At 43.8% G+C, this 144,179-nt stretch overlaps 3 protein-coding genes across 7 annotated transcripts; 1 reads left to right on the top strand and 2 right to left on the bottom strand.

Annotated features, from left to right (window-relative positions):
* Positions 1–28,575: 28,575 nt before the first annotated feature.
* On the bottom strand, positions 28,576–49,624 carry MTURN (maturin, neural progenitor differentiation regulator homolog). Its single transcript, XM_054019767.1, has 3 exons — positions 49,181–49,624; positions 42,952–43,074; positions 28,576–35,927 (listed from the first exon to the last, which is right to left on the bottom strand). The coding sequence occupies exons 1-3, from the start codon at positions 49,340–49,342 to the stop codon at positions 35,817–35,819; spliced, it is 396 nt and encodes a 131-aa protein (XP_053875742.1). The 5' UTR covers positions 49,343–49,624; the 3' UTR covers positions 28,576–35,816.
* A 21,215-nt stretch (positions 49,625–70,839) lies between these two features.
* Positions 70,840–101,517, bottom strand: EAF1 (ELL associated factor 1). Its single transcript, XM_054019764.1, has 6 exons — positions 101,347–101,517; positions 96,376–96,470; positions 90,540–90,676; positions 88,637–88,803; positions 79,638–79,868; positions 70,840–73,345 (listed from the first exon to the last, which is right to left on the bottom strand). The coding sequence occupies exons 1-6, from the start codon at positions 101,447–101,449 to the stop codon at positions 73,299–73,301; spliced, it is 780 nt and encodes a 259-aa protein (XP_053875739.1). The 5' UTR covers positions 101,450–101,517; the 3' UTR covers positions 70,840–73,298.
* METTL6 (methyltransferase 6, methylcytidine) lies at positions 101,504–111,014 on the top strand. Of its 5 annotated transcripts, none has more exons than XM_054019761.1 (7): positions 101,532–101,571; positions 102,947–103,015; positions 103,118–103,499; positions 104,484–104,618; positions 105,698–105,876; positions 107,304–107,413; positions 110,353–111,014. In XM_054019761.1, the coding sequence occupies exons 3-7, from the start codon at positions 103,203–103,205 to the stop codon at positions 110,499–110,501; spliced, it is 870 nt and encodes a 289-aa protein (XP_053875736.1). In that variant the 5' UTR covers positions 101,532–101,571; positions 102,947–103,015; positions 103,118–103,202; the 3' UTR covers positions 110,502–111,014. The 5 variants fall into 5 exon arrangements, with proteins under 5 accessions (XP_053875735.1, XP_053875738.1, XP_053875736.1 ...); XM_054019758.1 differs by having other exon boundaries at positions 101,534–101,571; positions 105,698–105,868; positions 107,272–107,413; XM_054019759.1 differs by lacking the exon at positions 101,532–101,571 and adding an exon at positions 101,829–102,082 and having other exon boundaries at positions 105,698–105,868; positions 107,272–107,413.
* Positions 111,015–144,179: the final 33,165 nt, after the last annotated feature.

The raw sequence follows: 144,179 nt of genomic DNA, 5'->3' as shown, positions 1-144,179 counted from the left end.
ACATTATGATACAACCTAGTTCTTCCACAGCACTTATCAGTAGATCTCAAAGCACTCTACAAAGGTCGGTCTCATTATTTTACAGATGGGGAAACTGAGGCACAAGGCAGTGAAGTGCCTTGCCCAAGGTCACCCAGCAGGTGCGTGGCAGAGCCAGGAAAAAAACCCAGGTCTCCGAAGCCCCAGTCTAGTGCTCTATTCAGTAGGACACACTCCCTCAGCAATGTTACAGAGCTGCATGGCTAAGCACCGATGAGTCAGGAAATGTCAACATTAAGATTTTCTGCACAACCTTAACTCTTCCAGGTACGCATCAGGATACTGCCTTACATAATCCCTTGTTCTGAAGTAACGCAATTCCATACACAGGAAAATACGGCAATATTAAACATATCAGGCTGAATGAGACAGGGCCCCATGAATCCCAGCCTCATTTAGTGCCCATCTTGAGGATGGGACTGGAGAGAGGTGGGGGGAAATATCCCAAGCCAGTGGTTCCCTCCAAAGTCAGCAATCCCCCCCTTCAGACACTCCTTTCCGGTAGAGCTCAGGAGAGCAGATATTTTGTGGCCGCTCTCCTGCAAACTCCTGAATTCCCTTCCCAGGGCTCTTCCTCAGCTGCTAGGTCAGCATTATCCTACTCAAGGAATATCCATGGGCTCAGGAAGATGATGCCACAGAGGAAAGCCACGGCGCTGGCACTAGCAACCTTGCTACTCTAACAAGCAGCCTTAATGTGGAAAACTCGTTCTCTCTTCTGTCATAGCCAATCCCTGAACAAAGCAGTATGGCCAAGCATGTACTGAAGATACAATTGATACTGCGTGTCAATGCTGAACTAAACTAACTACAATTGCAAGAATCAGTTCCATTCCCCCTGCCTCCACCACGGATTGAACAGGAGACATTTTAACTTAGGACATTGGCTGACTTTTCAGTCAGAAATTTTGACATAGTTTTTTCATTATTTTACCAGATATTCTTATAACTCAGTTTAGATAGAAAAAGAACCCTAAACCTGAAAGTTATTTAATGTAATCACAGGCGTGTAGGGGTTCAGACCCACTGAGGCCAGGTCTACACTAAAAAGTTAGGTTGACCCAGCTACGTCACTCAGGGGTGCGAAATATCCATAGTAGTTAAATTGATCTAACTCCCGGCGTAGCCAGTGGGCGAGTCTACACTTAAAACACTGTGCCGCTGTATATAGATGACTTGTGCTTGATAATACGGGGGGAAAGGGCACAATGTAAAGGGGGGGAGCCACATGACCACCCCATGTATCACCCTAGGAGGAACATTCCACCCCACCTCTCTGGGCCAGGGCAGCCAATCCCACTGGGGTCACAGGAGCGGGAGCATGTGCTGTGCCTCTGGGCCAGGCCTGCTGGCTCCTGCCTGACTCACAGCACTAGTGTCTCCCTGGAGCTCCCATGTCCTCACGGACACCTCACCATGTGTAAGGCATGGACAATGCCCCTACCTCTGGCTGAATAGAGGGACTCTGCTCCCGGCACCTTTCCCAGCGACCCCCCTGCCCTGCGCCTAGCCCAGGGCCTCCGTGCTTTCCCCGTCCCACCACAGTTACCTGCGGGGGACTCTGTCCTTCTCCTGCTGCGCCTCCCTACAGCACTTTTCCAGCTCACTTGGCCCCTGTCCCCAGCAACCGGGCCCAGGTGGGGCAGAGCTGCTTCTCACGCCGGCTGACTCTGCTCAGGGTTGCTGCCTCTGTGCAGCTCGGTACTGGTCTGCGAGGGCCTGGCTGGAGGTGGCCCCTCTGCTCCCCACCTGGGCTAGCTGCCGGGGACAGAGGCCGAGTGAGTCGAAGTCCCCCTACCCTCCAGCACGTTTCTGGCTCGCTTGGCCCGTCCCCAGCAGCTGGGTCCAGGCGGGGAGTGGAGGGGCCACCTCCCCAGCTGAGCTCTCTTGCAGACAGCGACCCTGAGTGGAGTCAGCTGGCGTGAAAACCGGCTCCGTCCCACCCCCTCAAGGGGCTGAGTGAGCTGGAAGTGCCGGGGCAGAGGCACAGCAGCAGAACAGAGCTGCCCTCCCCCAGCGGCAGGGCGAGCAGAGCAAGGGCTGCCAGGGCAGCACGGCACTTGCTGAAATCTTGGGGCGGGGGGAGAGTAGGGTTACCATACGTCCGGATTTTCCCGGACATGTCCGGCTTTTGGGGGTTCAAATCCCCGTCCGGGGGGAAATCCCCAAAAGCCGGGCATGTCCGGGAAAATCGGGAGGGAGGGATGGAGGGCTCGGGCGGGGCCTCTTTGGCCGGGCCGGTGCGGGGCCGGGCCGGGGTTGCGGGGCCGGGCGGGGAGCCGGGGGCGCGGTGCCGGGCCGGGAGCCGGGCGGTGCGCCGGGCCGCGGGCCGGGGTAGCGGGGGGGTGCGCGGGGCCGCGAGCCGGGCCGGGGTAGCGGGGGGGTGCGCCGGGCCGCGGGGCCGGGCGGGGAGCCGGTCCGGGGTAGCGGGGGGGTGCGCCTGGCCGCGGGGCCGGGCGGGGAGCCGGTCCGGGGTAGCGGGGGGGTGCGCCGGGCCACGGGGCCGGGCGGGGAGCCGGTCCGGGGTAGCGGGGGGGTGCGCCTGGCCGCGGGGCCGGGCGGGGAGCCGGTCCGGGGTAGCGGGGGGGTGCGCCGGGCCGCGGGGCTGGGCGGGGAGCCGGGGGTGCGCGGGGCCGCGGGCCGGTCCGGGGTCGCGGGGCCGGGCCGCCAGGGGGTGCGCTGGGCCGCGGGGCCGGGAGCTGGTCCGGGATAGCGGGGGGGTGCGCTGGGCCGCCGGGGGCCGGCAGTGCTGGGCGGGCTGGGGGTGGTCGGCCGGGGCTGGCACCCCAGGGCCCGAGCCGACCCAGGCTGGCGCCGCCGGGGGGCCAGCCTGGGCCGCGCCTGCTCCCCCCACACCCCCCCTTACCAGCTTCAGGCTTCCCGCGAATTTAATATTCGCGGGAAGCAGGGGAGGGGGCGGAGACTTTGGGGAGGGGGCGGAGTTGGGGAGGGGGCGTGGGCGGGGCTGGGGGCGGGGCCGGGGCCCCGTGGAGTGTCCTCCATTTGGAGGCACAAAATATGGTAACCCTAGGGGAGAGGGGGGAGAAGGAGAGACACAGGACTTGACCCCGCATGCCCCACTGTAGCGTTTAAGTGAAGACACTCCAACTGGACAAAAGAGAGCTCTCCCATTGGCACAATTAATCCACCTCCACAAGAGGCAGTAGCTATGTCGATGGGAGAAGCTGTCTACATGGAGGGGAGGGGTTAGGATGGTATAACTACCTCACTCAGGGGTGTAGATTTTTCACTACACTAAAGTGTTTGAGCAGTGCAGCTGTACCACTGTAGCTCTTTAAGTGTAGACACAGCCTAAGAGAGGCCTAACAGGAGAACAGCGTCTAATTCCTTATCACTGACTTTATAGTGCGCCATTATCTAAGGCCATGTCTACACTAGAGGTGCTACAGTGGCACCATAGTGAAGACGCTTCCAACAATGAAGGATTTTTCCATCGCTATAGGTAATCTACCTCTCTGAGCAGCATTAGTTACGCTGATGGAAGCGGTGTGAATTTTTTACACCCGAGTGCCATAGCAATGTCCACCTATCTTTAAGTGTAGAACCAGCATCGTTAACTTAAAAATCCTGGGCCTAATTCTCCATTGCCTTGCAGCTTGTGATTTACACCTGAGAAAAGAGTGGAATTTTACACCCATTTTGCACAGGTGTAAATGGCTTCACATGGTGAAAATCCATGGGCAATCAGACCCCTCTGTTTTACACAAACATTTCCTCATCTGTGTTATTAGCCTTGTAGATAACAAGACAAATCCAGTTTACTGTTTCCCCCATCACATGCTTTTACTTTTTGTGCAATGACAACTCTCTCCACTAGACATTGGGTGGGGGGGGGGGGAGCGGAGTCACTGAGGCCCTTTTCCTGCCTCAAATTGCACCACTACCAGGCTAAAAATTAAGCACATGCACAAATCTTGGCAGGATTAAGGCCTTAGTATAATTTCATTTGTGTCCTACCCAGTGTGCAGAAGTGAAATGCTATCACAGTAATCTATTTTGCCAGCTGGACAGTGCCAGAAGCATTTTAATTCTCATAAACAGACAGATCTTTTCTAATTAGATATCCGACTGAATTGCCTGCAGAGTGGCATAGCATGTAAAGCCCACTCTTCAATCAGTTCCGAACAGTAAATCTTCCTATTACAAAACTATTGAGAGATCCTTATATCTGGGGATTCTTTTGCTGGAGAACAACTATGATTCATAGTAATGAAAATGCTTTGGACTGCGAGTCAGCTCCCACTCAATTATTGATTTCCATAGGAACTGATTAATAACTGTGACAAAGCTCTGTCCGTGACTCCGTGGGTCCTGCATTTCCTGGCGGATTTTGCTAGCCTCAGAGGCTCACTGTGACCCTCCACATAGCCCTTCTCTCTCTAGAGGAAAGGGTCACAGCTTACTGAGCCATTTTCATCATAAGCCAACAAGGGAGGTAAGGAGAAGCAACCCTTCCTCACACAATCTCTGTTGTCTCCCAGTCTCAGTGATTAATCAGGGAAGGGAGGGGGGAGCCCAGGCCAGCCCTCTACTCTGGGCTCCAGCCCAGGGACCCCTAAAATTAGTAGCTATGGTAGCTGACATTTTAGAAATAGGATGTGTACAATTCCCTAGGCCACTTCCCCACAGCAGCCCCCACTCAATATCTCCTTCACCATTACCTCAGGGCCTCCTTCCTTTCACCTGATATGGCTTTGTACTACTTCGTTCCTCCCTCCTATAGCTCCTAACACCCACAGCTCACTGACTAAGTGGGAGGCTTTTAACTAGTTCCAGCCAGCCCTTGATTGGCTTCAGGTGTCCCAATCAATCTAGCTATCTCCACTGCCTTCTAGAAGGATCTTAATTGGCCCCAGGTGTCTTGATTAACCTGGAGCAACTGCCATTTCATTACCATGGTATCAGGGATTTGTTTAGCCTGGGGCTAACATACCTGTTCCTCACTACTTTACAGTAGCCATCTGGCCTTGCCCCATCACATAACCTAAATGCAAGAGAGATATGTAGTCTATTCTTGCTAACCTGCAATACTTGGATAGGAAATCACAATTGAGAGCATCCTCAAGCCTACAGAAAGGGAGAAACATATGTTGGACATGATAGAAACCCACTGGGCCAAAGAGCCAGTTAACTATTCTGCCAGTTATTCAGAGGCCACCTGCCCCCACAGGAGCTGAAGGATAAGTGTTTTTATTGAAAGGGGGAGTTGATTAATGAGGGCAGCACTGATTAATATTATGATTTAGTGGAATAGAGCAGCTGTAGTCACTCTATTTTTACACTAGTGAAAGAGTTCTCCAGACTGAGCAGCCACTACTTTGGGTTTCAGATCCATAAGATCAGAATATGAGTACCCATATTAATGAGAAAGCGTAATGTTAGTAGGGAAGCAATTATGCCAATACCTGTGGTCAGATTCTGACTATGCCCACTAAGAATCAGAGGTTTGCAGAAGCCAGAGCAGACTCCATCTTATCTGAGTACTTGTGTAGTCAATAAAAATGCTGTGCCTTGTTTCCAAACAACCTGACTTTTGAGTGCTCATTAGCCATCACAACACCTGACCAGAAGCTAATCAGGACTCTGCAAATTATACATTCCCCGAATGCAGGTTAATCTTCACCCCCTCCCCAAGCAGGGATCTCTGTTGGGACACATGCAAGACCCAATTGCTCACCGTGATGTAACGATCTTAGAATAGGATTCATAAGTGGGACACAGATACCAGGTCAGAGAGGACAAATCTTCCAGTTGTTTTAAAGACTGAATGAATTCCCCTGAATTATAGTTTGAACTTACTGAAATCAGATACTTTTAAAATTGTATGAGGCACAACATTCCACCTGGGGCCAGGTATTCTTGTTGACACAAAGTAGCCAACCAGTTTCAGGTTCTTCAGGGATGGTGGTGGGGAACCATGCTGCTCCTGTTCTTGGTCTGCCTCCTCCCACTGTATGAAGCTCAAACTCTTGGGAGTTTCCCAGAGCAGCTTTAATGAGGAAACCATTCTCAGAAGTTTGATCTGCCAAAGGCCAGTCCCCTCAGCTCATGAAAATGAAGAGGATACCTTGCCTGATATTTACTTATCAAATGGACTGAATGAAAGCTGTGATCTGATTGGCTAATGCGGTTTCCAAGCCCGGTAACTATTAAACTGCAGCACCTCATAAGACTGAGTGGTGAAAAGCCCTAGCCTGATCCCACTTGAAATCCATTGCAAAATTCCACTGATACGATTTCAGCAGGAGCAGATCAGTCCTTTTGTTTGGCAAAACTTGTTCCACAGTTTGCTTATCCAAACCTTTTCAGACTCCTGCTTCCTCCTACTCTGAAACTATAGGCTTTGCCCCCCTTTATCCTCTAAAAACCTTCCTCCATCCCCCCTCGCTCCAAATCCTCAGGCTGCATCTCTTCATTTACTAGGGTTACCATCCATCCATATTTCCCCGGACATGTCCAGCTTTTTCGTCTTTAAATAGCCGTCCGGGAGGAATTGGTAACAAGGTTAAAAAGTCCGGGATTTTTCCCCCCTCTCCTCCCTCCCTCCCTTCCATGCAGAGTGCGGCATGGCTGATTGGGTGGCTGGGCCTGATTGAGCTGCTCCCATTGGCCTCCAGCAGCCAGAGCCCCTCCCCTGCTGCCTCAACACTCTGTGGGGGAGGCGTGTTTTGCCTCAATGTGGAGGAATCAGCATCTGACCAGCATGGGCATGGTAAGGGGAGTCCCGGGGGGCAGTCAGGGAGCCGGGAGAGGGTTTGATGGGTCGGGAGTTCTGGGGGTGGGGGTGTAAATATGAGGTGGGGGGGGGCAGCGGATTATATTCTTTTGTGGTGCCTGAGCTCCAGCAATATCCAGGGCCCTGCTCCAGCAATAGTTGGAGCTGGGTCTCTCCCTCAGCCCTGCCTGGAGCAGGCCCCGGCCTCCACCTGCCACCCCCCAACACACGTTTCCCCCCTCCCCCCTGCCTGAAAGAAAGCAACACGCGCCTCTCCCATGCCTGCTTGTGCTGCCGGAGTAGCACATTCCTACGCAGAGCCCTGCTCCCGGCAGCAACTGCTGTCTGCTGCCCCAGGGTCCTAGTGACCCCCATCCACTAATGGCAAGGCAGGCTTCCCTTACCCTTCCCTTCCACCCTAGCCCTGAGCCTCTCCAACTCCCCAAACCCCTTATCCCCAGCCCCAATCCCCCCGCACCCTAATCCTCTGCCCCAGCCCTGAGCCTCCTCCTGCATCATGAACCCCTCACCCCTGCACCCCTCCTATCCCCAAACCCCCTCCCCCTTCCCACAGCCCCCTTCCTGCCCTCAAACTCCCTCCCAAAGCCTGCACCTCCTCCCTTTGCACCGCCTCCAACCCCCAAACTCCATCCCAGAGCCTGCACCCCTCACCCCCTCCTGCACACCCACCCCCTGCCCCAGCCCGGAACCTGCACCCAGCACCCAAACTCCATCCCAGAGTCTGCACCCTGCACCATAGCCCAGGACCTGCACCCCAGACCTCCTCCCTCCACCCAGCCCCCCTCCCAGAGCCTTAGGCAGGTGCGGGGGGTGGAGTGGAGGGGGATGGGTTCTGAGCACCACCAAAATTTCTACAAACCTGCCACCCATAAGGGTCGGGGCAGTCAGGGGACAGGTAGGGTCCTAGGGGAGCAATTAGGGTGGGGGGTTCTCATGAGGGGGCAGTCAGGGGACAAGAAGCAGGGGGGGTTGGGGGTTCTGAGGGGGGCAGTCAGGGGGTGGGAAGTGGGAGGGAGTGGATGGAGGCAGGGCGGGGCTAGAGTGGGGCTCCCCCCCCCCAGTGTCCTCTTTTTTGATTGTGGCAATGTGGAAACCCTACATTAACTCCCAAACTTCTCCCAGAACACCCACACTCACCACTTCAGGTCATGCACAACTTATAAGTGCAGTGATTCAAGGTCCCAACTGACAGGCTGCCTCCTCTGTCCTCAGGTGGCAATCGTCAGATACAGACCCCAGAGAATTTCAGGGAGAGAACTGAGAGCAGTTTATTGTAGGATGGAAGGCAGAGGAAACCTCAAACTTCTAGCACTCAGGCTAACTTGGAGATGGGTTAACAAAATGGACCATGTGGTTGGCCTACCCCAGCATCAAATGGTATTGGCAACACCTCCCTGAAAGGCAGACTCAGACCAGACTCCACCCACTCCTCACCCAGCTGCTCTGGGGATGCGATATCAGTGAGCACTTGCCTACTCCTACACACCTAGACCCACTGTCCAGCTAGCTCACACAGGTCTCTAGTCTAAGGCACAAACTAGCCAGTCCATGTTTTTTTCTCCTGAGACAATTTTAATTAGTAGCTTTTGGCCCTAGTTCTAGGGGATAGCTAAAGGCAGAATTTGCCCTGTGGAATTTAAATAGTTAAATGGTTATTGTTTCAGAGACCACAGGAAATGTAACCAGGATAGCAGAGATAGCCTTGCTCTCTGTAATACTGACCATCAAATCCTCCGCTGGCAATAACAGCTCTGTATATAGTTATTTATTATTGTGTCATCTGGCCCAGTTCTCAAAGATTCATAGACTCTAAGCCCAGAAGTGTCCATTCTAATCATCTAGTCTGACCTCCTGCACAAAACAAGCCAGAAAATGTTGTTAAGTGGCTCCTGAATCAAGCCTATCCCTTCTGGCTGAGCTAGCACATACTGTTCCTTTTAGAAAGATAGCGAGTCTTAATGTAAAGACTCCAAGTGACGGTGAATCTCCTCTCACACAGCTGTAAATTGGGATTCCCTCCGCTAAGTCAGAGGAGTTAAATCAGTGGAAAACTGATGGATGTGAGAGGACAATCAGGCTCAGTGTTTTTCATGAGGTTACAAACCAAGTAGCTGATCACAAGAGACAGATGCTGCAGCATTGGGTGGGGTTTGGTGTGCATGGGTCTCTTTTTTGGTCATGTGTCTAAACAAGGGGTCGGCAACCTTTCAGAAGTGGTGTGCCAAGTCTTCATTTATTCACTCTAATTTAAGGTTTCACGTGCCAGTAATACATTTTAACATTTTTAGAAGGTCTCTTTCTATACGTCTATAATATATAACTAAACTATTGTTGTATGTAAAGTAAATAAGGTTTTTAAAATGTTTAAGAAGCTTCATTTAAAATTAAATTAAAATGCAGAGCCCCCCGGACCGGTGGCCAGGACCGGGGCAGTGTAAGTGCCACTGAAAATCAGCTCACGTGCTGCCTTCGGTACGCATGCCATAGGTTGCCTACCCCTGGTCTAAGCTCTTTTCATAAATCAAATCCTAGCACTCAGGGCATTTAGGCATCCAACTCCCACTGAAATCAATGGGAGTTAAGCAACTAAATACTTTTGAGGATTTGGGTCTTACTGCCTTGAGGCCTCTCCAGTAGCACAAATCCAGCATAAGACAGCATTACAACATGCTCAGTTGTATCTAAATTAAATAGTATGCTTGCACTGGAAACGAAGGGTCTGATTCCCTCTTACCATGTGTACCAGGAGTAAACTCACTGAAATCAATGGATACACACTGGTGTAAATGAGAAGACAATCAGAATCACAGGCCCCAATAATGCAATTGGAAGGGGCCTGCAGGGGAGCTTTAGACCTAGGGCTTCCATTCAGGAGGACACCTGGGCCTGAATAGAGTCTTGCTGATGTCAATGGGCCCCTATGCAGAGGGCAGTTGCAGGATCAGGGCTTAGGTTAGCATTAAAAAAAACATAAACGAACACTCTCAACCTGGAAATGGCTCAGTTTCAAAAAATGACTTTAATGTAGTTTATGGAACTGCCCCTGTCCCTGACCCTGACCCCCCCTTCCACCCATCCCCTGACATTTTTTGTTGTTTTACAATCACATTTTCCTATTTTTAAAAAAAACATGTTTCTCCCCCTTGCTGGTGGTTGACAGATCAACCCAAAGGACATGGGTAACTAACAGTCCGAATAGTGAAGCTAACTCCATACAAAGTGCTGCCAAATGCACTGAGGATTTTTTCTTCTTCATCTCTTTCATTTCCAGTAAAGTAATGTTATTAGGAACAAACGTCTCTGACAGAGTGATGTTTAAATGGGGAGTGTCCCTTTAAACTACATTTTTCTAATCAAATATATAATTTCAAGCACCCAAAATCAGTGTTGTATATTAGACATAGAAACAAACTGATTAAAGCCTCATTATGAAACACACAATTTCTATCAGCTTTTACTTCCCCTTGAGGGCTTTCATATTAAAGCAGGCTTTGGGTTTTTTAATTAGCCGTTTTTACATGGCCAAATTACCCTGGAGTCTTCTACTTGATTTTCCAGTACCCAGGGAAGGATTTTTTTTTTTTAAACTGTTCAATACTTGACTAGAAATGTATTTTCTATTAGTCTTCGCTACCAGTGATAATAAGGCTGTATTAAAGACATTCTGATAATTTAGAGAGAGAAAAGCAGAATGGCAGAGCACAAACTTCAAAGCAGCAATAGCTTTGATACTAGAATCTTATTAATTTCCTCACTTACACAAGGCAAGTTAGCAATTCACTGAGGTGAAATTCACTCACGCAGCTGGGGCTGTGGGAGGCCTCCACTCAGCAAAGCCAGCATGGCTGATTGCATCCATTCTGCAGCCATACTGTGGGCGGGGAGCTGGGTGTGAGCTGTTACTGTATTTTTATTCCCCTTCTTGGCTTGTTTTGTTTTAACGTTCAGTATCATTATTTATCATTTGCATTGCCATAGTACCTAGGAGCCCCGGTCATGGACCAGGGGTTGGCAACCTTTCAAAGAAGAAGAGACATTTTTTTGTTTTCGTCTTTGACCAAAATATTTCGAGAGTCGCATCACACGCAAAGCTACCTGTAGAGTTAGAGTTTATCAACTAATAATAATTGAACATATTAATGTTATTACTACTCACAAATACTTTTAATGCGACTTCTGCTGTTGTTCAATATGCCGTGATTTTCATTTCAAGCAGGACTCAAGACTAACATCTTGCAGTTGGCTCCTCAGTTTGTTTTTGATGAAATTCATTTTGAAAAACACGTGTTCACAGAAGTATGTTGAACCAAAGATTAAGAGAAACCCAAATGCATATTTCTTCAGCTGACTGTACGTATCTGGTAGATAATTCCACCTGTTGAATATAATCTGGTCTTGCTGTTTACGGTTATCCATTTCAGACCACTTGTGTTGTAGCGCCAGGGTAAATTTCTGCCTTTCCAGATTTTCAAGTTCAGTGACAAGATCTTTCAATTTTGAATTCCATAAATCCTTGTCTTGCAAGTCCGCTAATTCAAGTTCAAATTGCGCTTGATTGATTCCCGCAAATGCTGAAAAATTCAACGTCAGCTTCAAGCGGTTTTAACAGAAATGACAAAGTGGCCTTTTCCCTTCTGAACTCGTGAAATTGGTCAGCAAATGTAGCTTGTATTTTGATGACTGTTTCTGCAAGGAACCTAACATCAATGTCACAGTCGTTTGTTTGTATTGCTTCGGTTTTGGGAAATGTACTAACATGCCCATCTCAATGTCCCTTACAAACAAAGACAGCTTTCGTTCAAATGAAAGAACTTTTTCCAAAAGTGAAATTGCAGTATTTCCTTTCCCCTGTAGCTTCCGATTCAACACGTTTAAATGAGAAGTTAAATCCACCATGAAATTGAATTTCTGCAGCCAGTGAGGATCCGTTAGTGTCACATCCATTAGGCCCTTTCCTCAGAGGAACACCCAAATTTCCTCAAGACATGACGCAAACCTCACCAGGATTGCACCTCTGGAAAGCCATCTTACCTTGTTATACATGAGAAGATCAGAATATTGGCTGTTAACTTCTCAAAGAAATTCGCAAAACTGCCGATGATTGAGAGCGCTTGCCATTATTTTGTTAACAATCGGCACAACCATTTCCATTACTTTTGAGATTTCCTCTGGAAAGGTTTGTGCACACAGCGTCTCCTGGTGCATTATGCAGTGAAATGAAATAACACCGTGCTCCATACTTTAAGTAAAGAAACAAAACCTTTGTGTGCCCCCTTCATGCCTGGTGCTCCATCTGTAGCAATAGAAATTATTTTCTTGGTGTCTATCTTTTTGTTTGACATTCAGTGACAGCAGATGCAATATCTTTGCCCCAAGTTTGTCCTTTGAGTGGCAATAACGTGATCAGCTCTTCTTGAGGACCTTGATCTTTAATGTATCTGCTGAGTAGGGCAACCTGAGCAATGTCATTCACATTGCATGTCTCATTGCAGGCAATAGAAAAACTTGGTGCTGATCTAATGTCACTAAGCTGATGGCTAGTTGTGTCTGTGGCCATCTTAATAGTTCTGTCCTTTACAGTCTTCGCAGATAATGGCATTTCTCTAATTTTCTTAACTATTTCATCTTTGCTTTTAAAATTGCTCAAGAGGTGCTCAGGTGTTTTAATGAAACATTCTTTCACATATTCTCCATCTGTGAATGGCTTCCCTCGTTTGACAATTTCTTGAGCTGCCACGAAACTAGCAGTAGTGATTCCGCTCGGCACTGTACAAACACAGCACACCAAGACAGGCCCTTCCGCAAAGAGCTTACAATCTAAGTGTAAGACAAGACACAACAGAAGGCTACAGACAGAGGGGGGGGAAGTACAAAGAAACAATGAGACAATATTGGTCAACGTGACAAGCTGTGGTCTAAACACCTTGCACCCTAACTGTTTTCTGGTGTTTATCTGTTTCATTGGTCACACCTGTCGGGTTCTCTCTACCATACCCAAGCCCCATGCTTTTCCCAAGCTCTGACTGCCAAGTCCTAAGGCTGCAATCTACCCCTCACTGAAAAAGTCAGTTCCAGAATCTATGCTTTTTGGGTAAAATTTCTAGTGTCTAAGAGACATAAGGAGTCTAAGACACAGTGAAAGTCAATGGGATTCAGGCATTTTTGAAAAATTTATCTGTATTTTTTTTTAATTGCTTATACACTTAACCCTCATGACTATGGCTGTGAAGAAAACCTTAAAAATATGAATAGTGCTGCTGTCTTCCTCAGTTTGCAAACAGCTTGAAAGAATCATTTTGAGAGTTATATTCACTATATTCTCTATTCACCTCAATGGATTGTTGGCTTGGAAACATCAAGAGGACAATTTAAATGCCAACATTAACTATTTCATTAACTGAGCATTGTAATAGACACATGCAGGGAGGGAGTTTAACCTACATTCCCAAACTCCCTGGGCTCCAAAAGCCCCACTTTCAACCCAGCTGCCAACACCTCCATGTCCTGGTGACTTCCATGAAGCTCTGCAGCGTCAAGACAAAAATCTGCACCATACGGAACTCTGCACGTGTGAGAAGAGTGCCAAATAAATGGCCTTTAATATCAAAGGGCCCAATTCCCCCTCCCCTCCCACATTTATTGCTTTCCTCAGTGGGATTATTTCAAGAGTAAAGTAATACTTGATACAAGTACAGGTGTCTGAATTGTGCCCCCCCCAACAATAACACAGGCCTTCATGTACCGATTAGACTATTCTTTTTCGTATTCCAGGCAACAAAACGCCTCCATTTTAGTATTTAAATTAAGCAGCCAAAGAATTTCCAATGTATACCACCAACACAATGCTCCAGATGCCACGGGCCTTGTAGCACAGTTCAGGTCCATCTTACCGGGCTGTACTGGATCAGCCTTGGATGTACATACTTTCTTTCCCTCTCTTTGTGCTCACTGCTACTGAAATAATTGTTACTGCAAATACGGGTGTTTCTTTTCCTAACATTTCCATAGGATCATGCCACATGGGGGCCCACCTGCTGGTATGGAAGAGGGGCTCCTTTGCAGCACATGCTCCTCTCCAATGCAGCTCATCACAGCAGGAGCTCCCTGGCAATTGGGGCAGGTCCCACAGGTGGGAGGGAGAGGCGCATGGACTGGCTGCACTCTGTGGCACAGTCCTTTTTGCTTTAACTGCCTGTTGATTCCCTCCACAACTGCTGCACAACAAAGGTGGCCTGGCCACCTCCTCTGCAGTTCTGGGTGTGCCCTTCCTCCTGTAGATCCCCAGGATCTGTGAGGTTGAGAGACCTTACGGCTGCGCGCTCCAAATCCTCTGCTCCCTCCCACTACAGGGTGTAGTTTGTGGAAAATTCAAATTAAAATTCTCTTGCTTCTCTGGCCTTCTCCCATGTGTTTCTCCACAGGCAGGGTGATCTGGACCTAAATGTTTTAGTCATCAATTGGGAGCAGCAAGATCCAGTGGACTGAGAGTCAGTAGGCCTGGATTGAAATCCTGGCCTCTTTGAAGTCAATGGAAGTTTTGCCGTGGGGCTGAGGATTTCATCCCTGGGTTCGCTTCCTGGCTCTGTGCTTTGTTCTCCCCAACTGTAAAGTAGCAACTATGTTCCTTAATCCTCCTTTGTAAAAGTATGTTAAGATCTATGGATGAAACGTACTATAGGAGAATTAAGCATGACTTAAATTCCTGCAGTGGTGAATCCTTTTGACCTCAGCATCCAAACTGTTTGTTGAATTTTTTTCCCAGCAGACTTTGTTCTGCAGAGATCTTTGGCACCACATAGTAATGATTAATGGAAACCTCTCACATGTTGTGAGAGGTTTGGGACAAACTGATCTAGCGACCATTGGGAACTGCTGCAGAGCTGCCTTTGATTCCGAAGAACCCCTGCTAAAGCAGTGGAACGTGGTGAGAGTAGCTGTTTTGCCTGGCTCTAAGATCTAATCTGCACTGATTTTACAGGGAGCTTTATTCCAGAATCTCTGGATGTAATTTTATTTATATTTTTCACCCATGTTGGATTAGATGGCGAATGTCAGGGTTTTGTTGTGGCTGGAGCTGCACGTGTACTGTACACCAAACCAGGGTAGCTAATGCTGCACTTGGAAGTAAATGAAGCTCTGGTGAGTGCTGTACACCCAGCCACTGAAATGGCATGTGGCCAACAAAGCCAAATGAAGGACTTCCGCCTTTCACCTGCTAGTGGCCTGCCAAACATGCGGTTTTGCTTTCAGATAATAATAGCACCTAGTTCTTACACAGTGCTTTTCATCTGTAGGTCTCAAGGGAGACATCACAACAACAGAACACCAGAGTGAGAGGAGAATCAGGCCCGGAGGGGTAATATTACCTGCTCAAGGCAAATCAGCAATTCAACTGGAAAGCTGGGATTAGAATGCAGGATTTGTTGACTCCCAACCATTAGCCCATCTTGCCTCTCACTACAAGGATTTCATTTTGCTTTGCAGTGAGAAGGTGGCTTTCATTTCATTTCTAGTCCATTGTTTCCTATTCAGTGCTCAGTTCACGATCCTCTGCCCTCTGTCTCTGCACACCAGGCAAGAAGTTATGTGTCAGACAAGCAGCTTTCCTCAGAACACACCCTTTTATTGGTCAGAGGAGCATAGCGGAATGGAAAACAGGATCACTTTAAGTCGTTAGCATCGCAAGTGGCCTTTTTATTTATTACCTGCCAGACTAAAATAACATTAGTAGATCTCATGTGAACAGCCTGTACATCTGGAAGGAGATGAAACCATGTGAATAGGTGCCAGAGGCTGTCCTCTTGTCTGCAGAGAAACGAAAGCTCCAGGAAGCCATGGCTGAAAGGAGCTACAGGGAATGTGCAGCAGGAAGGGACAGCTGTTGCAGTGAGCAGTCTCGCAACTGTCATCCCCAGAATGAAGTCCCCTTGTTCACTTACCTCATGCCATCCCTTCTCTATCAGATCTCCCCCAACTTTTCCCTCTTTGTCATTGACCAGCTGTAATGGGTTGTGCTCACCATGGTGGCGCCTCCTGCTGGTTGCTCCGGGAATTATCTCTGTCCATCAGCAGGGCACCCTCCTCTTGTGGTGTCTCATTCTCTGTCACTGCTTCTCCACCACCTTCGCTGTCTGTTGGGACCTGGGTCACTCCGAAACCATGGCGGCCTCTTCAGGGCACAGCACAACTCTAACCCCGTTGTCTCCCCCCTCCTGGGGGAACCGGCAGTCCTTTGCCCAGCCTCTAACCGCAGTGGTGAACTGCAGCCCCTAGTCCAGCCCCTCACTCAGGGGCAAACTGCAGTCCTTTGGCTGGCCACTTCCCTCGGTGGTCAGTGGGGCAAAGGGGGGGCCCAGGCCCTCCCGCTACTCTGGGCTCCGACCCAGGGACCTTATAGCTGGTAGCTGCTCACTGCCTCTCCTTCCCCTCTGCCGCTACCTGCTTTCCCTGGGCCACTTTCCCCATAGCCCCAGCACCTACTCATCCCCTGTATCAAGGTCTCAGTCTGAGACAGGGCCGGCTCCAGGCACCAGCCTGGCAAGCAGGTGCTTGGGGTGGCCCCTCCGGAGAGGGGCGGCACATCCAGCTATTTGGCGGCAATTCAGCGGACGGTCCCTCACTCTGGCTTGGAGCGAAGGACCTCCCGCCGAATTGCCACCACAGATCGTGATCGCGACTTTTTTTTTTTTTTTTGGCTGCTTGGGGTGGCCAAAACCCTGGAGCCGGCCCTGGTCTGGGAGCCAGCCAGGCTGGAGCTCCGCTTGCTCCGCTGACCCTACCCAGCACTGCTCTGTCCCAGGTACTTCTCTCTACAGGCAGAGAGTTCTTCTCCCTCAAGCTCCAGGGAGAGACTACTCTCCTCTCCGCCCTGCAGCCCTTCTTATAGGGCCCAACCTGGCCCTGACTGGCTGTTTCTAAGCCTTCCTCTGGTTGGCTGGGTTCTGTGCAGCCGCTTCAAGGGCTGCTATTAACCCTTTGTCAACCAGTGAGGGGCAGCTGTCCTGTCACACCAGCCCTGAGGAATGTTCATGTGAATATCCTGTGTCATTTAGTGTAAACTGTTCCCTTCAAATGAATGGGAAGCACTGTCTTGAACTAGGATCAACTAGAAGCTTCACTCCATTGATTAGACATACTTTTGCTTTTTGTTTCATTTTTTTTCCTTCCCCAGAAAGCTGATTTGAAATAATCAGCCAATTTCCCGCACCACTAGAAGTGTAATTATTTGTGACCATTCCACAGAGATTAGAATATGTCAAAAAATGATTAAGTTAGACATTCGTGCTTGGCACCATTCAGTTGTTCTGCTGGTTGTTCTCCACTGAACTCTGGACAATAATCACATTTAGAGATGAGAATATATCCCCTTTAAAAACAGGCTCAGGCTGATTCCATATTATTTTCCTTGAGAAAAACTCCCTGCTTTGAAATTCCCACCTCCCCCAGAAAGAACAGAAAAAAAAAATCATATGTAACACCATTTAGACAGGATGATGAGATGTCTCTGAGATTCCCATCTCAAGTGCACTGTGATGGGGTCTACAGGCCCCACACTGAACCAGGGCAGGGAGTAGAACAATACTGGGCTAGGAAAGCCCCACCCCTTAACAAGGGCAGGGCATGTTCCCAGGAGAGGCACAGTCAAAAGGACAATGGTAGCCCAGGGAGGGGGAATGAGCCGGATGTAGCGCTGGGAAGCCAGGCTGATGCCGAGCAGGGAGACGCAACCACTTGGTGATGGCTGCTCTAGCAGCAGGGACTTAGGTCCTGCCCACTCTCCCTTTGGGAGCTGAAAGCCCTCAGAGAGATCGACTGACTGAACTAGACACTGAGAGACCATGGAAACTGGTGACCATGCTCCAGACTGTCAGGAAGTGACCCGGGATAACATAATTTGGATTTGCTCAGTAACTGGGATGGACACTTTGAGACACCTTTAACACCCTGGGTTGGGATCTGGTGGAATGGGTGGGCCTGGATCATCTTGCCTTCCCTCCCTTTCACCTCCAGCTTGCTTGTAGTGATGAGCTCTGGGGCAGCAATCAGAGCATCGGGGCGTGATTGAGACTGCAGCTGGGGCCCCCTCTAGGAGGACTAGACCGGCAGAACCTGAAAGGCCGTGAGCTGTTCACTAGTCCAGCTGGTCTCCAGACCTTCCCACTACATGCACACTGCTGTAAACACTGTTTATTTGCTACTTGCTCCACTAACCAAATGTTGGTTTCACTGGCATGACACATGACTTATCGGTCAGTGTGTTATACATTGCATGCAGAGCTGACCATACAGTATGTCCCTGAAACATTGTCCCTTGTGTACTAAGGGTAAGAGAATTCTTGCCTTGCTGTACAAGTCTATTCCAAACCAGGAGGTCTTGGATCTTTTTTTATTCTTTCCCCAAGGGCCTAATCTAACTCTCGTCAATGGAAATATTCATAGGATTTAAAAAGGAGTCAGATCAGGCACCAACTTTATTTCTTCAGCCTCTGACTGAAAAAAGAAAAGAGCCCGCTACCTGCAGCTGCAGCAATGAATCCTGATGTTATCTCAGGTAATTGGGATGGGTTATGTCAGAACAAGGGGACGCATTTTTACTTCTTTAAACATGGCCCTTCATTGTATTGTAAGGAGCGTTGTGTGTATGTCCCGCTTACTGCAGTTTTCAGGGGAAGGAGTCTACTTTTAGTGTTTTTGCACTGTCAGCAACCCACATGGCTTCAAATTCCTTGAATGGACTCTTTGCAAAGAATAACTACTCATGAGTTAGTGGGTCAAAGTTTTATTTTTATTCCTGATACAGTTCCTAGTTTGTTAAATATATAGTGCTCATGAACCATTAAAGCAGAAGTAGCATGCATCGTTGTGTAGGCGTGTCTAAATAAAAACACTTATAGAAAAAGTGGCAGCTGCAATAAATAAGCCCTTATTTCTTCCCCCTGATGTTACCTACACTACAGCAGAAAAAAAGAGATGAGAAACACCCAAGCAGTATATCTGGCTTTAACAATCAAAAAATACACTGGGAAGTGCAAGGTGAGCACTCTTATAACTGCTGAGTGGTGAATGCTTGAACTGTCCTGCCTGATTATGGATTATCTATTAAATGTGTATATAATGTGGTCACACCCAGAGGTCCTAATCAAAGGCTCAGGACCCGACTGTGATCAGCACTGTACAAACACATGCAGAGTTGTGATCCCTGAAGAATTTACAATCCAAGGCCCCAACCCTGCAAACACTTGCACAGGTGATTGATGTCAGCTTGGACCAACTCGCATGCATAATCACTGGCAGGATCAGAGCCAGAATGACCTATGGAGGGACTACACTCACGACGTAGACAACTTTCACACACATTTGCAATTTAAAAATTACCAGAAACAGATGATATTTCAGCAATCCCCAGCAGCCATTGGCCCACTTCCAATGGGCATTGCACCATAGATGGGAATGGGATGGTGTTGTGATGAAAGCGGGATCATTAAAGCAGCCTGGTGGAGACATGCTTCAGAGCACTCCTTACTGCTACCCCAAAAGAGAGAAGTGTCTGACTCTCCGGGTCCTGCTGCCAATCACAGCACATGCTCGGGGGAGCTCCCAGCCTGTCTTCAGCACCAAACCAGCTGACTACATGCTCTTGGGTCAGTTAGGACCAAACCTGACTGCAAGGAGTTACAAAGGGTTCTCACAAAACTGGGTGGGCAACAAAACAGCAGATGAAATTCAGTGTTGGTAAGTGCAAAGTAATGCACCTGGGGAAAAACAGTTCCAACTATACATACAAAATAATGAGCTGTTACCACTCAAGAAAGAGATCTTGGAGGCAACATGGATAGTTCTCTGCTCAATGTGCAGCAGCAGTCACAAAAGCTAACAATGTTAGGAACCATTAGGAAAGAGATAGATAATAAGACAGAAAAAATCATAATGCCACTATATAAATCCATGGTATGCCCACATCTCGAATACTGCATGCAATTCTGGTCACCCATCTCAAAAAAGATGTATTCAAATTGGAAACGGTACAGAGAAGGGCAATAAAAATGATTAGAGAACAGATTCCATATAAGGAGATTAAAAAGACTGGGACTGTTCAGCTTGGAAAAGAGATGACTAAAGGGGGGATATGATACAAAATCATGAATGGCCTGGAGAAAGTGAATAGGGAAGTGTTATTTATCCCTTCACATAACACACAAACAAGGGTTCACCCAATGAAATTAATAGGCAGAAGGTTAAAACAAACATAAGCAACTACTTCTTCACACAACGCAGCCAACTCGTGGAACTCGCCACCAGGGGATGTTGTGAAGACCAAAAGTATAACTGGGTTCAAAAAAGAATTAGATAAGTACATGGAAGATAGCTCCATCAATGGCTATTAGCCAAGATGATCAGGGGGCAACCCCATGTTCTGGGTGTACCTAAAAGTCAGACTGACAGAAGCTGGGACGGGATGACAGGATGGATCACTCGATAATTGCCCTGTTCTATTCCTTCCTTCTGAAGCACCTGGCATTGGTCACTGTCAGAAGACAGGACACTGAGCTAGATGGACCATTGGTCTGACACAGTATGGCCATTCTTAGTTCTTAATACAGTGTTGGCGTGTGTTAGCTGGCTTCCCACCCAGTGCATTGAGGATACATCTACATTCTGAAAACAAACCCGGAGCAGTGAGTCTCTGAACCTGGGTCTATGGACTTGGACTCATGTTCCTGCTTGGGTTGGAGCTCGGGCTCCAAAACCCAACCCCTCTCATTGGGTTTCAGCGCCATAGCACAAGCCCTGCAAACTTTGTAGACCTGGGCTCTGAGACTTGCTGATTTTTGTTGTTTTTTGGGTGTGTTGCAATGCAGACATATCCTTAAGAGAGCTAGGAGTATATCCTGCCGTGCTCCTGCAGGGGTCCTCTGATAAAGGATGAGGGCCCCAATTCAGCAGAGCTTATAAACACAATTGTCATCCCTATTCTGCAAAGCACCAAGGCATGTGCATAAAATTAAACATGTGCTTAAGTGCTTTATTGAACTGGAATGTATTACCCACTCAAGGCCTAAGCATCCACCTACCCAACACCACAGGATTTTATGCACAATCATTTTTTTAATTCAGTAGCTGCTTTGGCTTTAAGTAAGAAGCAGAAACACGTTCCCCTTGCATCTGCAAACTATTACAAACCACACTACGTCACTAGGAGCCTCTCCTCAGAGAACAATAAGTTGTATCCACTAAAACCCTAATGCGTTCAGCTCATCCATCTGCTGAAACACAATTTCTTAGGAGCAGAAACTTATCTCCTAACCTAACTAACATTAGAAAGTCATAATAGCTGTTACACTTCTGCACCATTTTAGCATTCTTTAAGCAGCAGAATATGCATTTATTCAATTCCACATCCATGCCCTAGAGAGTCAGCTTTTCAGTCTCTCATGAATGCTTCCTTTTATTTGTGTTAAGCGAAGAAGAGCCACTGCTCATAACTATAGGTTCTGTTGAGCCTCTGTTCATGGGATGAGTTTTATTGTTCCACTGCCAGGCAGCCGAATGCTTTTCCAGGACAATTCTTTTATTTTAAAGCTATAAAATGAGAGATTCAATCTGAGATTGCATTTTTATGAAAACGTCCCACAAACATGAATTGCGTATTACTAGATTGTTCCATGCCACAGATTTATCCAGCTCCTCTCTCCCGCCCTTGCAGTACTTAATGTATTTAGGATTCCACTGGGGTGTGGCCTGAGCAATAGACGATGTGCACTTGTGCTGCCCCAGGTACAAAGCAAAGGCCAGATTGTGATGCTCTGGTTCCCACCTTGTTCTGGGAGGCAATGGGAAATACTGTGCTTCAGCCCCTATACCTGGTAGCAATCCCACAGAGGCTACTCTCCAACCCCTTGTGCTGTTACCCACAATGCAGATAGCCAAGGCAAGGAAGTTTGATAGTCCCTTATGCCGATGTGTAAGGCAGCTCATAACCGAACCCTTATTTGGATGGAGAGCAAGGGGAAAAGGCCATGCTATATTTACTCTCTATCCCAGACACTGTGAACACCAGACTGTGTCATATACAGGAAATTATTGTTTAAATAAAGCATCAGTGCTGATGTGTCAGTTGGTTTGCCTTCACGTTGGCATGATACTGAGCCACACACAGTGTTCTGATTCACCCCTAGAGGAATGCACATCACGCCCCTTCATGTCTTGTGTGCACGCTTGACTGGCAGCCCAGAAATCTGGGGTCTGTTCCCAGCTCTGCCACAGACTTGTAGGGATGGCTTTGGGCAAGTTGTTTAGGCTGTGATTTTTCAAAAACAGGTGTTTAAAGTTCGGCTTCTAAATCCATTGCTAGGCACCTAACAAGGGGCCTGATTTTGCAGCAGTGTTGAGCGCCCAACATCAGCTCAGTGGCTGGCAGTGGGAGAAGAGCTTTTTTACTGTTGCAGCATGAAGTAGTTCCCTCAGGCTTGAGGCTGTGCTCTGACCCCTCCCCTCCTCAGCAGGACATTGCTATCCAGGAATGTTGGGGAAGACACCATGGAATGTGGGCGGGTCACCCAGCACCCACTGGAGACCTCCTTGTGATCTCGTGGCTAGGAAACACCAATCTATGGGGACATCTACACTTGAATTTTTAATTGCAACTTAACATGTTAACTAACACGGTTGTAAATTCTAGCATAGACAGGACACAAATGTTTGTTGTTGGTCATGTTTATCTTCAGCTTAGGGTTAGACTCAACTGGGAATAAAAATTTGTGTCCTGGAACAAACATTTGTCTAATATCTACTATAGAATTGACAATGGTGTTAGTTAATACTAAGGTGCGATGTTCCATTAAAGGTAGTGCTGCCATTTTCACATGGATTTATTATGGTCTGCATTCTTAAATATTTGTGATCTTAGAGCTATAGTCTAGGTGAACTCTATACATTGAAAAACGGACACATCTCACACATGTATTGAATAGCTGAGGACATAAAATTGAAGGGAGCATTTTGAACAGCAGTGGTAAGTCCCTGACACTTGATGTCTAAAAATGACCTTTGTCCAGTTCATTGTTTCCTTTGCTTCATTTCTGTTCCATTTGTTAAATTTTATAGAGAATGTTTTTGTTTTTTAATTTGTAGCTAGTGCTTGGATTCAGCTAGAACTGAAAGAACAGCATAAGCCTATGTATGATGGATCTCAGCCTTATGGTTAAATATACATACAGGATGTATTCCTCAGCTATCAGATGTTAAATAGATACTGAAGATCTAGTAGGTATCTTCCACCTCTAACTTCTGTTCACTCTGCTTTCATATCACCTATGAGTCTCCTACTCTCCAGTGTAGCTGCTCATATGCAGTGAGGTTTTAATGTTATGTCCATCACCGTGGTATCTGAATGCCTGTCACAATGGAAGAGATTATAACTGCCATTAATAGTGGTCTCAGGAACATACAACCTTCACCCTTGGACACTATTTGTGGGGAATTTTTTGTGCTCTGCCATGTAGCCTGTGCAGCAGGCAATGGGTTGCATAGGTGTAAGTGGAGATAGAATTTGGTCCATGCTTTTTCTAATTTCAGAATATATTGTTCTGCCCCAGCCAGAGACTTGTTTTAAGTCAACCACAGTGCATCCTCTCCTATAAATAAATCATCTTAAATGGAGGTTTGCATGGCTTGTCAAGGGGAATGTTAGTATTAATAGAACTGAATGAATAAAAAGTGGGAAAACTTGATTTGCCCTTTTGAAATGTTTTTTCTTTTTCTTCGGGGGAAAATGAAGCATGGGGGTGACCACCCACTTGTAGTCAAACATGCACAACTCTGCTTTTTAGCCATAAATCATATTCTCCAGTGGAGAACAGGCATTAAATCTACTTTTCTACTCATCTCAGTGCTTAGATGTTTAATGAAGACCTGAGCAAGTTGGTGTTTCCCTGTACTTCAGCTTTATGCTGTACAAACAGAACCTCCAACTCTTCTTTTCCATTAATATTAATGAGAGTTCTGCATATGCCATGACAGAATAAATACCAAACTACAGGAACCATTTACTCCCTCCCCGGGGGAAGTGCAGCTACTTCAGGCAGTGTGAGAATAGGGCTAAAAGCAACCAGAAAGATATGAGAGAGCTTCCAGCAGTGCAGAAAAGAATCTACAGAAGATTAGTAATGCCAGGCAAGCAAGGGGTTATGGAGTCTAGGCACGTGATAGTGCTTGGATTTGGCACTAGGTACCAAAGCAACCAAACATCACAAAGATAGTACCAGTAGGCAGGCAGGGCCCATCGCTATTGGAGGGGACTATATGAACTGGCTGACTGCTCCGACAATTCCTAGAGATGGAAGGCAAAGGCATAGCCATTAAATCTTTGGAAATTCTCCATGCAGCAGCGAGGTTGGTCAGACACAAACAGTAGGAACTGGCTGCAAAACCAACTCTTCTAGGACTAACACACTAAACCGAAGAGCTAGAGAAGACCAAGATTCCGCTCAGTACACTTTCGTGAGGCTCTTGTAACTGAGCTACTTCCGTAAAAACTGGTATTAACCCATTTCCATGTACTCTCTTTTCACACAGAGCTCACATCCTGACAGGCATATCAGTAAATGAAGAGCCTCCCACTATATATTATAGTAAGTGCCAATGTGACAAGGAATGATACATTGCAAGAGAAATAGTCTTATTCTATTGCTTTTATTACCTTGTGATAGAAACCCAGTGCTTTCCTTCAGTAACTTCCCCGTGGCAGGCGTTAGCATGTCCCCTCTCCCTGTGCTTTAACACAAAATATGAACTTTTATATTTTAAAACTAAGCTGCTGGCTTGTTCACTTTCAAAAGCACCCCTCAGAGTGTAAACAATGAACACTTACCACTGCCTTGAAGAGAAAAGCAGCAGCAGCAGCAGATGAGGTATTGAATCTGCCTTTCCACTCATCTTTGTGCTTAGATATTTAAGGAAGACCGAGAGGGTGGTATTTCCCTGTATTGCTGCTTCCTGCCATACAAACATAGCTGCCTGCTCCCCCTCCCTCCCAAATTCCTATTCTTTTTTAAATGATCTCAAAAAGGGGGTAAACAGTGAAGTGGCAAAATTGCAGATACAAAACTACTCAAGATAGTTAAGTCCCAGGCTGACTGCAAAGAACTACAAAAGGATCTCTCAAAACTGGGTGACTGGGCAACAAAATGGCAGATGACATTTAATGTTGATAAATGCAAATACACATTGGAAAACATAATCCCAAATATACATATAAAATGATGGGGTCTAAATTAGCTGTTACCACTCAAGAAAGATCCTGGAGTCATTGCGGACAGTTCCCTGAAAACATCCGCTCAATGTGCAGCGGCAGTCAAAAAAGCTAACAATGTTGGGAATGATTAAGAAAAGGATAGATAATAAGACAGAAAATATCATATTGCCTCTATTTAAATTCATGGTACTCCCACATCTCGAATACTGCATGCAGATGTGGTCACCCCATCTCAAAAAAGATATATTGGACTTGGAAAAGGTTCAGAAAAGGGCAACAAAAATGATTAGGGGTATGGAACAGCTTCCTGTGAGGAGAAATTAATAAGACTGGGACTTTTCAGGTTGGAAAAGAGATGACTAAGGAGGGATATGATTGAGGTCTATAAAATCATGACTGGTGTAGAGAAATAAGGAAGTGTTATTTACTCCTCATAACACAAAAACTAGGGGTCACCAAATGAAAATAATAGGCAGGTTTAAAACAAACAAAAGGAAGTATTTCTTCACACAATGCACAGTCAACCTGTGGAACTCTTTACCAGAGGATGTTGTGAAGGCCAAGACTATAACAGGGTTCAAAAAAGAACTAGATAAATTCATGGAGGATAGGTCCAGCAATGGCTATTAGCCAGGATGGGCAGGGATGGTGTCCCTAGCCTCTGTTTGCCAGAAGCTGGGAATGAGCGACAGGGTATGGATCACTTGATGGTTTCCTGTTCTTTTCATTCCCTCTGGGGCATCTGGCATTGGCCACTGTCGGAAGACAGGATACTGGGCTAGATGGACCTTTGGTCTGACCCAGTATGGCCATTCTTATGTAACCCATGAAGAGGATCACTCACATCCCCACATCCTGCTCTTTGCTGAAGGACCCTGACGTGTTCTCATGGGGCTTGAACAGTGATGTCAAATGAAGCTTCCCCTCTGTTGAAATGAATGGGAAGACAAGCTGTAGAATCCGTATCCTTCCCCCCTCCTCCCAACTACTCATACATCTCTATATCCATGGAAGGGAGAGCTGCTGCTCAGGATAGAGCTTTCCATGTGAACACTAATCTGGTCATCCATGGATCTCAATTGAGTCCTCCAGCCAAAACAGAGAAGTAAGGAACAGATAAAGAAAAGTGAAATGCAAGGTAGTGGGTTCTCCCTCCCCTCCCCCATCATAAAAGAGCGTGATGGCAAAACTACCATCACCTTTAAGGTCCCATACTGCATTAGATTAGAAGAAGCAATTGCTAATATAGGCCCTGATTCAGCAAAGCTTTGAACATGTGCTAAAGCCTTATTGAAGCGAATGGGGTTTAAGCATGTGAATTGGGGCTATAGCGAAAAGCTGCTTCTGCCTAACGCGGTTTCAGCATGTTAAGTTAGGGCAGCTCAGAACTGGAGAAGGATCTGCTTTGGTTTTATTTTTTTAAATGGGTAAAAGATATTTGCTCAACTGGTTTTTAAAAATGGGTAAAAGCCAGCTCTCCTGCCTTCCCCAGCTTCTCAGGTAGAGTCAGACATGCTTGGAGGGTGCGTTTGCCAACAGGTCCAGGCCTACAATTTGATCATTAGAGAGCACAGCAGTGAAACAGAAAACTCAAGGGGTCACATGCCACTTTTAGGCTGGGATTTCCAAAGAGGGCAAAGGAAGTTAGGCACCAGCTCCCACATACTTCCAACTGGGCACCTAATTGTCCTAGGCTCAATTGGGGGGGGGAGAGAAGCCTTACCCTTAAAGTTGCCTTTCTTCTTCACTATTTTTCTGTGCCAGTCTCTTAGCCCATCCATCTCCAAAGCAGGATTTCCTTGTCTCACAACCTATGCTGTAATTAAGTTTTTCTGCCCCTTACCCGTTTGTATTTTTTTTCTTTTACCCTATTCTGACCCCCTTCCCCAGCACTGAGCAAGATATGCGACACTGCAAAGAAATCTCACAAGCCAGTACTGAATGCAAATGGAGAAGTTAATATAATTGGGAGTGAATCAATCAAAATTTAGGTTATACTGACCTCTAGGGGACTACAGTAAAAAGCCAAAAATATAAAGGCCTGAATTTCCATTTACACTAAGGCCCCTTCACAACACCAAGTGGTGATGTAAAGGGGCCTGAAAGTACATGTAGTGTAATTATACCTGTTTTCAGACCCCTTTACACTGCCACAGCTCTGTAAAGGGACCTTAGGTCCAAATTGTTCCCATTCCCTAGTTTCTTTATAATTTTGATAGCTTAAGAAAAGCACACACAACCATGCACCTGTGTGTTTAAAACAAAGCAAGATATACATTTGCAAGTTATACAGTATTTTGTCAATTGCTGGGGCCAAGTGAGAAATGTATGAGCAAAATCCTTCTCCGATGCGGGAGGTGAAATATGAAGACTTATAGGACAAAAAGGTTTGTGGTTGTGGGCTTTTTAAAAGGGTGTATGGATCTGCTTAGATGGCATGCTTTTATTATGTTTCCTTTTGCTGCAATTGTGGTTGATGATGGAGGTGGGGCGGGCAGGGGCGAGATTTGCAATGTGTAGGCTACCGCTGGAACAAACTCTAAACCACAAAGCTAAATTTATCACATCACTGGAATAGCCTTGCTCTTTTACTGACATGGAAGAGGGAGTGCCCCAGACAGTTGTACTGAAGCCCTGTGCCTCCTGAAGAGCTGTCTGAAACTCAGACAGACAAGGTGGGTGAGGTAATATCTTTTATTGGGCCAACTTCTGTGAATGAGAGAGACAAGCCTTTGAACTTACACGGAGCTCTTCTTCAGGTCTAGGACCCAATTTCCTGCCTGATCCACAAAGTGTGGACACCTCGCCCCCAGTGGGAATGGTTCAGGATACTCCACTGAGCATCCAGTGACATTTTCCTCTTAAATGGTGTCCCCTCTGTTGAAGGGAATGATTCCAGCCACAGAACGTATCAAAACAATATGTAGAGCGCTAAGGTTAAATGCCTGTTCTTCACAGACGGAAAGTTATTTCAACATAGCGAATGACGGTGGATTCGCTAGACTGGCACAGTAGTCTTTCAAACAAATCTGGGAACAGTACGCCAATTTCACAGTTGCATTTAAAAGTGCAGTGTTTAAACAGACATATCAATGGACAAGTATTGCCATTTTCATTTATAGATAGAATGGGTAACTTCCCCATTTCCACAAGACAGAGGAGTTGTTAGGTGCTCAACCAAAGCCTGTGGAGCAACAGCAACTCATATTAGGACAGTGAAACTACTGCCTCATGTTATCAATGTTAAGATTCGCTATTGGTCCATTTAGCTGAAAACGGCTGGTAGTCCTGAATTCTGGCCTCCAAAGACACAGCTTGATCTGTAGGGTTTAGAACTATATCTCATACAATGCCTTACATTTGCAAATTGTATTTGTTCCACCGCACACTGATGCTGCACAAAAAATATTAAGCTCATACCTAACCCCTTCTCCCTCTGACAGCATGTTCTTTGAGTTGTATACTCTGTCCTGGAACCACTGTTTAGCATTATTTCACTCACAGAGAAAAGAATCCAGAAGTCATCAAAGTTTGGTAAGCTCTTTAATGGCAAGCTTATGGTGTAACTACATTGTTGGATTTGATGCCTAGGTGTCGGGGGAGAAAAAGTAGGAATGGAAGAATAGACAGGGTTCCATTGAAAGTTCACACCTTTTAAAGCATTTAACAAAAGGGCAACATCTTTTGGCAACCCATTTCACAGCTTTGTAGTCACAAACAGAGACAAATCTTCCAGCAAGAAAATGAGAAAAACCACACTAAAAACAGTTTTGCATGGCAAATAGCTCGTTATTTCTGCTTGATATGTTGCTGGCTGGATTGAGCCTAACATTAGTAGAGTAAAACTTGACAACAAAAATTGATTTAGACTGAACTCCAGTTTTGACATTTATTCCCCTACTCCCTAAAGACGAAAGTAGACATCCTTTACATGCAATGTTACCACATATCTTTGTCTACATAAATAACAGTAGGCCAGTACAGAAAGGGAATTTCAAAAGCTCAAAGTATTTTACATGAAACTGGTGTAGCTTTCCTGTGGTCAGTACTGGCTAGCTTAAAGAATTTTTTCTACAGACAAATGAACACCATTTGTGATACTCTATAAGTTCCTGCTTACAACTGAGCTCTGACTGATGAAGCAATGTTACATGGCTTTATTTAAACTTGAGCTTGTAATAATGTAGCTGTGCCTTTATGCATAATACCCTTTAGAAATAATAAAACAGGTGATGTTAAAAAATCCCAACGTAATGCATTTGACCGACAATTTAGCACACTGAACTGGTCATTGGAGGTAGGGCTCTTAAACAAATCTCCTCCTACAGGGTGCAATGTGCATCTGCCATGGACATCAGATACCAACAATGCAATCTGGTAAATTTCAGACCAAGTCTGATTAAATCCTAAAAGGGGCAGTTTCTGGTTTCAGAGAGGACTTGATATTTAGGTATTGAGGAACTCTAGGGAGAATGATGTGTCTCATTGTGTGTTTTTATTGTAATAACCCCCTTTGGAAATTTAGGCCCCAATCTTATTCCTTCGCTCATAGAGAATGCATAACTCTCCTTCACTCCCAATGACTTCAGGGAATCCACCCACACAGAGCCTGTTAGGATTTAACACCTTCACTTCCTTCAGTCACTCCTGCCTAGTAATCAAGGACCATGGTTTTCCAACTGGGAAATCATATTGTAGAAGTGGGTTGGAAGAGAAGGGCTTTGCTAGATTTAAAAACCAAACAATAAAATGCCCCCCTTTGTTCAACACAATTCAGAACAGAGTACACACGAAAAGAAGAACAGGAGTACTTGTGGCACCTTAGAGACTAACAAATTTATTAGAGCATAAGCTTTCGTGGACTACAGCCCACTTCTTCGGATGCACACAGACACCGGATACAAAGTGCCTGCTTCCTTAGCTACTCAATCTTCAGAGCTTGAACCCCAGGCTGAGGAAGATTTTCAAGTGACTAGTAATTTCAGATGCCTTTGTTTTTGGGTGCCCAAGATGGGACATCTTGAAGGGACATGATTTTGAAAGATTGGGTGTTCAGCATTTCCTGGAAATCAAGCCTCATTAAGATGTCTCAGTCTGGACACCCAAAATCACTAGTCACTTACCATCAAACCTTGACCAGTGTGCTTCAGTCTTGGGTCCTGGTAAAACATTACTAAAAGTACTCTTTAATGAGAGAAATTGGACAGCTATTCACTGCTTCTGTGAAACAGTCATCTGCAAACTACTTTGACTGTAATGGACCCTTGGGACGGCTTTTCACAGCTTATTAAGAAGTAACTACAGCTGGGGCTGGATATGCCACAAGCTGCTTCGCTGCAGAACACCTTCTCCACTCCTGCTCCCCCGACTCAAACAGCATGTCCTGCAACACAGGGTGAAATCACAATAGTATGTGCGCAGGCCACTGACAAAGGGAAACTAGCTACAATTATTTTCAGCAAAAATTGCATTTTATGAGCTTACAAATTTCAAAGGCACAGAGCTACCCAAAGTGTGTGTGTGTGGGGGGAACTGACTAGCTGAGAAATAATACAGGATAGGGCTCGCGATTTGGACAGGGCGATCCTGAGAGGTTCAAGTTACTGATTACGACCGTGCGTGGTGGGGTTGTTAGTCCCCACATCTGTGTCCGTGAACAAAGAATTTAGTTTGTCTCTCAAATTAGTTGCCTGTATCCAGAGCATGCTCTTTGGGGTCTTTTTGTTCTGTGTTTGGACAGCTCCTAGCACAATGGAGTCCTGGTCCATGGCTGGAGCTCCTATGCTACCACAATACAAATAAATAAATACCAACGCCAGGAAAAAAAGGTCTCTTAGGCCTGGTCTACTCTTAAAATTTAGGTCAACATAGCTACAGAACTCAGGGGTGTGAAAAACCCACACCTCTGAGCCCAGAAAAGCATAGCTATGAACCCCCAGTTAGAATGCTTCAGTCTGCCTACCTACTGTCACTCAGGGAGGTGGAGTTCCTACAGTGATGGAAAAAGCCTTCCGCTCTACTCTGTGCTGGTTAGGCCTCAACTGGAGTATTGTGTCCAGTTCTGGGCACCGCATTTCAAGAAAGATGTGGAGAAATTGGAGAGGGTCCAGAGAAGAGCAACAAGAATGATTAAAGGTCTTGAGAACATGACCTATGAAGGAAGGCTGAAAGAATTGGGTTTGTTTAGTTTGGAAATGAGAAGATTGAGAGGAGACATGATAGCAGTTTTCAGGTATCTAAAAGGGTGTCATAAGGAGGAGGGAGAAAACTTGTTCACCTTAGTCTCTAAGGATAGAACAAGAAGCAATGGGCTTAAACTGCAGCAAGGGAGGTCTAGGTTGGACATTAGGAAAAAGTTCCTAACTGTCAGGGTGGTTAAACACTGGAATAAATTGCCTAAGGAGGTTGTGGAATCTCCATCTCTGGAGATATTTAAGAGTAGGTTAGATAAATGTCTATCAGGGATGGTCTGACAGTATTTGGTCCTGCCATGAGGGCAGGGGACTGGACTCGATGACCTCTCGAGGTCCCTTCCAGTCCTAGAATCTATGAATCAACATAGGAAGCATCTACACTATCATGCTACAGTGGCATAGCTACTGCAGCACAGCTGTGTCACTATAGTGCCTGTAGTGTTGACAAGCCCCAAGTTAATCTTTTCTCCATCCCTCCCCCTTGTCACCCCCACGTTTATCAATCATTATGCTAATTTTAACCTACACAGAACTACACCTCTGACTGAGGCCTTATAGGAACATGTAGCAGTTTCTTTATGGACTGCATGGGATCCAGAAGCAGACTGCTTGGAGCGAAGTCTAAGATCTCTCAGAAATCCTGGCATTTTTTCTGAAAGACGTCATTCTACTCTCTTGCCCTGCGCTACCCTCACCCCACCAAAACATAGTTGTAATATTTATAAAACCGATTCCTTTTTTCCTGACGTTCCACCTATTTCTGAATCTCCCCACACAGCACTCTGCTCATCGCAAAAGTGCAACTTGGATTCAAAAGAGCCAGGTCTGAGAGTCTCTGTTCTGGTACATTTATATTTAGTTAGAAAATCAAATCTATACATGGAAAAAAAAGACTGTTTTTGCCCATTCTTTTCTACTGTCTTTTCACCAACATTCTGATTTGAGGACGGGCAATAATAAAATATTTATCAGTGTTCATCCCTAGATCGAAAAGCACTTTATATGGGTGAGTAAACATTACTATCATCTTCATTTTACAGGTTGGGAAACTGAAGTACAAGATTCAGGTTTCAGAGTGGTAGTCGTGTTAGTCTGTATCAGCAAAAACAACGAGGAGTGCTTGTGGCACCTTAGAGACTAAGAGATTTTCAAAGGAAAATACAGGAGTTAGGCACCCATTTCCCACTGAATTTCACCAGGATCTGGATGCATAACTCTCACAGGCTCCCCTGAAAACCCCAGTGACTCACCTAAAGTCAAGAGTAAATCAGTGGCAGAGCTGATAAGAAACCCCAGATTCCCTAACTCAGGCTCCCACCCTGCAAGCTCTTATCCACGTGTGTTTGCAGGACTGGGATCTCAGGCGGTGTTCTATCCACTGGGCCATAACTCCTCCTTTTACTTACTGGGTAAGTGGCTAATAATTCCAACTCAGACAAGGGAAGTGAGAAGGAAAAAAAAATAGTAAAAAGTTTGGAACCCTTGTGGTCCCACTAGATAATTCAGCATTTCTTGGATTGTTTGATAAATAAGAAACAATACCATAACAACACAGAAACGGATATGGTCAAAGTCTAAGAAACCAGTATTTTTGATAAAATACATTCTCTATTAATGCTCATTCAACATTTAAGACACATGTAAATTTATATTTTATCCTCTCTATATAAAATTCCAGTTTATTTTAAATGGTGCATGGTAGTAGCCTGACCCAGCAGTGGCTCAACATGCTCACCTCCCAGCAAAATCAATCGGAGACAAGGGGGTTCAGCACTTTGCAGGACTAGGCCCTTTCAGGAGCCTGATTTTCAGTCCTTATATGGGCAAAACTCTTGCTGGCTTCAATGGGAGTTTAAGGGGAGTGAAAGCTGCAGGCTAGGACCCCAGGCAAGTTGCAGAAGTCACTCACATGGCATATGATGTTCAAAATAAAAACACATAAATGAATACAGGAAATAATATATCTATCTTCATAATTTACAGCTTCATCTTTGCTTATAACCATATTAATGCTCAACTACTCATTTGCAGCTCAGAGTCTATCAAAATGCAGGCAAAGGTGGCAAAGTCAGACTATATTACAACTCCATTGTATGTAGTTCACAAGGGCTGGATCCTCCAGCCTTCACTCACTCAAGTAGCTCTTACTCACAGAAATAGTCCCATTGTAGTCAAACAGCCTGATTCTCATTTGCATTAAGCTTCCTGCAAATTACATCTATACCCCTGTTAGAGCAGTGCGAAGGAGCCTTAATGTAAGGGAGAATCAGAAGCTATGTACATAGTCATTTGCACCTATGCAAAATTGGTTTAAATGGTTAGCAAATCAGAATGGTAGTATTTTATACTCACCTTGCATAGGTGCAAACAATGCACTGCTTTAGCTTCAAAGCAGAGGAAAATCTGCCCCAAAAGGTCTATTTGTATGAGCTGGAATCAAAGGATCAGCTCCTAAGGAAGTAACCCCAAAAAGCTCCTCTGAAGGACGCCCCTGTGTAAAGTTATGACAAGTCTCTTTTAGATGGAAAGGAAAGAAAAACTTGGGTACTTAAAGCAGGGATGGAAACCACTGGTATTACACTTTATTTTGGTAAGCAAAAAGCCTATTACTGCTGTACAGTGTTATACAATGAACTGCCACAGTTCTCACACCACTAGTCCATAGAAAATGTGTTGCAACTATCATATTTATGCCTGCATGCCAAGAGAATGTACAAAGTTTCATTAAGCTCGGTTTCTTGTCTATTTTGTGATATTCTTAAACTCAGACTTTTACAGTGTTGCAGACACTTCTGTGCATATTCAAATACCATTTTCCATCCTGGTTACAGAAAGTTTTGCCTCTGTTAGAAAATTAAGTGTTATGCATCCCCTAAGCCTTCATCAGACACACAAATCACCAAGAAAATTAACTCTTTAACTAGCCTTTAAAACAATTTCCAATACATACATATCCAATAGGAGATACTGCTAATAACAGGGTTTTTAAAAGAGTGTCAGTTGTTTCTGAGAGTTGTCCAAGCATTTTTTCTTCACTAAGTGTTAATTTTTATAAAGCTAATGCTGTATTAAAGGGCTTTGACGTTTGTGACCTACATTTTGTGTTTTTAAAAAAGTTGTCTAAAAACCAAACAGTCATTTAGAAATACTTTCCTAGATAGTGGAAAATTGCTGTACGAGAATGGAATCCCTTCTTTTCTTACATTTTCAGAATAAAAGGTGAGTAAATAAAGAGGTCCTGTTGTTTCACCATCTGACACTCACTTGAGAGTCACTTACACCTGGGCAAATGAGGTGTAAAATATTATGGGTCTTACTTTAATTTACTCTAAAACCCCCTTCCACCACTCTGGGGGACAGGTCATCAGCTGATGGAAACTGTCATCATTCCACAGGCAATTGACACCAGCTGAGGACCCACCCTAGGCAATGTAAAGGGACCTTAAAGTGGGCATAAATTACATCTGTGCTCCCTTCAAGACCTTTTTACACAGCGAGAACAATGTAAAGGGGCCTTAGTGAGAATGAGAATCAGGCCCTACCATTCTGGTTTGGTAGCATTTTACACCCACTTTGACAAGTATGAATAGCTACACAAGGTACAAGACACTGAAGAACAAGGCCCAGTGTGAAGAAGCGGATTCCATTATAACTTGAAGAGCCAGGTGCTGGTTTATACGATTAGGGCTTCAAAGTTAAGTTGCACTTTAATTCAGGATGCTGCAAGATTTGAATGAAATTGTTGTTTTATTAAAGCCAGCGAAGCTGAAGGTTGATTTTCGTGCAGGAGGAGAATACGCAATGGAAATTTTAAATTCATTTAATTTCTATTAAAACAGTATTTGGCTTTGGAACAGATTGCATCAAAGTACCAATGTGTATCATCATGTGCACTGATCACACAAATGTCCTAATTATGCCCAGTGATTAACCCAGCACCTGTACATTCAGGTGGTGTTAAGAAACACTAAAATGTGCTGCACAAGCATTTGCCTAAATTTTGTCCCTCCTAAGTAATTATTTTTGTTCACTCTTTATGTGCACTTCTGCAATATTAACCACTATGAAACTAGTGCTTTACAGGCATAATCTCTCACAGTTTGATACTCTGACTGGTAGTATAGCAAAAAAATAAAAATAAAAAAATTGTTGAATTAAAACTAAAAGTGCAGATTGCATTTATTCTCTGCATTCATTTTCCTCCGTAAGGTCATATGTGAGTACTTCACACACTATTCAACAGTTACTACATTCAAAGTACTCTACATTCATGTCAGTGAATGTTATTCTCAAAACACAAGTCAAAGAGACAGTCAGCGACAAAACTAGTTCTAAATTAATGATGGCAGAATGCTACCAAGACAACTCCATAGAAACCCCACTGAAACAGGAGTGAAATTCAGGTCACTTCTTAGCAAAGCTCATCACAGAGATATTTATGTATTTTTTTTTTTTAAACTTTGATTCTGGGAGCCATATTTCCCATGTGATGCGCTAATTCAAAAATGCTAATGCAGGAGCACATGACCCCACCTGGTACCAAGGGATTAAGATCTTTTAATTCCTCAGATAATTACTGCTGGCTGACACCCATTTGTTGGTGATCGGCTTCTGGTTCCTCCTCTTCCACGTCTGCGTTATATTCTTCAAATGCATCATCATCGACATCTGGAAGCCCCAGTAACTATTTTTAAAGAGAAAATGGGAAAGTGTAATAATCAATGGCAAAGATCAAACTGATGCCATGTTGCCAATTCGTGCAATTTTACCATGAGTCTTGCCCCAATATTTGGCTTTTTTCTGAAAGCCCCAGAGTCACGAGGTTATGTGAGAATCTCAGCTTTCTTTTTTAAAAAGTAAATTTCCAGTCCTCATGGTTGCATAGAAAAGCTTCAAAATGTGAACCAAGTGCACCCTAAAGGCTCAGAAACCAGCACACAAATAAAATTATTCACAAACATTGGGGGGTGGGGGGAGGAAGATACCTTATGATCTTTATGCCAGTTATAATTTTTGAGGCCTGAAATGCATGATTTTTGAACGCTTACGGTTGGCAATACAACTGATGCTCTAAATTCAAAAGGACCCTGTGTAGTATACTTCAGTTCTAGTTAACTCAGTTTAAAATTCTCCATTTGCACTGCATTCAATAACCCTACAAGATGATCACACTGACTCCTTTTGCACCAAAAAGGAAACCATTCTATCCCACGAACACAGGAATGTCCAGAGTGCAGCTCATTGAGTTAGATGGGGTAGCCATAGGTGCTAAAGCCCTAAAAGACCAGAAGATCCTAGCATGCAATCGCTTCATCTTGAACTATTCACCCTCTCAATCAAGTTGGAGCATTTTATGCTGAGTTCAGTAGTCTTAGCAGGAGATAGCTGCATATTAAAATCAAAATTGGCCACAATCCTCTCAAATTTCTACAAATTAGATTTAGGCTGCTGACAAGGTACCAATTAGGGCTGTTAAGCAATTAAAAAAATTAATCGCGATTAATCACACTGTTAATAATAGAATACCATTTATTTAAATATTTGTGGATGTTTTCTACATTTTCAAATATATTGATTTCAATTACAACACAGAATACAAAGTGAAGAGTGCTCACTTTATATTTATTTTTTATTTCAAATATTTGCACTGTAAAAAACGAAAGAAATAGTATTTCAATTCACCTCATACAAGTACTGTAGTGCAATCTATTTATCATGAAAGTTGAACTTAAAAATGTAGAATTATGTACAAAAAAACCCTGCATTCAAAAATAAAAATGTAAAACTTTAGAGATTACAAATCTACTCAGTCCTATTTCTTGTTCAGCCAATCGCTTAGACAAACAAGTTTGTTTATATTTGCAAAAGATAATGCTGCCCACTTCTTATTTACGTCACCTGAAAGTGAGAACAGGCGTTTGCATGGCACTGTTGTAGATGGCGTTGCAAGATATTTACATGCCAGACACGCTAAAGATTCATATGTCCCTTCATGCTTCAACCACCATTCCAGAGGACACACGTCCATGCTGAGGATGGGTTCTGCTCGATAACGATCCAAAGCAGTGCGGACCAATGCATGTTCATTTTCATTATCTGAGTCAGATGCCACCAGCAGAAGGTTGATTTTCTTTTTTGGTGGTTTGGGTTCTGTAGTTTCCACATCAGTGTTGCTCTTTTAAGACTTCTGAAAGCATGCTCCACACCTCATCCTCCTCAGATTTTGGAAGGCACTTCAGATTCTTAAATCTTGGGTCAAGTGCTGTAGCTATCTTTAGAAATTTCACATCTTCTTTGCATTTTGTCAAATTTGCAGTGAAAGTGTTCTTAAAATGAACATGTGCTGGGTCATCATCCAAGACTGCTATAACATGAAATATATGGCAGAATGTGGGTAAAACAGAGCAGGAGACATACAATTCTCCCCCCCGAAGGAGTTCAGTCACAAATTTAATTAACGAACATCATCAGCATGGAAGCATGTCCTCTATAACGATGGCCTAAGCATGAAGAGGCATATGAATCTTTAGTACACGAGGCACGTAAATATCTTGCAACACCAGCTACAACAGTGCCATGCGAATGCCTGTGACATTGTAATTAAGAAGTGGGCAGCATTAGCTCCCATAAATGTAAACAAACTTGTTTCTCTTAGCGATTGGCTGAACAAGAAGTAGGACTGAGTAGACTTGTAGGCTCTGAAGTTTTACATTGTTTTGTTTTTGAGTGCAGTTACATAACAAAAAAACAACATTTGTAAGTTGTACTTTCATGATCAAGAGATTGCACGACAGTACCTGTATGAGGTGAATTGAAAAATACTATTTATCATTTTTACAGTGCAAATATTTGTAATAAAAAATTATATAAAGTGAGCACTGTACACTTCGTATTCTATGTTGTAATTGAAATCGATATATTTTAAAATGCAGAAAAAAATCAAAGGAATTTAATAAATTTCAGCTGGTATTCTATTGTTTAACAGTGTGATTAATCGCGATTAATTTTTTTGAGTTAATCGTATCAGTTAACTGCAATTAAATCAACAGTCCTAGTACCAATACTTCTCTCAGTTGGGCAAAGTTTGGATGCCTCAGCTCTATAATGTTTCAGATCATTGTAATGGCAACTGTTTGTTTTAGAAGATGGAAAAACTGTTTGAACTTTTCCCTCTTCCTCCAAAAAGAGATTGGCAAACCAATGAAATTCAGGAATACATAAACACATCCCAGTCAAAACAATGCATCTGCTTTGAAAATCTCATACCTCACAAAACTTACACAAACAGCTATTAATATCTGCAAAGCAAAATCATATGCTACACCTTATTGATAATACTAGGTATTTAGCCTGCTAAGACTGAAAGAGCAACCACAGACACGCTGCACCTTCCTTGGAGAGGGATTCAGCTGTTGTCTCAAAGGAGGGGAAAAAAACAACCATCTCCACCAGGAAAGGGAAATTTTTATACAGGGATATGAAAATTACAAGGCCAACTTTTAAAAATGTAAGCTAGTTTATTATATTTTTGCATTCAAAACTATTCAATGGACACAAGGACAATATCCAGCTGTGGCCTTTGGGCCCAGCAAAGCTCATGGTTTTTGGGCCCACCATTACTTGATCTGAGGGAAAACTAACCACATAAATGAGCATCTTAATCTTCATATTGGGGGTGAGGGGAGTTTCTAGCTCTTTGCCTGCAAAATTAGCACAAGAAGCATAATGAAATATAAACATATCATGAGGGTCAAAAAGGACAAACAACAGGACTCTGCTTCTGTAGAGAGAGGCTGGGGACCTACGGATCTCTCACACACACGCTGTACTTGTTATATAAAATTAATCAGTTAAGGGAGGAGTCTACTCCAAAGAAGCACCTTGCTAGTCCTCTCTGAAATCCTTAGGGAATTAAATCCATGGACGTTAGGTACCTAAATGCCTCTGAGAATCTGGGCCTAGGTGACTTAGGAGCCTATGTGCCATTTTCAAACGTGACTTGGGCAGTTAGGTGCCAACGTCTCTTTACTTTCAATGGGAGCTACACTTCTACATCACATAGCGCCTTTGGAAAATTTTACCCTTTGTTGTTATTTATACTGCAGTAGCGACCAAAGGGCCCAATCAGGATCTTGGCCCAAAGCACTAGGCACCTGTACAAGCATTTAGGAAGACCCAGTCCAGCCAGCTGAAGGAGTGCACCAGGAAGAGATGGGCTGGATGAAGGAAGACCAACAAGCAAGCACAGTACAGCAAGTGATGAGAAAACAATCCAGAGTCCAAAGTTTATTTATTCATTCAGTCCATGCTATTCATCTATCAGGGATTTGGGGGTGAAGTGGGTCGATCTCTGAGTCTTACATAAGATTGAAGGCCATGAGCATATCAGCTTTTACACAGAAAATGTTCTACTTGTATTTAGTCTTTCATACTGAAGGTACCACACATTGTCAGAGGACTGGAATTTGCAGAAAGATGTTGCTAGTACATCTAACCAGAGAACAGTAACAGTCATTTGTATTTAGGGTATATGATTCAGCTGTAAATAAATGCTTTGGGTAGGGACTAAGTTCCCAGGATTTTTTTTTATCTTGTATATTTTAACTAGTGCAAAGTGTCTTGTATACTCATGGTGGTATCTAAATAATCCAATAGTTTGTAAACAGCAGACCTGGAGGAAGGTGATAATGTATTTAATCAAAATCTAACAAATATTAAAATATGCATATATACGGCTTAAGAAATACAATGATTCTACTCTAAAAATAATGTGGATGCACTAATTCTTTCACATCAGGAATCAATGAACAGACAAAAAAATAGGTGCTTAGAACTACCAGAATAAATGCTTCACAATCTGTATTCAGGAACTAAAATGGCATAGTAGAAACAGGTGTGTTTGAGGAAATGAGACAAGGATGCAGAACATCAAAAAAGCGATGAGTTTTGTGGGAATTTTATTATTTGATTTTTTGCTAGGAAGAGACTAAATAAGCTCAATTTAGTCCATCCAAGAGAAAGTTAAGAGGTGACTTGATCACACTCTATAAGTATATGGGGAAGAGATTTCTGGTAATCTGATCTAGCAAAAAAGGCATAAGATGATCCAATGGTTGGAAACTGAAATTAGACTAATTCAGACTAGAAATGAGCAAGTTTGTCATAGTGAGGGGAACTTATTTCCAATGACTAATTATCTAGGGATGTGGTCGATTTCAGCCACATGTAGTCTTTAAATCAAGACTGGATATCTTTTTAAAAGATACACTGCGGCTAAACCAGAATTTATGGGCTTGATGCAGGAATTACTCTGTGAAATACTATGGCTTGTTTTACACAGGAGGTCAGACTAGATGATCACAATGGTCTTTTCTAGCCTTAGAATCTATTACCTTTTATTTCTTCAGTTTAAGAGTGGCTTAATTTGGTTTATTTTAAACCAATTCCTAATAGACTTAAGCTAAACTTAAATAAACCTGATTTAAACAGAAACACGAGTGTCCAAACTGGGGTTCGCATCAGTTTAACTAATTTGGTTTGAAACCACTCCTTTAGTTAAACAGCTGGAACTTTCTTGTGTAGACAAGGCTTTAAGCTACATTGAGGGAAAGAAAATCTCTCTCAAGGGATGGACATTGTTCTGGGAAGTGTATTTTTATATGTTTACCATAATTAGAGTAGCTGCACGGATGGATCGAATTTCCAGTCCCTTCTAAGAAAAGTGTGCATTGGCTCTATTCACCTTTGCTCTCTAGATGGATTTTTTTAAACTAAGTTCTTTCACAGTTGCCACTGAAGTTGGCAGTTGGCCTTTTAAGGTTGCAACACAGAGTAAATGAGGCCCAGTATTTCATAGGCACACTCCTGGCCACTTGCCTTTTGTATTAAACTCTTGGGCTGAAGTTTAGTCCGCATGATCAGCTGGTCAAAATATCATCAAAGAAAGTGAGAAAAAAATTGTCTAAAATGTTTTGTTTTTCATCAACAGTTCAAAAACATAACCAGCTTCGCTTACTGACATGATCTAAGCCAGGGGTCGGCAAACTTTCAGAAGTAGTGTGCCAAGTCTTCATTTATACACTCTAATTTAAGGTTTCACGTGCCAGTAATACATTTGAATGTTTTTAGAAGGTCTCTTTCTATAAGTCTATAATATATAACTAAACTATTGTTGTATGTAAAGTAAATAAGGTTTTTAAAATGTTTAAGAAGCTTCATTTAAAATTAAATTAAAATGCAGAGCCCTCTGGACCGGTGGCCAGGACCTGGGCAGTGTGAGTGCCACTGAAAATCAGCTTGCGCGCCGCCTTTGGCACCCGTGCCATAGGTTGCCTACCCCTGATCTAAGCAGAGATAGTGAAAGCACATGACTCTGCCAATAAACCTCTACTCTTCTCTATGACACTCCAGTTATTCCACTTCTAGGCCACTCAAGAGGAGAGGCTGACAATATGCTATATTATGTGGTAGTTTAGCAAGACAAATGTCCAGTCGGGACTATGCTGAGACCACCAAATTCTCTTCACTTTGACAAAAGCCACGTTTTAATATAGGTCTCTGGCAGCAGATGGCTAGTACAGTAACATGAGGTATCTTAGCCCTATACATCTCAGCGCTATATAAGGACTGATGAGCAGAAAATGTTAAGAGCAAAATATAACAAAACAAAAATTAACAAAAAACTCAAACTATTACTATTCCACTCATTTGCTGAGACGCTACCCTGAGCTATCTCAACTATCAGGTGATCTCAAGGCTAAAATCTGAACTTACAGTTTTGTCCCCCTCTGCTTCCCCAAACTGTATTTGCTTTATACAGATCCTTGAAAAACTCCCAAATTCCAGTGCCGGGAAATGACTCTGCCACCAAGTCCTACATAGCTTTGTAGAGCATGGGACCCCAGTAACGAGTGAGTGCTGAGAGAATGTGGAATTGGTCAACACTATGCTTGGCTGATGCGGCAACTCATGAGGTCAGGTGATCAAGGGACAACTACATAGAACACATCACCGGACATCGGCAATACCAGAAGGGATGAGCTGGAATGCCGATGAGAAGCACAGTCAGGAAAGTAACAAATACTTTCCTCATGGACTGTATTTTCTAAATGGACAACCAACCTAATTCTCAATTACTGAGGGACAATCTCCACTCATTGATATATTTTGCTTTCCACAATCAAATCTATTTACAACTTTTCATGAGTGATGTACCCGAGTATTCGGATTCTAATATCTAAACTGTATTGTTAAATCTATTCACCTATGTATCATATGACTTTTAAAAACTAACGTTATATTTGTGGATCATCTAAGCACTATACCCAGATGTACAGACACTCTTTTCCCAACCTATGTATTATATAATTTTTTTTAACATTAGCTTTAATAAAATTTTTAATTCCATTCTTCATACTCAGGGCTTGATCAACCATGTACAATTCATCATCAGGGTGGGGTGCCAGTTCCACTGGCTGGGACATCAATTTGCTTCCCACCACAGCAGGGAATCTCAATTTGTCAAACAAGAAGCTAGAAATAAAAAGGCATCTGATTTACAAGAACAGGCTCCCTGTACTCACTGTTAGCTTGTTTGAGCTACTTGACTGGACAAACAAGCCATTGTGAAAAATCTGTCTTGTTCTCAATGGCACATTTTATTAAAATCAAAAATATAGTAAATATATAGAAGTAAAACATGCACCTACAGGCCTGAAAGATTTGAAGACTTTTTCCAGTATTTCATGGAGTGTCTTTTTACCACAGGAAGAGATGTAGTCCTGTGCCAACTGCAGGAAAGGTAAGCAGTCCTCACTTTCACTCCACACATGCTAAAAGACAATAGCAATGAAAGAAAGAACAGGAGTTAATAGGAATTCATGTGGAGTTTTTCATATGATTTTATAAGATGTATGGTTTAAAGATGTACTGGACCTGCAATTTAAATTTGTACTAGGGATACAGATATTGCTTTACTTCAGGAACTGGGTATGGTCCCACATTTTTAAAGGCTCCAGAGATCCAACTTGGTTGCATTAGCACAATATACCAGGAGATAGAGAAAAGGATGAAGGCTTGGAAATAAATTAGAAATACACTGTTCATGATTGAACCAGGGTGGGGAATCAGAATGTCCCAAATACACGTCCCATCTACACATTGCCTCATGTATATCATTTTACAAGTAAAGTTGCTTTTGTCTAACATCAGCCCTGCAAACTCAGCTTGGAATCTGAAAGTCAAGATGAGGTTTTTCCTTCTGATGCATCATCCGCAGTAATAATGCCCCCAGCAACACATGAGAAATCTCATTCTTTTTCAGGTTGTTTGACCCTGTAATTTTGTAAACAACTCTGATGATGCACAAGAAGAAATAGAATCCTGAGTATGTCCATGGGGTACTCTGACCTGTCCCACAGCCCGGTTCTATGAAACTCCAGGCCTTCAACCTTTCCTGTAACCCCTGCATATTCTGCCAATACAATGTTGTTTGAAAAAGACTGCATGCAAGTGCTGATGAAAGCCTTCAAACAGGGATATGATTTACATGGAAGTGCAGGGTGAAAACACTTTACAGGATGCTTTCTGAATGCCTTTCTCACTGAGATTCTAATGACAGAAGCATAACGCTGCATGGAAAGGTAGATGCTACAACTTCCCTTACTTTCCCCCCAAAGTACTGTGCATCTAATGTATCTGTTAGTACATGAACAGTAGGCTACACTTAATAAGGGTAGAGTAGAAACTCTGAAATTAAACTAATATTAAGGAAATAATAAGAATAAAAAAAAGTCTCAATCCATAACATGCAAACTTATTTCCTAGTCAGTATAAATTAGCTGACATGAATTAAGTTCTAGGTTTCTACAATTAAGAGATTGCAAAGCATCAGCTAAGATATCTCTTTAAAAAGAAAAATTATAACTACCTTTGTACTAACCTCACTTGACCTACATTTTCTTTGATGCCTGTTACAGTTTACAAAAGTAGTGTGTGTTTCTGAAGTGAAATTTCTGCCAATATATTTCTGCCAATACATGTAAAAATGGCCCCTTCCTACTGAGTAGATTTGCTTCTGATATTTGTCTGGAATCATACCTGCCCATTTTAGTGACAAAAATATGTTTTTTACAGGGAAATTTAATCCCATGTAACTTCACAGTGCTATTTTTTACAGAGTCAGAGTCCCACCACATTTTAAACTCCACTGTCAATTTATCAGCATTTGCTCAAAATAAACTGGTCTGGTGCATGAGGGAAAACGCAAGCAAATTACTCATCAGAAAATCTTTTAGTCTTCAGAGAGATTTTTTTTTTAACAGTGTAAAGCAATAAGCAATTAAGGCTACCAGCGATTTCCACATCCGCGGAAGATTTAAAATTTTGGTTGCAGCAACAAACGTATTATGGAAGCATCTCATATGGGAAAGGCTTGGTTTCATCTACCAAAAGAAAACATGAAAGTATTATCATGATATCTAATAAAGCTGCACCTACAGCCTTTTCTGCAAGTTCAGTACTGATGCATGCAGCAACTTAAGAATGTGAATCTAAACAGTCTGATTCACGAGTCTCCAAAAGAACCTGTAAAAGGAATTTGTCTTTCACAATAAGATAAATGAAAAATGAAGATTCAGCTCTTGCTTTGGAAGTTATAGCAAGACATAAAAACTGCACACACACAGAGGATGCTTTTGTTGAGAAACCCACTAAATCTCTGCAATCTCTTTGCCATAGGGAAAACAGCCTGCTGGTAAGCTGGGGTAACAGAGTTTAATTGTAGCAGAGCAATAAGGAAAAGGTAAACCTCATCCTCCAGATAAGTTGTTTTCAGGCTAGATCTATTTTGCTCCTGGTTGCTTTGTGTTAACACAAAAGCACACAGCTACTAATTTCAACCTCAGCTGACCCAGGATCAAGGTTGAAATATTTAATTTAGCATCTGTGAATACAGCGTGCAATCTTTGGAAAGCAGGGCTGAAGCAGTTCATTGTATAACGCTTGAAGGTTTTTCCATTCAGTCTTTAGTGGGTTCAGCAGTATTAAACGATATTTATCAGATCACTTTTTTCAAAACCTACCTGTTGAGCATGCTAGTATAGCATTTTATCTTTACTGAGGTAATTTTGTTGATGAAGAGTATTCAGACTGATTCTGTGCTAAGATATATTAGAGGAAATCTTGTAATAAGGTAACGCAAAATTGGTACTTGTAGTATCATTTAGTATGAATACTAGAAATAACAAAGGGACAACAAAGAATACATAATATAAATAATAACTTATTCCACCCTCACCCATACTGGGTAAGGTTATATAGCAAATCCAATGAAGTATTTGGGGGACACTGTAACCTATAAAAGCAGAAATTAAGGCCCAGATGTTAAAGGTACTTAAGTACCTAAAGTGCAGATAGATGCCTAGTGTTGAAGGCACCTCAGGTGCTTTTGAAAATCCCACTAGGTGCCTATCTGCATTGTAAGGTGCCTAAATACTTCTTAAAATCTAGCCCTTAGAGATCTTCTCATGTAATTAAAACTATGCAATACTGGAGTTCTCAAATATTTTCATAGTGTGAACCACATCTTAACAGGGCTTGCTTTATGGACCACATCCTTTGCATTCACAATCACACAACATTCCCGTGGCAACTACAGCAATTGCTTAAGTGGAAAAGTAGTATTAGGAATGTATTTAATATATGTTTAGCTTCTTTTAATGTAATTCAGCAGGTGCAAACTAGGCAGAATCACCTACACCCATTGACTAGCCAGTTCCCTCTAGTGCTTTGTGGGCCACAGTTTGGGGAATTTTTGATTTCATCCATGATTATTATTTTCCCCATCTATTTCTCAACTACCCCCTGCCCTTACTGGTCTTCCTCTTCCTTCTGTCACACTCTTCTAATTAATCATTTCATCCTTCAAAGTTCATGATTTATCACATACATCTCTGGCACCCCCTAGATCAGTGGTCCCCAAACTTTTCAGGGTCGTTCCCTTCCCTTACCCCTGTCCTCGTACCCCCGGGGAGCCTGGCTCCCTGGGAGTGGGTCTGGGGCCGGGGCTAGGAACAGAGCTGCAGCCAGGGCAGGAGCAGAACCACAGCTGGGTCCGCGGACGGGTGTGGCTCTGCTTCCTTCTCCAGGCTGGCAATGGAGCTGCGGCTGCAGGTGGGGCAGGAAGCAGATCTGCAGCGGGGCCTGCAGCTGGTGTGGAGCCACGGCCAAAGCTGGGGATGGTCCTGGGTCGTGGCTAGAGCAGAGCTCGGGGAAGGGTGGTGCTCCCTCCTGACCCAATTGGGGGCTGGCCCAGGCCCCGCACTCCCAAACATTCCTCTGCATCCCCCAAGGGGGGCATGCCGCACAGTTTGGGGACCTCTGCCCTACGTACTCTGTTGAAGTCTCTTCCTTATTCTGAAATGAACATGTAAAGAAAAGTGATGAAAACACTATGGGCCTGATTCTCATTTATACTTAGAGTATATCTACACTGCAAATGCAGGTCTGATTTGTTTCTCATGCTAGCTAAATTAAAGCTAGCATGGGTATGCCTACCTATGTTACAATCACACTTGAAGTGCAGACATGCCCTTTGACCCCTTTACAACACTCTGACAGTGTAAAGAGGCCTCAAAGCATGTAATTACACCATTCTGGCAGTGAAAATGGGCCTGGAAGTTGACATAAATTAAAGTCAGACCCATTCATGTGGCCAAATATGAAGGGTCCTTAGTGCAAATGAGAATCAGGCCCCGGGTTTTTATTGTTTTCTTAAAATGAACTTTAATACACAGTTCCACATATAATGAAAACTGTCTTTTGGAGCATTTAAAAAAAGAGTCTGCAAAAATGAGTCTGTCAGGCTGGTATAATTAATATAGTGAACAGATCATTATTAGTCCTGAGCTGTTATACTAAAGAGACATCATCAACTGAGGAAAAATCATTCCTGTCTTTTTTGTAAGAGGACTAATCTAAAAAAGTACCTCCTGAGGAGACTACAGCTGAAAGATTGGAGAACATAGTTCTGTTTTTCTGGTAGCTTTGGGTTGGGGGGATGGAGCCTTTCAAACAGAACTGGGAAGAAAAAAGAAAATGTGGTTGTAAAACCACAAAAATTGGCAGGATAGTCCAGGGGCAGGAATACGATCTGAAACTACTTATACGTTTGTGGTTTTTTTTTTTTTTTAATTGACTAGATTTCAACTAATGTGGATTATATAACAATACAATACAACACATAAATAAGAAACACATGAGCTTTCTCTGTGGTGTAGGATATCATTAGAATCTCTAGATGGAATTATAGTCTTAGCCCAGATCCTGCAATTGGATCTACATGAGTGCCCCAAAAGTGCTACTGACTTCAGTGGGGCTTGGCATTGCCTCAGAGGCTCACCTGCAGGTATCCAGTTGAAGGATGTGGCCATTTAGGCTTGGTCCTACAGGGAGTTGTACACATGCATAGGTGTTTGCAGGTTTGGGGTGTCAGGATCCAGTCCTGCAATGGGCAAAAGGTCCTCCACACACTGGCAGAATCCTGACTTTTGTTATACAGTAGCTGGTGGATACATTAGTCCTTCAGTTAAACTCTACACCGTCTCCTAATTTGTAATACTGCAACACCATCTGCACAATGTGAGAAATAAGTATCTTCCAATTGTGTTTTGTGCTCTTTGGGCAAGTCACTTACTGCACTTTGTCTCCATTTACCCAGCTGTAAAATGGGTTCTTATTGCACCTATCTATCAGAGGTTTTATGAGGGAGAACTTGCTAACAGTTGTATAGCAGATTGAGGGATGTAAGGTGCTATGAATTAAAGTACTATGGCATTTCTTCAATAATGCTAGAAGCCATTTAAAAAAAAAACATTCTTTTATGTATACTGAACTGAAGCTTTACAATTTATAAACCCTGCAGTAAAGGTCAGGTTTTTCCATTCAACACTAAGATGTTGGAGTTGGGGGGAGAACACCCTCTTGATCCTGAAGCCATTTTTGTTACCATCATTGTAGGAACTTGCTGCTGAACTCCAGCAGGCCAGGATGTGCAGGCAACAGAGGCTGCTGGGGAAGGGGGGAGAGGAAAGGCCAGCACCTGCCCCCATCACACTGTAACCAAGATGGGAGTGGGGAAGGACATTTAGGAAACAGTTTCCTGGAGGATCAAGGGTGACTAAGAGTAAATTCATACAGCCCCAGATAGGGGATGGGACACAGGGGGAGGGGTGCCCTGTCATTCTGACTCCATTTTATTCTCCACATTCTCCATTTGCTGCGACAGCAAAGCAGCCCCCCAACCACAGCCTAGGGGGGCAGCGCACTTAGTGGTACACGAGCCATAAGCAAACCACAGCGCAGGAGCAAGAGGGGGCCTGCATCCTCGCCCAACCCCCAACTCCTCCAGCAGCACAGGGTGGGGCTAGGGGTGCTGCGAAGGGCCCCGTGGCTCCTTGCCCTACCTGGGGCGGGGGCCGCCTCCATAGGGTGGTGGCTGCTCCCCCCGGCAGCCCAGCCTGCCAATGACCACCCAGCACCAGACTCCATTTTGCAGCTTTTTGCTACGGGCTGGCAATTCCCTCCCCCCCCAAGGGCTCTGCCAGCCCCGCCGCCCTCCCGGCTCCCTCGCCGGGCTTTGCCAGCAGCTCAGTCCCCGGCCTGGCTGGGGCCCGCTCTCCCCTCCCCGGCCGCTGCGGCCGGAGCCCCCCGCCCGCCCCGCGCGAAGGCAGGGAACCCGCCCACTGCGCCCCAGCCGCAGGGCAACCGGGCTGCGCCCAGTCCCACAGAGCCAGGGGAGGCGGCGCCCGCCGGCGGGGTGGGGCGGGTCACTCCCTCCCAAGCAGGCCGGCGGCCCCAGGCGCTCCCCGCGGGCTCCCCCCCAAGCGGGCGGATAAGGAGCGAGCAGCAGTACGGGGCACCCCCAGCCCAGCTACTTACGAAATTGTCCCCGCAGCCGCTGTCCGGACACAGCACGTAGAAGGAGACGCCGGGGTCGGCGTAGAAATCCATCCTCCGCTCCGTCTCCTCGGTGGCGATGAGCTCGAAGGGGGTGTTGGAGCACCACTTCTCCGCCACGTCCGCCAGCTGCTGGAAAGCCATGCTCGCTCGCTCGCTCCCTGCAGCCGCCGCCGCGCTCCCCACGCGCCCTCGGGGCCTGGCTCCGGCCCTCCCTCCCGCTGGAAGACGGGTGTGGGGAGAAGTCCAGGCTGGGGAGCTCCCGATCCACTTCAGCACCTCGGGCTGCGGCTCCCACTCAGCATTATTTGCTAACTTACATGTATTGTTTACATGCCGTGCGTACAAGGCGCCCTCCTCCTCCTCTTCCTCCCGGTGCTGCTGCTGCTCCCTGTGCAGCCTGACATTGGCTAAGCGCGGCTGCGTTGTGTGTCTTGTGTGCAGGTCATTTGCGGGTGTGGGTAAAAGCTGGATGTGGCCGGCTCCTCCTGGATTCGGCCACAGCCAGGCAATTTTTGGACCCAAGCGCCCCCAATGCCACTGACTGTGTAGAGGACGAGAAAGATCAGTTTCTCCAGGGCATCAACAAATTCCAGACCCCGGAGCATCCTGGCTGCGAAAAAACGTATTTGGCTGCTGGATCCAGCCAATTTTTGAACCAGACTCCCAAATTCCACTGCAGAAATAGAGACTAGATGCTCTGATTCCACCTAAAAACTCCAGTCCCAGAGGCATAGCAGTGCCACAAAAAGCTGGATTCAACATCTGAATCTTGCTGGATCCAGCCAATTTTTGCTACCAACTCCCCAATTTCCACTGTGTAAAGGGAGACCACATCTAACTGCTTTTGCTCCACAAAGAAAAATCTAGAAACCAAAATTTCGTTGTGCAATGATGCTGCAGGCACTGAGATCCATCATATGTTCTGTGTTGGCTCCTGCCAAGTTTAGGCCCCCAAACCACAAATTCCATTGTCTAAATAGAGAACAATGTTACTACTCCTAATACTGTAGTAAAGCTTGAACCTTCATGCATGCTAGCTCCATAGTATTGCAAGCACTTGGCTCCAACATATAGAGCCTACTGGATCCTGCCAGATTTTGGATCCAGGACCCCAAGGTATATTGTCAGAAGAATCAGCACATATTGCCATACCAGTAAAAGCAAAAACATTAAGTATTCTGCCACAAAAACATCTGTCTACCACTTGGACCAAGCTGTATTTTTGGCCCCAACCTCCCAAAATCCAATGCCTAAGTAGAGAACATATGTGGATGTTCCTACTGCATTTAAAATTCCAGACCCGGACATACCCTGTGCAAAACACATCACCCCAGATCCAACGCCTTGACCAGATTTTGGCCTTGAACTCATAAATTCTGAATAAGCTTAACTCAGAACCATGTAGCTGCTCTGACTCTGCCAGACTAATCTGGACTTTGATACATCCTTGTACAACATATAACCTGCACCTAAAACCTGTAGGATCCCACTAATATTTGACCTAAACCAACAGCTTCTACCAGCTAAACAGAATAAGAGTAGGCACTCCTTTTCTACCTGAAAAATCTGAATCCTGCTATATCTTAGTTGCAACAGTACTGCAAAAATATGCATTAGAATCCTTCCAGATCCTGCCAATTTTTGGCCCCACCCATCAAAAATGTACTTGCTAAAGAGACATAAATTCCACTGACTGGACCCTGACACATAAGCACCTGAAAAATCCAAACATGAATCTGTATCCAGCAAGATCTAGCCCATTTTTTCAATTAGATTTCCAGAGTTTCACCTTTTATATAGAAAACAAATGTAGTGATCCTTTTACACTAAAAAAATCTGTATCCATTGTACTCTGTTTCAGTGAAGCCACAATAATCCAGGTGTGCCATCTTTCTAAATACAGACATATTTCCACCAATAATACTGTAATTCTACTATCTGTATAGGCAATGAATGGGACTGATGTACCAGAATATGATGGGCTATGTTAGGTTCAGCTTATATGTGGATTAGCTGATCAACTAGTAGCATAAAGAAGTGAGAAGGTTGTTCTTTGATTACAAAGCCCAGAAACTAATGGGCTTTGTAACCAAAGAGCAACCTTCTCACTTTCAAATATTGGCTTATATAATTTTGACCCCTATCATGAATGATCCCATTTCTGCTGTTTGTTTCACTGTGGCTACTATGTGTTGGTACGTACAGTCAAATGAAAAATCAGTTTTTAGACAATGTCAGCTACTTGGTATTTTTTGTGGATCAACATGTTAAGTTTGGATAAAAGCTTCAGGTTCACACAAAGCCTCAGCTGTTGGTGATCTAGAAAAGAGTCCTGTATGCATTGTTGAAATAATGTATTCATTATAATCTTCAATCAAAAGTATTAATTGGCTAACACTTAATCATGCCTTTGCTGGCAACATAATTGATGAAATCCTGAGCAGAAAAAGAAGGTGAAGGTTGAGGAGGTATGAGCAAGGAAGCAATTGTTGTGGAGCGAAGTATAGGGATCAACTGGAAACATATTGTTATTGTGTTTGGAGCTTTCACAATCTACACCACAGAGGACAGGAAGAAAGGTGCGACATCTATCTACAATTTACTACTCTAGATCAGTGGTTCCCAAACTTTAACAACCTGTGAACCCCTTTCACTAAAATGTCTAGTCTCACGAACCCCCTCCTAAAAATGAATATTTCCAGGGATTTTCTCCTTTACCTGAGTATAAATTATAAAAAGAAGTAATCTTGGAAATATAAAATGTGTTTTTATGACATGCTTATTACACACTATTTATTATTAATTATTTATCATTACAGTATTTTTATTACATTATGAAAACGGCAACACTCTTCAAAGATCTCACTTTTGTAGCTTGTATCACTTGGAATAAGCCTGTTATAAGACAAGGCTCCTATGTTTCATCAAGGAGTATCAGATGTGAAACAGCATAAAGGTATTTAAGAAGCCAACTCAAAGAGTTCCTCCTACACAAGCATTCAGGTCTTGAGCAGTCCAGGAAAACAACGCACGTTACAACAAAGCTCAAACTAGTTCTTCATAATAATTTTAAAAACAATACTAGCTGCTTATTTATTTTAAAAACAGCAAAAAAAAAAATCCACCTCCCTTTCCATTTCTTATAAGGAGTTTTGAAGTTTAAATTTCCTCAGTGTGATCGATATGCTTGCTTTGAGCTGCTTAGCTCTTGGAAGTCTAGAGGCTCCCGGCTGCTTGCCCCGTGCTGCCTGGGGTCCCTATGGACAGCTCTGTCCGCCATTAGGGAATTTTTTCCCAAGAACCCCCTGTAACATTTCATGAACTCCCAGGGGTTCACAAACCCCAGTTTGGGAACCACTGCTCTAGATGTATATTACAAAAAAAAAATCCATTAAAATATCAGGAAGGTTGCCAAGTCAAGCACTGGTATGTTAGGAAATGCCAGAATGAAGGTTGCCTGTGCCACCTTAATTATCTCCAATGTATTTATACATGATGATACAATTACATGATCACAGACTCTTTTGTCCACAGGACCTCTGGCCCATTCACTGCATGGAATAGATGGTGCTGTGAAAATGAATTAGGGTTATGTAGTGAAGGAGGCTGTTATCTGTAGGACCCCTGCCTCATTTGTTGCAGGAGTTGGAAGGTATGTAGTGAATGAATCAGGGAATTGCAGGAAGAGAAAACTGGTCTCCTGGGTAAGGCAGTTGAATGCTGCCCTGGAGAAATTGATTCTGTTCCTGCATATGCCACAGAGTTCCTGTGTGATGCCAGGCAAGTCACCTACACCAAAGGTTTTGCAGTTTGCCATAATCTATGTCAGGGGTCAGCAACCTTTCAGAAGCGGTGTGCCAAGTCTTCATTTATTCACTGTAATTTAAGGTTTCGTGTGCCAGTAATACATTTTACATTTACAGGGGCCAGTGGACAGAACCCCAGACTGGCAGCGAGCTGAGCTGCTCAGCCCACTGCCGACCCGGGGTTCTGTCCGCCAGCCCCTGCCAGCTGGGGTCCCGGCTGCTGGCCCCGCTCAGCCCACTGCCGGCCTGGGATTCTGTCCATCCAGGTCAGCAGCGGACTGAGCAGGGCGGCAGCCGGGACTCCGGCTGGCAGGGGGCCGGCAGCTGGGACCCCAGACTGGTAGCAGGCTGAGTGGGGCCGGCCAGGACCCTGGCTGGCAGGGGGCCAGTGGACAGAACCCCAGTCCAGCAGTAGGCTGAGTGGGGCCAGCAGCCGGTACCCGAGGCCAGCAGCAGAGCCCCTCAGGCCGGCAGCAGAGTGCCACTGAAAATCAGCTTGTGTGCCGCCTTTGGCACGCTACCATAAGTTGCTGACTCCTGATCTATGTGTTCCTCATTTTCTGGGTGCAACAGGCATAGTAGCTACAATGCTGCAAGTGATACTGTCGCACTAGGGCCCATGAGGTTATGGGGACCCAACCAACAGAGGCCGCTGGTTGGGCCCCCATAACCTACAGGTTATATATATATACACACATACAGGTTTTCACTCTGTATGTGTGTATATATATCTCCTCAATATATGTTTCACTCTATATGCATCCAAAGAAGTGGGCTGTAGTCCACGAAAGCTTATGCTCTAATAAATTTGTTAGTCTCTAAGGTGCCACAAGTACTCCTGTTCTTTTTGCGCTCTACCTTAGGCACCATTGTAGTTACGCCACAGTCTATCTATTGGCAGTCAGGGCTCTAAGGAGCAGGAAGTGGCTCCCTGCCCAGCTGCTGGGGAAGTGCTCCTGCCCCCTCCACAGGGGCTCTGAGGAGAAGGAATGGGGCCCGAGCCCCAGGGGGTTGAGGAGACTGAGGGGAGAAGGTTGCAGGGAGGCTGGATGGGGAGAAAGTCCCCAGCTCCAGGGGATGGATGGGGATCCGGTCTCTGGCCCTGTGGGGGTGGAGGAAGCTGGGGGAGGGTTGCAAGGGCTGGATGGGGAGCGGCCCCTCATGACAGAAATGCCTGGGAGGAAATTAATGATTTTGTATTCAGTGCAGGTGTGAGGTAAATAAGGCCTGGGTGACACATTGAATATGGAGAATAAAAATAAATATTGAATGGCTATCGATTCATGGAATGAGGCAGGGGGCCTGTGGGAAAACATTATGTGACCATATTAATAGTACTCATACCTGGTCTTACAAAGAACTTTCATCAGTAGATCTTAAAGTGCTTCACCATCTTTAATGTATTTATCCCTACAACAGCCCGATGAGGCAGTGCCGTTATCCCCATGTGATAGGGCATCCAGCCCCCACATGAATAGGAAGGGGCCAGAAAGGCCCCAGCAGCAGGGCTTGCTCCACCTCTCCATCCTGTCAATCATGCATTGATAGGGAGGAGGGCTTTAAAAGGGAGGGAACTGCAGGAAGCAAGGCGCCAGACTGCAGGAGTGACTCCTGATGCTCCAGAGTGAACTCCTAGGCAGGAGACCTTCACCCCAGCCCTGAGGAGCATATAGCAGACTCGCAGGGTAACGCAGACAGGCTGAGCCTGTCACAGAGTCTCAGCCACAGCTATTTCCCCAAACCCATTACCTTGGGAGTAGATTGTTGGCAGCACTGTAGAGTCACCCCTCCTTTATTCTGGGATCTCAGGGCGAGAGTATCCCGAAGGCGTGGGTGGTTTGTGACTTCCATTTTGATTCCCCCAACCGGAGAGACTTTTAAGGAGGCCAACAAAGGGCAGAACCCACCTACCTGTGCCATGGATATTAGGGAAGAGGGGCTGGTGTTGCGACCACCCCAGTGTAGATAATTGGGCATGGTCAGGTTCACCCATCCCGAGGGAGGAACCACCAAGGACTGTTACACCTCATTTGACAAATGGGGAATTGAGGTGCACAGAGAGGCTAAGTGACATGCCCAACGTCTCACAAGAAATTTGTGGCAGAACAGGGACTGGAAGCCATGTTTGCCAAATCCTGGGCTAGGGCCTAACCACTGGACAATCCTTCCTTTGTGTAATTAAAGATTGTATCATAATGAATATTTGCAAGAGGAGCCAAATTAAGGTTGCACAGTCAGCTTTAATTCTGGCATTTTCTATCTTTGGAGGGCTTGACTTTGCAATCTGAACAGTCTTTTAATGTAGCTTTTTTATATAATTAGTACAAAAATAAGATATAAATAATACAGAATTTCCTCCTTCACCCTGACATAGTCAGTTAGCAAGTTACACATTGGCAGCATGGCAGAGAAGGGTCTTCAGGGAGGAATGGAATGAGGGATAAGGAGGAGCTTTGCAGATTAACCTAGGATGGGCATTCCAAGCATAAGGGACAACATCCAAGCTATGTCCAAATCCTGCCATTTCTTCCTTCTCACCATATCTAAGATCCAGCCTTTTCTCTACCCCTACCAGAGAGGTAAACTTAACAGCATTTAGTGAAGATGTGGCTGAGTGAGCAGCCATTCTGGTGCATGCAGCATTCTCGTCCTGTTGAGGTCAGTCACAATGAAAGCTGCTGGGCTTGGCACGCCCTCTCCTGGATCACCAATAAGGGCTTGCTCTGTCTTGTGTGTGTTGTTTGTTGTGCCTGCAGGTGGATTGCTAGGTGCTACTGACTGACTGGGCTCTGGTTCCTGGCAACACCGAGCAGTCAAGGCTGAGTCTCAGGCTGTGGCAGTTTAAAATAAATGAGAATTCAAGCAAGCAGCTTAACACTCATGATTTATGTATAATTTCAAAGCACTGTGAGAACCGCTAATGAATCCTTACAACCCACTCTGAAACATGTATTGTTATCTCCATTTAATAGGTAGGGAAGCTGAGACAGGTTTTGAATGAGATATTTAAAAGTCTTATTGCAGCACATGCAGTCAAAACCTTATCACATCCTGCATTAGAAGCCATTTAAATCAGACTGTAAATTTTCTGAGGCAGGAATCTTTGTCCTTTATACATGCATACTTTCAAAACGGCCAAACAGCAATCCAAAATGAAGAAGTCCCTCACTTGGTTGGTCTCAGTCGCTCACAGAGATTATTTTCACTAGTGTGTTTGTGGCACAGCCAGACTTCTCAGGATCAAAGGATTGCAACATTCTGAGATAGACAGGATGCCCATTGAAAATCTGGGCAGCAGAGTTTGGATTTTTGCCTTTGAGAAAACAAACAGAAAAGAGACAGTTCTGAGGAAGAAACAATTAACGCTTGTTTGAGTAGACAAGTAGATGGTCAGTGGAGATGAACTCTGTCTAAGCCTTTTCAACATCTTGTATAAATCACTGATCATGATTTTGTTAATGGCATACTTTGAAAGCTCCAAACAATGAAGGCTGAATTTGGGGAAGAGGGACTGTCTTCGGGAAGTGGGTGAAGGAATGAAGAAAAAGCTGACCTTGTCTGCTACACCAAGTGAGGGATACAAAGGGGAAGATACAATCTGGGTCCCTCATGGGGATACATTTATTTTTCAATCCACCAGTGGGACACAATGGCATAAATGCCTTTTATCATTCAGACTGTGACAGTTGCCTTTCCAATGTATTCAGGCTAAATTTGCCAAATAATTTTAAAGAGACAGTGGTATCGACAGTGATTGACAATAAAAAGGTAACATTTACCCTTTGAGGATTACTATGGTATGACCATAAGATTATATACAAAGGTAATTATCAATATTGTAAAGGTGACCACTGATATTGTACAGGTTTTCCATCATCCCAGATATAAAGGGCCATACATGGGAGGAAATACCAGCCACACGCACCTTCTGGCAGATAAGCCAATTTACTAGCATTTGCATTGCTTTGCTGAAAAAGTACTCAGATACTGTGGTGATGAATGCAGTCTCAAAACCTAGAAAGCTAGCTTGGGAACCAATAGGATAACCAGATGTCCTGATTTTATAGGGAGAGTCCTGATATTTTGGGATTTGTCTTACGTAGGCACCTATTAACTCCCCACCCCCGTCCCAATTTTTTTTACACTTGCTCTCTGGTCATCCTAGGAACCAGAGACTGTTCTAGTCTTCTGCTGAGGGGAGGGAAAAACAGGACAATGCTCCTGTGTAAATATATCCCACAATTACTATGCTGTCCTGGAGATATTAGTTGACTCAATATGTGTCACGCAAATGCTGTCTGCACTGCAATCCTGGAGCATGGTGGAATGACAAAAGGGTGCAGAACACAGGAGTGAGGTAGAATATCTGAAAGATTCCTGGAATACAGTCAAATTGCTGGACAGGAACAGGAGACAATTTCCCTGCTGTATTTGTGCTCTTTTGAATACTGAGCTAATGTTTTCTGCTATCTTGTCCAGAGGACTTAATATCTGACAAATCCAGTCCAGGAGCATGCTGCCTTCAGGATTTTTTTTGTTTTTGTTGTTGTTTGTTTTTGTTTTAAGAGCCCTCTTTGGTCTGTTTGATTAATTGCCAAGTAATTCACAATAATTTGCTTGACCAGCTGTCAGAACAAAATTGTCCTCCCGTGGTCCCCATTATGCACACTTTTTTCAGGTCTAAATACAGAAAGGACATTAGTGTGAACTTCAGTACAGTATTAGAGCTATTTCCCTGCTGTGCCTGATTGTTGTATCACATAGGACCAGATCCCTAGATGCCTTTGGATGCTACGTGGATCGGGATTTAAAACCAATGGTCATAGGAGCCTGAATACCTTTGAGGATTACAGCCATAGTGCTTAGTGAACCATAAGTTATGGCCCATTAATGATGGGGTGGTAGCCTTGGCTCTCCGCGTATGCCTATGAAAAGAACCCCTTTGAATCCTAACAAAGATGCAGTAGAAGTCTGATTCCATTGAAGCCAATGCCAAAACGCTCATAAGCCTTGACTGCACTGGGGACAATTTCTAAATGATTCCTGCTCTTGCTAACTCTGCTTCAGCTGCATTGGTGAGCAGCTTTGGGAGCTCTAGTGTAGGGAAGGGTCCTGCCACTGGATTCATTTTCAGCACCATGTCTATTAAACTTGCTCTGGAGTGGTGCAATAGGCATGACCTTAGAAACAGCTGCAGCTGTGGGACCTTTGGCTGCACTAGGACTCCCAGTGTTGCTAACAATGGTGCAGATGAACTAGCGTTAGCAATCACAGGAAATGTTTAGACACCCTAATATTCTGATAAAGCAGACTGAGCCTTCGAGGTACTCAAATAGAGTATCCTCTAGTCTAGCACAGCAATTCTCAACCTGCGGGTCATCAAGTGATAGCCAATAAGTCACACCCATCAGCTGAGAGCTGCAAAATTCCTGGCTCACTGGTGTACCTTCAACCAACATTTTGGACAAACCATCCTGTTTGGAAACATGACTGTCTAAGGTCCAAGTCTAGGTCATTAGTTTCCTTTTAATTGCTTATCACTTGACTCCTTAGAATACTCAGTTTCTCAGAATGCATAGAAAGTGAGTTGTAGTGGATCCTTGTTAATACTGAGTCTATTATTTTTCTACCAGTTGTCAAGGCAGACGGAGAAGATGCAAGAGCAAGGAAGCTGCAAAATGATGCCAGCTGAGAGGAAGACATTGTTGGGGGGAGGAGGGGAGGGAACATGGCTTAGAAACATCTTTTTTTCTCAGCTCTATTTTTAGATCTAGGCTTTCTTCTTCTTTTTCCTAGATTAAAATCTAAACACAATACATTTACTGCTGCTGCTCCTAACTTTGAAGTCAGTGGCAAAAATCCCACTGAGTTGCAGAATCATAAAAATTTGAGGCTGGAAGGGACCTTGAGAGGTTCTCTCATCCATCACCCAAACTGAGGCATGATTAAGTATACCTAGATCATCCCTGACAAGTGTTTATCTGACCTGTTCTTAAAACCCTCCAGTGATGCAGATTGATTTTAGTGGTGAAGGATCATGCGCACACTGAAGTGAAGATAACTTAATCAGGGTATGACAAATCCTCTTCCCTGGTGAGAATCATTTTCTGCAGAATTTAAGCTTTCATTTTGGTTGTGAAGATCACCTGCTAAATGTGACTTGAGTGTAACTTGATGCAGTGTTATCTTCCTAGCTCTGCAGACAGGCAGTTCCAGTGCCTCTGTTGCTGCTCATACCTTTGCTCAACAGCAGCAGCAGTATCCTTCTTTGCCTCCTGGCCTGGAGTATTAGGTCATGTTTCTGGGTACTGTTAAATAGCAGCACATGCCACTCCAAACTGCATTCAAATGGTGGATGTTATGTATTATGTATTTAAGTGCTGACAATATGCTAGTGTTTGTGAGTAGGATGTTGAAGTACAATGGTGATGTTTGACCATGCAGCTAAGTTAGGAGGCACAACAGGCTAGATTCTTCTCTGGTGTAACTCTTATTGGCTTCAGTGGAGTTACACCAGGTATGAATATAACTCAGTCTGTTTTTATTCAGCTGAAGCTCTGAGGATCCCTCCATTCATCCCCTCTCTAACTTTTCTCTCAAAGCCCATCCCTGCAGTTTGCATCCTACCTCACGAAGATGAAAAACACAGCGCACTGTGAATAATTTTAAAACAGTGGAGTGGTCAATTTGATTTTTCTTGGAACATTTGGAAGTGGGGATGATGTAAAATTGTTTAGTATTTAGTATCCATTTGAAAATGCAACATTTCTGGTCCTACCTTCACCATAGCTATAAGTTGGACCTCCTGATCATAGGAATGACAAGTTGTGAACTTTACCTAGATTATTAGGAGTTGATGTAATTAGGGAGGTAGTTTTCCCTAGATTTGCATTAAGTCTTGGATTCAACCTAAGATCACAGTCAAGAAGCACCGTGATCTTCACAGATCACCAAATAGGATTTTCTATATTTTTTAAATTTTCTATCATTTTATTATATTAAAATAAGAACACAGGCTCACTGACACTGTCTATTCCTATTTCTCAGATGAATAGCTCCACTAGTATAAAAGGTATTTTCATAATAATTCCAAATCAGCTGATTGCTTGGAGTGCCAGAATTTTTAATGACTTACTATTTTAAAAATATGTAAATTGACTCATCACCCATCATCTCTTTAGATATGTAAATTTATTGAAAAAGATGCCACTTCTCCTTCTTGAGATACAGACAAGCCCCGATGCTTAGTTTTATGTGCACAAATCTGGGTTTCCAGTACTGGTGACTTTAAATGCATTGATTTGTTTTCCTTACAAATGGCTGACAGAAGCACTAGACAAATGATTATGTGTGTGGCAATACAGGAAGTTACACTGGTATAGTTAAATTGCTATAGTTATATGGCTATAATTCCCCATGTGGAATCAGAGTGCCTTTTTCTGGTTTAGCTTATGTTGGTTTGGAAGTGGTTTAAGCTAAACTGGAGAAAGCCACTCTTATTCCATAATAAGAGCATCCGTGTATACCACTATAACTCTAGTGGTTTAATAATACCAGTATAGCTTCTTGTGTAGATGACAAGCCCTACGTTTATTGAGGATGGTGTGGGGCATTAAGGTCTATCACAGGACTGGATCAGGAGATCTATTCCTGGCTCTGCTGACTTCCTCTGTGACCTGGCCAAGTCACTTAACCTGCCTTTGCCTACTTCACGGGGATGCTCGCTAAAATCTATAACATCTATGAAATTCTCTACTGGAAGATGTAGAAGTGTCAACTATTTTCTTGTGTGTTACTGTTATCATAAAAACCACAAGCATCAAGGTTTAGTATAATGTTTCTGGGATAGAGTAAATTGCTTTTCTTAATTTTTTTAAATCCCAGAATATGTATATCATTTGTATAGTTATGGGGCCATTCCACATAACATACTTGTCATTACTTTGAACTCTGGTTCCGGTAACTGGGAAGCAGATGTTGAGTCATTAGATTAACTGTCCACCAAACATGATGTCTTGGCTGAGTGATACATTATGGGACTGATCCTCCTCTTGTTTACACTGATGTTAATGCTCTTTGTCAGTGTATAACATTTGGGTGGGCTAGAGATTACTTCATTGCTCTTCTCCAGTGCCTAAAAAACCCCGCAACTCCCATAGAAAAGTACACCTCTACCTTGATGTAACGCTGTCCTCGGGAGCCAAAAAGTCTTCCCGCAGTATAGGTGAAATCACATTATATCGAACTTGCTTTAATCCACCGGAGTGTGCAGCCCCCCCCGCCGGAGCGCTCCTTTACCGCGTTATATCCAAATTCATGTTATATCGGGTTGCGTTATACTGGGGTAGAGGTGTAGCTGGAGACCCAGAGTTAGTCTCTAAGGATTTTCAGCAAGGATTGCACAGGGTCAACCTCCCCACATTCAAGTCTCAAAAAGAACTAAAGAAATTAATTTAAACAACTTTATAAAATCTTATGATAAACAAATCTAATTTTTACTGCATAACATGGCTAGTTTATAATCCACAGACATTATCTACATGGTTATACATAAACATAAAGAAAAATTAAAATCTGAACAGTTCAGTCCCCACAGAAACACGAGAAGAAACTGAGAATTCCCAAAAGCTTAGGTTGAGTTCCCCTAAGTCTCAGTTAGAGTCTTTGATCACCAAATCTATACAGTCTGCTGAGTCTAAAATAACATCTTCCCTCCACTTGCTGGTAGGAATCTTCAGTTGGAATCCAGGCAGACTCTTCCTCTGCTGAAATCACTGCTAGCCAGTCAGCTAACTGATTAACCAATCACTCAGTTAAGTGTATAGATTTAAAAAACCCCACCCAGTTACAAGAAAATACAAAAGTGAGAATAGTAAAATATAAATGAGTCTTTCCCCATTACTACATTTAAAGAAAAGTTGGTGAATCGCACTTATTAAGACAATTAAAAACAGTTTGGCTAAAATCAAAACAACATTCAAAGCACACAATTAAAATAGAAGAAATTATTTTCCCCTCCCAATTTCCCTTTGCTATAATTAACATTGCCCAGGCTTCCATGTTAGAGGGTTAACAATGTCACTAACCTGCTGCAAAATGCTTCAGAGTTAGAGAAAACAGCCTGCTTGCTTTCTGCTCCTGTGCTCAGCTTCTCCTAGGGTGACCAGATGACACAGGTGAAATATCGGGACACAGCCTTGGGGGGCGGAGGGAGGGGAGGGAAAGTGGCCGGAGCCCCCCCGCACCAGCTTGCGTCGTCTCCATCTCCCCCAGTAGGAGAAGGTGCCCAGTTGGTGCAATCCTGCCCACTCAGACAGCAGCATTTCAGGCAGGCGGTAGTTCTGCCCTGCAGCACAGAGCACTCCGGGATTAGAAAGTGAGTGGCTGGGACGTGCTCAGCCTGCAGCCGCTGTGACCCCACCAAGTTGCCCGGCGCGTATGGTGAGTCTGTCCCCACATAGAAGAACGGTAGGGCCAACCTGCCTGCGGCCCGTCCCTGCGCTGCGGCCCCGGGTTTTTGGGGAAGGGCATGGCACACGCAACAGCTGGGCAAAGGGGCCCGGGGACATGGGAGCCCTCGAGGAACGGGGGCCTCTAGCCGCCCCAAGGGAGAGGACCAGTGGGCGGCAGCTCTGCCCCTCAGGCGCGGGGTCTGGGCGCAGCACTGGCAGCCTGGCCGGGTGCCCCGTGACCTCTCCCACCTTATAGATTCATACATTCTAGGACTGAAAGGGACCTCGAGAGGTCATCGAGTCCAGTCCCCTGCCCACATGGCAGGACCAAATACTGTCTAGACCATCCCTGATAGACATTTATCTAACCTACTCTTAAATATCTCCAGAGATGGAGATTCCACAACCTCCCTAGGCAATTTATTCCAGTGTTTAACCACCCTGACAGTTAGGAACTTTTTCCCAATGTCCAACCTAACCCTCCCTTGTTGCAGTTTAAGCCCATTGCTTCTTGTTCTATCCTTAGAGGTGAAGATGAACAAGTTTTCTCCCTCCTCCTTATGACACCCTTTTAGATACCTGAAAACTGCTATCCTGTGCCCTCTCAGTCTTCTCTTTTCCAAAGTAAACAAACCCAATTCTTTCAGCCTTCCTTCATAGGTCATGTTCTCAAGACCTTTAATCATTCTTGTTGCTCTTCTCTGGACCCTCTCCAATTTCTCCACATCTTTCTTGAAATGCGGTGCCCAGAACTGGACACAATACTCCAGCTGAGGCCTAACCAGCACCGAGTAGAGCGAAAGAATGACTTCTCGTGTCTTGCTCACAACGTATCTGTTAATACATCCCAGAATCATGTTTGCTTTTTTTGCAACAGCATTACATGGTTGACTCATATTTAGCTTGTGGTCCATTATAACTCCTAGATCCCTTTCTGCCGTACTCCTTCCTAGACAGTCTCTTCCCATTCTGTATGTGTGAAACTAATTTTTTCTTCCTAAGTGGAGCACTTTGCATTTGTCTTTGTTAAACTTCATCCTGTTTAACTCAGACCATTTCTCCAATTTGTCCAGATCATTTTGAATTATGACCCCGTCCTCCAAAGCAGTTGCAATCCCTCCCAGTTTGGTATCATCCGCAAACTTAATAAGCGTACTTTCTATGCCAATATCTAAGTCGTTAATGAAGACATTGAACAGAGCCGGTCCCAAAACAGACCACTGCGGAACCCCACTTGTTATGACTTTCCAGCAGGATTGGGAACCATTAATAACAACTCTCTGAGTATGGTTATCCAGCCAGTTATGCACCCACCTTATAGTAGCCCCATCTAAATTGTATTTGCCTAGTTTATCGATAAGAATATCATGCGAGACTGTATCAAATGCCTTACTAAAGTCTAGGTATACCACATCCACAGCTTCTCCCTTGTCCACAAGACTTGTTATCCTATCAAAGAAAGCTATCAGATTGGTTTGACATGATTTGTTCTTTACAAATCCATGCTGGCTATTCCCTATCACCTTACCACCTTCCAAGTGTTTGCAGATGATTTCCTTAATTACTTGCTCCATTATCTTCCCTGGCACAGAAGTTAAACTAACTGGTCTGTAGTTTCTTGGGTTGTTTTTATTTCCCTTTTTATAGATGGGCACTATATTTGCCCTTTTCCAGTCTTCTGGAATCTCTCCCGTCTCCCACGATTTTCCAAAGATAATAGCTAAAGGCTCAGATACCTCCTCTATTAGCTCCTGGAGTATTCTAGGTTGCATTTCATCAGGCCCTGGTGACTTGCAGGCATCTAACTTTTCTAAGTGATTTTTAACTTGTTCTTTTTTTATTTTATCTGCTAAACCTACCCCCTTCCCATTAGCATTCACTATGTTAGGCATTCCTTCAGACTTCTCGGTGAAGACCGAAACAAAGAAGTCATTAAGCATCTCTGCCATTTCCAAGTTTCCTGTTACTGTTTTTCCCTCTTCACTGAGCAGTGGGCCTACCCTGCCTTTGGTCTTCCTCTTGCTTCTAATGTATTGATAAAAAGTCTTCTTGTTTCTCTTTATTCCTGTAGCTAGTTTGAGCTCATTTTGTGCCTTTGCCTTTCTAATTTTCTAAGCATTCCTGTGTTGTTTGGCTATATTCATCCTTTGTAATCTGTCCTAGTTTCCCTTTTTTATATGACTCCTTTTTATTTTTTAGATCATGCAAGATCTTGTGGTTAAGCCAAGGTGGTCTTTTGCCACATTTTCTATCTTTCCTAACCAGCGGAATAGCTTGCTTTTGGGCCCTTAATAGTGTCCCTTTGAAAAACTGCCAACTCTCCTCAGTTGTTTTTCCCCTCAGTCTTGATTCACATGGGACCTTACCTATCAGCTCTCTGAGCTTACCAAAATCCGCCTTCCTGAAATCCATTGTCTCTATTTTGCTGTTCTCCCTTCTACCCTTCCTTAGAATTGCAAACTCTATGATTTTCATGATCATTTTTCACCCAAGCTGCCTTCTACTTTCAAATTCTCAATGAGTTCCTCCCTATTTGTTAAAATCAAGTCTAGAACAGCTTCCCCCCAGTAGCTTTTTCAACCTTCTGAAATAAAAAGTTGTCTGCAATGCAGTCCAAGAATTTGTTGGATAGTCTGTGCCCCGCTGTGTTACTTTCCCAACATATATTTGGATAGTTGAAGTCCCCCATCACCACCAAATCTTGGGCTTTGGATGATTTTGTTAGTTGCTTAAAAAAAGCCTCTTCCACCTGATTAGGTGGCCTGTAGTAGACTCCTAGCATGACATCTCCCTTGTTTTTTATTCCTTTTAGCCTAACCCAGAGACTCTCAACACTTGCGTCTCCTATGTCCATCTCCACCTCAGTCCAAGTGTGTACATTTTTAATATATAAGGCAACACCTCCTCCCTTTTTCCCCTGTCTATCCTTCCTGAGCAAGCTGTACCCATCCACACCAACATTCCAATCGTGTATTATCCCACCAAGTTTCAGTGATGCCAACAATGTCATAGTTGTATTTATTTATTAGCACTTCCAGTTCTTCCTTATTACCCATATTTCTCGCATTTGTATATAGGCATCTAAGATACTGGTTTGATCTTGCCTCCCAGTTTTGTCCTGACCCTCCTTTCTCTCTGCCAATATAGCCCACACTCCCTCTCGTTTCCAACCCATCTCCCAGGTCTCCATGTTCCCCACTTACCTGTGGGCTTTGCTCACCTGTCCCTGTTGAACCTAGTTTAAAGCCCTCCTCACTAGGTTAGCCAGTCTGTGTCCAAATAGGGTCTTTCCCCACCTCGAAAGGTGAACGCCATCTCTGCCTAGCAGTCCTTCCTCGAATAGCATCCCGTGGTCGAGGAAGCCAAAGCCCTCCTGACGACACCGTCTTCGCAGACAGGCATTCACCTCCATGATGCATCTGTCTCTGCCCGGGCCCCTATCTTTGACAGGAAGAATCGAAGAGAATACCACCTGCGCTCCCAACTCCTTCACCCATACTCTCAGAGCCCTGTAGTCACTCTTAATTCGCTCAGTGTCACACCACGCAGTATCATTTGTGCCCACATGGATGAGTAGCATGGGGTAGTAGTCAGAGGGCTGGATAATCCTTGACAATGCCTCTGTAACATTTTGGATACGGGCTCCCGGCAGGCAGCATACCTCCCGAGATGAAATGTCAGGGCGACAGATGGGCGACTCCGTCCCCCTCAGCAGAGAGTCTCTGACCACCACTACCCTACGTTTCCTATTCGCAGTGTTGGCAGCAGACTTCCCAGTCTTAGGGGTACGAGACTTCTACTCCTTTACTGTAGGGGGTGATTCCTTCTCTCCTGTATCAAGAAGAGCATAACGATTACCTATTACCACGGCAGGAGGGTTCGGAGCAGGGGTGGAGCACTGCCTGCTGCCAGAAGTAACCAGCTGCCAGTGTCCACCTTGAGCCATCTCCTCCTCCACCAGTGGTGTATCAGCAGTCCTGTGTACTGGGACAGCTACCTCAGCTGTCTCCACATGGACACTGTCCAGGAATTGCTCGTGGATTCGGATGCTCCTTAACCTAGCCACCTCCTCCTGTAGCTCTCCACCTGCTGCCTGAGAGATTCCACCAGCAGGCACCTTTCACATTGGATGGTCCCCCCAGCCTGGATATCAGTAAGTGGAAATTGCAAGTTATAGTCTCTGCAAAACCACACCAGGATCTGGGTAGAAGCATCCATGCTTAGGCACTCTGTCTGGCTACAGGCACAGGTGGAGGAGACAGAAGCAGTGCTGGCACAGGTGTTGCGGGTCTTCCTAACCATCGTAAGCCTCCCTCTGTCAAACTCCCTCTCAAACTCCCGTCTGCAGCCCCCTGTCCACTGAAAGGGTTGTTTAAGCAAGAAGTTTTGAATGTAGTTGGTTTATAAGTTTTAAGGGGAATAAAGGGAAAACAGATAGAACCGGGAAGCGACCCTCGCCCCCTTCCCGCTCCCCTTCCAGACTCCCTTGCGAAACTCCCTGTTAGCAGCCCCTTCACGCGGCTCGGAATGCTGGACAAACAAGCAATTTTGTCCTCCCCAAATCCCCGCCCTGGCCCTACCTTCTTCATGGCTGCACCATGCACACTGGTGTCACCCCCTCCCTCCAGCGCTTGCGCCGCCATACAGCTGATCAACACAAGCCTGGGAGGGAGGAGAAATGCGGCGTGCTTGGGAAAGAGGCGGGGCCAGGGCAGGGATTTGGGGAGGGATCCAATGGGGGAAGGAGGGGGTGGAGTCAGGGCGGGTGCGAGCCCCTCCGGGCTCTGCCTGTGAGCCTGAGCGGAGGGCAAAATTGCTTGTTTGTCCAGTGTCCCGACAGAACATCGGTCGGGATGTGGGACAAACAAGCAAATATCGGGACCATCCCGATAAAATCGGGACATCTGGTCACCCTAGCTTCTCCCAACTCACGCTGGGCACACCGCCCCCTGCAAAGCAGCTGCCCCTGCCCTGACTGCTTACCCTCATGGAGTCTGACCCCCGCAACAGGAGAACCTATTGGAGCATACCCAAACCTACCACACCCAATTCCAGAAGCTTATGGAAGATTCAGCCTAGCAACAATGACCCAGACACAACTCACTCCTACCTCCCCCCGATGGGTCGTTCAAAGAGATACCTTTCTATTAGGCACATGGGTTACAAGTGGTTTAATTTTACTATATACACTAGCACGGGAGAAGAATCTCTAGCTGGTATAACCAGGGCCGGCTCCAGGGTTTTGGCCGCCCCAAGCAGCCAAACAAACAAAAAAAAGCCACGATCACGATCGCAATCTGCGGCGGCAATTCGGCGGGAGGTGCTTCACTCCGAGCAGGAGTGAGGGACCGTCCGCCGAATTGCCGCCGAACAGCTGGACGTGCCGCCCCTCTCCGAAGTGGCCGCCCCAGGCACCTGCTTGCCAAGCTGGTGCCTGGAGCCGGCCCCGGGTATAATGTATTTTCCTCACTTGCAAAAAGCTGCACAGACTATTTTGTAACAAGATGGGGCAACTGCAAGGCTGGCTTTCAGTGTGGGACAGTTGTGAAGTCACAGAGAACCCTTCACTTGTAGGGCTCATAATCTGTCAGCATCCTTTCCCCAGTATGCTCTTCTGACCTGCCTCCATTTCACTTTGAAAAAGGAACAAAGGGACATTCTAGTATCACAGCAATCCATGCCCTTCCATCTGCCTTTCTTCTCCCCCACCAGACAAACCCCAGATCCCTTGCCCAGTTACTAAATTGTCCTGTCCCTACATTACTACCTACATAGTTTCCTGCCAACTGTTTTATTTCACCCAGGGCCTTACAAAACCTGGGGCTTACTCTTGTTAGAACATAAACATCTAAAGCTTGTTTGGAGCATGGGAATAAAAATCATGTTGTTCAATGTAATATTTGATAGCTGTTTTCCTGAACAGATGCTCAGTTATTTTTTGCTAGTGATTATAATGTCTGACAGCCAACAAGATGTTAATTAGGACTTAAGGAAGTAACAGACCTAAGGAGAAAGCGGCTTCCCTCCAGGTTACCAGAGTACGGTGGAAGAGCTTATGAGGTGGCTGGTGCTGTGAAGTTAAAAACCTGTTTGCATATTGGAGCTAAGACTTTGTATAGAGAATTTTTTTATATAGAACCAGGGTCCTGTATGTCTGTCCCATGGCTTTTTGCATTGGGGTCTAGAGTACAGGGCCGGCGCAACCCATTAGGCGACCCCGGGAATCGCCTAGGGCACTACGATTGGGGGGGGCGGCGACCCAGGCGGTATTTCAGCGGCAGGACCTTCCGCCGCCTCTGTGGGGGGCAGAAAACCTGGCGGCGCTCCTGCTAGAGTATAGCTGAGCTGGCAATAATTTAAGCAAAAATTTTCATGCAAGTCTATGCAAAATTTTCAACTAATTATTTAGCATATTTCACACTGCCCTAAATTGTCTCTTTTTGCAAAGGTTATGGGGAATTGACAATTATTCATAGCAAAACCTGTGAAAACAAAAAAATTGTGTGAATTTTAGCAGAGGTGCCCTCCAACAGATGCAACATTTTCAGAAGCACCTAAATGACTTAGGAGCCTGTTTAATTTTCAAAAGTCACTCAGCGACCTCAGAGCCTAAATCTCACTGACAGTCAATGGGATTTAGGCTCCTAAATGACTGAATAACTTTTAAAATGGGTTGGGTTCCTAAATCATGTAGACGCTTTTGAAAATTTTACCAATGGCATGATAGCCCTAGAAGACAGGGAGCCCTGAGTTCTACTCCCACAATTGCTACTAAATGCCATTAATACTTTGCAGTTCCATGGCACTATTAAACAATAGGCTGTTATTAGGAAAATATTGTTATTTGTACTTTATAGATGGAGAGATTGAGAGTCAGAAGCTAGTCACTTGGTAACATTTTTCAAAAACACCTTAGTGACTTAGGAGGCTACACCTCATTTTTAGACTTTATTTAGGAAGTTACAGGTTTCACTGAAAGAAAATGAGACTTAAGCCTTGTGTACCCGGTAAAGTGTTTTCAACATTTTTGCTGTTGTTGTTGCTGCTGCTGCTATCACTATATAGATCAAATGAAACAAAAAGAGCATAGCTACATTGCTTTGCCTAAAGCAGCTTAAGCTACTTCCCCTGTGAATCATAGCATCCAGGCAGCACGCTCTTTTTCAAAATAAGCACACAGCATTTTGGGCAGGGATCCCAAGGTGCAATGTTCTGCTAGGCTCAATGTGTTATCGTAGATTGTGGGACACCTAGTGGAACTGAGTGGAATTCTGGGACTTAAGGTCAAACTCATGATTCTGTCCATAGTCTCCCACAATTCATTAGGGTTTTGCTAGCCAGTACATTTTCAAACTTGTTTCAGGATCCAACAAATTTTCAAACCACTGTCAGGTAGCATGGAGGAAAAACTATTGCAAGCACTTTCACCCTCTGCCCTTAGCCACACAGCAATTCAGTGACAGGAACAAAATAAAACCTACATCTCAGCCCTCTACTCCAGGGCCGCGGACACCACTCCCACCCTCTCATTCAAATCCCTTCTAAAAAAATAAAAATAATCTCCTTCTACAGAACCTTTCCCAGAGCTGCAAGATAGTGGCAGCAATGATGAATGCCTTGTCTAGCCCAGGATTTAAAGGTTTGACGTTAGCTCAAGCTATGAGAGTAGTTAGCTCAGTCAATTTAACACCTTCTAAAACTCTAGCCAAGAAAAAGCAGTTGTACTTTAGAATGTGATAAACTGGTCGAGTTAACTAGGGGAAATTTTGGCTTTAGTTCAAATCTAACATCACACTTTTAAATCCTAGGGCTCATCTATGCTTAACACGCTACAGCAGCTCAGCTGTGCTGTAACACGTCAGTGTAGAGATTACCTATGCCAACGGGAGGATTGTTCCCTACAATATACACTCCAGTGCTTTGTAAATTGTGCTAAATTGTGCAGCGCAAAATTGAAAATGCCCAAGCAATGGGGTTTCCAATGACTCCTTTAAGGCACTACTCCATAATCCAGCATCTCACTCAAAGATTTTGCTGATGTTCGGCCTCAAATTTTCCCCTTGATAATCCATCCGTCACTTTACTACCCAAGTGCAATTTTAACAAGTCATGATTCCTCATTGAGAATTGAACCTGGGATCTCCAATGCTAATAGGATGAACCTCTGCCACTTGAGCTAAAGGACTAGCTCCATTATCTGGCAGATGTAGTAGACTAATGTCCTCTGTGGATCAGCCAATAGAGGGGGATACCTAACACAGTGAACAGGTTACACAATGAAGCATGAAGAGCTGCCGTAAATAAAAATATCTTCCACTCCAAATAACTGCAAGTGACATTTCCATTCGTTTCCCAGTTGAAAAGAATACACATACACACATTTGGATTGCTAAACATTTTTTATTTAAATAAAATGAATTTGAAAGAGAAAAAATGATATAGCTTTACACTGCAAATTATTTTTTTACATAACTGTAAACACGCATATGTTTAGCCTATAATAAAGCAAACTATGCAAATAAACTTTAGGCACAGTATTCTCCAAATAGTTATATGTAATTCAATTTTGTATTATTCCTGAGTACCCATTTCTCTGACCCTAGAGAAAAAGACACAAGTGAGAACGTTTTCCTATCAGCCTTCCCTCTTAAACCAATTGGTTAAGTCTGGTTTCTGAGAACATGGGATGTTCCAATTTGTTTTGCTGGAACATCAAGGAATACAGCATGGGTACACAAGAAGCCATAAAACCTTTTGAGAGAGTGGGGTACAAGTGTGGCCTATGTTGACCTTTCGGGTATGTATATTTTAGGTCCTCTGGCTTGATGAGTGCTGACTCAGTACTGTTAGTGTGCCCAGTATCTCAGACATGATCATAGGCAATGTCTGGTATATTCCTTCTTATGTTGTCTTACCCCCTTTTAAATTGCATACACTCGCTGAATAATCAGAACACTTCCTATGAAACACCCCATATTTTAGAGGGCACAATGCAGCCACTGAATAACTTATAATGAATTGTTGCAGTAATTAGATACTTCACTGCTTAGCTAACATGTAAGTCAAGGGAAATTCAGGATGATATTTTGGAAGCAACATTATTACTAATTAGATTGCAAACACACATTCAGTTAAATAGCTGCTATACCAATTGTTAAGACCAAAGCTTTTGCAGCTTGCTAGAAGAGAGCACCTGTATTCCCTTTGCTCACAGAGAAAAATCAAATCATTTTGGTTATAAACCAACTGTATTTCTTAATTATGTGTTAAAATATGTATACATGTATTCTTTTAGAACCAAATATTTTTAAAAAACATATGTACAAAGATGCCTCTTTAAATATATATCGAAGGCAGGAAAATAATCTGGGTTTTATAACCTTCCTTCAAAATCCCCCTAGTGCCCTCCAATGCATTAAAAAAAAACAAAAAAAGAAAAGAAAAAAAACCCTAACAAACAGGGAAACAAAAACACACAAATGATGGTAGACTACTACTGATAGACAAAAGCCAGGAAAGTAAACATTTAGCTTTGTATTTCCTGGTTTACATTAGAAGTATTCTGCCACTTGCCTTATGCCATGTGGGTAACAGCTGAACCTGAACCCTGTGCGGAGTGGGCAGCACGAACCTCATGCACCACTTAAGTCCCATGTATGCACAAAATGAAACAAACAAACAAAAAACTTACAGGGGTAAACGTTTCTTGCTCTGAAGAACGACAGGGCCCATAGTCCCTCATGAGATCCACGCCAAGGAACAACCCCGGGAAAACTCCATGTAGGGAACCTTGGAGAAGGTGGGCTGCTTCCAGCTGCATCTGAAAACTGTTTATTCATCTATTTGGTGTAATCATCTTGTAGCAATGGGCTCTAGCCCTGCAGTTGCAAATATCTTTTCTCCAGTTCCAAATGGAGTATTTTGGAGTAATTTAAATAAGATTGATATTCTATATTTAAACCATTTTCATTAGAGACTGAAAACCAGAATTAAATGAGACTGTGTGATATATTAGAGAAAGTTGTCCTAGTTCTTATTTACATAGGCAGGTACTTTTGTTACTTAAAACACCTAAGAACATTACTTTGAGAGAATACCTGTCTCCAATGCCAATTATCACACATACACAGTGTGTGTACATGCGTGACTGTGGTTTGTTTATGAAGGTAATGTGAACAGCTTCTAGTTTTGTTTCCTTTAATAATGGAGGCAGCAACTGAAGTTTTATTTAAAATTATTCTGTAAGGCATTGGTGCAACAAGGTAATAATTGAAGAGGCAATTTTATAACTTCTTTTACAATTGTTTAAAACACTCCCACATCACGGTTTGCCAAAAATAGCAATAAAAAGGCATTAGAAAAGCCCCAAACTGAAGAAGACAGTTTAGTGATGAAATTTAGTTTACACTCCAGCTCCCACACGGGTTTTTTAATGAATTGTTGGCTCACGTCTGTCCTAAACGCACACTTTCCCTTAATGTACTACGGCACTGAACATCTCTCATGAACAAGAAACATTTAGATTACATCAAGAGAATATGCATTATGCTTTACAGATCAATAGTAGTCAGGGACACAGACTGGCTTATCCACTGTACATATCTATTTAAAACTTTAAAAGACTAAGAATATACATAAAATATACACTTAATAAACAAAGTAAAATCCTCCTCAGCTTCTGTTTAGGATAATATTTGATATTCCATAGGTTACACATTGCTTCTATTAAAATTCTACGCCCGGAGCTATTCCCGTGCCAATTCCCTCATCAGCACTGGGCTCACTGAAAAGTAAATTAGTTCTTCATATATATGCAGCAGAAAAAGAGAAACCTCAGCCCTAGTCATCACTGTCACTTCCAGACTCACTCAACTGCAAGTCATTTCCTATTGGGGACAAAAAAACAAGAACACCAGGTCAGAAGTTAATTCATACTTTGATTATATTCAAATTTAAGAATTATTGTATTTAAACTGGAGATTTAAATAAGAATTACACAGAAATGAACATGAACAGCATCTCAGCAGTTTGTCTAATATAATCACTCTCCATATTCAAGAACATTAAAATTTGCACAGAGTTTATTTAAGGCCCAATCCAGGCAAAGTTGAGTCTCCTTGGCTCCACAACCACAAAGGCTACTACTCCCTGTTCAAAAAGAAGCATTCCCCTTCTCAGCAGCTGTGGAATTAATTCCATACCCTCCACCCAGCCAAACTGCCATATATGACTTTTGGGTAGGACACTAGGGAAGTCCCTGGCTCCATCTACACTATTAAAATAACCATTTTTTAAAGATAGTAGTTTTAGTAGTGAAGATGGGGCTGTTCTATGCGGAAGTTCTATGGCCTGTGTCATACAGGAGGTCAGGCTACATGATCACAGTGGTCCCTTCTAGCCTGGGGATAAATCAGGAAAGTGCCAGCAGCTCAAGAATATTGGGCTGAGCCTATTTGATTGCTCTGCTCCAGAAGTCAGTGAGGAAGGGGAAACCAAGGAGCTCTGTGGCCCACAGACAGGTCAGAAGCAGTGAGGCCCAGAGCCCTACACTGTCCTCATAGTATATAGCAAAGGTCCCCAAACTGTGGAGCGCACCCTCCTTGGAGGGGGTGCAGAGGAAAGTTCGGGGGAGCACAGCAGTGCCTGGATCAGCCCCCATGGAGGGTGGAGGAGTGCCACCCAGCTCTGCCCCCAGCCACAGCTCTGGCCCTGCCCCCAGGTCCTTGCCGCAGCTCCAGTCCCGACTGTGACCCCTTGGCCTCGACCACAGCTCCAGGCCATGGCTCCTGGCCTCCTGGCCATGGCTCCCAACTGCGGCTCCGGCCCCCCTCCCAGCCGTGGTTCCTGGGGGGCACAGACAGGTTCCATTACAGGCAAGGGGGGGCATGATGGAAAAAGTTTGGGGACCACTGCTATATAGCAACTGTCTGCCGCCTCTCTTGCAGCATTCTGGTGAACATGAGAATGAGAAATGTCCTCTTCATTCTTGGGTAATGTACATGCTTTCTTTTAAGCTGGCCTATAACATGTGCCCTATCATCTTCCACATTCCTGCCCTCAAATGCAGGTCCACTGCAAGGGAGCTACTAAAAAAAAAAAAAAAAAAAAAAAAAAAAAAAGACAGTGGCTGTTTCATTTCCTTTTTAACATTTTTGGGAGGTTTCCATGCGATGGCAAGCCTTCCCCTGTAGAGGTGGTCTTCATTAGGGTTACCATATTTCAACAATCAAAAAAGAGGACGGGAGGAGCCCCGCCCTAGCCCCGCCCCTGTCCTAGCCCCGCCCCTGTCCTGTCCTAGCCCCGCCCCTGCCCCTTCCACTCCCTCCCACTTCCTGCCCCCTCAGAATCCCCAACCCTCCCCCCACTCCTTGTCCCCTGACTGCCCCCCAGGACTCCACCCCCTCCCTAAGCCTCCCTGCCTCTTGTCCCCTGACTGCCTCCTCCTGAGACCTTCCCCACATCCTAACTGGCCCCCTAGGACTCTACCCCCTACCTGTCCCCTGACTGCCCCAACCCTTATCCACACCCCCACCCCCTGACAGCCCCCCCCAGAACTCCTGACCCATCTAAACCCCTCTGCTCCCTGTCCCCTGACTGCCCCCTCCTGTGACCCCTGCTCCTAACTGCCCTCCAGAACCCCACCCCCTACCTAAGCCTCCCTGTTCCTTATCCCCTAACTGCCCCTTCCTAAGACCCCCCCAACTGTCCCCCAGGATCCTACCTCCTACCTGTACCCTGACTACCCAAAACCTTACACCCCCCAACCCCCAGACAGCCCCCCCCCCCCGAACTCCCTGACCCATCCAACCCTCCCCCCGTTCCCGGTTTCTTGACTACCCCCCCCCACCCCAGAACCTCCCTGCTGCTTCTCTGGCCCCCGGCCCCCTTACTGTGCTGCAGAGCAGCACGCTCGACAGCGGGGGAGGGCAGCAGGGTCGGAGCTCCAGACGAGCGATCTGTGAATGCAGGGAGGGAGGGGGAGGAGGGGAGTGGTGTCAAGTTTCAGGAGAGAAGTGCAGGAAGGGCTCTGGCTCTGGCTGTGGGAGCCCCGGCTGCTCTGTAAGCCGTGCACACGTTCTGCATGGGGGGGGGAGGAGGAGGGGAAGTCCGGACATTGACAAATTCCCCCCGGACGCTATTTTTAACTCGAAAAAGCCGGACATGTCCGGGGGAATCCGGACGAATGGTAACCCTATCTTCATGTTACAGAAATATCAATGGTTTGTCCATGGACACATGTTGGATCAAGCCTTTGAAATTCAAGCACATTCCAAGCATGGCAAATCTGACCTCCTAAATAAGGGCCTATCCAAGGCCCACTAAGTCAGTGAATAGACTCTACTGACTTCAGTGGGCTTTGGATATGGCCTTGAGTGAAGATCTAAATACTAATTAGCAAAACTCACATTTCTCTCTACATCCTGGACTAATCAAGGAAGATTAGATGCACCAGATTCACTTTCATATTTAATTCACCAAAACCCTCCATGTTTGAATTTACCCGAATCTGCTGCAGAAACCATGGGCACATAGCACACATTTTAGGTCCAGTTTGTCAAGGAGCATATGGAGGAACCACAGAGGGGATACAGCAATTTGACTAGCCATAATCTCCTCACCCGTGCCCATCTCTTATGGTGGACAGGAGCGGGTCTCTCTACAGTTCCTCCACATCCTCACATTCTTTATGCGTTTAAACTGGCAGTGAAAAACGGGTGGGATAGCTAGGAGGATGGCTGGGCACAGTAACACAGGAGGGGATAACATTTGAGCGAGTGTGATGCATAATTTAGTTGCACTTCTGACCCTTTCTCTGACCTCTCGGAATGCACCCTCCTTAGATGCTGGCCTCGTACCTTCACCTCTCTCAGGGTGGAATCCCATTATTCTCCCACCCTTAGACTTGGTCTCAGGATATAGAGACCAGCCTGCAGGTAACAGCCTGTGTGAGGCAGGGGACATCTTGCCTGCCTGCTTCCCTCCACACCGATGGTCCCCAAGGACTCACAAGGGAACGGTGAGCTAGCGAGGGACACTGGTGTTAGATGTTTGTTGTTTTGTATGATCTGTATTCTCCTATGTGGTGTATGATTAAGTAAAAGAGCACAATGCTCGCTCTGTGTAAGGTGTGGGTGTTACAGGCTTCGCAACTGCCGCATGCCCCTGAGAGAGTTAAACTGTAACCAGAAGCTTCACACCTCTTGGATGGAGTTCTGGGAGAGGGGTATGTTGGAACAACTGGGTTATCTGAGGGGTCAGTGCTGGGCCTGGGGGCATAGAACAGATGGGCAGAGGAGAAGACAGAGTCAGTGCCCAGGAAATGTGCCAGAGAGGCCCAGGGAGAAAACAGCACTGTAGCCTGCTGAGGCTCTAGAACAGAGGTGGGCAAACTACAGCCCGCGGGACCCTCCTGCCCGGCCTTTGAGCTCCTACCCCAGGAGGCTAGCCCCTGGTTCCTACCCTGCTATTCCCCCACCCCTGCAGCCTCAGCTCACCCCGCCGCCAGCGCAATGCTCTCGGTGGCGAGCTCCTGGGGCAGCGCAGCTGCAGAGCCGGGGCCTGACCCAGTGCTCTGTTCTCCGTGGTGGCATGACTGGCTCCAGCTGGGCAACACGGCTGTAGCGCCGCCAGCCACCAGTGCTCCAGGCAGCACGGTAAGGGGGCAGGGAGCGGAGGGATTGGATAGAGGGCAGGGGAGTTTGTGGTGGTGGTCAGGGGGCGGGGGTGTGGATGTGGATGGGGTCGGGGCGGTCAGAGGGCAGGGAACAGGGGGGTTGAATGGGGGCAGGGCTCTGGGGGGCAGTCAGGAAGGAGAGGGGGGGTTGGATGGGGTGGCTGGGGGCAGTCAGGGGTGGGGATTCCAGGGGTGGTCAGGGGACACGGAAAAGGAGTGGTTGGATGGGGCAGGGGTCCCGGGGGGGCAGTTAGGAAGGAGGGGGGGGCGGATGGGGCATCAGGGGGTCCGGTGGCTGTCAGGGGACAGGGAACGGGGGGGTAGGATGGGGCAGGAGTCCCAGGGGGGCCGTCAGGGAGCAGGGGTGGATGGGGCAGGAGTCCCGGGGTGGAGGGGGCGTGTCAGGGGGTGAGCAGCGGGGGTGGGTCAGATAGGGGGCGGTGGCCAGGCCACGCCTGGCTGTTTGGGGGGGCACATCCTCCCCTAACCGGCCCTCCATGCAATTTTGGAAACCGGATATGGCCCTCAGGCCAAAAAGTTTGCCCGCCCCGCTCTAGAAGCTTAAACCATCCAGGGACACAGAAGGTTGAATTCCCCTCACAGCAGTCCCAGTGAGTGGTCACAAGAGGGTGCTCACTAGGTACTGTGACACCTTCCTACTTGTTTAACAGCACTGTTATTAAATTAAACTAACCCAGGGATAGTCAGCATCCCATTAACTCAATATAGCCATGCAGTAATTATTCCAATAACCAGGTCACATGCAGTATTTGTCAGTTATTACAAGTTAACTCCACGTCCTTTATACATCTATATCAACTTCTAACTAAAACACACACACACACACACCAACCAACTTCACTAAGGGGTTTACTATATATACACCCAATCCCGCATTTCAAAAGCTCAGATTTTTTTTTTGTTAATTTAAAAAACAATTCTTCCCCTCCCCCAAGTGTACAGACGCTCCCCGGGTTACGCAAGACCCAACTTACACAGAAAGTTCCCTAAGGCATAAATAAAATTTTCGAGTTGCGGAAAATATTGCGTAGAATACGGAAATGCAAAGTACTGTACTGTAGTGTGGTGGGTGGAGGAATACAGCAGTAGCATCTCCTACAAGGGAAGGCTTTGCGCTCTCACAGCCTCTCAGTCTCGTGTTATTTCAGTGATACTGTATTTCTGTTATTTCACCCTATTATTGCATTCAAATCATGCCTGGAAAGCAAGTGCAGGACCAGTTCATAAGCGAAAGAAGACTGATTTAGAGCAGAAAATGTTGTAATTGTTTGTTTTTTATGCTTGCACAATATGCGTTTGCAACTTATGTTAAATTTGGGTTACGCAAGGCTTTCTGGAATGGAACGATTGCGTAAGTTGCGGAGCGTCTGTATCCTACTCCTCCCTGATGGGGCTTTGCTGCCCAGTCACACTGAGCGCCAGCTCCAAAACCCACTGAAGCTGATGGGAGTCTTTTGGGTTTTGGCTCAAGCCCTTGATGCCTAAGTAGCCTCTATACCGGGGTGGGCAAACTTTTTGGCCCGATGGCCACATCTGGGTGGGGAAATTGCATGCAGGGCCATGAATGTAGGGCTGGGGCAGGGGGTTGTGGTGTGGGATGGGGTGCAGTGTGCAGGAAGGGGCTCAGGGCAAGGGGTTGGGGTTCTGTAGGGGGCTCAGGTCAAGGGGTTGGGGCGCAGGAGGGGTGCGGGGTGTGGCTGGGGGCTCAGGGCAGGGGGTTCGAGTGGAGGAGGGGTATGGGGGTGCAGCTAGGGGCTCAGCGCAGGAAGTTGGGGTGCAGGAGGCGTGTGAGGTGCGGCAGGGGGCTCAGGGCAGGGGGTTGGGGTGCGGGATGCAGGAGGGGTTTGGGGTGCAGGCTCCAGCCCAGCAGCGGCACTCAGCAAGGCTAAGGAGGCTCCCTGCCTGCCCTGGCCCCGCAATGTGACGCTCTCGGAAGCGGCCAGCACCACATCCTGCAGCCCCTGGGGATGGGGGGGGGGGGGGGGAGGCAGGCAGAGGGTTCCGTGCACTGCCCTCGCCTGTGGGTACCTCCCCCGAAGCTCCCATTGGCCGCGGTTTCCCATTCCCAGCCAACGGGAGCTGCAGGGAGCAGTGCTTGCAGGTGAGGGCAGCGCGCGGAGACTTCTGCCCCACCCCCTTCCCCCAGGCCAGAGGAACATGGTTCCGGCCGCTTCCGGGAGTGGCGTGGGGCCCGTGGCACCACAGGGATGGCAATCCCGCAGGCCAGATCCAAAGCCCTGATGGGCCAAATCTGGCCCATGGGCCATAGTTTGCCCACCCTTGCTCTATACCTTCAAATAAATGAGAGCTTTTTGTTATAAGGTCTCCCTTTCACATATTTCAACCTGCATGCATGCAACTGCTTGGGATAACTATTTGGTAAACTATACTCTACAGTGGTATCTAAACCTGCTTAGAAAAAATATGCCTTTTGGTGGCATATCACAGGTTCCCACAGCAACAACACACAAAACTTTACTTACTGAGAGTGTTCATTAGCTGATTGCTTCCTTGTGGCCTGCTGGTACCATTAGCAACAGCATTTCTGTTGTTGTACTGCTGGTGTGGTGGCTGAGAGGGGGAAATGCGTGCAGCTTCTTCCCCGTCACTGCTAGAGCTTTCATCATCACTCCCAGAAGAGCTCTCAGAGTCCGATGAGCTGCTACCACTGCTGCTACTCATCTGTTCAATAATTTCAACCTCTGCTCTTAGCTCTGGAATAAGATGACATTTGTTGGGTCAAAACATTTACAGACCTCTGTGAATTTCAGGAAGGGAATGTTAAAATGCAACAGTTTTGTCAAGTATAATTTACCAAGCACAATGAACAAGTCTAAAATCAAATCAAAAGGAGAGAATTGGGGGCGGAAAACAAAAGATACATACAAAAGATACATACAACTAAGTGCTGCAGCTGAATCTAGAGAAGAGGTAATAATCACTGCTTCTCTAAACTTCATTTCTTTCACTACCACTTTATATGTTTTCTATTTTTAAAACCATTCCTTACTGTATTATTCATTAACTGAGTGCTCAATGTGCCTGGCACTTTACAGACAAAACAGGCATCAAATGTAAATGATTTGGGGTCAGGGTATAACAGTTGACACAATGACACAAATTTCAAAAGTACCCAGTGACTTAGGAGCCTAAATTCCATAGAAAAACCTGTGGGATTTAGGCTCATTTGAAAATGGTATCAGATGCAACAAGTGACAGTTACAATTAGGAGAGAAGGGGAATACAACAATAAAGTTCTTTAGATTTGCCATGCACTCTTCTTGGTGGTTCCAATGGTAATATGAAAGTTATATCAGCAAGAGTTTGGAATAGTCACATTACTTACCAAGGATTTAGATAAGTCATCCCAAATCACATAATTGTTGTATATTTGAATATTCCATGTTACTAAAAAACTATTGGAAGGATTTTTTGAACATTTTGTGGGGACTACAACGTGTATCCCTCCACCAGTAACATTAAGCATCTACTTACCATAAGTCCAAAGGTATAGGGATCAGAGGGAGAGAAATAATAAAGCTAGCATTATTTATATTATGAAAGCACCCAAAATCTTCAGAGTTCAAGACTCATTGTGCTGGACATTGTACATACACAAGCTAAGAAATGAGTTCTTGTCTTAAAGAACTTACAGTCTAATACAAAGAGTGGGAGAAATCAGGTATTATCCCCATTTTACAGATGGGGACCTAAGGCACAGAAAAATGTAAGTGTCTTGCACAAGGTTACATAGGAATACTGTAGCAGAAACAGAGTTTGAACCCAAATTTCCTGAGTCCTACTCTAGTGTTTGAATCACAAGACCATCCTTTGTGTGTAAAGTATCTCCAAAATGACTTTGAACAGAGCTTTTCTATACATAAAAATGCCATGACATTAACCTTCATGATCTCGAACGTTTCAGGATTAAGGCTAAATACTGTATCTGATTGGAAAGGAGAGGGTTCCAGATGCCCGATGATACAACAGCCCTACAGGGTCAGGAAATAAGACTAAAGAACCCTGCTAAGCTCTCAGCCTCCACTGTATTTTGGCAATGAAATCCATTGGGTAATTATGCACTGGCTTAAAGTTTCTTTTTTCAATTTTAAATTTGCTACCTTTCAATTTTTAAGTCAGCTACATTCAACTGGAATTAAGGAAAACAATATTATACCTATACAATGGAGCAATAGAGTGTCTAAATCAAGTTGTACTTCTTGAGGAAATGAGGTTGTTTTTGCAATTTGGCTGCTGAGGCAAAACATACTGGTTATGTTACCTACAGTTCATCTGTTTGCAAGACAGCCATTTCTGTTCAATCTTTTAGATTTAAAAAAAATCTGTCATCTGTTTCTGTTGGATTTACATGACTGGGTCAATGGCAGGAGTAATATATCTTTCAAAAGTGATTTCTTTCTCTCTTATTTTCCTCCCCACTTAGTCTTGCAGCTTTTAGAATTTTATTTCATGCTGGAGTCTGAGAAATGGACAAGGAACACTCCCAAGTCTGGGTTCTCAATTTATTCCCAAACTGCGTGTTTCTAGAATCCCATAACAACTTTCAGGCTTAGAGGATCTCTCACTGTCTAAACTAAGCAACTTGGGGAAACTAAGCACAATGGAAAATGGAAATCCCACAGATGTGAATATCTTTTGCCCTAGCTTGATTTGGTAAATTTTCCACATGCCTCAAGCGATACTTTGGATCAAGGGAGTTGATAATTATAACTACTCACTGAGCACTAAAAATGTACATGGTGCAAATATTCACAGTCTATGCCTCAAAGAGCTGAGAATCTAATGGACAGAAAAGATGCACTGGGAGAACTAGAGGAAGGGGTTTCCACCCATTTCCTTGTTTATAAGCCTTGTGGAAGAAGCGAGTCATATGTGGAAGATATGAATGAGAAGTTGGGATGACCTGGCAGACTGAGACTGGGAGGGCCCTCCAACATAGGAGTGTGGTGCTCTTCTCAGGGCAGCACAGAACCATAAGCCACTTTTACCCTCTGTCTTAGCAAGGGAGAGCTTTGCTGGAGATCAGACTACGTGTGAGCTCCCTGACACACCAGTCTGTCCGCTTCGCCAGCAAATTCCTTGAGATTCTGCCAGTCTTAACCTTGTCTTGCAGGTAACAAATCAGTGAACCCCTGTTCCTGAGTTCTCCAGAGACGTCTTTCTGTAGTGTCCAGTCCCTCTGACTGGATACTCTCAGAAATTGTTAAGTGTGCTATCTTGAAAGAGACAGTATGCACACTAGCTTGTTAGGTTAGCTGAGGACTCGCTCTATACTTCAGTAGAACAGCACGGAGATGGTTTACAGTAAAACTAGGAATAAGTTTATGAACAAAGAACAGATAGTTAAGTTATACTAAGCAGAGATAATAGAAAATGGTTACAAACAAACAAAACAAAACATGCTTTCTAGTACCTAAATATTAATTCTAGCTAGTGAAGCCTTTGCCTAAACAGCTTGCTCACTTACAACATCTCCAGTTCACAGAATCAGAGCTTGTTGTCCCCTTTGTTCCCTAAGAGATGGATAAAAAAAGGGGTTCTCTCCCCTTCTTTTTCTAGTCCAGTAAGCCTTTGAAATGTATTCTTTGAAAATTAAACCCAGACACAGTTCCTGTCCTCTGCTGGTGTGTAGATGCCATCCTGTCTTCCTCATCCACTAATCAATTTGTTTTTTTGACTGGCTTAATCAGTTTGTTTACCATAGATGTAAATGTACTCTGTCCTCACCTGGCTCAATTTACATCGGAGACCCAGGCAAACTGGCAAAACAACATTCCTTTGTCTACAAAAAACTTGTTTATTTGCTCTACTCAGATTGCTTGATCTGAACATATTTTAGGAACATATTTCCAGCACAGACATAATTATTTATACACTAACCATACATACATCATGCAATAATATTAACGACCACCATGTCAAGAGTTTTTACATATGTCTTACAAGATATCGTTTGGCTACATATTCTGACAACAGCATGGTGGGGGGCATAAAGAGGCTCTTAGGGTCAGAAGGAGGCAGCATGGAAGATGGTGTGAAGATGACAGGAGGGAGAGGAAGACGTTGATGAAAGAGGAGTAGAGGTTGGCAACACTGGTGGAAGGAAGAGGATAGGAGGTATGCAACAAGACAGTATTCAGTAAAGATGAAGGCTGGAGAGGAGGTTAGATGGGAAATTTGAACTGGATATGATGGGCAAGGGAGAGCCAATCGAATAATTCAGAGAGAGAAGTGACATGATCTGATGGGCAAGGAAGATAGTTTTGGCTGCTGTGTTTAGGATGGAATGAAGGGGAGCAATATGGGTGCCTGGCAGGTGAGTGAGGAGGACATTAGACAAGGCAGTGAATGATCAGAGCATGGAGATGTGTTTTAGCCACCAGGAGTGGAAAGAAAGATGTCCTGGAGAAAACAGTGGCAAGATTTGTTGCCAACCTTGATGTGTGCGGCTAAGGAGAGCAAGAAAATGACATCAAGATTGTGAGCCTGGGGGACAGGGCTGGGAAGTTGGAGGTGTTATCAGCAGCAACAGAGAGCACTTAGGAAGGGAGATAAGTGGCTCAATTGGGGCTTTTTTTCTAATCAATTGCTGCTTCTTGGGCTTGCAGTTTCCTTTCAGATATCTCTAGTCTCGTCTCTCAGCTCCACGCACCCAATATTTTAAATTGTTCATCTGTGCAGACAAGAAAATGTTGTCTTTGCTGATGTCACAACTGTTCTTATATCATTAAAAATGTATCATGCAGAGTTTCCACAGGTCTTTTAGGAGCCCTACTGAATTCCAGTTACTTCAGTCTGTCAAAGATGGTGGTTGAGTCAACCACAAGATGAGGTCCAAAAGGAAAAACAAATCTGCTTTATTTATGTCACAATTTGTATTTTCCTGCTTGTCTGCTCTGTTGCTTTATCAAGGCATTCTTTAGTGCAGTCATTAGTATGGATGATTTAATGTTCTGGTGCCTTTACTTTTTTTTAAACATGTGATGATTACATTGCATAGCCTATATGCTGCGTTTAACTGTGAAAAGTCAAATGCTTATCAGCATACTTTTCGTTCCTTAAGATCAAACAAACAAACCATGTTAATGCAATAGTGAGGTTGAAAAGGTCACAAGAGTCAGGAAATGCAAAAGTTAATGTTAAAAAACCTCTCTATGTAGCATATGTTAAATACATACCTTAATGAATGCACTACATCTGGCAAAGTTGATATTGTTGAGGGAACCATAACTTTTGAGTTTTGTGCATTTGATTTCTCAACCGTAGCAATTTACTTAAAAGAATAAGTGAAACAAAAACGTTCTTAGCTTTTTCTGCATTAAAATAAAAGTATACTCGGGAAATCACTGGCTCCTTTGTCAACAAATGAGTGGCTAGCATAACGGGGTCCTGGCCCATAACCAGGGCTCCTAGGTGCTACAATAATAAAGAGAATTTTTTTCACTTCGAGGTCCCAGAAGCAGAGGCAAGGTTTTCATCCCGAGGCCAAAAGACCAAAAACATCAAGACACCTGATCACGGCCTTGGATAGACCAAGAGACTACTAACACTTGGACCAGTAACTAAGAACAGGGCTTTTTTGCTCCTTTTCTCTGCTGTCAGTAGATGCATTGGATTTTATTCTGTTTCATACACCTTCAACAAAATTCTTATCTAGAAGTCCCTGGCCCTGAGAAGCACTGAGCATCTAGAACTCCAATTAAAACCAATGGGAGTTGTAGGTGCTCAGCATTTGGCATTATGAGGCCATAAGTCCCATAGCACATTAGACAGAAGCAAACAACTTGATTTTGACAGGCTGAATTTACAGAGAAAGCAGATAGAAAAAAAATAAATGTTTTACATTGAAATTCAGCAAATTTGATTTAAAAGTCCACAAGAGACAACAAATATGCAATTATATTATGTCATCTTTGAAGTTATTTTTCAAAGTACAACTGTACTTTAGAGCACATATTAAGCACTAAATTGATATTGTTGAGGGAACCATAACTTTTGAGTTTTGTGCATTTGATTTCTCAACCGTAGCAATTTACTTAAAAGAATAAGTGAAACAAAAACGTTCTTAGCTTTTTCTGCATTAAAATAAAAGTATACTCGGGAAATCACTGGCTCCTTTGTCAACAAATCAGTGGCTAGCATAACGGGGTCCTGGCCCATAACCAGGGCTCCTAGGTGCTACAATAATAAAGAGAATTTTTTTCACTTCGAGGTCCCAGAAGCAGAGGCAAGGTTTTCATCCCGAGGCCAAAAGACCAAAAACATCAAGACACCTGATCACGGCCTTGGATAGACCAAGAGACTACTAACACTTGGACCAGTAACTAAGAACAGGGCTTTTTTGCTCCTTTTCTCTGCTGTCAGTAGATGCATTGGATTTTATTCTGTTTCATACACCTTCAACAAAATTCTTATCTAGAAGTCCCTGGCCCTGAGAAGCACTGAGCATCTAGAACTCCAATTAAAACCAATGGGAGTTGTAGGTGCTCAGCATTTGGCATTATGAGGCCATAAGTCCCATAGCACATTAGACAGAAGCAAACAACTTGATTTTGACAGGCTGAATTTACAGAGAAAGCAGATAGAAAAAAAATAAATGTTTTACATTGAAATTCAGCAAATTTGATTTAAAAGTCCACAAGAGACAACAAATATGCAATTATATTATGTCATCTTTGAAGTTATTTTTCAAAGTACAACTGTACTTTAGAGCACATATTAAGCACTAAATTCATAGTTTTCCAGCAACACTGGAAAACCTGTACTTTTTCCAGATACTGTATACCTACATTATGTCAACATTATTAAAAATGCATCTGTTGTGATTAAGTATGCTATATAAATATGTCAACAATTTTTTCCTGCACATACCACAATATGATCATACATTCTCATTGCACAGTGACATGTGATAAGGTGCAGATAAGTATTCATAATGCATGAAATCCTCACCTGCACTCTGGCCCCTTGATGCTGTGTAAAAGGGCTGCAGGGGCATAAAGACGGCTAAACCTCCCCATAACTAATAGATAAAGGATTCCCCTGCTGCTAGCACTGCAAAATCAGCTCTAAAGGTGCCTCACAAAGACCCTCACATATGCCACAGAGGGACAGGCATGTCAAGTGTGGGACCACAGTATGCTGTGAAAATTCTGGGCAGCACACCAGCCCACGGGGCAGCCTGGGGTGGTTGCTGGAAGTTAGAGAGGATCCCAGAGCTGTGTTAGTAACACCAGAGGCATCCCAGCCCCTGGAGCATCTTAGGATCAGGAGGGTGCAAAGCCACTTTAGATCCAGCCCCCTACAACTTGAGAGTTCTGTGCTGCACCTGTTAGAGGCACAGCAGAGAACCTCACCCAGTATGCTTTACTTTTCTTCTGTACAAAGTATGTCTTTCAATGACCAAGAAGGAGATGGCATGAAACAATAAGAGAAAAAAAATCCTATAACTTTAAAACCCTTTAGGAGTAAAGAAGAAATACAGGAGTCCCAAGGACTGAAGACTGTTTTCTGGATCTAGTTGACTTGTATTGTTCATCTTCGTTGTGTCCAAATGCCTTTTAATTGTGCTTTCCCTTCACAGGTTCTCAGAATTATAAGACGTGTCAAAGTGTTGGTACTCTAGTTCTCCATTGTTAGAAGCTTATGTAAAGAAAGGACTGAGGAATGTTTAGAAAAGCTATAGAAGCACAATTATTCTGTGGGCAAGAACTAAACTGTTGATGGATCCATACTCTCTATTAGAACTTTATGTGAAGGGTAGATACTCTCTGTGAAATACAACTGATCTCTCAGATGGTACTTTGAAGTTCTCTACAATATGGGACATTCAGATGCTGGAGAAGTTATTAGACAGCCAGGACATTCACACTTTTATACAACAGGTCTTCTGATTTTAGAATATGAAGACTCTCTCTGGAGTAACCGTCACACCAGACAAATATGTAATTTTTACTGCAACAATATGACCTTTAGTCACTGCTGTATACCTTTTTGAAAAGGTGTCCGATGATTATTTAAGGCTATGTTTACACTAGGAGCACTTTACTGGTATAAGACTATACTGGCAAAGCACTCCTAGTGTGGGTGCAGCTATACTGGAAAGCTGCAGTTTGTACCAGAATAATAAAATCTTTCACACACCCACAGCCTGCACCCTCACGGAGTGAAAACAAGCTATACTGGTAAAAGTGCCATTTGGCTGGTGTAACTATCTACAGTAGGGGCTTCTACCAGCACAGCTATGTCAGTCAAGGGTCACACCTCCTCACAGCTATGCCAACAGAACTCTGTAGTAAATACCTGGTTTAACTAATATTTGTTTTCTAAACTGTATAATAAGAACCATACCAGATAATTCGATTACTAACTTCATGTATTTCCCTGTAGTCTGCTTGTTTGATTGGTTTTTTGTATTTGAAGAATTTTCAAAATAAAAAGTTAGATATAAACACAGTGAGAAAGGACAGGAATTGCAACTAACAAACCCTCAGACTTCAACATGGTCTTTCAATCAACATCCTGGTGTTCAGTGCATTAGAAACTGCGCAGGAGTGAATATAATCTGCTCCTACAACCAACATTCAGATTTTTTAAAAGTAAAAATGTCATAAAGTGACTACTATAAGTTGAAGAAAATCTTGCTGAATAATATAGGATAATTAACGTAGGCTGAGCCCATAAGAAAACTAGCTGTATGGACCAGAGGGAAAAGACAATGCAAAGGAAACACCAGAAGTGGAGAAAGGAACAATATGGTCTTAATATACAACATATGCCTAGAAAGTACCTGGCTTTTCAGTAAAATATAAATTAAACAAAAAAGAAAGTTCCTCGCTTCAACTGCATTGTCCACAATATACCCATGGAGTGCACCACCCAGGTGGAAGGGATTTGGGCAGAGATTCTGTGCATCAATCCCCAATAGGCCTAACTTTTGGGCACAGATACAGAAACACTGAGATTAGGAGCCTGATGCTACTGCTTAAGTAGGAGATTTATTTAATTTAGGCACTCAATCCTTTCCCTCCCAAGATACCTGCATAATAAATATAGCAACTACATAGCAGTGTGGTCCATATTGTGCAAATTTGATCCCTATCCAATTATTTGATGGATCTCACACCTGAAGCCTTTCTGCTGGATGAGATAGCCAGCCAATTCCTGTTCCAGCCAACTGTGATGATGTGCATCTTTTGAGTTAATATCATTTTTATGGAGAAAGAGTCTGAAAGAGATTAAATTATCAGCAAAAAAGGGATGCTCCCATGCAGAGAGATGGGGACAGTTTGGATGACTATGTTGACAGAAGAAAATAAATAATTCACTAAGAAGCCTTAAAATGAGATACATTGACTATAAACCAGCAGTCATGTACCAGCCTTTAATAATTTGAAGTTCTTATGTATCTTTGTAAATGAACAATTATAAAACAGATTTAAAAAAACAAACCCTTCTTTACCTCTCTTAATGTCATCCAGCTGAGGTTCAGGTGAAGGGTTGTCTTTCAAAGGGGAGGTTTTGGGCCCAGCTGCTGGCTTGGATGGGGCTTTGAACTGTGAGGAAGGTTGGGAGGCTCGGGCAGCCTGCTGTTCTATTCGTGCCTGGATCTTACTGCTGCCCTCAGCCCTGAAACAACATAAAAAAACAGTCAGTGGTGCCATAGAGCTGTGTTCATTTGTTCCAGTAAGATCTGTATTCATATATATGTAATGAGTTTAGACTGAATACAAATTTACTTTGCATCCTGTAGAGCTATACAGTGAATTATGGATTTTAAATATAATACTGCTCAAAACCTACACTGCTTTGGCACTCAGCATCACCACTGACTTCCCTGGGAAGCATGCTGTAAAGTGACTGTGGAGTGAGGTCCTTACTAACTGTGCTCCAGAACCATGTGAGGTTTAGCAATATCTTGTTCTCTATTCAAATAGCAGTAAAGGTTTTTCATTTAGCAAAGAACATCTTCTTAATACAATCAGCAACTACAGTAAAATACATTTACATCGCACCTTTCATCCTGAATGATCCCAAAGCTCTTCACAAACATTTAGACATGAAACACAGAGGGATCACTTCATCCATCATTGAAATGCAGCTAACTATCAGAAGATGCACAGCAAGCCTACCCAGCGTTTTACAACGCGAAGTATCCTTTTTGATTACATACAGTACCTCATCAGATGAAAGTTACTAAGAGCAGAGAATTGTTACCAATATTGATTTATGCTCCTGAAACTACAGAAGGAATTTACGTGGGAAGAATGTAATTACTCCACTTTGAATTTTAGACTAAAACCCCTTCTCTTGCCAAGAGCGCTAAGGGATCTTTAAAGACCAAAGTGATCATGACAACAGCTTTACATCTCATCTGAATGACATGACCTCTAATAGCACAGTGCCTTGGAACATCACGCTCATGCACTTGTAGGGCATTGACTCAGAGGAAAGCGTGGCAACTATTGAATCACTACCCCCACGTACAACAGCCTGGATTTGTTCCTTGGAGATCTCTGATCTAGCTGCCAGCCTGGTCCCAGCCTGCATCTCTGTAAAGTTTTTGGGAGCTCTCAATCAAAGTTTTTACGGCTGCAGTAATACAGGTTATTTTAAAGGTGTCATGTTTTTAAAAAATATTTAATAATGGCATGCTCTATAGAACTCAACTAATATGCATTCCCCACTGCTAAAAGAACTTGATTCAGAGACTTCAGGTACTTACATATTAGCACTACTCTGAAAGATATTTTATCTGAACACTTTCTAGAGTGTCATTTGTGTACTGAGGTATGGCTATCAGATCAGACAGAAGTTCTGATCTCAGCAGTTTTTAGGCAATTACCCACATACTATTTATTTCTCCAGCATTCATTTTTTCAGAATCTTTGCCCATGAAGGGTTTGGATTTTTGCTCTGTTTATCAACTTGATGCAGCCATGTTCCCCCACTCTAATTGTTATATATAATTAGACTTCCTCAGGAAGTTTCTAGGTCCATTACTTGCAACTTCACCGTCCACTTGACAGGTTACCATTTCCATCTTCTTCAGAAAGAAATTATTGAAAGCCATCTAATCTTTTGACCAGCTTCTAAACTTTTATACCATCAATACTGTTCAATCATGAGTTACAATTACCACCTTTCAATAACGGAGAATCTACTAATTCTTTACTCTCTGCTACATAGACACAATGGAGATTTCCATATTTAGGCATGATAATTGTCCTCATAAAGTCCAGGAAACTCAGTAAATAAACAATACTGCTAATTCACAAAACTCATAGCCATAGCTAAAGGTGACCCTATTAACATGAATCTCTAGCAAGAATTCATCTTATTAACTGTATGTGCCCCAGTTTTACCTTGTTTTCTTGACTTGAATGCTACTACTAAGTTTTTCCAGCACATATTCCCCAGTGTCATGATTGATAATAAGTACACAGTCCTTCTGATATGGTCTTTTATTTCCTTTGAACACAGTCATTGGAGGAGTTGAGCCCTGGTGTCAAAGAAAAAGCACACATTCATTTGCTTATACCCACACTATACAAGCCATTTATACACAATAAGTCTAATGAATATATGCATGCTTCTGACCTAATATCAAGACATTATCATTTACTTTAGATTGAAAGTGTTTGTTCATTTCAAGAAGGGATGAATACATTTATATGCATTATGTCAGACTCTTCCTCACTCATTATTATGCTTTTAATCATTTTATGTGGCTTTGCAGTGATTAAACACATCTACCCTTCGGTTACTATCATTTACAGTTCTACTTTCCATCATGGTAACAACTACATTTTATTAGTTTGCCCTGATAAATATCAGAAACCTCCCTGATACTTCTACCAGCTTTGAAAATCCTGGGTTTGGATACTGAATATAAATCTAATTACGCATTCAGTGGAGCTGTGACCTGATGAAATGTACGTGTACCCAATACATCATTTAAACTGCCTTTATATTTAATCCAGCAAATAAAAAACAACACCTCTGTTCTATGTTATGAAGCAAATATCACATGCTATACATTAGCAACAACTGATTTTAAAAAAAAATACAGTTTGTTTGTTTGGCAAACCTATTGCGTGAAGACCTACATTCTGGAGCAATCTGGGGGGTTCTCTATGATACTAATTAACATTGGGTGAATCAAAAAATTGATGCGCTTAGTGTAAGGGGTGTACAAAAGTATACTCTCTACTGTGAAACCTACTCAGATTTTATACATACAATAGCTGTATAGTTACAGAGAAAGGTGAATGGTCCTTACTTACAACTGAAGAAGAGAGTCCTGATTCAGAGAACAGAAAGCAATCTTTACACATGTTCTTGGGAAGCACCCTGAATTGAGGACGGTGTGCAAAAGCACAAGCTTCCACCCCCACCCCTCTTCTAAAGAAAATATAATGTCTTCACGCTTAAACTAAAATTTTAAACTCTCCGCACCATCAAAAATAGGGTACACATATTCATCTAAAATGGTTATGGAACAATACAAACTGCCTCCATCTGGATTCTTCAGAGATGTTACAGTAAGACAGTTCCAATTTGGATAAGATCATATTCTCATGTAGTCATGCCTTCACAGATATTTACAAAATTACTACATCAAGAAATTCAAAAGTAAAAAAGGATTGAAGAGAATACAAAATAAGCTGAAAGTTAAGTCCTGGTCATCCTTGACAAATAAAGAGAAGTTAGACAAACATATAAAGCACAAATATAATGGAAATTGTGCTAAACTTATATCCAACCATCCCCTATTCTGTGGAAAGCCTGGAATTTAAAGAAGAGCATAATCTTTGCTGAGAAATAAAGAGAAGAAACTGAAGATCCAATGAAGCACATCAACAGTCCCTCTCACATGCTTAAAATTAAGCAGGTATGTAAGAGTTTGGAATGCCTAAATACTTGTTATACCAATAGAATAAAAACCAGCAGGATCTTATTAAGAGGGATAACATTTTGGTGGAGAATTGCGAAAGGGGGAATATTGGTAAAATGCCTCAGTTATTGTGAACATTGGTGTGCACACAGCCGGCTCTATAGAGAGCGGTTCTATTTTTGGTTAACCAAAGCCTACTGACCTCCGGTGGGTAGAGGCTTCATAAAAGAGCTCATAGAAACTTTAAGCTACAATTAATCTTATCCAAAGTGTTCACTGAGAAATCAGGGGTAACAAGAGCCTATAGGGCAAGGTAAAGCTGCTCGCTGAACGAGATCAGGGGTAGCAGGATAAGATAATTTAGGCTGTGTCACTCGCTGCAAGGGTTCAGGGGTGACAAAGGAAACTATACACGTGTTAAAAATGTTTAAGAAAAGACAAGGGAAACAGTCTCAGAGGGAGGAATGGAGTTTGAAGGAGCTCCAACCTCACCTTTTGTAAAAGAAATAACACCCTTTAAACAAATCCTTCAGAGATATGGGCACAGTCCTTGGACTGAACAAGCCCTTGCAGATGCTTGCTCTATTTCAGATCTAGAGGATAGATTGGCCCAATATATCCTCATATGTAAACCCCCAAATGCAGCAAAAAAAGACGCTGCAGTGATCTGGCTGCTGTGGGAGGATTGTAATGACAGCTACCTCCACCTAACAGCCTGTAAAGAGGAAAACTTAGTGTTTCTAGCTCTGATCCCAGGAAGGATTTTTATATTTGGTGGATGAACCCTCGGTGGTAAAAGCCCGAGCAATACAGAGGGAAGCTTAGCATCTCTCCCTCTGGCCCAGAGTGGGTTAAAATCATAAGTTACAAATCTTGTTCTGTTAAACCAAACTCTGAAAAATATAGGAGTTTGGGCAGTGTAGTGTGGTTTATGTTTGTTTGTTTGTTTTGCTTTGTTTTTTTTTTTTTTGTGAGTGATATTGTGGTCATTTCACAATTTTGAAAAAAATGTTTAAGGAAAGGGACCAGGAAGGGTGGGGGCTGGTTAAGAAGCCCACCCGCCTTGCTAAATTGGTAGTGGAACAAAGCTTGTGCCCATGGAAAGGAAAGCAGGAAGCAGTTCATAGCCCACCCGCCTTGCTAAATTGGTAGTGGAACAAAGCTTGTGCCCATGGAAAGGAAAGCAGGAAGCAGTTCATTAAAAAAAGCAGGATCAAGCCCAGGCAAGCAACAGATAGAGAAATTGAAAAATTGGTTGAAAGCCTTAAGGGCATAGTGGCAGAAGTAAGAAAGCAATAAGTGCAGGCATAAATCCCTGGAACAATACTTAAAATGGTAAAATCTAATTAATAAAGGTGTCATTTTGGGAGATAAACAGTAATTTAAGGAAAGACCCTGAAAAGTTAACTCTACAAAGGCTGGACAGAATTAAGCAGTTAAACTTTGTGAAAATGTTAAAAAGTACCATGTTAAAGAGAAAAGGAATTCTTGGTTTCTTTGCAGCCATTCTGAAGGAAAAATGGGCCCTTTTCCAAAGGAATGTCTGTAAATAATCCAGGTATTTAAAATAATTTGACTATGAACAATTTAGTCAAATTTGTTAAAAACATGAGGGGATTCTATTAAAACTTAACTGACCCAAATGTATAAAGGGAATATAATCTATGTACAGCTATGTAAAAACCATTGATTATATCTATCCTGTAACTACTATGTAAAACTTACAAACAAGTTAACTGACTTTGTTATACAATGTAAACAAACACTATAAGCTGTTAAGTGTCTTTCACTTCATTCAACTGCTCCTAGAACAGACCCCCACCCTCTGTAATTAAATGGCCGGGAGTCTCAAATAAATTAGCACACACTCTAAAAGTGGTAAAGACAGTAAATTAAAATATGGTTAAAAAAAAAAATGTATGCTGATAAATGCTTAATATACATGAATGGTTAGGAAGGTGCCAGCCTAGAAAAGGAGTATCCATCGGCCGAAAAATGTGTCAAGTGGATAACCAGAAACCCCCGAAGGGTAAACTGGGACCCACCCCATCACCTAAAAGAATAAAAAACACAAACTTTGGACAGTGTGAAGACACCAGAAATGTGCCACTTTAAACAGGAATGTGTGCCATCTGCTGATTGAGTCAGCAACAGCAGGATAAAACAGCTCCCATAGACTAACATAGGAACTAATTCCTATAAGAAGAAACTCTAAAGACTGATAACTTTGAGTCTCTGGTTCTGCTGCCAACCTCCAGGAGCATCAGGTGCACCTGACACAGACTCGGCTCCATCCTCATGACCAAGATACCTGGCCAGTAACTTGGCATGAGCAACTTCTAGGCTGGTAACTATAACACCTATACAAAACTTAAATAAATAATTGTGTAAATAAATCTCTCTCTCTATATATATATATGTATGTATGTGTGTATGTATAAGAAATAAGTAGTCAAACAACGTTGTTTACTTTATCAGTATATTTACAATAAATGTGGCATCTTTGCCTTATCCCTCTTAATAAGATCCTGCTGGTTTTTATTCTATTGGTATAACATACTAAGCAACAGAAACCAAAATGCTATGTTACAGACTATTCTGTTACAAAGGCCAGAAAAAATCCACTGAGCGAAAGAGCTAAAGTTTAACAGGATTGTGATGAAACCCATAACTAAAACAAGAGACAAAAAGAATTCCTCAACAATTATTTGACCATCAAATATTAAATACATCCACAAAGCACCCGTAATCCCTGAAACTGTCCACACACTGAAAGAGACACAATTTTTTTTTCCTTCAAACAGTGGTACTGTCAGGGATAGCAAAATTTCAAATGACAAATTGGAACCTGAATCCCATCCAATTGTTAGGCAGCTAGTGCAATTGTTTGTTGGAATATGAGAAATAAAGCAGGATCTAGAAGATCAGTGAACCCTCATATATTGTTTTATCAACATTTCAAGAAAGGGAAGCTTTGAGATCATATATCCCATCCCTTTTCAGAGAATTGTCCATTTAACTAGACTGAAAGCAGCCACTATGCATATGTTGCTCCAAATCAATACTGACTGTGTTCAGTTTGGTTAACTGGAAAACCCTCTAGAATATAGAAGAGACAGGTCAAGCTGAAAGCTGTCCATTCTCATAAAATAGTACATTAAAAATAATCTTATCAGAACAGGCATCTGGAAAGGCGATGCACTACAAACAATCTTATTCACCCACTTCAAAAATATAGGAACAATACACTTCCCAGTCAAAAGGGAATATTCTAATTCAAAAGTCAGCATTACTAGCATTAATTATGCTGCTATCTGCTCTCAGAATTACTTCAACAAGATTAGTATACTATATAGATTAAGTTGAGGCAACATTTCATATAAGAGTGAAGAAGGTAACGTTATTTAGAAAACTTTCTTGGGAGCAGATCCTCTCCGGTGTAAATTATCAGCTTCATCCATAATTTTTCCAGCTGAGGATATGCCATTTGGATTCCAACCTGGCAGAAAACTGTTGCCTATCTATATTAAGCCTATCTATGTTGTTTATAAATTCATGTATGCTGGATTGGTAATTAGCATTAGCTCTCCAGCTAATATACAAATCCAGTACCAGAACACAGGTGCAGTTTTTGTCTTGTTTCAACTCTTTATTATCAAAACAGAAATATGTACAATCATTTAACCATATTCTTTACTGTCACTTGTCCATCATCCTTGCACAATAAATCTTTACTATATAATTTGTGGAGGGATTGGATTTAACCTCATTGCAACTGACTAGGAATCCTGGGGAAGCTTCTGCAAACATGGGGTGCAGGATGTTGTTTGTATAGCTTTCAGCAACAGAAAGAGCTGTTTCAAAGGCATAACTTCAGTCTTCTGAAAATTGGATCTTGACCTGAGTCAAGGATAATCAGACTCCCATACTTAAAATGCAGAACTAAAAACTGATGGAAATTAGGTAGGGCCCCACTCAGGATTAAAAGTCTTCTTGTACTTCAAAGAGTACTAAGAAGGATTAATTGTAAGCAAAGTAGATTAGACGTTTACAGAAATAACACTTTATAGAGATTCCATTTTACAGCCCTCTCCCAGAATGATATACTGAAATGCTAGTAGAAAGTGCAAAAGCTGCTCAAACAGTGGACTCATTTGTTTTAGCATTGTGATCAAAGGTGAAGAGGATAGATTTAAGTCCATTTACACTAGAAAGTTCCTGGCTAGCAGATACTAAAACCACATAATGAGAATTTGTTACGAAGTCAAAAGGTAAATTTGCATCATAACACAAAGTAAACTTACTGGAATATGTGGCAGTGTAATTGTTACTTCATCTCCTTTACCAACCTGGAGCTCCCCCTCACAGGATGTGTCTATAGATGCTGGCTTAAAATCATCTGAAGAGGAAAATAAGTGGTATGAAATACATTTCACATCTAAATTGTTTCTAGAGTCTCCATGGTTTCTCTTCTGAGATAACTCATCTCCTGCTTTATTTCTGATTAGAAGGAATGTAAAACATGGGCCAATGCTACTATTTAAAGAAGAGCTAGACCAATGCATAGGCACAACAGATCTAATTCTGTGGATACCTGCTCCTTAAATCATGTAATTACCTCAGATTTTAATCTTTCAATTAAAAAAAAAAAAAAAAGTAAGTTTCTAGCTATTCTGGTGAAGGAAAAGCTTCAACATGTAACCCAGGTATAACCAATGCAGTGACATTTGAGTCTGAAGACAGTCTGAAACAAGCAGCCAACACAGCATGTGAGAGCGGGTCACTTGCCAGGATTATCAGGGTTTATTCTCACAAACTCAGTTCCCTGCCTTTGCGGGGGCCTTGGGCACTGGTACATCTCAGTCACTCCTCTTCTCTGCCTGTGGCACATAACAGTCTAGTCTCCTGTGGGTTGTACTATTTTAATCTAATTTCAGTTTTTGGGTTTAGTCAGTGGGTGTTGGTGGCCTGTTATACAGGAGTCAGACTAGATGACTTGGTGATCCCTTCTGGCCTTAAACTCTATGACTCTAAGTGGTGAACTGCTCCACGTATCTCAACAGATTGTTAACTGTAAGACTGGGCGGTTTGTGAGGAGACCTGCCATCATGACCTCAGAACTCTCTGTCTGACAGAAGCAGAAGAATACAGTGAGCCCAGCTCACCTACCCATGCAGATACACCCTTGCTGTGATAATTTCTGGTCAGGGCCCCAAGGCTTCTACCTCTACTTCTCCAGATAGGAGAGGGGAGCAGAGAGAAGGCCTGCATGCTATTGCCCCTATCTGTATGGGAGAGGGGGCCCCTGAAAAAGCCATCCCAGATGGAAGGTGGGAGCATGACACAGTCAGAATATGCCTAAGGCAATTTAAAGCCCTAAGATAGTCCTAGTTTATAGGAGGTTACTTTGATTGAATAAAATGTACTTTGCACCTCTGTGTAAAGTAATATCTCCAGTAACTTTTCTTAATACATTTACATATTTTCTATTAATTATCCTACCGCACTACTGAGCCATAAAGGAGACAAAAACAGATGATCAGAATGTACGAAGTTCAGACATGATTTAGACAAAACTGCAAAAGTAAGATCAGAACATGAACCAGGTATGAATATGGCGGATAATGACATTTTCATAAGTGGGCACTCAATTCCAGTGTCTAAGCATACAAAAAGAGGGGCATGGATCAACCTTCACATCGCACTCCCCGGCAGTACCCAGCCTGGGAAAGCTAATGATCCAGCCAGCAAAACAAATTCGGTGATTTGGTCACATGCCACCTGAGGCACATTGCGCATACGCTAAGAAGCAGCATACAAAACTGTCCAGTTATATTCACTGCCAAGATGTCTCTTAATTATTGTATTAGTTGTTAAAACATCCACTTTTTAGAGCAAATTTAAAATGAAGTTCTACTATGAAAAGTAAGTTTGCAAAAAATAGCACCTTCTTAACATCCTCACTAAGAGTAATACCTGCTGGGTTTAATGATAAAAATAAATGTAACTGATTTTTACTCTGCTAGTACTACAGAGACAACACAGCAGACAGAGAAAGTGAGTGTACGACTAGATTTAACCCCATCTCATGCATTACCAAAAGAATTAATAGTTCTAATTGCAGGACCAAGTTGTGCCCTCACTTACATCTGAGTAACTTTGTGAGTTAACAATTACTAGTTATTGTTTCCCCAAATGTATCAGTGTGGACTTGCTGGGTCAAGCAAGGGACAGCTGCAGAAGGTTTCCAAATCTAGTTTAGCACCCAAAAGGGAGCAGGCCTCTTAGCCCACCCTCATTTCTTATTAAATGCTACGTGTGCATGTATCATACATAATTTTGTTTGTTTGTTTGTTCTGAGCCTGACACTTTACCAGAGCCTCCTCATTTACAAGTCTGGCATCCCTCCCTCTTACATATACGTATAGGAATGGTACGAGCTGGGGTGACTGACAAAGGATTTCAATACTAGGCTTCTTTCCTAGGGTCAGTGGTAGATGAAGATATGCCATGCAAACATTTGGCCAACAATTGGGTTTCTCTGGGGAAGTTTACTGGTTTGTGTATACCCTTGGTTAGTTTTGTAATGGTTATACTAATTTTATGACCCTGAAAAATAGTCCATGATTTTATTTACCAAAGTCAAGTTTTCCTAGAAGCATTTTCCATGGATTGTCCAGGATACTAAAAAACCCCAACAGTATAATTGATCCCAGATTAAATTTTCAGGCCCAGCATTTATAAAAAAAATTCTAGCCTGGAAAGTAAATACATCTGATCTGAAGCTCATTGAGGTACAATCATTGACCGACATTTCAGAGTACAACTGCATTCTAAATACTTTACGCTGTAATTTCCCCTGAAGATGTGATCCACTGTCTTTGTCCTTCCAGATACTGTCTCTTAACGTGATTTACATGCAAGTTTGAGTATTCGGGAAAATAGCTGTGACTCAAATATTGCCATACATTGCTCTAAGTGAGAAGTATGGAATCTTTCAAACCAGAGAGCTGTTCCTGCAATCCTTACTCAGGTGAGCGGTCCTAAGGAAGCCAGTTACCCTTATCACATGAATAAGGGGGCTACAGGATTGGACCTGAGATTACATGGAAAAGCCCTATATGCTGCATTAATACAAACCCATCTACTATACAAATCCTCACATTATTTTGCTGTTATAATATTAGGTATTGTTTTAGTCTTTAGGTGATGTTTAACTATTAATTTTAAAGATACTGTTTTCTCTCCCCTCTCAGTATGAGTATCTTGTGAATGAAGTTCAAGGATAAAGGCACAGTGAGGTCACTATTAAAACAACCTCCTAATATATTACCAAGTGCAAATAGTATTAGAAAATACTAGTTAGAAGATTCTTGCTATTTTGGGGGAATTTTTTTTTTTAATGCTCTTTAGAAGAGCCAAGTAAGGTCTAGACCTTACTTAAGAACGGTTCTGGTCAGAAGGGTGATTGGCACCAACATATTAGCCAGCACTTGCAAACTGATATGACTCAAGCACATTTTACTGAAAAGTCACTTATTATAGAACTGCAGAGTCAATATAGCCATGAAGAGCTAGCTGGGTTATATACTGCCTCACATATAACCAAATTACCAGTTTAATCTTTGGCCTCAAAAGAGCAGCCATACTGGTCAAACCAATGGTCCATCTAGCTCAATATCCTGTCTTCTGACAGTGGCCAATGCCAGGTGCTTCAGAAGGAATGAACAGAACAGGCAATCATGAAGTGATCTATCCCCTGTCGTCCACTCCCAGCTTCTGGCAAACAAAGGCTAGTGACACTCAGAGCATGGGATTATATCCCAGACCATCCTGCCTAATGGCCATTGATGGACCTATCCTCCATGAAATTATCTAGTTCTTTTATTAACCCTGTTATAGTCTTGGCCTTCACAACATCCTCTGTCAATGAGTTACACAGGTTGACTGTGCATTGTGTGAAGAAGTATTTCCTTTTGTTTGTTTTAAACCTGTTGCCTACTAATTTTATTGGCTGACCTCTAGTTCTTGTGTTATGTAAAGGAACAAATAACATTTCCTTATTCACTTTCTCCACGAGTCAAGATCTTATCATATTCCCTCTAAGTCATCTCTTTTCCAAGCTGAAAAGTCCCAGTCTTTTTAATCTCTCCTCATACAGAAGCTGTTCCAACCCCTAATAATTTTTATTGCCCTTCTCTGTAACTTTTCCAATTCTCATATATCTTTTTTGAGATGAGGAGAACAGATATGCATGCAGTATTCAAGATGTGGGCATACCATGGGTGTATATAGAGACCTTATATTTTCTATATCTATCCCTTTCCTAAGGGTTCCTAACATTTTGCCTCAAACCTGCAGCAGATATTATTTCTTTTCAGGTGGACCTTCCTGCCCACATGGAAGGCTGGGGCCTTTAGCTACCACTGTATAAGAGGCAAAAGGAGAAAAAGTGGCTTTTTTCCCCCAGCAGGGAAGCTTGAAGGGCTGTCAGAAAACTCATCTTCCAGAGCTGCCAAGTATCACTCATTTGGAGCCAGAGACTCCCTCTTGGAGGGAATGGGGGAGGTCATGTCATACTCTTTACATGAAGATTGTAAGGATCTGAAGGATTTTGATGGACATTTCAATAAATCTTAAGAAACTTTGTGTGTGATCTCCCTTATTCAGACTTTCTCAGATGAAGCCAGAGCCCTGCATCTTTCACAATATAAAGTTTAAATTATGTCATCTGATCTGACACTCAGTAAGAGACTCACTTCCCCCTCCCCCACCCACCCACCCGTAATTTTTACAGTTACTTTCAAACTAGCCTCACTTTAATTTCCCTCCCCCCATCTAAATTTGCAATTGAAAGTTGCTGCTCTCCACATAACCAGGTAAGAGCCTAGGAAGGAGGACTGGTGAGGAATGGGCAGAGAGGGCATGGCGAGCGGGTAAGGGGATGGGGTGGTAGGGGCAATTGGAGAGTTAGGGGCTAGGGCTCAGAGGCAGGAAGGTAGCTGGGTGAGAGGAGGACGATACAGGGGGAAGGGAGTGGCGGATCCCAGCGCACGGAGTGTAACGAGGGTCCCTGGAAAAGAGAACAGGGTTGGATTCCTCCTCTCTCCGCGGAGGGGGGTGCAGCTCGGGGAGGTCCCCGGGCTGGGGGGGGTGCAGGGGCTGTGGGCCGGGGGGTGTCCTGCGGTAGAGGAGTAACGGGCTAGGCCGGGGGGTCCCCGGAGGTGCAGGACCCCGGGCGGGGCGGTGGGTCCCAGGGAGCGCAGGGGGCTCACAGCGGATGGTGTGGAAGGAGGCCTTGGGCCGCCGCTCGAAGCTCTCCCCCAGCTGCAGCCCGTGCTCCTCCTTGTCCAGCAGCGGGTTCGCCGAGCCGTTCATGCCCCTGCCCGCGCCGGACCCAGACACAGCAGCACCCGGCAGCGGCGGATCCCCCGCCCCGCTCCCTTCCGGGGCAGCGTGTCACCGGGAAAGCCGTCCGGCTGGGGGCGCGCCCCGCGCGGGTAGGCCCCGGGGAGGGCGCAGGATGGGGGGTGTCGGGGGGTGGGGTGGGGCAGGGAAGGGGTGTCTGGGGGGGGAGGGTCGACTGGGGGTTTCTGACGCGGGGAGCAGACTGGGGATGTCTCAGGGGCAGGACGGGGTGTCTGTGGGGGAGGGGAGGAGGTGTTAGAGAGCAGGACGGGGTGTCTGACATGGGGAATAGAGGGGTGTGTGGGAGGGACGGCAGGATGGGCCTGTCTGACACAGCTAGGGTGACCAGACAGCAAATGTGAAAAATTGGGAAGGGGATGGGGGGGTAATAGGAGCCTATATAAGAAAAAGACCCCAAAATCGGGACTGTCCCTATAAAATCGGGACATCTGGTCACCCTAGACAGGGAGGTGCAGGCTGGGGGTCTCTGCCACAGCGCAGCCCTGTGCGTGCAGGATCAAGTTCCTAGTGAGCACTGAAGAGCTGTGTGGCCCATGAGTTCTCTTTAAGACTGGTCACGTCTACACTGAGAAAAGGCATCATGTAAACGTGTTAACTAATGTGATGATAAACTTAACTTAGTACCTAACCTAGCAGAGATGGAGACAAGTTGAGTTTAAAAACAAAATAACTTTAAGACCAGCTAACATGTCTTTAAATGTGATTGTCCATGTTCAGACTAAATGCAAAATCATGTATAACACCGTTAGTTAATATTTTTCTTGTGTAAACGTGGCCAATGAAAATGATCAATTTGGGGTGTTGTTGGTCTGTGTTGTTAAAAATGTATCTGCTTCTCTTTATTGTCTGACAGAGCACATTGTAAAGCCTGTTAGTTTACTCAGACTTTTTTTGAATCTGTAGGCTGAGTTGTGACGTTTTTGTTCTTGCAGGGTTTGGGAGTCTTGTTAGTATAACTTTGTAATAGATGTTTAAGACCAGAAGGGATCAAATAGTCTGACATCCTCTATAACTGACCAAATAATTTTGACCTTGTTTTAACTTGATTCTGTATACATCTTTAAACTTTGTGTTTGTGAATGTATAATGGTATTACATCACTAAATAAATAAAATATAACATTTTTGCTTTGGTGAGGTATTGTTGGTTTTTACCTAAAAATGGGGATGCTGTCTTCACCCTTTGTTTTACGTTTTTGAATTTCAGAGGTCAGTAGCTCACTTTTATTTTTTTGTAAAATAACACAAAGGCTCCAGTCCAATCTGTGCTTACACCAGCATGCAATCCCACTGGAATCATTGGGGACATGAATGGGTGCAGTGGATCAGGTTGCAGAATCAGGCCCATAGTGTGGGGACAAGGTGGTAGTCAGTTTTTGTGGCTTCTGTATGATCTATAAGAGGAACAGAAGTGTGTCTTGTTGACTATTTTTGTTTTTAATCTTAGAAATCTTAGGAAAGTCAAGTCCGATCTTGCCTGGTTTTGCTGGAGGACTTTCATGGAGGTTTCAGAAAAGTAGGTTTGGTGCTTTCTCAGCCTGACACTTACAGTGAGTTACAAAAAGTCCCTAAGAAGTGCAAACTATAACCCCTTTCTCATTATTTCTTATGTTTCTAGGGCCTTGATTGTTTTGTCTGTAATCAAAGATGGAAATATACACATGAGGAAAAAAACACTTTAAATCTGCTTTGTCTGTATTCATATGGATGAATCCAGGATGTTCCAAGAAAACACATTTGATAATTACTTGAATTCAGCAGCCCCAATTTGTGAAGATGGTGCTTTCCAAAAGAAAGGGCACAGTGCAAGGACCCTTAGCCCTGAAGAAGCTGAGAAACTGGCAAGAGATCAAGCCTGGGTGTCTGACTTCAAAAAACTGAAACTGGAGAAAGATGCACAGAAGAACTGGGATCTATTTTACAAAAGAAACAGCACAAACTTCTTTAAAGACAGGCATTGGACAACTAGAGAGTTTGAAGATCTAAAAGCATGCCGGGAGGTGAGCCATATACACTAGTTCTACAAGTAAAGGGGCAAATATTGCTAATTATTTTCAAATGATTTAATAGTCCGCCAAATAAGATGTCAGTGACAGATCACTGTTATATGTCAAATGCGCAGTGTTGTGGAGTTGATAGCTTCCTTGACTTCTAAGATTTAAAAAAAACTGAAATTTTTTTTGATTGGACTTTTCATCCTGTTCTTTCCTCAATATCTCCATGAGTAGGCTCCATCAGGACCCATCTGAAAGTTTCAAAAGTTGGAATCTCTTATGAAATCTTTGAATAATAGTTTATAATTGACCTATATTTTACATTCAGACCCACTCTCTGGAACAGTGGTGCCCAAACTTTTCCTGTCGCGCCTCCCCCCTACCAGTAATGGAATTTGTCCATCTCCCCCCCCCCCCCCCACACCTTACTGCACAATTGGCTCAGCAGAGGAGCTTGGACTGGGGGCAGAACTGGGGCTAGAGGCAGAGCTGGCCTGGGGTTGGAGAGGGAATCAAACAGAGCTGGGCCAGGAATGGGAGCGGAGCCTGGGCCAGGGGCATGTCTGGGTCCAGAGTGGGGCCATGGCTGCAGGCAGAGCCAGGAGCGGGGCTGGAGCACCCTGTTATAAAGTCACCTATCTAGATAGTCAATACATTAAAATATACATTTTAGAAACACATTCAAATGTATTTGTTGTTCACCCTATTTAATAAAAGGGCCTAGGCAAGGAGGATAGCATAATTTGATTGTTGCTGAAATGAGTAGATCACTAATGAGATTTTAGTAATTTTTAAAGAGAAACTTAATGTAATATAAAGTAAAGCCTACACTTCACAATGTCAAATTGCCAGTGGAAGGATACTTGAGATTTTAAACTGATGATAACTGAAACTCTGATCCTAACTTTAAAATGTGAAAAGCAGTATCTTTGTACTATGAGGATCAACACAAGTGATGTGCTGTATGCTTGGCCTCTTTCTCCCATATAGTTTGAAGATCAGAAACTGACCATTCTTGAAGCAGGCTGTGGGGTTGGGAATTGCTTGTTTCCACTTTTAGAAGAGGACTTGAATATCTTTGCTTATGCCTGTGATTTCTCTCCAAGAGCTGTTGAGTATGTAAAGGTTGGTGTGGTATTTGTCTGTATTTTTAGTGTGCTTCTTTAGAAATTTGTGTTCATCAGATTCCAGATTATCTAGCTTTGTTTTCTTGTATAAGTATGGTAAATTGTCCTGTATGGAAGAGGAGAGAAACTGATATATAGTACTGTAGCTTAATTTACAAGAAATTGAATCATCACTGAGGACCTGATTTTCTAGTATTAAATCATATTACTGTAGTAGTAATTGTGAATGTTGTACTTGGATATTTCCTAAATGTTAAGTTTGGCCAATGAGAATAATAGACTGATTCAGCAATTAAGTCATTTTCCCCCCTCCAACATATCCATGTCCTGGTAAACTACACCGTACAACCAAAATTTGATTTGGGACATAAACTCAGCTGTGACATCTTTTGTGAGGAGGGACAACCAGAGTGAGCTTGAAAACAAAAACTTAGAGGCTCTTTTCAAGAAAATTTGAAGACCTATTATAAACAGATAGCATGTTTATACTCAATTCATTTTTATACAATACAGTACACCCTCTCTAGAATGCCCAACAAACCTTTGGCTATAGTGATCCTACCTCCAGCCCCGGGGCCACTGGCATAATTATATTGTGTTATTTTGACAAAAATATGCAGAATTTTGCAGAATTTTTAATTTTTTGGCAGAGTTCTCCCAGGAATAGTGACACAGCACAGCTGCACCGGTGCAGCTGCTCCACTGTAATGCTTAGTGAAGACGCTACCTATGGCAACAGGAGAGCTTCTCCCATCAGCGTAGGTACTCCACCTCCCTGAGAACTGGTAGATATGTTGATGGGAGAAGCCTTCCTGTCAACATAGCACTGTCTACACCGGGGGGTAGGTTGGTATAACTCCATCACTCAGCTGTGTGGATGTTCCACATCCCTGAGTGCCAAAGTTATACCAACATAATTTCCTAGTGTAAACAGAAAGCTTGGAGCGAATGCTCTTTTGTAGTTCTGTTTCCTTTCGTTGCTCTCCCAGTTAAATTTGTATTTTGTGATTTTTTTTTTATCTTTTATAATTTTATAATGAATGCTTTCAACTAAAGCAACATCTTTTCACTCCATAGAAGAATACTTTATATAATATTGAGAGATGTAAAGTATTCCAATGTGATCTGACCAAAGATGACCTTCTGGAAAATATTCCAGTGGATTCTGTGGATGTTGCCACATTAATATTTGTGCTTTCTGCCATTCACCCTGACAAGATGCACCTTGCCTTGCAAAATATTTATAAGGTAAATGTGTAAGTATGACTTAACAGTTTTGGGGGTTTTTTTTAAAGTCTTTTTTGACTCAAGAATACTATTCCACTCTGAAAAGAAACTATGTGAAAATGGCACCTCCTTAGTTAGTACTTTATTCCCTGGATGAATTCAGTCACATTTGCTTTTGCTTGGGGACTAAAATAAGTTTTGACTACATTTTTCTTCTGTTGGTTCTGAGTGAGTGACTTGGATTCTCCTCTGGCTTGTGCATCATCAGCATAACTAAATTCATATTACAAAAATGTTCATGTTGATAATATGACATCTAAATTGCTGTAGGTCTGGCTGTTAGAAGAAAAATCTTTTTTGCAAGTAACCTAAGCAGACTTGCTGTATGGTCCTTGAGATGCAGCACATGGAACCACATGATGCCATTTTTACAGCATGACTTTTTGCCGTTTTAAGGAATACCATTAAGAAAATACAATTATGGCTTGTTTTTATAAAAAGGAAATCAGCTGATTAATTGGCTAAAAGTCAGATCTGAACTGAATGTTGCTTTCTCTAGGTTCACCAGGATTATTTTCTCATGGTTTTTGGTTACCATTTTTATCTATACCTATCTAATAAATAATAATATAATATATTCATACCAAGCATCTTAACACACTAAAATAAAAAAAACCTGTCACAACAGTGCATTTTGATGGGAACTAAGTACCATTATTTTTCCTTTATCTAAATTTAAAGGTTCTGTGGTAGTGTGTTAATGTTGATAATGATTAAGGTCCTGATCCTGATAACACTAACATATGTGCTTAACTTTATACACAGTGAGTAGTCCCATTGAAATCAGTGGGACTACACACAGTATACAGAGTTAAGCATGTACAGAGGTCTGTGTGGGACTGGGGTCTTAGGCTTCAAACAAGAAGTAGAGGAGCATTAGCGTCAACTCCTGTGAAGTGCTGAGATTTTTCAACTCTGATTGAGGGTACTCAGCATCCTGTAGGAGCAGGCCCTAATATGAAGAGCTGAAAAATGCACAACTATTTTGAGATAACAGTTGTCCAAAAATATTGGCTACTGATCGGGAAGAAAGGTTCAAACTTTGATTTCTCATTCTGTTTGCAACATACATTTTTTTTATTTGCAGTTCATATTTGGATTTTTATATTCTAGGGTATCTGCTGTATCACATCAGCTATAGTCTGAGTAATAAAGGTTAAGTTTTGATATACTTCAGAGTTTTTCTAAAATAGAGATTTATTTCTTAACTCAAATGGGATAGAGACTAATTACTGTTTTCTTTGTGAAGATGGGTTAGCTCATTTAATCCATTTATTCACTTCTGCAGAAATTTACAAGTTCTCTCTCCTTTAAATAATTTTGTTATGTCCATTTTACTGATATAGCTGTATTTTATCTGATAGGTATTAAAACCAGGCAAATGTGTCTTATTTAGAGACTACGGGCTCTATGATCATGCAATGCTTCGGTTTAAATCTGGCAGCAAACTTGGAGAAAACTTTTATGTTAGACAAGATGGGACAAGATCATATTTCTTTACTGATGGTAAGATTTAATAGAAACTTTTTTCTCTGCAAGTTTTTTGTTTAAACTTGCTTCAGTGAATTGTTGCTATGCCTTTAAGGGTTGCTTGATACATATATGAACTATGAAACCTCGGTGTAATTTGTTTTCCAGCTGTACATGGTTATTTTATAAAAGTGGCAGGACTGAAGGAGCAATTTGATCTGTTGACAGAACTACCTATATGTACCATCATGATAGGCCATGGCAGCATAGGTTTAGAACTTGTTAGCTGCAGTGGCTTCATTCAGATCAATACTCTGAAAGAAAGAGAAAAATGCTTAGGGAAAGATTTAGTCTCATACGTCACTAAGCAACTAAGGGGTGAAATTATCCCATAATAATCTTTTTGCAATGTTCTTACATATTGAAGCCTGATTCAAAACCCATTGAAGTCAGTGGGCTTTGAAACAAAGGTTTGACTGGAATGAAGGAAAGCTTCTACAAAACTTTCACTGAGGTAACACTGTGCTAATAATTTGACTAGTTGTGACTGCTGTCTCTTCTGGTAGATTATTTCCAAGTTCAGCCAGCTCTACATTTTAGTAAAGTTAACTTTTTAAGGCATTTCATTATCATCATCTTAGGACATTAACAATACTTACAGTAGCATCTCAGAGTTACGAACACCTTGGGAGTGTGGAGGTCGTTCATAACTCTGAACAGAACGTTATGGTTCATTCAAAAGTTTACAACTGAACATTGACTTAATACATTGACTTGAAACTTTATTAAGCAGAAGAAAAATACTGCTCCCCCCCCTTTTTTTTTAGTGATTTATGTTCAACACAGTACTGCACTGTATTTGCTTTTTTCCTTTTTTTGGTCTCTGCTGCTGCCTAATTGTATACTTCCGGCTCCAAATGAGGTGTGTGGTTGACTGGTCAGCTCGTAATTCTGGTGTTCGTACCTCTGAGGTTCTACTGTATATAGTCTTTCATTGAGGGATCTCAAAATGCTTTACAAAAGAAGATAATTGTCCCAACTTTATGGATAGGAAAACTGAAGCACAGAGAAATTAAACAATTTGCCCAAAGTCTTGTACAAAACTGGGATTGTAACTCTGGTCTCTTGACTCCCAGTTTTGCTCACTGAACACTAGAGAACAAATACTTTCCTATATTAATTATGGGGCTTTGTGAAAGAAAAAAGTCTTTTTTCTTCTTTAAAGGAAAATCAAGTATTGGAAGTCTCTTGGAGACCAATTTGGAGCCAAGTAAATAATTTTGATATTTTATGACATAGTCAATTACCTAAGTTGCTGCTCATATTTAAAAATAAAACGAATTCCATTGATCATTTTTGAGATGTTTCTATTCTTTAAAGGATATTGATTAAATTTAAGATAAATAATGCAAGCAGCTATGCAACTTCACCCAAGCATTTCTAGCGTCATTTTTGTTCATCAAATAGCTTGTTTAGTTCCACTTATACTGGTAATTGTAGTAAACTGAGCTCTGCTGTTGGAGGGAGGGACTGGCGGAGCCAACCTAGAAATGGAAATTTGAATCCAATGCCTTGTTAGGCAGTTGAGTGTTTGGATGGGAAATTCTTAGTCAGGTTTTTTTCCTTGAATTTTGAAGAATATGCTATTACCTGCTGTCTCATTTTATTGTGGTGATATGAAAACAACCTGTATATTGTGCTACAGTAGCAAATAACTCTAAAATATCATTCACCAGTGTCCGTTCTTTCTAAAATGGCCTGTTGAGTTTAATTGTGATCTAACAAGTTTGTTTTTCCAGGAGGAAACATATTGTCTAGTGCAGCAAAATGTGCTTTGTGACCACTTGGTGGCGGTTCATGGAGGAGCTTGCCAGTCAGGAGGTGCTAGCTCTCCTCCTTATCTCTTAGCTGAGAGAAATAAAACAGATAAAAAGAGAGAGGTGAAAGGAGGAGCAAATACAGACAGTGATTGTTCCTTTTTAAAAAGGGATATATGCCTGGCTCAAACAGGACTATCAGTCTCTCTCACCTTCTCAGAGAACTAATTTTTTTACTCCCCCCAAATTATTTTTAATTAGTAGAGGAGTGAGTGTGTAGATCTTGCTCGGAGCCTGATTTCATTACAGTGAAGTTGTCCTATGGTGGCAGTATCTATTATTTATATTTCAGTAGCCTGTATTTCTCGCACTGTACAAAGGATGAGTAACAATTTTTGCTATGGAGAGTTTACAATCTAATTAGGTAGAACAGATAAAGAAAAATGTGAGGGTAAACAGATAGGCAATGACTCGCCCAAGATCAAACAGCAGGTCAGCAGCAGAGCCAGGTCTTCTGACTTCCAGTCCAATGTCTTGTCTGCGAAGCCTCACTCGCTCCTCTAGGGAAAGAAATACTTCACTAAGGTTTCTTCTATGTGTATACCGAAAGTACGTTTGAACTGTGGAGGCGTAGTATCAACATTTCCAATTTGCCACCTTGCTTTTTTTCCTGTTTAACTACAATATGGGAACTTGGCCTATTTTCCCCTCCGTAGAGAGCAAGCCTGAGGCTAATCTACCACTGAAATCTTCAAAGTGGGGTTGAAGCGGGACTTAAGATGGTGCATTGGCTTTGTGGTGGCCCACTACACAATGTGAAAATAATTTCAGAGTCATTCACAAGAGGAAATGGAAAACTTTCAATTTAAAATGATAAATGTACACAATTTGGGAAACAGGATTGTGTTACCAATTTAAAGCCCAGTCCTGCAAGCTGCTCTGCATGAAAGTAGAGCCTCATTGACTTCAGTGAAGCTCAGCGCAAGTGTCGGTGGCTGTCTGCACAGAGCAGCTTGCAAGTTTAAACCTTCGTGATTTTCATGAAAGTGGATGTAATTAAGTAGTTAAAAACAAATGCTTGTATAAATGCTCACTGATGCTTAAAAACAGTCTAAACTAACTTTTAGTAACACCACCTTTCATCTTTCTCCCTTGTAGAGTTCTTGTCTCATCTCTTTATGGCTGTAGGATATGAGCAAGTGGTCAATGAGTATGTGCTACGAGAAACTGTGAATAGGAAAGAAGGTCTGCGTGTTCCAAGGGTTTTTCTTCAGAGCAAATTTCGAAAGCCTCTAAGTGAAGCATGAGTATTTGCTAATGAGCCACAGAAATGCTTGTTTAAATGGGGCAGTGAGGGGGGGAATTCTAGTGTGGTGTTTTTCCTTGGCTGTACTATCCTGGAGTCTGCTAAACCAGAATGACAGAATCATGTTTTCCAGCCTTCTGTTGTTTTTGATCCTTGGGTATAGAAGATGAGAGTGACTGTTAGAATACAATTTTAAGATAGGATAAAGATACATATATACAATCAACCTCTTTGAGTGCCTAAATTTCCCCTTTTTAAAGTAAATTCTATGCACCATTGTTAGAGGCTCTTGTGTGATTTTAATATAAAAATGGTTTAAATAAGACAGTCTGTTTTTAAATAATTCTCCAAGGATTTTGCATAGGATTGTAATTTTCATTAAGGAAAGTATGTTGTTGAGCATAAACTGGCTAAATGTTAATTATAAACCGCTGTTTCCACTAGTTGTAAGAATGGATTAGTGTTGTGTTCCTTCTCTTTCATATTAAAACTATTTTATATTTCTGCTAATGGACACTTTTTGTTTGATATTCATTTTTATAATAAGGCCTATTAAAAGTTATAGGGGTTTATTTTCTTTTCAGTGCATATAGGCGTCTGCACCTAATTTATATCCGGTGTTAAGAAGACACACTCCATGTGTGAAAGGTTAGCCAAAATACTGTTTTTATTATGAAAACAATCATCTGTAGCAATTTGATGAACTATTTCTTAAGACATCTATTAATCATTTATAAGCTATTTCTGAATGGAATCTTAATATAAAGCGTGATTGTTACTTTTACACATGCTTCCACTTTCTACCAGCAAAGAGAGACTTTTTGGAACTTAAGGGGGGACAACAGCCCTGCAAACACATAATCATTGCCTCTGTAAAGCATGTGACCTGACGCGGAACGTTGCCTTGTTTGTTTTGCTACATCTTATAATGACAGGTTAGAAATAGCAGGAAGAAACATTTCTTTTAATTTATGTCCATCTCTTTTACAGGTGTTCTGTTTCTTTCCTGCTTCCACTCCAAAAATTAGTTAAGCTGTAGCCCTGTGACCCACTAACAAAGCAATTAAGCCTCAAGGCCCATCAGTTGATGGCCTGGTGGGGCTGTTAGTTAGTGAGGCCATCAGTGCTTCTTTGGCATAAGTGCAGTATGAGCATTTATGTCCATTTCTCAAAACGTTTCAAGGGTGACTGATATGACAACCCCCCGCCCCTTTTTCCCTTTTCAGAGAGGCTGAGGCTAACAATGTCCTGTTAAGAACAGTGGATGCTTTTTGCAGACAAGCACCTGCCCATTACATAATGTTAGGGAATAGCCAAGAAGAATGAAGTGGGGGGAGAGACCTCTGTGCTTTTCCCTTCACACACCCTGGCCTAATCTTTGTAAGTTGAAGAGCCAAGAATCACATGCCTCTGTTGCTTTAAAAAGACATTTTGAATGTCACAGGGCTTCACTGAGTCTCGAAAGGGAATCTGGAGTCTCTTCTCTGAGCAGTGTTGAAAGAGATGACCCTCCACCACCCCAGAATTCAATCGCTGCTGGCAGAGAAAGCCCAGGAGTTGATATCTTGCTTAGTGAGATGACTGGTGGTTATTTAACCCAGAAGGTTACAAAGTCCTCTGAATGGTACCCTAGTCCCCAAGTGATGTCTAGGTCCCCTAGGCAATCCATGTTGCAAGAGGATAATCTCCTTTCCCTGAGGTTTACACAAGACTGTGACCAATGCCTGATTCACACCGCTCTGATATTTAATATTGTTTGAAGTATCTATTCAATGCTCTGCTTCCTGGGTGAAGCAGCATGGCAGTTTTGTCATCATCCTGTTCTCAGGAGAAGCTGGTCCTAGCCCATACCACATCCCAAAATCAGGCTGGGTTTGTTCTCCGTAGAGTTGTTTTGGGGGAAAAGGAGGTGAGGCTCTTGGCTCAGCTCTGAATGCCATTAGCATTGTGGTTCTGTTTGTCCCAGAGGGAGGAGATATTTACTACTCTAGCCCTTGCTTGCTGTAGCATGGTTCATCTACCTTTCATGTAACTAGGGAGGAGAGGAGAAATGCCTGCCAACTGTTTCATGGTGACCAGGCTTACAGTGGGGATTGGAGCACACTGGGAGGGTGGAGTAGGATACAGTGGAAGAAGCCTAACCCTTCCCACCTACAGAGAACAGACAGCAGGGAGAAACCTTGAGGTTCCCCCCGACCCCATCTGGTGGTGAATGGGAAAAAGAAAGAGGGGGAAAGTCCAACTCTGCACAAAGGAGGGAAGTGGAAATGTCCCCTGCAAGTGCTGAAGGTGGGAATAAGCATGCTTTCCTGTTAAAGATGATGGGTGTGGGTAGTAAACCACTGCCTTCCTCTCCCCCCAGAAGATACATGTAGGTAGAGATCCCCTTTTGTTGGAGCTTATTTGAAATGGAGGATCACAAGGCCTTGCTCATGGGCCTCCATACATCTGGACCAGTATCTAGAATTGTGGATACTTCTCTGAACTCCGAACCATTAGAAGTCTTCATAATTAAATTATAATAAAAATAACCTATCTTAACTACAGCTCACACACAACCCTCTGGCTGCTGAGGATTTTGTAGCCCTAGAATCCTGTTTTATCTCAAGAATTGTCCCCGGGGGAGGAATGAGGGTAAGGTGTGTAACAGGATCTTAAAATATATATCCATGGTATTCTCCTCACCTATCATGCTGAGAAATTGCTCTGCAGCACTTTTAATGAACATGTGTTATTCATCTTGCTACTCGAGTTCTTGTCAATCAAGCAGGGCTGCTGTTTTGTTGACCTGATTATGGGGAGATGACTTCCTTCCTGTCCCCATTAATCTCAATGGGCTGCTTGATCTAGCGTGCTTAAACTTATCCAGTGAGGTGCTCCTGGCTAGATCTGTTTCAGGCAAAATTTAAAACAGAAAACAATTAGAAAAATAACCATGCATTTGAAGGAGAAAACAGGCCCATAATTGGAGGCTTTGTGTTAACCTTGGTAACTAAAAGGCTGTTTATAGATTGGGTTCCCTTGTGGTGTCCTGTGGTTCTGCAAACAGAGTGGTACTTTGGTTTTAAGCAATTATCACTGTGCTCAACCTCCTACTGAATATGCACAGCTTGAATGGAAACAACATAAAAGCTATGAATATTGGCCTGAAAATGTAATTAACTCAACGTTATACATCTACAAATGTCAGTAAACTATATGCCAATGTGTGGGAAAGGATGCAGGTTTGGTCTCACAATAGCCAATCTGCACATGCTGTTCACCATGAAATCAGGGAAATGATTAGACCTGACAACCTTTTTCTGTTGTTTGGATTATTAAGTTCATGCATTTGAACATATTGGAGATATAAGATGCCACCAAGGTATCTGAAAGCTTGCAAGAAAATAAATAATGAGAGTAAGTCTTCAGAAAAAAAATTAATTTACCACAGATCTGTCGACTTTCAGAAAATACTGTTCTTACTAGACACTGGATAACATGCAACTAAAATGAATTGTTTTTCTGGGTAGTGAATCTTTTGAAGGAAGTCATGTAGGTTCCAAAACAAGACTGCCTTACAAAGTGCTGCAGACACAGATAATTATACCATTTTAAGTACAAATGATGGTCTGTGATACCGCCGCTAATACGTGCAAGACATTTTGGAAAGCAGATTTTTCCATTGTTGACTGGTTTTCCTTCGTTCAGTGCTGCTATGCATACATGATGGGTTTTCCAGCAAATGAGTTGTCTGATTATGCTTGTTATTAGGAAGAAAAATTGTGAACAATTTGAAGCATTTTAGTGCAATGACTTCACAGTTATGCATTCTGCAGAAAGATCTGAGCCTCCCAGAGGTGCAGTTGATTCAATGCGTAAGTACATGTTGGCTCTCTCCATTTCTACTGTAGCATATTTATTAGAACAAAGGCAGGCAATGAGTCTGGGTTGTACAGAGGCCCAGAGACTGTATTTTGCAAAGATAAAGTAACTAGCCTAGTCAGTGGCTTTTAGCAGAAAATGTTTTCTTTGTTGCGTTTAAAACAGATTGGAAGATTGCATAATAGTTTCAACTTACATAGACTTTCTGGTGTTCTATTTGTATAAATTGTTAGTACCAAATATGTTAGTATTTTTAGTAGCATCAATGAAGTGGCAAATGTAATACATGTGTCTTTCATTTATGGATCTATCCATTATTTGGCTTCAGCCAAATAACCTTCCAATTATTTGGTATTCATTTGTACACTAACTTTCAACTCTCAGTACACCCATTCCATGCTGTATGGTAAATGGACAGCCTGATATGGTTCTCATGAAAGGATTGAGTAGGTATGTGCAACATGGGCTGGTGAGCCTGGAGCTAAAATAGCCCTGATTACAGGATGAGTCACACCTGGATTGAATCAGGTGCTTTCAGGCTAAGAAGAGCAGGAAGTTGAAGTAAAGGGGGGCAGCCTGGAATACTGCAACTATGTCTGTAGATGCTGTAGGGAGCAAGAAGGCTCTTGTAGGGACCTGATTCAGCAAGGCAAAAACAGAAGTAGCAGGAGAAAGCTCTCCAGGCAGGGAGACTTGGGAGAGACTGTAAAGGCCAGTAGAGATGAAGACTGTGTGAGTTTGTGCTTCGTGGTGTTTTTGGATTAATCTGGAGAGAGAGAGACACTGAATTGGGGGGGGGTGTCTAGAGAGACAGTTTGTAAAAGAGGACTAAAGAAATGTGATTCTTTGTGGGGCTTGTTTGAATGGTTTATGAACTCTTAAAGGGCCTTGAAGAGTGGGAGAAACCGAGCAGGACATTCCAGAATGACCTGTGGCCATGAGGAGGCACTCAGGAGGTGGCTGTGCAATATTAATTGTAATAGCAATCTGTAATAGCACACAAAGATAAACATCTCCATATATTTGGCCCTGCCCTATCTATGAGGTAGCTTTTCACAATAGTAGAAAATACCACTGCCTTGTGAGAGTCATGAGCTCTCTGCTTTTGCAGGGGTGCAGTGAGCAAGCACTCCCAACGCAGCCTTGGCAACAGAGATGATCAGTCTTAATTAAAAATTGGCTGCCAAGAGGAGTGATCTGAGAAGATGACCTGGATGCAAGAGGGAGTCTTTTTATTGAACAGCTACTGTCCTTAGGAGACAGTACTTATCACATTAAAAGAGCTGTAATTCACAATAACAAAGGTGGTTGGGGTTGGCAGAAGTAGAGCTTGTTCACTTGGCCAGGTCCTTAGAGGAGTCTAGTGAATGATGTTCATGCCCTCTGCAGCCTAATCTCTTAGGGATGTTCATGAATTGGTCGAAGGATTAGAGGCGTTTAACCACAGTCTCCCAAGTCCCAGTGCATGCAGAATTTTTTTTTCTTATAGTCAGCTTTTGGACTTCAATTTGTGTATGGTGTTTGGATGCAAAGAAGAGCTGCTGGTGTTCCAGGCTCTATAAAAGGGCTGTGATGCCACGTGTATATATGGGATTGTAGTTTAACTGAAGTCCAAAAAACAGTGACTTCTGAGGTTTTTTTATTGAAATCTTAACTTCAAGCTGCTGCTCTGGGAAAATGATAATTTAATCTGAAGATTTATTATGATGTCACATTTAGTGGGAGCTTGATTCTTTTTCACTTCACCAGACTTGTAGCTGCTACACAAAGCCTACACTGTAAAACCTGTTCAGAAGAAAATGAATGAAAAGCTTTAAAATAAAAACTTGGTTCCTCTCTGCACCGATACAACAAATAAACCTGTTAATTCCTTTAGTAGTGAAATGATGCTGGTCAGAAAGGGGAAATGCTTTTGAGAACTAGCTGAGACATTGTCTAGAAATACAGTCCCCATTTATCAGATTGGTGCAAAGCCTTGAGGTCCTGTTTGACTAGTCACTAAGCTTGGATGACCGGGTAGCATCAGTATGAAAAAATTCCTGCTTTCATCCCCAGCTTTCTAGGATGATGCATCTCTTCCTCCTGGACAATGCCCTCTCTACAGAGATGCAGGCATGTGTCATGTCAAGGCTGGATTACTGTAATTCACTTTATTTGAAGGTGAATGTGAAGATCTCCACAAAATACAGCTGCCCACCTCCTTCAACAGTCTAGGCCAAGGGGTTGGCAGCCTTCAGCATTGGCCCATCAGGGTAATCCGCTGGTGGGCCGCAAGACATTTTGTTTACATTGACCCTCCGTAGGCACGGCCCCCTGCAACTTCCACTGGCTGTGGTTCACCATTCCCAGCCAATGGAAGCTGCGGGAAGTGGCCCAGGATGTGCTGGCCACCACTTCCTGCAGCTCCCATTGGCTGGGAATGGTGAACCGCAGCCAGTGGGAGTTGCGGGGGGCCGTGCCTATGGACGGTCAATGTAAACAAAATGTCTTTCGGCCAGCTAGCGGATTACCCTGATGGGCCGCGTGCCAAAGGTTGCCAACCCCTGGCCTAGGCCATTATGAACATGGACCTGATGCTTTCACATCCCTCCCCTGGCTCCCACTTAGCTTCTAATACCAGTTTAAGGCTTTGGTCCTAATCTTCAAAGCAATTAATGGATCAATTCCCCCCCCCCACCCTAGCTACATTAAAGACCGAATATTGATCTATGAACCACTTGGACAGTTGCACTCCTCTGGGACAGTGAAGATCACTGGATGAAGTGGACCAGGATGAAGCATTCGAGAGCTGAGGACAAAGCACTCTTGATTCAGGGGATCCAATTTTTGGGAGAAACTTCCAGCAGAGATTAGGTGGATCTGGAGTCCTAACTGTCTTTAGGAAATGCTGCAAAACCTTCCTCATCAAAAAGGCCTTTCCAGTCTAAGAAGGGCAATGGGGTGGTTGGTTTTTTTTTGGGGGGTTTTTTTTTTTTTAATCCTAAAATGGAGAAGTGCCAGAGCCTCCATGAAATCAACTAAGGACTTTGTTCTTGCTATTGGTTTTATGTGGAAGGTACCCATATTATGGTGATGGGCAGCGATATAAAAATCTGACAGACTATGGTGCTACTGATGAAGTCTCTGGAACTGAGGTAAAAGGGGCGTAAACCCTTAACTATAAGGATAGCATCTTCCAAAGATGATCTTGAAAAATCCCCTTCCTTTACTTTCATGTTTATTACAGTGGTACATAGAGACCCCAGCCAACTGGGGCTCCATTGTTTTATGTGCTGTACAAACACACAGTGCAAGACGGTTCCTCCCATAAAGCTCTTACAGTTTTTAAATGCAAAAGACTGATAAAAGGTGGGAGAAAAGTAATGTTATCCCCATTTTACAGATAGGGCAAGTTATTTAATTTGTGTGTCAGTTCCCCAATTCTCAAGTGGTTGGTAGCAGTAGTGGTACTCAAATCCTGATCTGAGTTCCTATTCAGTGCCTTAATCAAAAGGAACTTCCTCTTGTCACAGAGCATATTCTCTGCTACAGTGAAAAGGAAGCACTGTTGAAGAGGAAATATGGCTAATACATTTGTTACCAGTAAGATGCAAGAGACCGGGGTCTAGCTACACCTCTGCCACTGGCCTGATGGATGACTTTGGTCAAGTCATTTAATCCCTCTGTGCCTCCATTGTCTGTCTGTAAAATGGGGATAGTGAGACTGGCTTCCTTTGCAAAGTGCATTGAGATCTATGTATGAAAACTGCTATGTGAGAGCTAGTTGGTTATTTATGAAGTGATGTAATCTTTTTCCTGAAATTGCTACTGCCTCTGTTGAAGTGAAACGTAATATTTCAATTGACTTAACTGGGAGTAAGGTCAGCCCCCAGCTTGTAGCTTTTACGCAAAGCTCAGGCATTAGCTTTGGTTACCAGTATACAGTACATCGAAGTATGAATTGGCTCATAGCTATGGCAGTCCTGACATATCCCTCCTTTGCTGATCCTCAGAGGTTGGGGATGAAGGGAAAGGAGGCACTGCTCATGTCACCAACCCCAATCATTCAAACTAGTGAATCAGACCCCTCCAAATCACATAGCTTTTAAAAGTAATACATTTTGGGGGGTTTATTTGCCTTCTGGATTTTGAGCCCTTGGAGTTTATAAGCTTTTCCCTATAACCATGAGTGCTAAAAATGTTTTTCCTTAAACGGAAGCCAAGATTCTCATAATCACATGACTCCAGAAGCTGGGGCTTGAAGAAAAGTACAAAATATGATGCTTGACAACCCTGAACTGCTCCTAAGCCCAGTCCCACCCATCATTGCAGCTCAGTGACTCTGATCCTCACAGCATTCATAGAATCAGAGAATATCCGGGTTGGAAGAGACCTCAGGAGGTCATCTAGTCCAACCCCCTGCTCAAAGCAGGACCAATCCCTAACTAAATCATCCCAGCCAGGGCTTTGTCAAACTTGACCTTAAAAACCTCTAAGGAAGGAGATTCCACCACCTCCCTAAGTAACCCATTCCAGTGCTTCACCACTCTCCTAGTAAAAAAGTTTTTCCTAATATCCAACCTAAACTTCCCCCACTGCTTGTTCTGTCATCTGGTACTACTGAGAACAGTCTAGATCCATCCTCTTTGGAACCGCCTTTCAGGTAGTTGAAAGCAGCTATCAAATCCCGCCTCATTCTTCTCTTCTGCAGACTAAATAATCCCAGTTCCCTCAGCCTCTCCTCATAAAACATGTGCTCCAGCCCCCTAATCATTTTTGTTGTCCTCCGCTGGACTCTTTCCAGTTTTTCCACATCCTTCTTGTAGTGTGGGGCCGAAAACTGGACACAGTACTCCAGATGAGGCCTCACCAATGCCGAATAGAGGGGAATGATCACGTCCCTCGATCTGCTGACAATGCTCCTACTTATACAGCCCAAAATGCCCGTTAGCCTTCTTGGTAACAAGGGCACACTGTTGACTTGTGTAGTGGGGTGGCTGCCCCACCCCTATGCTAGAGGGGGCTGCAGCAGGCCAGTGGGGCTGCACAGATGAACAGCCAATAGGAGGAGGGCTTATTGGGAGCCAAACAGGGCCCAGATTGGAGACAGCCAATCAGGGCCAGGCTCAGCCCTATAAGAAGGCTGTTCAGGGAGAGAGCAGTCAGTCTGTCCCAGACCTTCAGGCCGGGGAAGGAGGTCTGTCTCCAGAATAGGAGACCAGCCCCTCGGACAGATCAGTGCTGGGCAGGCTCGGAGGAGCACAGTTGGGCTCCGGCCCAAAACCTGCCAGACTGCGGGCCCTGAGAGAAAGGGCCTAGAGGGTGTGAGGGGCCAGAGGGGAAGTGGCCCAGGGACAGTTGCACAAGGGGAGAGAAGGAGGGCAGGAAGGCTGCCACTAGAGGGTCCCTGGGTTGGGACCCAGAGTAGTGGGCGGGCCTGGGTCCCACCTCCCTTCCCCCTTGTACTGCACCTGGCCATGCAGTAGGGTGGCTGAGACAAACTGCAACCGGCTCTTGAGACAAGGGGCTAGCTTTTGGAGGTTGTGGTTGGCCACTGAGGCCAATGTAAGGACTGCTGAACAACCCCCCCCCCCCCCCCCCCGGAAGGGGTTGAGGCTGGACTAAGGGGCACTGCTGGAGGGCAGTGGCCTGAAGAGACGCTGCCGAGCGGGGAGCAACGCGGGTCCAGACTCTAGTGAGGAACAGATGACTGACAGGACACCACCAGCAGAGCACGCTCCCCATGGACTGAGCTATTTCCCGGAACAGCCAATGGGAGGCGCTGCGGTGGTGAGTCCCAACTTGTCATAACTCCTATCCAGCTTCTTGTCCACTGTAATCCCTAGGTCCTTTTCTGCAGAACTGCTGCCTAGCCACTCAGTCCCTAGTCTGTAGCAGTGCATGGGATTTTTCCGTCCTAAGTGCAGGACTCTGCATTTGTCCTTGTTGAACCTCCTCAGATTTCTTTTGGCCCAATCCAATTTGTCTAGGTCCCTCTGTATGCTATCCCTACCTTCCAGTGTATCTACCACTTCTCCCAGTTTAGGGTCATCTGCAAACTTGCTGAGGGCGCAATCCACGCCATCTTCCAGATCATTAATGAAAATATTGAACAAAATATTAGTAGGGAAAGGTGGAGAGAGCTTGCTGGATTTATAGCATAAACCTTTTGGCAATACTGTGTTTTTAGTACAACCCTATTTTATGCTATTGTTTAAAGTCCAGCCACAGAAGAACTATTTATCTATACAATAAGAGTTCAGGATTGTCTCTCTGTTGCCTAGAATGTCTGTGTAGTCAGTACAAAGTGATGGAAACAGCTATATGCATGATTGAGAGCTCTTTTTGTTTAGAATATCACCAGGTTCAATCATCACTGATATTGGCAGTCATTTACCATTCAATTTTGAAGTTCTCTGCTTTTTTTTATATTATGAATTACACCTGTACAGGTACAGTAAGGCATGTGTCTACACCATGCCAAGAGTGCTAGACCTTTGTGACATCAGAGGCAACTCAACCACTCACCACTTTTATGCTACAGATAAGTTGCATGCAACAATGTTATTGGTTGTATGAGGGAGACTGCACAGAGGGTGGATTACTTGGCCAACTGCTACACCTATGCAAGAGCTCAGAGTTTAAAAATAATAAACCTTTAAAAAATGTTCATTTTATTATGTCAGAAATATCTTCAGTTCACACCGTATATTTTGTATTGGGATAACTTGCAGTGGAGAGAACAAAACACTAAATCACTGGCCTACTAGGTAGCCATGTTAAAATTAAGCGCCTAGGCTGGCTTCAATAAAAAGATGCGAAATCAAACTCTGACAAGTCTCTAACTGGCCCACTTGGAAGACAGCTCATTTTCACATTCTTTGTTTTAAATACCCAGAGATGCAGAGTCCATCAGCAGGGTTGCTTACTTGTGCAAAAATTAATTTAGAGGAAAGGAACAGTTGCATTAAAAGTAAGTTGACTTGAAAGAGAAAGGAATAAGTTTTCGACATTTTGCTCACAAGGTGGCAGTAGATACTTATCAGTGCTACCTTTCTTTTAAAGCTTAACAGTAAACCTCCACCTAAATCATTAATCTAATCATAGGGGGGAAAAATTATACACGGGAGGGCCTATGGCCTTTCTGATGTGCCATTAAACCTTTGTTTCCTTTTTAAATAGCTCTTGGATCCTGAAGAAAGAAGGGAAAATTAGGACTTACTTCAAGAAGGGGGCCAGCTGTTTGCATGCTAATTAGGGGGAACATCTTAGCATGATGCAAAGGCAGGATAAGGTGAAATTCCTATTACTGTGAATGGCAGCTGTGCTGCTAATTGTTTCCTGTAGCTGTGAGGCAGTAATATGTTGCACTGACAATTAGCAGTTTAGTTTTCTCTCTCATTTGATTTTTATGAAATTGTTACCCTAGAAACTGCACTACAGTAACACCTCCCTCCTCTCCAAAAACGCAGGTACATTCCAAAATGAATTGTTTCCATTTTCTTCATATTCATTGTGTTTTATAGATGAGGTGCTCTTCCATCAGTCAGTCGGTCAGCCAGAGCAACAAAGGATCTGCACTATTGGCTATGCTGTATCCTGCATGTTAATTATACTGAGCACAGCTGTAGTTCAGTTTGCCATTTTATTACTTCCTGCACTGTACTAACCCCCATCTTGTCACCTTTAACGAGGAGGAGGAGGGTAAAATAGGTAAAAGCCATAGGTAACTTGCAGTATTATTAAAATACCGTGGTGTTAGCATAAATCTTTCATAGCAGCTTTAATAGCCACATATGAAATTGGCTCAATAGCATCTTCTACAATAATTCTTTCTGGCTTATAATACTGTAAACTTTCCATTTCTGCACTGGCAGGTGACTAGCTTTGTAGTAGTGGTGCCTTTCAATCATCTTTCTCACCATTCCCCCCCTTTCTAGCATTTAGGGCTAGATTGTGTCCTGGCCTTTTGCAGCCACTTAGGGGGAATCCTCACCCTCATCCCTTTTCTGTCAGAGGGCTGGGGGGGTGGGCAGGGAAGGCTGTTTGGATTGAAATGCAGCACCCAGGAGAGCATAGAAGCTGAGCTCCAGATGCTTTCCTCAGCAGTGACTGAGTGACAAATAGGCGGGGAGTAGATGGAGCCATTGCTCCTCACCCCCCACGCCCCCATGCATGGGTGAATGGAGCTGACTGGTGCTGCAAGTGGCAGAATGCTGTACCCTATACAGCAGTGTCACAAAGCATTCCCTTCTCCATCATATGCAACCTCTCAGAAGCACAATGCCTCTTGGTACTCCCCTGTGGCAGTCTGTCTACATACTACTCCTTCCATCCGGCAGTGTGCTAAAAGCACTATCTAGCCATCAACTTATTCACTAAGGGTGGGATCCTACAAAGTGCTGAGAGTGCCATCAGCTCCCAGTGAAGTCAGTGGCACCTTACAGGACTGGGCCTTTACACAGCACATTTCTGAAGTACCATTTGAAGAAACGAGTATACTGGCGAGGGGAAGGGAGAATTGTGAGTGAACTTACAGGGGTTTGTTTTAACATTACGTTGCTGGCACCTTGGGGCATAGTGAAAATTCTCCTTGCTCCCCAGACTACCGTGACTCAGCATTGATTTCCTTTCTGTGGTTAAAGCAGTCAGCCAGCCATTTCCTCATGTATCCACCACAGCCATCTCACTAACTTGTTTATTCTGAAACAGCTGTGGTCAAAATTAAATACATCACTTAAAAACACTCCCATCTGAATACAATATGGGCTGAGGGAGGGAAAGCAGGAGCTCCTATGATAGCGCTAGCCCTGAAATCAAGAGTCTGTTCCTAGGAGTGAGGCAAGGGGTGAGTGTGACAAATACCCTTATCTTCAGCACTTTTACAAAACTACAATACACTTTTTTATAAGGTATGCCTTGTGAGGTATCATTTGAAAACTCATAATTCATAATCAAATGAACCTGGTTAAGTGGCCATTATTTGGCAGGAAGAAGGGTGTGCATGAAAAATTTACATCTTTGTAGACAGATTTGCTGTCACCTGAACCCCAGCTGGAGATGAGTCTCGCAATAAAGAAATGCTATAAGAAGGAAAAACAGAGGACATAAATCGCCTCTCTCCCCATATCTTTACTTACAGCATCAACAATGTTTGAAAGACAAAAGGGGCATTATTGAACTGGGGAAGTGGTCCTTGCTGAAAGATCCAGCCAGACTGCTGTAAGCATGTGATGAGAGAAATCTTTGCTTTGTGTTGACTTGGGTTGATAAGTTGGGTATTAGTTTGCATTTTACCTTTTTATTTCTTTGTAACCAATTTTTTTATGCCCGATTACTTGTAATCACTTATCTATCTTTCTGTAGTTTAATAAACTTGTTTTATCTAAACCAGTGTGTGTTTGCATTGAAGTGGTGGGAGACCTCTATTTGAGATAACAGGGTTTGTGCATATTGTTTTCTAGTCATGAAATGACAGACTTTCTATGAGCTTGTACTGCACAGAAGGAAAGATGCACATTTCTGGGGACAAATTGGACTGAGAAATTGCTGGTGTCACTCTGCAATATAACTCAGGAGAGGCTGGCTAGAGCACTCATCATTCAGCTGGGAGTGATTTTGCAGGTTTGTGAACAGGCCAGATGTAGCTGCTCACATGGCAAAGCAATGTAAAAAGCACCCTAGTTTGGAGAATTGAAGGGAAACAGCTGTTCTACAGTCCAGATTATACCCTGGGGAATGTCCCAGTGGTGCAGCGAGCAGGCTATATGCGCAGCTAGTTGTTTTGAATGAATGTTACGCTTTAAGCACTGGTATTGTGATTTTAAGTGAGTCTCAAGTGTGGTGGCTGGAAACAGTTTAAAAAAAGGGTTACAGTTGTTGTCTGTTTGCTTATTTCAGGTAAGGGAAATAGAAACAGCAAAGCAGTGTAAAAGGTGCCCCAAATTGGAGAATTAAGGGGACACAACTATTCAACAGTCCTGATTGTACCCTGAGGAATATCACAGCGAGCTCTGGCCTAGACTCCTGGTTCCTGTATCCATAGATGAGCTGGAGGGGACACCAAGTTCAACTATGTCCACTCCTCTACCTAGAGCCTCCTGCATCCCTTCAGAACCCCTGGGTGTCAACACACTGTATGCTACAATTTGGCCTAAATTTTTTTTTTTTTTTGCTTTGCTTCAATTTCCTTCTGTCGCCCACTCCCCAAATACCCCCTGGTCCTAGCCTTGCTGTCCCTTCTCTGGGCTGCACTGCATCCTTTCACCGTCTTTCCTAGTACTGGTGGGGAGAAAAAGCCTTTATGTAAAGGAGAGGAGACCAGCCTTCAAGAGTGTCCATCAGCAGCGGCTTGTGTTGGGTGGTGCTGACAGTGCTGGATAGACACTTTAGGCCCCATGAAATGAGAATAGTCTGCTCCATCATAACACAAACAACATGCAATTAGACTTTTCCCAGTTACCACCTTGCTCACCATTCCCTTGTATGTTCTATTCCTTTCCCTCCTTCCTTACATTGTGTTTTTGTTGGACTATCTGTTGTTTGGGACAGAGATCATGTTTACGCAGCACTTAATACAAGGGAGCCCTGCTTTAGACAGGGCCTATTGATGCTACTGCAGTTTAAATGATAAATGAGAGTGGAAGAAATTTAAAGAGGATACATTCTGTGGACAAATGTTCTGGCAAAATGCTGCCTTCACTGTTCCAAGTTCCAACTGTGCTGAAGTCTCATTTGCAAAGAGGAGGTGGAGGAGGAAATTACTTCACCAAACAGTGTTAATTGCTCCTCATTATATCTTTCTTCAACATATGTTTGATTTTAATTTTAGTTATTCCTTTTGGTAATAAGCACAAACAAATGTTGCCAGTAGGAGTTATTTTCTTACATTAGCAGTAACAATGAGAGCCCTGTGCGGATACAAAATTTGTATCTGCAGCCGATCGGCACACATGATCTGTGGATAGCTGCAGATGCGGCTATCCACAGATTTGAGGGCTCTAGTAACAATCTCCACTGGCCTTCCATTGAGTTGGGTACCAAGTTCAAGCAGTTTATTCTCATGTTCCAGACCTTATGTCACCTAGCCCCAACCTACTGCTTCAACCTGGACTTTCCACCCACCACCCTCTCATCAGGCATTTAGACCAGTCTCAATGTGCTCTTAGGCCCTGGTCTTCTAATGAACTCTGCTAATGAATCCCATATGGACACCATTGACTTAATGGGGCTGCACATGGATGGAGAGGGCTGCCTACACAGTTCATTGTAGGATTGTGTCTTCGTTTCCTTCAACTATTGCTGCCTCCATCCCTTCTTCAACGTTATTCCTTGTGCATGGAATAGACATTGAAAACCTAATTCACTTCTCATAGGCGGCCTGGCAGGAGTGAGGTTTTAGGAAGGATTTGAATTAGGAACAGGAAATGGCTTGGTGACTACTTAATTAAAACACATACATGGAACCATCAATATGTGGCTATTGAATAACAGGATCTTATTGAAACCTTTCTCCTGTCTCTCTCCTTCTGAACACATAGGAAGAGACAGTCTCTGCCCTTATCCTTTTTTGATTTTTACTGTTGGCTCTTGTCCGTATTTACAGTGTGTACTCCTGAGGGCAGGGGGTGGTGGTTTCATTTGTTTTGAGGTGTGCTCAATGCTATCAACAGTAAGAGAACATCAGAGTGGACAGCAGAGCCGAGACAGTATAAATCACACCAATAGCTATGGTTCAAGGAATTTTCAAGCACTCAGATATAACAGGTGTAAGTTCCACAAGCCAGATAGCTCCTGCTCATGTAACTTAGAAATGCTGCTGTGAACCATAGCACTGTTAAATTCTTTGATCAAAATATTGGGGGAATTATTAAATGGCAGCTCATGAGCAGGGGTCTGCTTTGGAACAAGGCGGCAACTGGAGGGGACAGGCATGCGAGGCCTAAGGGCAGGTTTGAGCTGCTGTGCACGTACACTGAATGCAAGCAGCAGCAGGCGGACGGTCCCTCCTCAAACATGGCACAAGAAGCCTGAATGAAGCCTAGAAGTGCCCCTTGGACAATCTGACGTTCTGGGGTGGGAGAGTAAAAAAGTAGGGGGATGGAAAAAAAAAAAAAGGGCTTGAGACAAAAGGGAGGTGGGGGAGGAGCAGACACAAGTTAGTTCATGGCTCGTTGTTTCTAACACGGGGTGGTTAAAAGGTACATGTATGTGGCACGCTTCTTTCTGCAGTGTTTGGAGTATGTACTTGGGTAGTCCCCCTAGCATGGGTATAAATAGCAATGTAGCCAGTGAGCCATAGCTGAGGTGAGAAAAGACATGCCTGAAGGGCACACGTACCCAGGTATCTACACACTTTCTACTCACCCAAGCAGTGTATCCTCCTTTTAAACTGTTACTTTTAGCAGTCTAGTGCCCTGCTGCAGGAAAAGAATCTGTCAGGGGAGAAGGCTCCAATGGTGGGAGGCAACAGGGAAAAGCTCCAGCAGAGGAAAGGCTCTGTCAGGTCCCTGCTGTAGGAGTCTTTCCCGGCCTCGGGGAAAGACAGTGGAACATGCTGGCAGGCTCTCCCCACTGCTGAGCCTTTCCCTGCTGCATTCCCCCCTGCCAGAGCCTTTCACTGACAGATGTAGCTACACAGCGCAATGTGGACACAACTTGCTTTTCACTACGGTGTGTACAGGGCCGGTGTTACCATTAAGGCAAACTAGGCGGTTGCCTAGGGTGCCAAGATTTGGGGGTGTCAAAAAGCGGTGCCCCCAATTTTTTTTACAGCATTCCTATGCCCCCTCCCTGAGCGCGCAGTCGCTGCTCCACTTCTCCCGCCTCCCAGGCTTGCAGCGCCAATCAGCTCTTTGGCACCACAAGCCTGGGAGGGGAGGAGAATTAGAGCAGGGACAGCGTGCTTGGGGAGGAGGCAGAACAGAGGTGAGCTGGGGTGGGGAGATGCCGGGGGGGCACCTCAGGGCAGAGGGGTGGGCGGGGAGCTGCCGCAGGGCTGGGGGGTGGGGTGCAGGGTGGATGTTTCGCCTAGGGCGCGAAACTTCCTTGCACCGGCCCTGGGTGTGTAGCTAAACACATTCTACACACCACTGCAAAAGGTGTGCAGTGTAGATGTAGCCTTAGTCTTTGACAAATGGGGCTGTCACGGGGAAGCTTTTTCTCATCCCAGACCAGGTAAATGCTAGCTATGTCTTTGCTGTGGAATGAGGTGTAGCCCCGCTGCTCCTGCTTCTTTTTTAAATAGATCTATGAAAATTAATAAAATCTTTCTTCAAACCCTTTTTTAAACACAACTATACCAGTAACGTTAGGAGAGGAAAGGTACAACCATGTGTTCATTTCCCCCCCCCCCATCTCATGATTTTTAAACCCATCTCATGACTTGGTGAAGCCTGACTCATGATTATTCAATGCTTTGGGTTGCTAGTACTGCACAGAGTCAGAAAAAAACCCATTTACAGAGCAGTGGCTTTCAACCTTTTTTTTTTTTTTTTTTTTTTTCATTTGTGGACCTCTAAAAGTTTCTGAATGGAGACGTAGACCCCTTTGGAAACCTTAGACATAGCCTGCAGAACCCCAGGGGTTCATGGACCACATGTTGAAAACCACAGTCCTATGGTGGTCACAACCTTTTGCAGACCCCTTAGATGTAATCTGTGGACCCCCAGTGGTCTGCAGACCACCAGGTTGAAAACCACCACTCTAGATGGACAAAGGGCAGGTATATGAAGTCAGAGTTATGGTGGTTTGTGGAAACTAACTTTGAATTTCCTGATTTACAAACAATTTTTTGTTCATTTTTAACTACAATATTCTAATGAGCTTCTTGTTTAAGGTATATTGATTTCTAACTTTAACTCTAGCAATGATTATTTTGTTAAGGAGTGATATACAATACATATAACTAGGGGGTCACACACTTTGTCCCTGGGTAGGCTGAGCTTACTGCACATACCAGGAGCTCCTTCCATTCCTCTCTTTTCTCCCACAAATTCTCTGTGTTCCACCCTCCCATCCCTCTCCTTTTCAGACAGTCCTTGCAATTCCCACTGGCAGGTGTTCTGTGTGTCCACCATTCCAGGGATCTAATGAATATATTATGGTGCTAACACTGCAAACACTTATACATGTGCTTAATGCACACAAGCGTTTGAAGGATTGGTCTCTAAGATGATGGGCATGCTAGAAATACCTACAATAGATATCTAGGTAAACCAATTGGGACTGTAGTTTCTAAAGACAGGTGAGATATGTGACAGATTTAAGCAGTTTATACACATTCTAATTTTTTGTTATAATTTGTGCCTAATTTGTTTTACACTGAGACAGACATTAGGCTCTGTGGTATGTTTTGAAAAAATGGGTGGTTTAAGGCTCAAAGTAGTTTATTTTCCCCCTTGATGTGCACGTGGGTTCAGATCCTCAGCTAGTGTGAACTGGCATAACTCCATTGACTTAACTGGAACTGTGCTAATTTACAGGGGCAAAGAATCTGGCTCATTGTGTCTAGCCATTCCAACTAAGGTGATGTGCATCCAGATCCCACTAGTATGTAATGAGCAACAATTTTGTCCTTAACCTTCTGTGCATGTCATGCTCCAATGGTAGGGAGAGCTGTAAGAGCATCTTTCCTGATCTCAGCCATGCTGGCATTTACTCAGAGGTGTGACAAGTTGCCATTTTCTAGTTTGTGTGAAAAGTGATACTTAAAACCCCAACCGTGCCAGCTTATTTGCTGAGTTCCGCTATATATTTATGCTGCTTTTCCTAGCAGATGTCAGGGCAATTCTGTGCAGAATGTGTTTGGGGACATGATGATAATTGGACCATTCAAAAGTAAAATAAGATTAATGAGTTGGTATTATGGCTATTGCTATAATTTCAGAGTGCCATACCTGGTATTCTTGATTCACAGATTTAACTGAAACGTTAGTGTTTTGTATGAGAGTCAATGCACAGAGCTTTCTTAAACGTTCCAAAAAGTAATGCACAAATACATTTAAACAATAAAAGGTTTTGCTTTGTGAAATAACGGTTGGGTTATTTTAATAGTTAAAATAAAACGTGTAATAATCACCACAGTTAGATTCTGGACATCTAAGCAATGGAATGCAGAAGTTGGTAGATAATTTCTCAGATGATTTATTTAAGATTGGATAAAATTTACTAATTTAATTGGTGCTAGTGTGACTTCAGGGTGGCATTTCCTATGTGTTACCTAAAAGTGTTTAGGAACTAATTTGATATTCACTGTAATCTTGAACTGACAATTATTTGGTATCTAGATGCAAGGCAGAGTCTGCGAATGATATACATGAATCCTACTTTAATTGAACATTTAAGTTTCATTAGAGTTGTTGCAATCTCCTGCTATTCTGAATTTAGTAGTAGTGTCCATCACTTAATTCCATCCATCCAGTTTATATTGAAAATCTTTCTGTTACGAAGAACTGGTTCTACATTGTTTGGCTCCCATGCAAGTGACCATAACCCTGGGGCACAACCTTCCCTTTCAGAAATGGCAGCTAGTTATAGAGCTGCTGCAAAATAATAAGTAACTCAAGTGAAAAGAAAATGGTAATTACACAGTAATTCACATGCCTGCTGCTGTGTTATCCCTTGATGAGTGTAATTGCTGTGTGTCACCCCTGTATACAGTCTGTATAAGCATGTTTGATGAATATGTATGTATTCCTGTAAGGGTTCTCCACTGCATGCTATTTTCTGCCAACATAAATGGATGCTGACACAGCATCGTGTCTCCAGTTGTTCCCTGATCAAGCCTTCACGAGGTTTGTGGCAATATCCCTTCCTTATTAAAGTTAATGTCACTGGGGATTGCCACCTTCAACCATTTCCACATCCTTGGCACAAAGGAGAGTCTCTTTCCTCCCTTGGGAGGATTACACAGCATTAAAGCTGCTCTCTCGGTGAAGATTAGCATGTTTTCTGACGGAATCATCCCTGTGAAGGGGGTGATCATCTCTCACCTTCCAGACTGCAGCGTCCCTGACTCACTTCATTCCCCTCGGCTCTCTCCAAAATGACTGCTTCAGAAAATCATCTTCTCTCTCGCTGCTATGCTCCTGGCATTCCCACCTGTGTGTTTCTTTTCCAACTCACTCAGCATCCCTTGCACCGTGGGAGGACTAATTACAAGAGGGCTTGCCATCTCCGGTGATGCTAGATCAGTGGAGATTGACATGGAGGCAGATGACATGGCAGCCAGATTTGCTCAGAGCAAGTGTAATCGACATGGTGGTGTGATTGCCTATGCCTCTTTGACAGCAATTTTGTGCATGGACAAATGATGTGTAACACGTATGGGGTCCACGTGCGGTTTAGCATGAAAAATCTCTTTCCTGTAGGCATGGTCGGGAAGCAAGAGGGGTAGTTCAGCATTAAGACAACCAGGACGTTACCACATTGTCAAAATGTCTTGTGATGTGGATAGTTTCCTAAGCAGGAGCTGGATTGAGACCACCACACAGCCATCAGATTATTAGAACAACCTTCAGCCACCACCAACCTGCACTGGAAACCTACCTCTAGCTCCAATATTTATCACACTATGAGACACAAGAAGAGATTATCTATTGTAATTGTCCTGATAAGAAAGCACCTAAGAATTGTCACCAATCATCTCTCTTGATAGACTGAGCGTTTGAATAGTTTTTACAAACGGAGATCTTAGAACTTCAAACGAACACAACAACTGAACCTGACAAATCTTGAGACACAAGGGGAATTTCACTGCTTCAGGTAACTGTTGTGCCTGCAGTCTTAGGAGCAAACATTATTAAAGGATTTATGCATTATGAGACAGCTACGCTGTGCCCTTTAAGTGGCAGATCAGAAATCCCACCTATTAGGAAATAAAGTTTCCAGTAATCATCTGTTACTTCCAAGAACCTGGAACAAACCTCTGAAGTAAGAAATGGAGGGAGATTAGAAAGAGAAGCAGAGGAAGGGTAGAGGACAAAGATGACTCCCAGGCAACATTTAGGTGGGGAAATGCACTCCTAACTCTAATTATCTGTGTCCACATGCATATTAATTATGGGTGCTCTGTAAAGCTCCCCTCAGTCCTCTCTAGCAGGAAGGGGCTATTTTTATAGGTATGCAAGACAATGTCCCATTTGAGACCTGTATCCCATGCCCATCTCCCCCCGCTGAGGTTTAAACCTGCTTTTGCTGATGTAACACAAGGAATGGGGTCACCCACCCTGTGGGTGGTCCACAGAGTAGGGTGAGGTGGCCTAAAACTGCCACGTTTTCCCCTATGCTTGGGAGTACAGCATGCCAAAGTGGGGGCCGTGATCTGAGATGGAAAATCAGGAGGTCCACTGACTGAAAGCATCCCTCACGATCCCCTGATCTACCTGAGCTGGTGGAATTTCTATGGAGCAAATGGATGTTAAAGTTGCCCTCACTTTGGAGGAGTTTCTAGGGAGAAGAGGTGGCAATACCACATTTTACCCTCCTTAGAGGTAAATCATCCCTCTGGGACAAGGGGCTAGGCTGGCCCAGTGAGTGCAATGTACACCTCCATGCACCAGCAATAATTAATCTGGTCCGTAGCATCTGTTGTGGAAAATTGACCACACAGTTGATTTTGGATCAGACAGCCTTAGGCTCCTTTATTGATCAATCAAACATGCATGCATGGGGGAGTCAGCCAAGGCAGCTGAACCCCCCCCCCCCCCCGACAAATAAAATATTAGAGCTTATATAGGATAAAACCACAAAATTACATATACTTCCTTAAAATTTTACATTCATATAAGGAATAAAGCAAAGCAAGCCTTTTCTGTTTTTCCTTACTTTTGCCCTTTGCGGTTTCTTGCTCTGTCACCTGGCAGCTATTAATCCTAAACTGTTCCAAAAGGTTAATTCTGCTTTTATAGTTTCTACAGTTAGTTCTGCTTTTATGATTTCTCTTTTACCCTTCTTTTTCTATTCCTCCCCCTCCCCCCCCCCCCCCCCCCCCGCTCTTTCCTCCTTCCTCCAGGCCACACATACAGTTCACCTGACATACATACAGTTCACTTGACCAAAGTTTAGGCCTTAGGCCATTTTCCTCCACACATCTAAACCAGTCAAGAAATGACTTAAAAATGGGAATTAAAATGCTACAGCTAGACTAGCTGACTCACATACAGCCTTGATCAAACACTTTGTCGAACCACTGCTAATGGTACAGGGTATATAAACATGAAACTTCTCTTTTTACAGCAACTTGTCACTGTAGTGTTATTTTTATCTATAGAAATGTTGTTATGGAAATCTTAGTGTGATTTTTAAAGGCTAAGAACTAGCACCCTGCTATTAACGAAGTACTACCAATAAAAAGGTATTCAGCAAGAGATATTACCTGGTGTAGACTTGAAGGACTGTTTGTTTTTTAAAGGTTTGTGATTGTGTAATACAAGGTTGGGCAGTTTGAGGACATTGATTCCCCAAATAAAAGACTTTTGGTGAGTGAGAGGAGTGGGGGATGGAAAAAGGACGACTCATCCACCGGAGAGAGTGGTGTTAAGTGGCTAGACCAGAGTATAAGGAATGACTCCTGAGTTCTGTCCTCAACTTTGCTACTGACTTGCTGCAGTCATCTAATCTCTTTGTAAAAGCAACGAGGAGTCCTTGTAGCACCTTAGAGACTAACAAATTTATTTGGGCATAAGTTTTCGTGGGCTATGCCCAAAATAAAGCTTATGCCCAAATAAATTTGTTAGTCTCTAAGGGGCCACAAGGACTTCTCGTTGTTTTTGCTGATACAGACTAACTCGGCTACCCCTCTGAAACGAATCTCTTTATGCTTCAGCTGACCCATCTCCAAAATGGGGACAAAAATATATCTTTGTTCTCTGTTCTAATCTAGCACAAGGCTTCTCAATGTCCCTTTACTGTTGCCCCTGTTAGTATGTGAAGTAGGGTTACCATATTCTGTGCCTCCAAATGGAGGACACTCCACGGCCCCCGCCCCCAGCCCCGCCCACACCCCCGCCCCAACTCCGCCCCCTCCCCAAAGTCTCCGCCCCCTCCCCTGCTTCCCGCGAACATTTAATTCGGGGGAAGCCTGAAGCAGGTAAGGGGGATGTGGGGGGGAGGAGGCGCGGCCCAGGCTGGCCCCCCGGCGGCTCCAGCCTGGGTCGGCTCGGGCCCTGGGGTGCCGGCCCCGGCCCCCGGCCGACCACCCCCGGCCCGCCCAGCACTGCCGGCCCCCGCGGGCCCGGCTCCCCGGCTGACCGGGCTCCCCGCGGGCCCGGCTCCCCGGCTGACCGGGCTCCCCGCGGGCCCGGCTGACTGGCTCCCGGCCCGGCACCGCGCCCCCGGCTCTCCCTCCGGCCCCGCGCCCGGCCCGGCACTGTGACCCTGGTTCCCGGCCCGGCACCATGCCCCCGGCCCCACACTGCCGGCCCGGCCGAGCACCACCGAGCCCTCCCGATTTTCCCGGACATGCCCGGCTTTTGGGGATTTCCCCCCGGACGGGGATTTGAGCCCCCAAAAGCCGGACATGTCCGGGAAAATCCGGACGTATGGTAACCCTAATGTGAAGTTTCTCCTCTGCAGCTCCTGCCATCTGGAACAGCTCTATTCCAGGGATGCACTAAAACTAACTAGGCCTTAGATCCAACAAAAATGTGCCTTTCCTCAAATTTTCAGTTGTATCCCCAAATTAATACTTCCTTCACCCAGAACCTACTGCCCTTTCTTTGTCTCCTATTCTTGAGTCCTTTGTCCCTCCCCTTTGGCTTATCCACTGTCTTCTCCACTCACGTGTCACTATGAGGAGCCATTAGGGGCCCTATCTCCTCACAGGATCCCAAATAGCTTCTCAGCAGTGTTCAGGGGTTATTTTTTCTATTCTTTTTATAAGGCTGCTCTTTGGGCTTCCTTCTGGTAGGCAATACTGAGCTGTGCGTTCCTGTCTCTCCCTTTCTGACTGCTTCCTCAAGCCTCAGCCAGCAACCTTAGCTATCCCTCTGCAAAGCTGGGATTCTAGAGTGTAAACGAAGGAGTAAGAGACAAAGGGCTGGATGAGTCTGGGGGAGGTGCTGAGGGACTGGAGGGGCATTGTTGAAGTGTGGGGGGATGAAGGTCAAAATGGAGTCTGGTGTGTGCGCTTTGGGTGCAGGGCTGAAAGGCTAGAGGTACATCAGGCAGAAGAGCTGATGGGTTCTCAGTGGAGGATGGATGGTGGAAGGGCTGCTTGGTGCTTTGTCTTTTTGTGAGAGTGTGGATGAGAGGCACCTAGAAGAATGGCGGCTCAAGAGGAGAAGACCCCATGGAGGAGAACTGAGAGAAACTCCTACTCAGCGGCAGGATGAAAGAGCAAGAGATCCCTGGGGAGCAGAGTGGAAAGGGTGAGAGGTGGGAGACCCAAAGGAAGGAGTAGAAGGAAGAGAGACTGCAGTAGGAAATTGGGTAAAAAGCATCCCATGCCGTCAAAGAAGGAGGGTTGGCTAAGACCTGGAAAATGAGGAGACGGTGGGACTTCAGTGGAGAGAGCTCCAAAGGGTCAGGAAAGAGAACTGGGCAGCAAGCAATGGAGATGAGGAAGAGGAGAGGAAGGGATGGGGTGAGAGGGTAGACTGGGAGAATAAAAGAGCTAATGGGGAGTGGGAGGCGACAGTAGAAGGAAGTACAAAACCCAAGGCAGATAATGTTATTTCTTATAGCGTTATAAAGGTTAAGTGCTAAACCACTGCAACCCTTCCCCCCAACACAATGTGTTTGATTTTATATAACAGGCAGCATTAGGGAATGTGATTCTGTCAAACTGAGGGTGGAATGGTGACTCTGGTTATTAATGGGAGGTGATCATGGAAGTGTCTCTACATATGGTGTTTTTTTTTTTTTTTTTTTTCCATCTGACTGCTTTTTCTAGATATATCTGATGGGAGATCTGCAATGATGCTCAGAGGGGGCCCTTTGAGTTTGGTGGATGGTTGTCAATATCTAACAGACCCTAACTTGCTGAACTGGCAAGCTGTGCTAATACAGAAATCTAGATAAATAGCAGGCGAGTTTGTTTTTTTTGGCACAAGGGATGCAGGCCCTATTCTGCCTGGTCCTGTGCTAGAAGGAGGAGGGCACAAGGAGCTCTCCCTATCTCTTGTGCTCTTGCCCAGGGACCAGCCAAATATGGTCAGGAAGCAGAAGCATTGTGCAAAGACCTTTATAATGCCTCTCCACGGAGGCTTGACTAGCTAAGAGACTGCCCCCACCTCAGTGCCTCCCTGCTGCTTCCTTGTTAACTGCCAGGCTGGCTGTGTGCTTTGGAGGCAGGTGTTCCTGTGTGTTTGCCATTCCACATTTTTGTCCCTGGGCGTAGATCCACCCTTTTTTTTTCATCTTTATGTTGTGCTCATCACAACAATGGTATCTGCATCCCCTAATCTGTGCTTGCCTCTCTCTATCTTTCCTGTTTTGAAAGCTATTTTGAAAACATGTCTTTCTCAGTGTCTTTCTGTGCTCTTTTATATTTTAACTATCTGACTTCATTGTTTAACCCTGTAAATCATTTAGGGGTACTGAAGGTAAGAACAATGCTGCAAAACAAAGTACAAACCACACTGGGTTATTCTATGACTTAATGAATTAATGTTTGTAAGTCCTTTGAGATCCTCAGATGGAAGAAGTTACAGAGATGTGACAGGCTGGTGTTGGCAGCTATAAATAGAGTCCCTTTTGGACTGGAAGGGGGAAGAAAGCAACAGAGACCAGAGGGATGGGGCAGTGGTGATGGGAGAAGAGGAAAAAATAGCGGATGAGAAGCAGGTTAACAAGTAACTGGAAGGTAAAGGACAAAGCAACTCTGTGCAGAGACTAGGGGGTGTCAGTAACCACCTATCACCCTCAGCTCTGGTCCCCGGCACTTCTGGTCTTCGTTGCCTCCCCTGCCACCACATTGCAGCAGGCAAAGGAATTTCTCTGGTGCCCTTGCTGCTGCCTGTATATCACAGACAACTGCTTCATGTGTAGCTCTCTCATTGAGTGTACAGCTCTTCCTACAGAAGGAGCAAAGCGCAACCCTCTACTTTTAAAAACAAATTTCAAAGATTAAAAGTGAAATAACTGTAGCCTCAGGTGGATACTGTGAGGGGAACTCACTAGTTCATAAGGGGGTCCTTGTATGAACTAGACACTTTTGCACCAATGCTGCAAACACTAAAGCCCATGTCTAACTTTACCCACTTGACTAGTCTTATGGATGTCAATGTGACTCATGTGAATGAAGTTTTGCAAAGTCCTTAAGGATTTGCAAAATTGAGGTCTCTGAATGGTTAAGAGTGTTTGCAGGGTGTTTAATGTTAATTAATGTTTACAGCTTATAAAGCGCTCCTTTCTGGTAAATTGGAAGAATTATTCTGTCCCTGAATCCAAGTAATATTAACCCAGGAGGTTTCAGTAAAAAGAAGTATAGGGCCTTACTTTTAGGATTGTTGAACATCCAAGGCTCCCATTGAAGTCAGCTAGCTTTATGGGTGCTCATTACTTCTTGAAAATCAGGCCTGCTTATGCTTTATCTGGAATTTGTTGTTTGTAATTAAATTTGTGCAATTCCCTCCCCTGCCCCCTTTTCCTGTCTCAGTATTATGTTCTATTAAGTGTCAAAAGTATTTTGGGTCAGGTGACCCATGAGTAGTAAAGGGAGGGGAAAGGGAGTTTTCTGTATTGAACTGCAGCCGTGTTTCTCTTGCCAATGAAACATCACTGAATTCTCAGACTGGGGAGGAAAGAAGGGCTGTTAGGACTCAGCTGCTCACATGGCAACACTGCTTCTAAGGGTATGTCTACACTACGAAATTAGTTCGAATTTATAGAAGCCAGTTTTATTGAAATCGGTTGTATACAGCCGATTGTGTGTGTCCCCACATAAAATGCTCTAGGTGCTCTAGTCGGCGGACCGCGTCCACAGTACGAGGCTAGCGTCGACTTCCGGAGCATTGCACTATGGGTAGCTACCGGTATCCCACAGCTATCCCACAGTTCCCGCAGTCTCCGCCGCCCCTTGGAATTCTGGGTTGAGATCCCAATGCCCGGATGATGCAACACAGTGTCGCGGGCGGTTCTGGGTACATGTCGTCAGGCCCCTCCCCCCCCGTCACAGCAACGGCAGACAATAGATTCGCGCCTTTTTACCTGGGTTACCTGTGCAGACAGCATACCACGGCAAGCATGGAGCCCGGTCAGCTCAGCTGAGCTCACCGTCACCATATGTCCTCTGGGTGCCGGCAGACGTGGGACTGCATTGCTACACAGCAGCAGCTGCTAACTGCCTTTTGGCGGTAGACGGTGTAGCATGAGTGATAGCCGTGGGGCTGGCAGCCGTGGGGCTGGCAGCCGTGGGGCTGCATTGCACCAGCCCCTTGCCCTTTGGTAGGCGATGGTATATTATGATTGGTACTCATCGTCGTCGTACTGGAGTGGCTGTCAATCATGGCCACCTGGGCAGACATGCTACTGTTTCGATGATGATGGCTACCAATCGTAGTATACTATTTTCTGCCAATTGCCCAGTATTGTCTGCTAAGCACCCAGAAGAGGCCGAGGGCGATGCTGGGTGCTGGCGGACGTGGGGCTGGCAGACGTGGGGCTGCATTGCTACACAGCAGCAGCCCCTTGCCTTTTGGCAGACGATGGTATATTATGATTGGTATCCATCATCATCATACTGGAGAGGCTATCACTCATGCTGCACCGTCGGCTGCCAGCTTAAGATGTAAAAAATAGATTTGTTCTGTATTCATTTGCTTCCCCTTCCTCCGTGAAATCAACGGCCTGCTAAGCCCAGGGTTTTCAGTTTAATCTTTGGGGGGGCCATTCTGTGTGACAGTTGTTTGTGTTTCTCCCTCATGCACAGCCACCTTTCTTGATTTTAATTCCCTGTTCCTGTACCTGTACGCCATGTCGTCACTCGGCCCTCCCGCCCTCCCTCCTTCTCCTGGTCCATCAGATACTAGTTTCGCACCTTTTTTCTGACCAGGCGCTATAGCTAGCACTGGGATCATGAAGCCCGCTCAGATCACTGCGGCAATTATGAGCACTATGAACACCACGCGCATTGTCCTGGAGTATATGCAGAGCCAGGACATGCCAAGGCGAAACCCGGACCACCCGAGGAGGCGATTGCAGCGCGGCGAAGAGAGTGATGAGGAAATTGACATGGACATAGACCTCTCACAAGGCACAGGCCCCAGCAATGTGGAAATCATGGTGTCACTGGGGCAGGTTCATGCCGTGGAACGCCGATTCTGGGCAAGGGAAACAAGCACAGACTGGTGGGACCGCATCGTGCTGCAGGTATGGGACGATTCCCAGTGGCTGCGAAACTTTCGCATGCGTAAGGGCACGTTCATGGAACTTTGTGACTTGCTTTCCCCTGCCCTGAAACGCCAGGATACCAAGATGAGAGCAGCCCTCACAGTTGAGAAGCGAGTGGTGATAGCCCTGTGGAAGCTTGCAACGCCAGACAGCTACCGGTCAGTCGGGAATCAATTTGGAGTGGGCAAATCTACGGTGGGGGCTGCTGTGATCCAATTTGCCAGGGCAATGAAAGACCTGGTGATATCAAGGGTAGTGACTCTGGGCAACGTGCAGGCAATAGTGGATGGTTTTGCTGAAATGGGATTCCCAAAGTGTGGCGGGGCCATAGACGGAACCCATATCCCTATCTTGTCACCGGAGCACCAAGCCACCGACTACGTAAACCGCAAGGGGTACTTTTCAATGCTGCTGCAAGCCCTGGTGGATCACAAGGGACGTTTCACCAACATCAACGTGGGATGGCCGGGAAACGTACATGATGCTCGCGTCTTCAGGCACTCTGCTCTGTTTCGAAAGCTGGAGGAAGGGACTTTCTTCCCGGACCAGAAAGTAACCATTGGGGATGTTGAAATGCCTATCGTGATCCTTGGGGACCCAGCCTACCCCTTAATGCCATGGCTCATGAAGCCGTACACAGGCAGCCTGGACAGGAGTCAGGACCTGTTCAACTACAGGCTGAGCAAGTGCCGAATGGTGGTGGAATGTGCATTTGGACGTTTAAAAGCGCGCTGGTGCAGCTTACTGACTCACTCAGACCTCAGTGAAAAGAATATCCCCATTGTTATTGCTGCTTGCTGTGCGCTCCACAATATCTGTGAGAGTAAGGGGGAGACCTTTATGGCGTGGTGGGAGGTTGAGGCAACTCGCCTGGCCGCTGATTACGCGCAGCCAGACACCAGGGCGGTTAGAGGAGCACAGCAGGGCGTGGTGCGCATCAGAGAAGCTTTGAAAACGAGTTTTGTGACTGGCCAGGCTACTGTGTGAAACTTCTGTTTGTTTCTCCTTGATGAACCCTCCAAACACCCCCCCCCCCGACCCGGTTCACTCTACTTCCCTGTAAACCAACCACCCCACCCCACCCTCCCCTCCCCAATTTGAGCACAGCTTGCAGAGGCAATAAAGTCATTGTTTTTTCACATTCATGCATTCTTTATTAGTTCCTCACAGAAGTAGGGGGATAATTGCCAAGGTAGCCTGGGATGGGTGGGGGAGGAGGGATGGAAAAGGACACACTGCATTTTAAAACTTTAACTCTTATTGAAGGCCAGCCTTCTGATGCTTGGGCGATCATCTGGGGTGGAGTGACTGGGTGGACGGAGGCCCCCCCCCCCCGTGGTCTTGGGCGTCTTGGTGAGGAGGCTATGGAACTTGGGGAGGAGGGCTGTTGGTTACACAGGGGCTGTAGCGGCGGTCTCTGCTCCTGCTGCCTTTCCTGCAGCTCAACCATATGCTCGAGCATATCAGTTTGATGCTCCAGCAGACGGAGCATTGACTCTTGCCGTCTGTCTGCAAGCTGACGCCACCTATCGTCTTCAGCCCGCCACTTGCTCTTTTCATCCCGCCATTCATCCCGCCACCTCTCCTCTCGTTCATATTGTGCTTTTCTCATGTCCGACATTGACTGCCTCCACGCATTCTGCTGTGCTCTATCAGCGTGGGAGGACATCTGCAGCTCCGTGAATATATCGTCCCTCGTCCTACGTTTTCTCTTGCTAATGTTCACTAGCCTCTGTGAAGGAGAAACATTTGCAGCTGGTGGAGGAGAAGGGAGAGGTGGTTAAAAAAGACACATTTTAGAGAACAATGGGTACACTCTTTCATTACAAGGTCGCATATTTCGGCTTGCAGGCAGCCATGGTAGGCCACAGTGTTTTGGCTTTTTTAACCTTCTTAACATGCGGGAAAGGTTGCAAACAGCAGCGCATTTCCCATATCAAGGATGAATTGGGTTGTCCATTTAAAATGGGTTTTCAATGTAAAAGGAGGGGCTGCGGTTTCCCGGTTAGCATGCGGCACAAACACAAGTAAACCACCCCCCCCCACACACACAGGATTCTCTGGGATGATCACTTCACCCCTCCCCTCCACCGCGTGGTTAACAGCGGGGAACATTTCTGTTCAGAAGAGCAGGAACGGGCGCCTCTGAATGTCCCCTTAATAAAATCACCCCATTTCAACCAGGTGACCGTGAATGATATCACTCTCCTGAGGATAACAAAGAGAGATAAGGAATGGATATTATCTGTATGCCAGCAAACACCGGGACCATACGCTGCCATGCTTTGTTATGCAATGATTCCAGACTACGTGCTACTGGCCTGGCGTGGTAAAGTGTCCTACCATGGCGGACGGATAAGGCAGCCCTCCCCAGAAACCTTTTGCAAAGGCTTTGGGAGTACATAAAGGAGAGCTTTCTGGAGATGTCCCTGGAGGATTTCCGCTCCATCCCCATACACGTTAACAGACTTTTCCAGTAGCTGTACTGGCTGCGATTGCCAGGGCAAATTAATCATTAAACACGCTTGCTTTTAAACCATGTGTAATGTTTACAAATATTTACAAAGGTACACTCACCAGAGGTCTCCTGTATGCCCTGAGGGTCTTGGGTGAGTTCGGGGGTTACTGGTTCCAGGTCCAGGGTCACAAACATATCCTGGCTGTTGGGGAAACCGGTTTCTCCGCTTCCTTGCTGCTGTGAGCTACCTACAGTACCTCCATCCTCATCTTCCTCGTTCCCCGAACCGTCTTCCCTGTGTGTTTCTCCAGTGAGAGAGTCATAGCACACGGTTGGGGTAGTGGTGGCTGCACCCCCTAGGATCGCATGCAGCTCCGCGTAGTAGCGGCAAGTTTGCGGCTCTGCCCCGGACCTTCCGTTTGCTTCTCTGGCTTTGTGGTAAGCTTGCCGTAGCTCCTTAATTTTCACGCGGCACTGCTGTGTGTCCCTGTTATGGCCTCGGTCCTTCATGGCCTTGGAGATCTTTTCTAATACTTTGCCATTTCTTTTACTGCTACGGAGTTCAGCTATCACTGCTTCATCTCCCCATATGGCGAGCAGATCCCGTACCTCCCGTTCGGTCCATGCTGGAGCTCTTTTGCGATCCTGGGACTCCATCACGGTTACCTGTGCTGATGAGCTCTGCGTGGTCACCTGTGCTCTCCACGCTGAGCAAACAGGAAATGAAATTCAAACATTCGCGGGTCTTTTCCTGTCTACCTGGTCAGTGCATCTGAGTTGAGAGTGCTGTCCAGAGCGGTCACAATGAAGCACTGTGGGATAGCTCCCGGAGGCCAATAACGTCGAATTCCGTCCACACTACCCCAATTCCGACCTGCAAAGGCCGGTTTTATCGCTAATCCCCTCGTCGGAGGTGGTGCATTCCATGGATCCAACGGAGGTAGTGCATTCTACCTTTTGGGGGAGGGACAGAGAGACAGTGCTTCATAGTTAGTGATCCCTATGACAGAACTAGGACTCCTGTGGTTTTCCAAAGGGAAATTCCATACAGTCCTCCATGCCTAAGGAGGGGATTTCAGAGTTCTTATTGTGGTTATTGGAACAGATGGACATAGGTGTGCTCAAAACTAAAGGCCCACCCAAGGTAGGGTGACCAGACAGCAAGTGTGAAAAATTGGGACAGGGGGTGGGGGTAATAGGAGCCTATATAAGAAAAAGACCCCAAAATCAGGACTGTCCCTATAAAATCGGGACATCTGATCACTCTAACCCAAGGGGACTTGAGAGTGAAGAAGGAAAGTCCCTGTGAAGACCAACAAACAGGAACCAGGGGAAGTCCATAAAACTGTTAATTCAATAGTGTGAAACCCCATATACTAAAAATAACAACAGGTTTTAGAATAATGAGATAGTTAGCTAATGAGTTTGCTCAAATTATTGTGATCAAGGGCTTCATATTCAAGCAATAGGATTTGCCAATGTATGTGTTCTTCTGGGGGGATTGCAAGCAACACTTCTTGTATCTGGTAGGTTGGAAGGCTAGATCAGAGTTTGTTTCTGGACAAACAAGAAATTGTGCTATTTCTCTCTCAGTATAATGTGCCTGGAAATGTGTCTATGAGCTATTAGATAATGGCTCAATCTAATTAGAAATTGCAGGAAAAAAGTAAAAATCTCTTTAAAAAAAAAAAAAAAAGTTGAAAAATGGTCCCCTGAAGAGTGATATAAACAATGATCCAATGTATGTTATTTCTGGTTCAGTCTAAAAGTTGCATAAAAATGTAAGACACAGTTAAAGTCAGCCCAGTAAACAATTTGGCTAGTAATGCTAATTGTTTTCTTTTTAAATAAAGAATATTAAACTTCTTGAACTTTAATGCTAGAAAATAGCATGATATCTCTTTAAATCAGCCTATTTACATTATAGCTCTGTAAAGCCCAGGTGGTTATGTTTTTAATCACCCTTAAATGTTGCTTGTTAAACAGAAGTGAAACAAAGGGGATTTTTGGGGTAATACTTATTCTCTTATCTCACTCACTCTTTTTTTTTTTTTTTACTCTAATTAAAATGCAGCAGAGGTGGGGAAATCCTGGGATGATCTGTCCCTAGAATAAATACTCATTCCCACCAATGAATGTGTATATGTTTTTTTTTTTTCTGGGGGTGGAGGGGGCCACTTATATGTATGTTCATATGTGTGTGACATTTCCTAGATTGTGTTTATAAATAAAAGTAATCTAGAAAATTCAAAGCTTCCTGAAGTGTAGCACACATAGTATAATTATGAACATACATAAACCAGGAGTACTATAGGAATTTGACTACTTTAAAAAAAGTGTGTTTAATGTCATATATAAGCTTCCAAGGAACTCCAAATACTCCATCATCTTCATGCCTATGATTATGGGCAAGATCCTGCTTTGTGTTTAAAATATATTTCTATATATCATATAACATACCTTCCTGGCTTCCAAAAGTATAAGTGCTTTGAAAGTTAGTTAATAGAGCAACAACTCCACTGCAGTTTAAAAGAAAGGGATCATGTTTGTTTTACAAGGGCAATTCTGTGGACCAAATCCATATTTGGTGCACAAAAGTCAATTGAGTTACTACTTGGGGATGACTTTTGCTCCACAGGTTTATCTAGAGGATTTTATCCCCACATACTTGTGTATTTAAGAACTTATGGGTCCAAATTCTAGTTTCTCAAATGTCTATTTTTCTTAGAAATTGTACTGTTTGTCTTTCCAGTATTTGGTTCAATGGTAAGAGTTTTATTTTAAAACTGAATTGTAAGACTATTTGAATATTATAAAACATTTAATATATATTGTTTGAAAATGCTTTGGGCTGATATGAATAATCAGCAGGAGCCATAGCATTTTTCAAGACAAGGATATTATTTTCATGCAGATTGTCCTTCAGGAAGAGAAACATAGAATTCTATAACCTGAATTGTCTCTAAATCAGTTTTTCCAAAGTTTTCCATCAACTGCAAATGGGTCTTTAGTAATCAAATATTCATGAATCAGTCCAGAAAATGC

The sequence above is a fragment of the Malaclemys terrapin genome, chromosome 2, assembly GCF_027887155.1.
Source record: "Malaclemys terrapin pileata isolate rMalTer1 chromosome 2, rMalTer1.hap1, whole genome shotgun sequence".
In the NCBI taxonomy this organism is placed as follows: domain Eukaryota; kingdom Metazoa; phylum Chordata; order Testudines; family Emydidae; genus Malaclemys; species Malaclemys terrapin.
This window is presented reverse-complemented; position numbering and strand designations above follow the sequence as displayed.

Bases quoted from the DNA above. Each gene is read 5' to 3' on its own strand.
- MTURN (XM_054019767.1), bottom strand. From the start codon at position 49,342: ATGGCTTTCCAGCAGCTGGCGGACGTGGCGGAGAAGTGGTGCTCCAAC. The intron at 43,075-49,180 runs GTAAGTAGCTGG...ATTGTCTTTTAG, and splicing joins GCGGCTGCGGGGACAATTTC to CATGTGTGGAGTGAAAGTGA. The intron at 35,928-42,951 runs GTAGGTGCATGT...CTTTAAAAATAG, and splicing joins TCTTCAAATCTTTCAGGCCT to TTACTGGGGCTTCCAGATGT.
- EAF1 (XM_054019764.1), bottom strand. From the start codon at position 101,449: ATGAACGGCTCGGCGAACCCGCTGCTGGACAAGGAGGAGCACGGGCTG. The intron at 79,869-88,636 runs GTAAAGAAGGGT...ATCTTATTCCAG, and splicing joins GCTGGATGACATTAAGAGAG to AGCTAAGAGCAGAGGTTGAA. The intron at 73,346-79,637 runs GTAAGTAAAGTT...TGTCCCCAATAG, and splicing joins TCAGCTAATGAACACTCTCA to GAAATGACTTGCAGTTGAGT.
- METTL6 (XM_054019760.1), top strand. From the start codon at position 103,203: ATGGATGAATCCAGGATGTTCCAAGAAAACACATTTGATAATTACTTG. The intron at 103,500-104,483 runs GTGAGCCATATA...TCTCCCATATAG, and splicing joins ATCTAAAAGCATGCCGGGAG to TTTGAAGATCAGAAACTGAC. The intron at 105,869-107,271 runs GTAAATGTGTAA...TTTATCTGATAG, and splicing joins CCTTGCAAAATATTTATAAG to GTATTAAAACCAGGCAAATG.